Genomic DNA, 107,404 nt, shown 5'->3' on the forward strand with positions numbered 1-107,404 from the left:
ACGGCCGGAACGAATGCATTGTGTTGCAGGTTCGCGTTGATCTCTTCGAGGCGTCGATGCAAGCAGATCGGGAGGCAAGCGATGTGCTCGACAACGCGAATGTCAGTCACCGCACATGGCGACGACATCGGTGTGATCTCGCATGAGCATGTGGACATGAAAAGAGACACTGTTTGAACGACGCCTGGCCCCCTCCTTAGTCACGCTATGCGGGCATTTACGGCGGATCCAATGGCTCCCTCGCTTCTTTCTCCCGTAGACAACATGCAATCTCCAGCAACCTTTGCAAACGTTCCATTGACATTGGAAAGCGCGCCATTTCGGAGTCATTTGAGACGTCGTTTTGGAACGTCGTTTTGAAAATGTCGTTTGGAAATGTCATTCTGGATTGTCACAGTTGGACCCAGCTTACGAGGACTGTCCGCAACAATCCATTGAACAGGATTTAGTATCTCTGGGAGCTCCACTGGACCCTTGCACCGGCCGTCTCCTTGCCGTCTTCACCAGGGGTGACCACACGAGCCGTGCCGTGCCTGGCACTATGCCCAGGTACCGCCGGCATTTCCGTTTGTCATGATCAAAACTTCGACCTTTCTAGACCGCAGGACAGCCCCATTAGCCTCCATCCGCCTACTCATCGGATCCCTTTCATCTCCGCCGATCACCGCCGACAACCTCACTATCATCATCGACTCATCTCTCAAAAGCGCCAGATGCCCAGTCCTTTCAATGGTACGCCGGAGATGGGTGGAGGAGGATCGCGCAAGACGGGCATGGAAAGGACTTAATCTGGAAGGAGTATACATGGCAAAGAAAAAAATGGGGATCGAATGGATTTGGCCGCCTTTAGCAAAGTCGTTGATTGGAGGATCAAACCCGACCTGAGTCAGTTCATCATGAGCATGTATGATCAAGATTATTCAACATACAGCAATCTGATACACAGAGTTCAGCTTTGTTACTTCGCAGCGAACTACGCACCTAAGCGTTCGGAAGAAGACCATCGCCGTCGAATCAGACTCGCAGGTGCCTATCAAAACTAGGAAGACGTCCCAAAGAGGCATGAACATGTTTATCTCAACGCCGAATGCTGCTTTCGAGCCATAACCTGCACGGCCTCCCTCCCCCACGAACATCCAGCATAGGTAGAGATCGTACACAAGACCAAGCATAGTGCTTGAACACCCTGCAGCTACCGACCATGATAACCGGAATTTCGAGTCTCGGGCATACCGCTTCGAAACCTTCCAGCGAGATTACGACTGCCATGCGACATGCGCACGAAATCTAGAGCGCAGAAAGGAAGACCAGCAACGGACATTGACGAAGTAGTGACGCCTCATCCGACAAGGCCGCGAACTCGTTAAGAACAATTCTGCACAGCCCTGGACGTCGAGTGAAGTCAACGAAGCTGTCTCTGCCGACGATGAGAACCACGGACTCACGAGTTCTCCAAACAACAACGGCGATGGATAGAGCATGTCAGTGCTCTTCATGGTGTGGTTACCGGTGGAGGTAGGGTGCTTACCACCACCACTAACAGCTAGTAAATTACTTACTAACTGCACCAAATGGTGACTATTACCGGATTAGGAAGGAGCTTAAAAAATGAGGCCCAAACGCCTTAAATTGCTAGTGTATCTGCTAGTGTTATCTCTATTAATATATCGTTAATTTCCTTATACTCTTAAACGGCTCTTAATAAACTAATAGTGCCTGTCTTCGTATATTTATATTATACTAGCTCTTAATCCTTATTAAATGCTATTGTTCCTTATGTAAGTAGTCTATACTAGCTTCTTAGACAGTTGTACGCCTTAATAAAATCCTCTTATAGACAAGAACGACGGTATCTAATAAGATCCCTACTAGCTAAGAAGGCTCGTTTATTCTTATTACTTATAATTAGAATAGCGAGTATATTAAACGCTATATAAGCGAGCTCTAGCTCTATGTAGCGGCGTTTAAACTAGTATTAAAGGAGGTTAAGGGGCTCGGTTAGTATATCTTATATATAGTCGGTAGAAATATAGTTATCGAAGGGATTTACGCGTATAAAGGGGGTATTAAGTTTACGTTGTTTAAAGTCGCGGAGGTGTTCGTAAAGGTCGTCGCTCTTAAGAGCGCGAGCGGTAGAAGGAGCGGTAGAAGAGGCGGTAGTAGAAGGGCGGTAGTTACTAATCTAAAGGTTAATAATAAGCTCTCGAGCCTACTTAATATAGCCCTATTGTTTAGTAGTACTATAAAGCTAAATGTCCTCGAACTAGCCTATCTTTAGTATCGGATTAAGGACGACGGTAGTATATACTATTAGTATCTTATTAGCGGGTTTCTAATACTTCTTAGCCTTTAGCTATACGTAGTTATAGTAAGCTAAGAGGTAGCTAAACTACTTATCTACTAGGGCTTCCTCTTTAAATTCCGCTAAGAACTTAGAGGTATAGTCTAGCGTAAACTATAGAGTTAGATACTACTTAAAGAGGTGCTTCCTATTACCCTAAGTAGTTATTATTATAAGTTCGAAGACGTAGAGGGCGTTATAAAGTCGGTTAATCTACTACTAATCGTTCGCGGTAAGGGTGTTATCTTAGATAGTATAGTCGGTTCGGAAGAGCCTATAGAACTCTATAAGGCGTTTCCTTATACTCTACGCTCGACCGAGTATATAGTAGAAGGAGTTCTAGCGTATAGAGTTGTCTTAGATAAGCTATAAGGGTATTATTAGTTAAAGGAAGAAGGTATATATCTTAAAGTTAGTATTCTTAGCGGGGTTACGGCTCTACGGTAGCGGCCGAAATTCTAACGGTAGCTCCCTAGCGTACGGGGTAACTAATTAGAGTAGCCGCTAGTAAAATTTCGGCCGTTCCTACGTAGCTCGAGCTCTACTAGCGTTAAATCTCGAGATCCTTAAAAACATTTACTTACCTTTAAATTACAAGGTTTCTAGCGGACTCTCTACGTCCAAGTATGTGCACGAGGAAGAGCTACGAGCGTGATATATTAAGTCGTCTGTTAGACTAATTAATCAGCCGGCGTTTTAGCCGATTAGAAAGAGCGGTTAAATCTCGCTTTTAAGGTTGCGGGTTTAATTCCTTCTCTTTTTGCCCTGTCGAATCGTACTGTCCTAACCTTTATAGATTGCGACGGTACGACGGGGCAAAAAGAGAAGGAATTGAACCCGCGACGGTTACGACGATGCGACGATACGACAATGCGACGATAATGCGACGACAATGCGACAATAATGCGACGATGCGATAATACGACGATACGACGCCTCTTTTTTTTCTTCTACCGTAGAAGTACGGTAAGGGAGCTTACCTTACCCGAGGTAACAATACGACATTACGACGGTACGAGAATGCGAGAATACGACGATACGAGGGACTAATTAAAAGCGAGCTTTGATGGACCCCTCTTTTTATTAGGAAAACCAATCAAAACAGACCTTTGAAAGATCCCTATCGGTGGAAGAAGACGGCTACAGTCTTTTATAAAATGGCACTCGTACCTCGTGCAATTAAACATTACGGCTATACTACTATACCGAGCCTCTATAAATAACTCTATCCTCTACGTCGACGCCCTTATCTACCGGATAATATTATAGAGCTTTCTAATAGCTCTATAGTTACGCTAGAACGTCTCTACCGCTTTAAGAGTACTTTTCTCGACCTACCGCTCTAATTCCTTTATCGCTTTACTACTACCCTTACCGAGTAACATAGCCTTAGTAATAAGGTTATTAATATAGCTAAGGTACCGGAGGCGCTTACCCTTACGCTATTTAGTAGTACGGTTTAGATATAGGTACTTTAGGACTATATCGATAGTAGGGTTATTATTAGAGCTATTATCGGCTATAAAGTATCCGGTACGTTTCTTAATGCTATATTCCTTAATAACCTCTAATAGTAGCATAGAGATATTAATACTAGTATGCTCGCTACGAATCCTTCTAAACGCTAGTCTCTCGGTCCTCCTTTTACTACCCTTATCGATAAAGTAAGCGGATATACTAAACATCGTATACCTATTTAGACTCGTCTAGCCGTCGAACAAGATATATATATTATTTAGTACTTCCTTTAACTCTAACCTTAACGCCTCCTTCCGAGCCTAATACTTAGCTATTATCTACCTCCGAATCGTTAAAGAAGCGCGAGGAAGATAGCCTACGAGTCCCTTATTTATTAAGGATATAAGAGCTCGGAAGTACTCGTTTTCGAGTATATAGAAGGCGATATAGCAATATATAATCTAACGTATAAGGAGGTACTTAAAGCGGTCTAGACTATTAGTCGTTACTACCGACACTATAGAGGTAACTAGGCCCTTATAAGCTTCCTTCTTTACTTAATACCTATTCTTATTAATACTATAAGTCTTTAGAAGGTATATTAAGGGGCCTTTATTACTATTAAGTACCGGTAATACCTACTTCCTTCTCTCGCCCTTATAGAGGTAGTAATAGTAGTGCGATTTACCGGTTACTAGATACACTAGCTGCTCGCTATAGTTCTATATCTCGCTCTTACGCTTCCGGAGACTCTTACTACTTACGAACTTAATCTAACGTATATATTTTATACTATTAATAGTTAAGTAGTTAGGTAATTGCACGAGGTACGAGTGCCATTTTATGAAAGACTGCAGCCGTCTTCTTCCACCGACAGGGATCTTTTAAAGGTCTGTTTTAATTAGTTTTCCTAACAAAAAGAGGGGTCTATTAAAGCTCGCTTTTAATTGGTCCCTCGCATCGTCGCATTCTCGCATTCTCGTACCGTCGTAATGTCGTATTATTACCTCGGGCAAGGTAAGCTCCCTTGCCGTACTTCTACGGTAGAAGAAAAAAAAGAGGCGTCGTATCGTCGTATTATCGCATCGTCGTATTATCGTCGCATTGTCGTCGCATTATCGTCGTATTGTCGCATCGTCGCATCGTCGTAACCGTCGCGGGTTCAATTCCTTCTCTTTTTGCCCCGTCGTACCGTCGTAATCTATAAAGGTTAGGACAGTACGATTCGACGGGGCAAAAAGAGAAGGAATTGAACCCGCAACCTTAAAAGCGAGATTTAACCGCTCTTTCTAATCGGCTAAAACGCCGGCCGATTAATTAGTCTAACAGACGACTTAATATATCACGCTCGTAGCTCTTCCTCGTGCACATACTTGGACGTAGAGAGTCCGCTAGAAACCTTGTAAGGGCTTGTCGAAGAGGGGGTTTAAGGGATTAAGGACGATAGTATCCGTAGTGCCGGTAGAGGTAACTAGCTATTAGAAGGGCATAGTTTTAGTATATTAAGAGGTAGTAAATAAGGTAGTAAATAAGGTAGTAAATAAGGTAGTAAATAAGGTAGTAAATAAGGGCAATAGTAGGAGCATAGTATATAACAACGCGTAAAAAGGAGGTTCACGGCTTAGCCGTATATCTATTAATCCTATTAGTTCGGAGCCATTTCCGCTAGTTACCGGTATACACGTAAATCCTCACTACTACTACCAACAGACGAGAAATCGCTTACTATACCAACCGGTAACCGCACTAACCACCACCATTAACCAAATCCACCAGACCATGAAGAGCACTGGAGCATGTGTTGACGGGAGACCTTACAAGCTCCATGCCCGACATTGACTACTTCGATGCTGGATGATGGTATTCGCATAGAGAATGACAGAGCTCTCACGCTGCTTCTCTGCTTCTGAATCGGCCATTAGCGATGGCCAGTACGCCGACCAGGAGTCGAGACGATTGAGAATGGCAACGTTGATGAAGAAAGATGGTCAGCAAGGGCCAGGTACTGTATGCGATGGTGATCGCGGCGGAGGCATATTGCTGCATACAATCATGTGTCGGATATTATGCTTCGTTGGGACAGCGGTGGGACACTCGTAGAAGAGCTGCGACCGAGCTTTGTCGTCAGAAGCATATGTATCGCAGCATGGCTAATTGTCGCTCAAACTCCAGCGCCGATCAGAGTAGAAAGGCTCTCCTTGCCAGAGACAACGACGAACAGCCGCCTGTACGAACAGCTTGTATCCTGGATACGGATACAGACCCGTGTCCTCATTTCTGGTCTTTGCAGCGGTCTCCATCTTGATGGGCTGCGGCGTCCTCTTGTTTGATTGCGACCGGGCGTAGAGCTGATGCCAGACGTAAACATGGACATGCACACCCTCGACCATCTCTGTGGAGCGACTACGCATAGATGCATTTCATATTGGCCAATCCGAGACCGAGACAGACGCTTTCAGGAGTCGATGAACACTGTCACTGGAAGAGGTCGAGATCGATTCGTCGGTCCGCTTTGGGCGAGAATGTGTCACTGTAGAGGGGATCGAGCAAGAGTCGGATGTGCTGAATACAAGGCATGCTGAACATGAGCTGAATGGACACAAGGTTATGCTGGACATGACTGTCGAGGGTATCGAGGCGGCGACAGGATATTGCGGAGAGCACGACAAGTAGTGGACCGCTGAGACATCATGGTATACGAAGAGAGAGAAGCGAAGTCATTGTTCGTCTATTTGAGCTACGGAGCAGGCGTTAGCAAGCCTTGCACATCTCCACGCAACAAAGGGAGCATTGCACATACAGATTCCTCCAACTCGCGCAGCAGCTGTTCGGAGCATTGCTCCTGGTACTTCTACAGGCCATGTCAGCTGTGGAACTCAAACAAGACCAAATCGAATGCACCCACTGCTTGCAGCATCTCCCGCAGGAGTTGCGCCTCGGCGGCCTCGCGCTCAAGATCTGCTTCGTCGCATGTCAGACGGAACCCGGCGAGCTTGCGTGTGGGAACATACCGGCGGCCGAGTCGTTGGAGGCGGGCTGCTTGCGGGCGGCCGGCATGGTGGTATTCGTTTGAGCTGCACGGTATAAGGATTAGAAGGCGTCCGCTTCAGGAGTCGATAGCTGAGACTCGTACAGAGAGAGGCCCTTGGCCGTCCGCCTGGTGGTTCTAAGAAGCACTTCGTCAGTATCAGATGTTGGAGGAGTGCGAAAATCGAATACTGACTTCTTTCTTTGACCATTTTGGCGGTTGTGTTGGTGTATTTGTATGAACGACATTCAAGGACTGGACGAAACGTCATTTCACTGTTCTTAAGCGACTGCCATGTCGTTTCTGTTTCCTGGGTGACAGCTTACACAGCCTCCTTTATCTTGAGCCGATGCCCTCCGGCCTTGTCGCTGCCGATCGGGTAACAAGGGGCAGTATCGATTGCGGGTGATCAACAGATTGACGTATAGACAAAGATTTCGTTTCCAGTGAACATACCTAGGTAGCACGACGGCAGGACGACTGGAAAAGCGAGGCGTCAATGAAATACAGGTCATGGTTGCTCGAACTGAAATACTTTCATGTACACGCCCTGTCCTCGTACTTATCTTCGCAAACGATGGGCGCAGGTCATCGCGGCAAGCATGCACGAAGATTTCTTCCAGCGATAACATTCTTCAGCAATGACATTTTCCAGCAATGACATTTTCCAGCAATGAAATTTCCAGCAATGACATTTCCCATCCTTCCATAAATGACATTTCCCATCCATGAATGACATTTCCCATCTACTCTCTCTACCAACTTTCGACTCCTTGATCGTATCCAAGTTTGATCGAACAATGTCTGTAGGCTCCAAAGCAGCTACAGTAAGCAGCGGAGCCGATGGAGCCTGTCGAGGCTATGCTGCTGCGATCGTCAAGTGTAGGATTGAGGTGTCCGTTCCAGACGAGACGAAGCGATGAAGGGGTGCAGGCTGGGCCGGGGCTACTACTTGACGATGAAAGGCATGGCAGCGACCCCCGTCCCCGCAGCACCTAGTCCATGATGCAATGGTCGCTGAACTGGCTATGAGGGCGGTGGAAAGAGAAACGACCAGCGCCGAGTTCGCGGGTCTCCGGTCTCGCAGTCGAGATAACGCGATGTTGCACTCGTGGTGCTGAGATAATTGGTGATTTTCTGGTTCCCTATCTATATTCTAGGTAGATGATGAGCAGTTCAAACTGTCTATCGAAGAGAAGACGGATCTATCCGGGGAAATAGCAAATCGACCGCATCCGGGACCAAACAGGACTGGACCCCGTCTAGGAGCGCAAAGAGATCCGGAATCCGAATGGTGAGGAACAGAAGATCAAACCGTGATCACTGCGCCCAGAATCGAGAAGTGATGTAGTGCCGGTATGGAAAACAAGCAAGGGTCAAGACCCGACTCAAACCGATGGCTGAACACTACCTTAGATCGTCCACGTCCAGTTATTCCATCATGGAGAGTACTGAGTCCTTTCGAAGCTCAAACAGTCCGGTAAGAGCTCGAAAGAAGAAGAAGAAAAAAGCTTGTCTCCTGCTCCGAGGCAATGCATCTCGTTCTTCCGTCAAGCTCTCCCATCACCTTCTCTAGTCAGTCGTATCCCTGAACCCGAAAGTTCGGTGATTGTCTCCAGAGCTTGCGCCCAAATCTGCTACTGTATTGGGTTGCGAAAACGATGTAATGCCCTGACCGGGCCTGACGTTCATCGGCAGGAGTTCAGGCATTCCCGTGCATTGGATTCTTCGGCGAATGTCAAAGGCTGACCGCGTAGCCTCCCCAGCCTCGATTCAGCTCGTTGATGAACGCTGCTCTTCTGCCGTTTTGAATGGAACTTTGGCGAGCGCTTCGAATGGATCGGCATCTTTGCGTGCGCTGTTCGTGGAGACTAAGGTCTGTAGTAGAGCGACAGAGAGTACTGGCGCGTTGCAATACTGAGCAGCTTTGGCGGCGTTGGAGCATAGCTTGTTGTGCTGCAGAGGAAGTATGCCGATAAGGACTTCGAGCGCAGGAGCGCATGTCGACACTGCCGCTGTAGTAATAAGACGTAGTATCGAATGGTATGAGACCAACAGGCTGAAACTCTAGGGAGTATGGCTTAGCAACTGGACGATTGGAAAATGGAAGCGTCAACGTTAATGTTATATGACCGCTCTGCCTTCTTCTCGGAAATCTTCGTTGCAAGTACCTTGATCGGGGAAGTTTTTCGCCGACTTGTCTTATGGAAATGTAGGTCTTAAAGTCTAATGTGTCCATCTTTGGCATATCAGACATCGAGGAGGCGGCTGTCCACATCTTGTCGAGAAGCCATCGATGCCGACCGACTTTAAGCAGCCATCGTCATCGCTTTGCAGCACATGTAGCGCCATGTTCTACTCGGAGATTCCAAGCTATCGACCGGATAACATGCTTACGTAGTGGTCAGAAAACGAGTGAAGAATGGAGATTGAAGGTGCCATTCTTTGAATACTTGCGTTGCTACTTCTTTCTACTCCCACCATCCGTCCGTGGCCCAGTATTAATCATTCGCCGCTCTCTATTCTTGCCAGTCTGATCCCAGTCTGATCGCCAACCTTGAGGTCGCTGCCTGTTCTCTTCTGCTTGGCGGTCTTTCCGGTCTCCGATACCGAGCTGCAGAAGTGATGCAATCGCATTAACAGTCTCTTGCTGTCCTCGTTGTCAGTCCAAGAAGTGAAGCAAGCTCGATGCTTCACGCCTTACCTTGTTCTAGACGAGCTCTTGCCCATTCTTCAGCTCAAGGTGCAGTCTGAAGTCCGGCTCATCGTCGTAAAAACAGGCGTCCCTCTCGAGCGTCTCCCTCGCACCCGTAACCAGATCCTTGACCTTGATGCCGCCGCAAGTGGACAGCTCGCAGCGGTCATAGCCCGCAGGCCTGTCGGTCCAAGCTTCGAAGTATCGGAAATGAAGTCTGATCCTCTCAACAGGCGGCTGCGTGATGAACATCTCGTTCGGGAGATTTGGGATATTCCCTCTTCCATGTTCAATGTAATGCTCGATACGCGCGTCCAGGTGGAACATCTCTGGATCGTAGCGACTGCGGAGGTCGAACGTCAAGTCTCTGACGGTGTCGGTGGCGTGGAACAGCAGCGGGTTAATGCGAATATGAGGTGTATTGGCCGGTGACAAAAACAGGCGACGCTAAAGCTGATTGGAGGCGCGAATTGTGTCGTTGAAGATGCGAGATATGCGCCTGCAGCGGAGGAGTTCGTTTTCGGAAAGGTTGTTCAGGATGCTCTCGAGCATTTCGGTGATTCCGAGGACTTGGTGGCATTGTGGCGTGGGAGCTGGCGGAGCTCTGTATGTAGGCAGGATCGGAGAGGAAGGGTTTTGGGGAGGCCGGGTCGGAGGAGAGACTTCATCGGAAGCATGGTGAAGCTTGGTTTCGCATGTGTTGTTGTTGTCGTGCTCTTTATTGCTGTTCGTGAAAGCGCGGACTTGAGCAGCTCCTTCTGCTTGACGAACCATTGGACGGTAATCGACTGCAAGTTTTTCCCGCCTGGGTCGGAGATCGTATCGTGCTATTACAACAATGTGGGCCAGCGATAATGTCGTCGTTGATGAAGTTTGAGCTGATGGTTGTGGAGGTGAAGTGAAGTGGGGTTTGGAGCAAAAGCTTGAAGATGATCAAAAAGCGGAAAAAGAATGATACTCATTTATGAGGGCGGAGGCCCTTAAGCTATATAGACTAACTGAAACGAGCGAGTCATATAATAATAACGAGCCTTTAAGTGAAACGGTGCCTGAGGCTTTAAGGGTTTTAAGTAAACCTGAGCGAGGTTTTTGGTGTTTTTGAACATCCTCCCCTTTGGTGAATGCGTAACCTTAAGCGTTCGTAACAACCTTAATTGAAGGCTTAGGTCATATGTTAATGCCCTTAAGTGGGTGTGCGTGATCTCGATCTAGGAGGTCCGTAATTGCTCGGAAGGTAAAGGCTTAAGTGCAATCGTCTAGCTAATTCTAGTAGGTAAATAATCCAATTTACGTACTATCACAAGCCTTAAGCTGGTAACTGCTAGCATGTGGTCGAATTTACCAGCAGGTCGCCCCTCTAAGGGCACAAAAGCGACTGCGTTCTTCTTTTCAAACCCTCTCTCTTTTATTAACTTCCGCAACCCTTTCCTTCCCTTTTCCTTAGACCTTTATATAGTCTACGATCACTATACCTTACAACATCACAACACACCTTAAGTAATAGTCGCTACGGCGAAGGGTAACGAAGACAAGCGCAAGAAAGACGACAAGAGCAAGGACGACAAGGTCGACAAGCAGCTCCGCCGATCTCCTCGCAAACCACTGTCATGTCTCGGCGTGACCGCATAGAGTACACTAAATTCGGGTATGAGCAAGCCACCGGTCACAAGTCGGCATACGATGCTTATCGCGATAGGCTTGACATGTCTGCCTTGAGCCTTGGGTCTAAGCTACTAGGCATACGCGCTCCTATAAGTAATAATTACGAAATCCCTTAGCGCAACCCTTAACTAGCGAACTAGGGCCGTGGCTTAAGGAGTCGCACTACTGCACAAGGTTGGGACCCTACGATGCCTCGCAACGTCCTTAACTGCTCTCCGGATCTTCGTAGCTTGTACCCTAAGCTAGATCGCTTCGACCCTTAAGGAAACATTAATAGCACTGCTATGCACGCCTCTCTCGGCGCTCGACTTAAAGCTCTCCTTACTCCTAGCCTAGCCTCCAATCGCATCGCGGTTACGGACGTATAGATAAGGGAAGTGATGTATTGTCTGATCATAGTGTCGAATGCGCCTATTAAGTACCTTCGGCAATTTCTAGCTGCCTTTACGATTTCCTAACTCGATGCCTTGATCGATAGACTTTAAGCGTTTAAGCTGGGCGATCTGCGCAGCTTGGACTAGCGTGAATCGGACGGTTACCTTATTAGGGCCTGCAAGCAATAGCGTCTAGTCTCTCTTTTTACTTAAGCTCTCGGTAGCAGCCCTTAAGAAGGCAACTGTAGCTACGAGTCCGGCAAGCGCAAGGCCGGTCCCTTTAAGTTATGCCGTAGTAGTAGAGGCTGCTTTAGCTGCTGTGCTAACTATAGCTATACTAACTACTACGATCGCTGTTCGGTTGGAGATTCTAAACTCTAGGGAAAAACTAGGACTAAGAAGAGGAACCCGAAGGCTAAGGAAGGTAATAACGATGCGGAGGACGAGTAGGTAGACTTTAAGGAGGAAGTCTTAATTCCGCTCCTAGAAGAGCCTATCCAAGTGCCCTTAAGCCCGCCGCCTTCTAGCCCTAGACCTTTCGATTCTAGATCCGGTAGAGTTACGCAGCTGCTCAACCTATTCCTTACTAGTTAGACGAATATCGCCGACATAGAGGACATTAACTTAATAGCTGTCGTAGCTCGTTCCCCTAACTTGAGGGGTCCTTTGTCTGCTCGTAAGGAGATGGACACTACTCCTTCGCGGCCAGAGCGTCCTTACTTGGATCCTTTAAGGGGGTTCGGTGGATCTCCGGGTGCTAGGCCTTTGTCCTTCTAGCTTCCTAAGAACTACGCATAAGGAATGCCTATAACTATAGATAACATGTATCGCCGCGACAACCCTTAAGCTGGGCGTACGACCCGTCCGGCTAACGCACCTCTACTCTTCCGCACAGGGCAACAAGGTTCCTCTAGGCCTGGCCCCGCCCTCTTCCCGACAGGCGATCGTTAAGGCACTCCAGCGCCAGGGCCCCCTAGTTTAAGTACTCGTCGGGGCCCGCCTCCTCGGCCGAGCAACATGCCTGCTCCCGTTCAAAACGCACCAGCTCCAGCTCGTCAATCTCTAAGCCTACCGTTCTATAATGCGGCGGAGGACTTCGTAGATCTAATGTACGAAGGAGAGAGGCTCTTATACGCTATTGATTAGACCTTAATACTAGCACGGACCGGCTTAACTAATAATTACGACCCAATTCCAACCTTCTCCGGCCGCCTTGTACACGAGCTAGTGCTTCCCTTAAGCGGTTTCGCTACCTAGGGGAACCTGTTCTTTGGCACGGCTCCTCGGGCTAACAATGGACATTAAGCATACGGCGCAGAGGGCCTAACAGTTCCTTAAGGAAGCTAACGCACGCGCGTGTACACGGAGCACATTAAGCAGCTCTACCGCAACCGCTTTAACAAGCGCTACTCCGTGTATCAAGTCGTCTAGATGGCTCTCTCGCGGGCTTAAGTGCGTCTTAGGGCTAATTAAGGCATCACTCCTTAGATGCTGCACTTGCAGGCGGTGATGTTAGCCCTTAAGACGCAGCTTATTACCAAGAAGGAAGAAGATGCTAAGAGGGAGCAGGCTAAGAAGGGTTAATTCGGGTCTAAGTAGGATCGGTGGAAAATTCGTGGGCTTAAGCAGGAGCACTAAAAGCGTTGTTTTTCTTGTTTTTCTTTTTTCTGCATGCGATGCAATGCGATACGACGCTAGAAAGCTAGCGCGAAATAAATGTATAATAGCACTTTAAGGAATGGCCTTAAGTACAGAAAACATAAAATAAAAACCCTCCGGGGGATCTATCAAACTTAGGCCCTCGCATTAACCTTTCGTTTAGACTTGAAGGTTGGCTTCCTTCGTAGCTACACCGCAGGATCACGAGGAGCTTCCCTTGTGTTCTGGGGTGGTCGTCGACGGGGCATAACTACAATAGTGTCCTCGTTATTACCCGACTCCCCTTAGGGTTTAAGTAGAGTCTCCTGGAGCTCGGAAGGGATTACAAGTAGTTCCTCTTCCGTTTCTTCTATAACAGGCTCCGCGGGGATAGGAACAGTTGCTGCAACAGGGTTGACTTAAGCGTCTTCCCTTGATGTTGCTGCTGCATTTACCGGATGCATAACCGGCTAACTTAAGGGTGCTAACTTCTTTAGCTCCCTAAGACGTTTCTTTTCGAGAGTAGCCTTAAGTTTCTCTACCTCCTTAGCATTGTCTCGATTCGCGCGTGAAACATCTCTATGCTTCCTTCGGATCTTATTAGTAGCGAGTTTAAGCTTATGTTAAAACTTTAGCTAATCGTTAGTTTTTAAAGAATCTAAAGGTTTGCCCTCCCCTAAAAGGAATCGAAGGGCTCCTAACCGTTTAAGCTGCTATAAAGACAACTTGTCCTACTTCTGCTTAGGGATAGTCGCTAGAGTAGAGAAACTTAAGCGTAGATTAAGTGCAAGATTATCACGCAAGGAGTCCTCAAACTCCTAGCCAGCGGCCTTAAGTAAAATCTCCTGTCTACAGCGCTTCTACTAGTCCCTAAAACTAGTGCAGTTAGCGCGGATTAGGCGATCACTATGCACTTAATGCTTAACTACAGACCCGTCGTGGGACTCTAAGGTATACGTACCAAGCCAGCTTCGCTTAATTACCTTAAAGGGACCTACGAAGGTCGGCTGGAGCTTCGTCTTAGTCTTATTTGAGACAAGAACAAAGTCTCCCTCGATAAACTTGCTATTAGTTTCCTTAAAGGTGTGTCCACTAATAGCGCCGGCTCTTACTACTTTCGTAAGCAGCTTTTCTGCGGCAATCGTCCTAGCGTTCTACATTACTTAATACCTGGATTTAGGATCCTCGGGCTTAAGCTGCATCGGACGCAGGTACGGATAATCCTCAAGTATTCGGGGTTGCTAGCCGAACAAGAGGAAGAAGGGGCTGTATCCACAACCGGACTAGGCCCGGATTCGGCTTAAATACAGCGCCTTAGGAAGGTACAAGTCCTAAGCGTGCACGCTTTTACTATAGCACATCTTAGAGAGGATCCAGCCGAGAACACCGTTTAAGGCTTTAACCTTCCCGTTCGTGCGGGGATGGTAGGGCGTCGTCAGCCTATAGTTGGCTTAAAGGGTATCTATAAGGATATTAAACGCCTTGCTTATGAAGTTCGATCTATTGTTACTAAGGACTTCCCTTAGGGGTCTAAAGTTCGTATAGATCTCTTCTTAAACAAAGCGAGCGACCGTCTCGGTTTCTTGATTCGAGGTGGCCCTTGCAACCGGCCAACTAGTAGCATAATCTACGGCTGTGATAATGTACTTGTTACTATTAAGTGTAATAGGCATTAGGCTAATAACATTAATCGCCTAGCGCTTAAATAGCTTGAGCTTAGAATTAGCTTGGTGGAATCGCGGCTCCTACAGGGGACTCCGGGACTTCTTCTTCGTGGCCTAACACTAAGGGCAAGTAGAAGCGTAGTTATAAACATCCTGTTCAAGTGACTACTACTAGCCCCTTGCTCGAAGAATGCTGCAGACGCCGGGCAGTGCGAAGTGCCCGTAGTTATTGTAGTAGCGTTTAAGGAAGTCCTAACAGAATTCCGGATCTACGTAGGGTACAAGGCTTCTATTAGCCTCGCAATAATACAGGAGGTCGTCCTTAAGGATAAGATCTGACACCTTCTTTTCAATCAAGCGGCTTAGCTTCTTGTTCTCGGGCATCTCCCCTATAGTTTTGAAATAGATCACTCTATTAACTACCTCACTGTTAGAAGCACCTCGAGAGGGAATGTAGGCTTGCACCGAAAACAAATGGTTGTAGAATGTAACGAGTCGATTCGATAAGGAAGGGAATGGACAAGAGCGTCCCCCGAGGCTATGTACCCGCCCTTCGTGTTGCCAAATGCGTCCCTCCGCCTAGACCAGGCACCGGTCGCAGTCCGACGTCCGCTCGGGGGCTATCGTGCGCCCGTAAGGTTCGTCCCTCTACAGGATGTCCTAGTCTGGGCCAGATAAGATAGCACCGGTAATCTGTAGTGCCAGGATGGTCCAGGTTGGGACAGGTAGGGGGCGTCATCGTAAGGGTGTCCTCACATTGCCCCCCTCCCCTCTCTGCAACTAACCTCAGTTGCGGTGGAAAATTCATAAGCTGTTAGCTGCCAGATGTCCTAATCTGGAAGGATTTGCGGGTCCGTGGCGTCGCTATATTAATTTAATTCTTCTTCCAAACTTTCTCTCTTCTTCACCAACTACCAAAAAGTGAGTAATCTGGGGTGGTGCTAGTATAGTCCAGTTTAGGTCCAGCAAGGCTAACATTAGCGCAGACACACTATGTCTTCCGCCGCCGCGGCCCTTGTGCGCAACGATTACGCCAAAAAGGTCCGCAACGGGGCTTTTAACCACAATCTGTGCTTCAATTGCATTAAAGACGTCAAGCTGAACAAAGACTTAACTAAACTATGCTAGTTAGGGCTAGAGAAACCTATTAAGGGCATTACTACCAAATGCGCCGGCTGTCTAGACGACAGAAATGCCGATTGTTTCCAGGTAGGATATTTCTGGACTGTTCTAGAGTCTTCTGGATCTAGGCTAACCCTAAATAGCTCCCTCCGGCCTATAAGGGCGAGTGGGACACTATTAATGCCCAGATTCAAGCAGAGTACGCTAATCCGGTGGTGAACGCGGACAACAGGAAGAAGTTGAGGAGTAAGGTGCTCCTATTTGCTAGTTCGATTGAGTTATATATGCCGTTCTGGCTCATTTTGGACTAGTATGCTGACAGTTAGCGCCTTAGGGAGCTAGGAAACAGCGTTCGCGGCCCGGAGGGTCTCACTTTGCACTAGGGTACCCGCGAGTAGGACACGACGGGTCAAAAGGTCAAGAAGCGGGACAGGTCGGCTGCTGCTTATATAGAGAAGGCCGTGAGTGTACCGTTCTGGCGCATTTTGGGCTATGCTAACGCCAGGATGTAGGAGCAGGCTGCTGCCGGGACCCCGAGGGCCAAGAGAAGCCGCCTAATTGATCTAAAGGGCGCTATTACGGTCTAGTCGTTAATAGACAAGCTTAACAAGTACAAGACTGCCTTGCATCGCAACAGCAAGGCCCTGGAGAGGTTCAATTCGTACGCTAGGGGTACGGGAAAGACCAACAGGGAGGCGTTAAAGGCTTTGGTAAGCACTACGGCCGCTTAGGAGCGTAGAGAGGACGCTTCGGACGAGGATAGCGATAATTGAGCCGGTTTGGTCCAGTTGGCTCTAGCAGTGTGCAGGGTATGACAGATAACGCCATTACGCAGAGTGATAGGGCCCTTTTAAGTTATGATAGCGCAGAATAGCTTAACGTGGACTAGAATAGTCTAGAATGGAAAGCCTTAATACCTAAATGAAATCCCTAGAATTATTAAAAATGTTAAAGTCCAATGTCATAAAGCAAAAAAGGATTGAAAAATTGACTAAGGGGGTTAGCGTTTTTTCTGGAATTTACCGCGCGCAGTCGGTCCTTCCTGGCCTATTCTGCGCCGGTAGGCCCGCATTGCTGCCGGGCTGATGTTAACTGCTGCTTCCTAGGAGTTCTCGGACCAGTCGTAGTCTTTCTACTTGATGAGGTACTCCCGATTGTTCAGTTCGTCTACACGTTCGGCCAGAATGGCCTCGACTTCGTATTTATTGTCCTCTCCTGCGTCGTATCGCATCATCCTGTCCTGTTTGCGACCAAACTGGTCCGGGATAGATAGTTCTAGTAGAGAAACATAGAAGGTTAGGTGGATCTTTAGTAAGTCTGGTAGATCGAGCGTGTATGCGACGCGGTTAATGACCGCTTTTACCTTGTAAGGCCCAATGTATTTGTGATCGAGCTTCGCCGAAGGTCTTAATAACCTAATGTTGCGTATATTAAGGTAGACTTCGTCTCCGACGTTGAAGGAGATGTCCTTCCTGTGCTCGTTCGCCCACTTAGCTATTTGCTTCTTTGTTTTGGCCAGTCTGACCCGCAGTTTCTTCTAGTTAGAGATAACGCGGTCCGTAAGTTGTGCGGCGAACAGGGCTTCTCGTCCATTCTAGCGTAGTCTAGGCTAGTAGCACCGCCGAGGGTCCCGTGTCGTGTACGCCTGGAATGGCGTGACCCCTATTGCGGAGTGTACGCTGTTATTGTACGAGAATTCCGCAGTAGAGAGTAGGGAGGCCTAGTTGTCCTGTTTATAGTTGCAGTATGTGCGAAGATACTGCTCTAGCGTCTGGTTTTGGCGCTCTGTTTGCCCGTCTGTTTAAGGGTAGAACGCTGTGCTTAGCTTCCGGCGTATGCTAAGGCAGAAACAGAACGTGCTCTAGAATTTTGAGGTTAGGATAGGCCCTCGATCCGACGTAATCGTAGCTAGTGCGCTATAGAGTCGTACGACTTCCCTTATAAACACCTCTGCGAGCTCTGCTGCGGTAATCGTCTTCTTGCATAGCGCATAATAGACTATTTTGGTGCATCTGTCCACGATCACCAGGATTAAGTCGTAAGCCTAGCCTAGAAGCATGCTAGGTAGCAGGTCCGTTATGAAGTCTAGCGTTACATCCTCCTATAGTATAAGCGATAGTAGCTCTGCGTGCAGCAATCCGTAAGGTTTGTGCCGCCGTAGCTTTGCCCTACTATACGCTTAATACGTTCGTGTGTAGTCCTTAACGTATTTCCTCATTTTGGGCCAGTAGAAACTCCTTTGTAGAAGTTCGAGCGTTCGAGAGAAGCCGAAGTGCCCTGCTATAGGGTCGTCGTGGCATTCCTGAAGCAGTTAGAGTCTTATGCTTCCTTTAGGTACGTAGGCCTTGCCGTCTATGTACGCGACTCCATCCTCGTTAGTCCATCGATCTGCCTAGAAAGTAGGTTCCGCTTGGTCCTTCTCCTCGTTAATCCTGTTAAAGGTCGGATCTTTCAAGAGGGCGCGTTTCAGGCGCGTTTTCAGGTCTGGGGCGTCCTTTACTGCCCCCACGTGCCTTACTAGTCTATTATAGTCCAGATGCGGTTGGAATGCCGTCTGGAGGAGCCGTAAGCTTGTAGACGACTCTTCGTCTGTGGCCTACCGTCCAGAGTGGTCCTTGTCCGTAAGGTCGGGCCTTCTGCTTAGTGCATCCGCCGCCCTATTAGCCTTGCCGGGTCTGTAAATAGTCCTGAAGTTAATCTGCGACAACTACTCGGCCTATCTAACCTGCCGCCTAGACAAGGTCTTGGTCGTTATAAGAGTTTGCAGGTTTGCATGATCCGTTAGTAGTTCGACCTGGTGTCGAGCCCCCTCTAGGTATTGTCTGAAGTGCTTAAAGGAGTCCACGACTGCTAATAGCTCAGCGTCTTCCGTAACGTAGTTCCGTTCTGCCGCGATCATCTTTCGTAAGAAGTATAATATAGGGAACCACTGCGTCTTGCCGTGGTCTTCGTATAGTTAGCTTAGGATGCCCGAGATCGCCTCGCCTAAGGCGTCGGTTTCCACCCTATAGGGCAGTTCTAGGTCAAAATAGCGCAGGATAGGAGCTTCCGAGAACCTTTTCCGCAACTCGTCGAAGGAAAGCACAGCTTGCTCGTCGAGCTCTAAGTATGCTCGTTCCTTCTTGCGTTGGTTTACTGCCTTTTTCCCCTCCGTGTAGCGGTTAAGTGCCGCAGCGAGGCGTAAGAAGCCCTTAATGAAGCGCCTATAGTAGTTCGCGAAGCCGATAAAGACCCTAATGTTATGTATTGACTAGGGAAGTGGCCACTCCTGGACCGATCTGACCCGTTCTGGGTCGATCTCTAGCCTATCACGTGTAATAACGTACCCGAGGTAGTCGACGCGGTCCTTGTGGAAATCGCACTTAGACAGGTTAGCGTACAACTTGTGTTTCCGGAGGCGCTCTAGCACCTCCCGGACGTGGCCCTCGTGCTCCTCCACCGTTTTAGAGTATATAAGGATGTTGTCGAGGTAAACGACGCAGAACACGTCGATTAGCCCCACTAATACGCTATTAATGAAGTTTTGGAACACTACGGGGGCATTGTAGAGCCCAAAGGGCATTACGGTGTATTCGAAATGGCCGTATCTGGTCCGGAAGGCTGTCTTCTACTCGTCGCCTTCCCGGATACGGACACGGTAGTACGCGTAGCGGAGGTCTATCTTCGTAAAGTACCTAGCGCTAGCCAGCTGGTCTATTGACTCGGAAATCAAGGGAAGACCCCCCCTATTCTTTACCGTAACCGCATTCAGGCCGCGGTAGTCGACATAGAGGCGGAGTGTGTTGTCCTTTTTCCTCGCGAAGAGGATTGGCGCGCCCGCCGAGGATGTCGAGCGGCGAATAAAGCCACTCTTTAGATGTTTAGGGAGCTGCTTGCGCATCGCATCTATCTCTGCCTCCGACAGAGCGTACATAGGGCTAAATAGGACCCTTGCTCCCTTAACTAGGTCGATCCTGAGATCGTACGGTCTATGCGGTGCTAACTCGCTAGCCAACTCCTCCGAAAAGACGTCGGAGAAGTCAGAGTACGCCGTTGGGACGCTATTCTGGTCTAGTTCGAGTCTATCCTCGACCTCTTAGATCGACATAACGTAAAGAGCTGCCTCGACTTCACCGAGACACTCCCGGTAGAACCTGTCCGGGGATACTACTGCTATTGCTTAACGCTTTCGAGGTTTCTGCCTCTAGAAGACCTCCTTTAGAGCGAAGTTAACACCCGGGTTGTACTTCTCGAGCTAGGGCATACCGAGCACGACTTCGAAACCGTAGATACGTCCTACCTTAAACGTGTCTACGCACCCCTGCGCCTTACTAGAGGTGTCTATAGCCTTGTAGGAGTTTCTCGTTTCTCTAAAGACCTGTAGGCTCTGGCTATTTAGAGTTAGGTACTTTGTCTAGGTGGATAGCTCGGAAACCGTCTACCCTATTTCCTTTGCCAGCATAGAATCGTAGAAGTTGTCCTAGGCGCTGCTATTAATTAGGCCCCGGACCTTTCTGGACTCCCCTAGGCCGTTTAGCGTTAACTCGACGCTGATCAGGCGCCCTTGCTAGGCGCGGCGCTTTCCTAGCTTAGCCGAGCGCCGCTAATCCTTATTGTAGAGGACTTAGCCTACCTAAGCAACAGCGTCTACTTAGGGGGCGTCTCTTTCCCCGAATCCTTCTATAGGTGCTAGTTAGTGCAGTCGCGGCGGATATGCCCGACCTGTTAGCATCCGTAGTACGTAGCCTTAGAGGGGGCCTTCGGGTTCTGTTCGCTATCGCTAGTCCTTGCCTTCTTGCCGTCCGGAGCAGCAGAGCCGTCGCTAGGGCGCTTCTTCGCCTGCTTAGCGGACCTTTTAGTAGCCTGCCTCTTACGAGCCTCCTGTTTAGAGCCCTCGTTAGCACGGTAGGCCTTTTTGGCCCTCTCCTCGGCGTCTACCAGGTTTAGTAGGGCGGTAGGGTAGTTCGAAAGGCGGTTGCGAAGGGCCTATAGAAGGGCGCTGTAGAACCTAAGGATCTTCTTGCTATCGTCCCTTTTATCGAGCTCCTTCCAGAGTGTCTTTAGCTCCTCGAGGAGTTCTTCCGGCGTGCGGTTACCTAGGGTAACCTTTTTCAGCTTCTTGTGGGCCTTCTCGCGCCGTTTGGTCTCTATGCCTATCGAGTTGAGCATAACCTCCTTTATTATGGACTAGGTTGGCTTAGACTAGTCGTTAAGGCCGTCGACGTAGCGTTCCTAGTAGTCTTGCTAGAGCTTTCCTATGTAGTCGGCAGCAAAGTCGACCTTGCGGTCTTCGCGTTCGGCGAATCCTTCGTGTCGTCTAAAGGCTCTTTCGAGGGCTCGGACCTAGTCGTCGTAGCTCGCACGCGACTTGCCCTCGAAGACTAGTAGCTCCTTCGACTTAGGGAGGTTATCCCTCGTTTTGGTGTGCTAGTTAGGTTCGGAGAAAAGGTAGCGGAGGGTAGCCGTCCTTAGGTTCCCTTCTAGCGTAGGATAGTCTAGTTCGGCACGGAGTTCCTTAATCTTCTGCTAAAGGGTTAAGAACTCAAAGGTAGCGCGGGCGACTTCGTTGTTATGCTCCCGGGTGGCCCTTTCTTCCGCGGTCTCTCCCGAGCCAGGCTGGTTGAGAAGGTTAACGTCCTGTAGTTAACTAGTAGGCGTGGCTAATAGCTCCGTAGAGGAGGCGCTCGCCTGCTGTCGGGCGGAGGTATTAGGAAGGGAATCGTCCTAACGACGGGTGACCTTTAGAGCTATGTCGGTGGTTTTCGGTACAGTTGTACGGTTGTTTTTAATCGAATCGAATGTTAGAAGCACCTCGAGAGGGAATGTAGGCTTGCACCGAAAACAAATGGTTGTAGAATGTAACGAGTCGATTTAATAAGGAAGGGAATGGACAAGAGCGTCCCCCGAGGCTATGTACCCGCCCTTCGTATTGCCAAATGCGTCCCTCCGCCTAGACTAGGCACCGGTCGTAGTCCGACGTCCGCTCGGGGGCTATCGTACGCCCGTGAGGTTCGTCCCTCTACAGGATGTCCTAGTCTGGGCTAGATAAGATAGCACCGGTAATCTGTAGTGCTAGGATAGTCCAGGTTGGGACAGGTAGGGGGCGTCATCGTGAGGGTGTCCTCACACTCACGCTCGGAGAATCCTCGTATAATCGTCCCCCTTGTAGCGTTCTCCTTAAAGGAGTAAGGCAAAGCGGTTAAGAAGTCCGCGGGTTTAAGTAATTAATCCCTAGGCTATGCAGAACCCTCCCCGGCTATGTTGGCTAGGGTACCTTCTATTAAGTCCGGCCGGCGGGAGAGGGCATTAGGGACTATAGCCTCACTCCCCTTGCGGTAGCGGATGTCGATGTTATAAGCTTAAAAGTCCTTAATCTAGCATGCAAGCCGCTTAGTTAGAGTCTTCGAGGTCTTTAGGTACTGTAGGCTGTGGTAATCCGTAATTACTTAAGTCTTAGTCCTATTGTTAATATAGTAGTTCCATTTTCGAAGGGCTTCCTTAATAGCAAGGAGCTCCTTCTCGTGCACTAGATAGTTTAGTTCTGCCCCTTGCAGCTTACGGCCCTCGAAGGCAACCGGATGCAATTTCCTATTAGAGTTAGCTTAATGTAGGACTGCACTAAGCGCCCACTCACTTGCATCTGTTTTAATAATAAAGGGCTTCTTAGTATCCGGCATAATTAGTACTAGCTCGCTGCACAGGGCTTCCTTAAGCTTCGTAAAAGCGATAGTGCACTAGGCAGTCTACTTAATAGGGCGCTTCTTCTTAGCACGCAGTAGCAAGTTATGTTCCTTAAGGAGGTCTGACAGTAGAGCAGCGTGCCTAGCAAAGTCTCTAACGTACTTGCGGTAGAAGGAAGCTAGCCTAATAAACTGCCGCACTTCTTAAGCGTTAGTCGGCTGTAGCTAGTCTCTAACAATAGAGATCTTGTCTTCTATAGGCCTAACTTAATTATAGCTTACTCGGTGCCTACAGAAGTCGAATTCCTTAACCCTAATGTAGCATTTCTTAGGGGAGCAATACAGCTCTTGTAATCGCAGGATATCCAGGACTTCCTTTAAGTGGACTTCGTGCTCCTCCAAAGTCTCGGAGAAGATTACGATGTCGTCCAAGTAAACTATATACGTCTTATAAAGGTGCTTTCTTAGGGCTTCGTTTATTAAGCTCTAGAAACTTGCCGGTGCATTGCACAAGCTAAAAGGCATTACCTTAAAGTAGTATTTGCCCTAGCGAGTGTTAAATGCTGTCTTGTGCTAGTCCTCTTCCTTTACCTTTAATTGCTAGAACCCGGAGGTTAAGTTAATCTTGGTAAAGTACCTTGAACTATGAAATGCATCTAAGTAGTCGGAAATCCGAGGCAGGGGGAATCGATCCTTAACGGTAGCGTTGTTTAGAGCCCTGAAATCAATGCACATTCGCCATTTCCCTCCTAGCTTGGGTACAAGTAACACAGGGCTCCCCTAAGCCGATTAGGATTTGTTAATCAACCTACGTTTCCAGAGTTCCTCGATTTAAGACTCCTGTTTAAGCGATTGGGCATAAGACAGCTAGTAAGGCTGTTAATTAATCGGCTTGTGGTCCCTAGTGTCGATTAAATGCACAATAAACCGGTCCTTCGGTAGCTTGTTAGGCAAGGAAGATCTAAACAGATCCCTGTTGTCTAGGATAATGCGGCTTAAGCTAGGTTCCTTACTTAAGGGAGGAGGAACGTCGTCTTCCTTAAGGGACATAGGGTCGTCCTTAGGATCGCGTTCCCTCTCCTATTGCCGCTCCTAGTATTTATCTATGTTTAAGAGATATAAGGGCATGTTAGGATCAACGTCAAGTAAATCCTCCAGTTCCTTAAGGGAACAGAGGTCCTTATCTACCGGAACGCTCCTTAAGTTAGGAGCGTATCTAGAGCATAGTATAGCATACTTAACACCGTTGTCGTATAGGTACACCTTGTTCGTAAAGAAATTAATAGTCGGGCAGTACTGCCTGAACTATTTAAGGCTAAGGATTACCTCGTGATTAGCGAGATTAAGCACTCGGGCAGTGATTTCCCCCTTGAAGTTACGCAGCTAGTAAGGCAGCTTAACCCTAAGGGTTGTCTTTATTGCTGTGCCGTTAGGCAGAACCACGGTCTGGGAATCTATAGCTACTTAAGCCTCCGGAAACTAGTCCGCGATCGTTCGTGAGACGTATACACGCGTGGCCCTAGTATCGAATAGGAACTTGGCCTTAACAGAATGCTTACTTAAACCTAAGCGTCTAGAGGTAACCAAAAGGTTTGGTCTTATAGCGTTAAGGTAGTTAAGTTAAGCATTAGGAGAGATCCTAAGCAATAAGGGCAACGCAATAGACGACTTAGAATCCTTAGCATCTGAGTCGTTGTCTATTTTTTTGTCGGCTTGCTTAAGCCCCCCTTGCGTCTGTTGTAGTCGTCCTACTTCTTCTGCAAGTCTAGCTTAAGCTTCTTCTAACAGCGATACTAGGTGTGTCCGGCGACTCCGCAGTTATAGCACTTTAAGGAATACTCCTAAGCCGGTGGCTTGGAGCTGTTGTCGTTAGCTATGTGTTTAAGGGCAGCGGCAACATACTCTACAGTAGTCTTGTTTACCTTTCTTGGTTTAAAAGCCTTCCTAGCAAGAGCATTGCGGTTTTCCTTAAAGGCAGGGGCATCCATTCTTAGGCCCCTTTAAGAATCCACGACCTCCTAGTTAGCTACGTCGATAGCTTAAGCCTAGTCTATAATTTCCTATAGTCCAGCCTTTTAAGGGGTAAGCTTGTGTCGAATAAGCTCCGCTCGAATCGACAGCTTGAGCCTATTAAAGAAGACAGTAGCATTGGAGAAGTTATTAGGCCTTAGCTTAAGCATGCGAGCTACGGAGAGGATTTTGTAATAGAAGGTAATAACACCTCCTGTTTGCTTAAGAGCTCGGTATTGTCTCTAGAGCTTCTCTTAGTAATAATAATCTTGGAAATAGGAGACGAGGTTGCCGAGCATTAAGTTAAGGGTATGGGTTCCCTCGATGATTTTAAGCCTACAAGTCTCTTCCTGTTCCTCCTACTAAGCAAGGGCGTTACGCTGCATCTAGCCACCTACTAATTCGATAAGGTTAGCTTCGGATAGGCGGATACCCCTCTATCTTAGGGCAATCTAAGACCTTAAGTAACGCTCTATAGACCTAACCCAGATATCAGCAGCGTTGTTTCGAGTGTCTCCCTAGTATAGTTCTAGTGCCCGGACGGAAGCCTTAATAGAAGTATCTAAGGAATTAAGGGGAGTTGTATCCCTGCCTAGTGTTCCAGACGTGTAGCGATAGGGACGACTTAGTCCCTCATCGTCACTTGAGCCGTGCCCAGGGTCATCTCCTCGATATAGGGATAGCTTAAACCGTACGGCTCCTAGCTCGCTTGGTCCCCGGATAGGCCTGTTAGTAGATCCTGCTCGAACAGGCTCCTAGGACAAGCGGGCGTTCTCGGCCTAAAGTCGGACAGCGTCCGCTTCAAGTCGATTAATATGTTCCTCTATCTCCCTTAAGGCGGCCACATGCTCGCTGAAACGAGTGGGGCCTGAGCCTACATTAGCAGCAGGTCGGCTTAGTTAAGTAGGAGTTCGGAAGGTAACATTAGCTCTAAGTAGAGCTAGGGGATCCGTCTAAGGATCTCCTTTAGGGAAGAGACGAGCAGTAGTAGATAGTGCCGCCCCTGCATCGCTACCTCGTTCCTTAATGCGATTAAGTTCGTTAATTAGGCTTAGATAGCCTTGCCTATCTTCCTTAAGCCTTTCTCCTTTAGCGACTGTTAGGTTTAAGTCGTAGGAGGAAGGAAGCTCTATAGTTCCTTTAGCTTAGCTAGTGACGGACATCTTGTCTTAGTAGGATAGGTTGTTAATCGAACTAAATTAAGTTGCTGTTGTTGTTGCTTCCGGTAACTTAAAGGGTTATAACTTCCTCCTTGTAGTTCCTTAAGCAGCTAGGCAGCTCTGGCTATTGTCGTGTTTAAACATAGCGCGCTTTAAGTGTTTAGGGTAACCAGTTTTGAGTGCGGTAATTCTATACTTCAAGTCTTAAACTTAAGGCAAAACGAGTTTTGCGTTAACGTTTAAGTAGAAGTTGGCAATCCAGCACACATAGCACCGCCAAGTGAATCGCCATATATAGGACCCCTAGCTATAGAAAACCCGGTGCTTCTAGTTAGGTGTACAGTCCAAGTGGAAAGTACGGTATAGTCCATAGGTCTAAGGAGGTCTTAAACTAGAGTCGTTTTAAGCTGGTTTGATTAAATAGGCAATAAATCGAGCATCCGGCCAGCTCTAACCCTTAAGTGGCAGAGCCAGCCGGTGAGACGGCTAAGGAGCCGCCTTAAGTGCTCTTAGCTACCAGATGATCAAAAAGCGGAAAAAGAATAATACTTATTTATAAGGGCGGAGGCCCTTAAGCTATATAGACTAACTGAAACGAGCGAGTCATATGATAATAACGAGCCTTCAAGTGAAACGGTGCCTGAGGCTTTAAGGGTTTCAAGTAAACCTGAGCGAGGTTTTTAGTGTTTTTGAACAAAGAGAGACCTGCCTCGGTGGCCGAAACGTCGCAGCGTCACACAACAGTTCAGTGCCTGCAAACCTCGTCCTCGGTGACCTGCTCGAATGTTGCAATACCGCACGACATAAATACCGGGACGGCAGAACTGCCAGAATGTCTGTCTCCCTTCACGCCCCTCACCTTGGAAACGTACGAGCAGCAAACATTCGCGTCATCACGTTTGACATTTCACTCGCTCATCTCATCTCGCGATCAATACCTGGAGCTCACAGGTGTGAAAGGAGTCCATTCGGCGAGACAACCGACATGTCAGAAGCTTCCTCGGTCTCCACTCCCATCAGGATGAACATACTAGCCGGCGAGTCGAAAGTCCCGCGGAAATCACACCAATCCTCACTCGCACTCCACCTCTACCTCGGACAGTGGAGTCCTCCGCAGTCCAAATCCATGTTGTAAAATTGACAACAGATACAGAGATTCTCGGCGCCTCTGCTTCGATAAGCTCGCTTGAGCTGCCTGGACTTCTGCCTCCGAGCTCTTCTGGGTCATGCCGATGAGACTGAACTCGCCGCCGGCGATATGAAGACTTTTTGAGCTCGACGGTTGATCTGACGAGATGAAACATGCGGCCGGAAAGATGAGGACTTCTGTGTGGTCGACGGCTGATCGGACGTATGCACGATGGGCGGTCTGGGACGGAGTGTTCGCTGCAAACATGTAGATGGTAGATGGTAGATAGTCGTCGTGTTTCGGATGCGTCAACTAATTCGTTAACAGAAGTCGATCTTGGAGGTTGCGAAATCGGATAAACTTTCTCCAGAAGACTCGTAATCCTTTACGCAGATCTTCGTCCTTCGACTTCGACTTCGACAACGACATCCCTCCCTTTCGTCCAAAGCCGCCGCCATTCTGTTGACTCTACAACTGCCATCGTCGATCGAACTGCGTCTTCCTCATACTCTCTCGCGTCGCTCCGTACCTCGATTGGTCTACACCAACATCCTCAATCCGGCAGCCATTGCGAATACAGTTACCACGTCCATCGCCCACTTTGAGTATGGGCTCGTCTTCTTGGTCCTGTAGCGCAGTTTTCCGCGTACAGGATGAGATCCGATGAAAGATGTGCGAGCAGGGAAGTCGGAAGAGTCAGAACAATTCGGAAAGCGAGGACCAAAGTGATGGCTTCTTGGAAGAATCGCATGGGACCTTTCAAAACCGCTTCGAAGAGGTGAACCTTGACTAGACCGAACGCACGTACCCGACATGGTACTGTTCCAGTGCATCACAAATCATCTCTTCGCTAGGGCTGAAGATCTATCCGGAATTGGCTTCCGACATAGCGTCAGGTCGTGGACGAGGATAAGGACTGCACTCTCCACCTAACGCAGGGTGTAGGACTAGGGAGTGGCAACAAGTTGAATCAGGCGCCTAGTGAGCGAGCTTCGTCCGCCTGGCCTTATGCTGTGCATGTAATGTGACTGACCAGTTGACAGCCGCGGAGATATCGTCCATCGGCAGCATTCCTACCTTCGCTCAAGACGATGCTAACGACGATGACACCGAGCTTTTACAAGGCGTCCGTCTCGGCCGACAGATCTTCCACGACCGACACCTCTCCACGGCGCCTCCAGCATCTCCTACAGCACGGCTGTCCACATCACTCCGCAACGCTACGAACACCAACCATCTGCGTTCGAATCTAAAAGAGCGCGGATCAGCAGTCCTATCGATGCGCTGTATGAGCTTGAGGGTCCCGCCGACACGGCATGGACGTCTGTGCCAGCTCCAGCGCAAAGATCGAAGGATTCTACCACACTCCATGAAGATGGCACTACACAGCACCATGTTTAAGAGCATATTATTTCCGAGGACCAAATGTCTCTGGACTACGTCGCGCAAAATCTCCTCTAGAGTCATGCTCTGTGGACACTCGTGGAGGTTTGCTTGTACGACGTTCGAATCCGGACCAGAAGGCGATGTGGCAGGCCGGAAGATGTATTTCTGTGATGCTGCCAGATGACCTGGAAGCTGGTACTCACACATTACCTCAGACTTACCGCGGAAGTCGCGAGCGCTAAAGACGCGATCAAGGCTGGTATCAAAGTACTGATAATCACAGCCAACGGGAACGCAGATTTCCGTCTTTGTTTGTCTTGCCAACATTTTTAGTCGCATAATGCGTGACGACAAACGGCTTGTTTTTTCAGCAAGGAGGTCCATTCGTCTCGGAAAGCCTTTCTAGTGGCTGGCTAACTGCATGTGGCGCTGCGTCAAGACCCCGCATTCAAGACCTCAAGGAATGCACGTGGATACAGTTAATTGGTCCAAGTAAATTGAGAGATTTGCCTCGTGGCACCACAGAGGCTCGGAAATCATCGATCCGAGGGTGTGGCAGCCTCTCATCCTACGGGACTCTAGATCGCGTATGATACGAGGAGCCCACGTCTTTAATAACTCTGACCAGACTACTTCGCAACGCGAGCTGTATCCGATCGAACTCATCGCACGTTAACGAATATGGCTTTGTTGCAACCTCCTAACATGCACCCTCTTAATGCAGATGTTCAAAGCTCGCTTATGCCCAGAAACAAGTACGATTATAGCGTCCGTAAGAGGTAAATATAGTGAAGCTGCTCACCTGCAAGCGATAGCTGTTGCTAATGATGGAGGACATAGCAATGAAATTGGGGTCAAAACCCGAACTACGCTTAGCACTCGGGCTAAAAGCGCACCACTCGTAGAGGATGGACATCTAGAAGGACAATTCGCCAACCTCTCTATACGTACAGACGACATCGACAACCAATCAAGGCTCGATAAGCTCAGCTATAAGATTGCGATACTCTTCCAAAATTTCGACGAGCTTAAACGGCGGCAGAGAGATTTGTACTGGACTTTGTTATCAGCACAATCGCAGCCAAAGGGCACCGAACTCGGGAAGGTTATTCCGCCAGCTGCCAGGCTAGTCGTTGACAGGTCCTCTTCCACCGTATGCCTCGAGAGCAGAAATGGGCACACACCTGTTAGCCTGCCTATTACCGTGGACGCGGACAAACGGGCGGTTGCAGTCATGAACTGTGGTCCCGAAAATCCCGTCATCGTGGCCATCAGCGGCATCGCCCTCAAGTCTCCTTATCCATATCAGCTAAATTGCCCATCTTGGACTCGAGCGGCCTTGTTCTTGTGCCAAGAAGTTGGACACGTCTTGCCCAAATCCGAAGAGGAAAGAGAGGCCTGTCACGTGGAGAAGAAATTGTTGGCCTTCGTGCGTCTGTTCTACTCGAACATTGGGCATGTCTCGATGTAGTGTGCCAGGTGGGAAGTCCGCCCGGGCAATGTGAGATGAACGGGTTGAAGCCGATTATTTCGATGAGCAGATTATGTGAAGGCTGGAGGACTGGAAGTGATCTTCCAGACTGAGAAGAGCTGTCCCAGCCTGGGCGTATACAAAGATCGAACGATCTTCTTCGCAACAACGTGAAGGCTTTAATGCTCGCTGAAGCCTCAGCTGCACGGACGCTGGGCGCAGCTCTGGTGCCCGCTAATTCATACACCTTTTCATTTCGTAGAGATGGCTTTCCGCTTACGCTATCGAAGTCCCAGAGGGGTAACTTATGTATGCGGTGGTCTGCATTTCTACACTGCGGTGAAGGCAAGCTCGTTAGCAAGAAGAGGATAAATCGACCGTCCTTAGGAGTCGAATGCACCATTGTTCCGGCTTGCGTAGCTTCGTAGGCGGTGGCAAGATTGCTGCGGCTCTTGATAAGGAACAAAGGTAAATACGATAGAGACAGGGAACAGATCTTCTTCCTTTGTGCTTACTCGTGGATCCTGCGTCGAAGTGGTCATCTCAAGCTGTACCGTTACCAGCTTGTTATTGCACATAAAAGGCGCCGAGTAAGAAGGATGCCGGCTTCGATAGCAGAACGACCAGTGCTCGAGGATGGAGGAGAGGCCGGGGAGCGCTTTAAAGCAGAAGGATCGAAAATTCCTAGAGAGCCGGGAAGACTGGCGGACGGTTAGGCAGGCATAAAGTGCGGAGGCGTTAATAACAGCAGAAGCGTATTAAGGGATCGAAAAGGAAGCGGCCGCGCACTTGAGCAAGTGAAGGATAACCGGTCTCTATAGGACTGTTAAGCAGTGCGGTTCGAAGCCTTCCTTAGATGGAAGGGAGTGAAGGTGCAGAAGAGAACAAGATCCATGTGCCGATCGATATCAACGGCGACAGGACGAGGAGCGGGAATACGATAGCAGAAGGTCGAATATATGGTCACCTGTTCGCAGAAATGCAGGCGGTTAACGCAAAGAAATGGAACGTCTGTAAATGAAGTCCAGAGTGCGGCGACGGGAATGCGGTCAACCTGAAGAATTAAGGAGCCAGTCGAACGCTTGCACGCTGAACAGCACAGCTCCGGATCGCGATTGAAGAATTCCTCACACATAGTCTGCCGGTATCTCGTGTCCATCGTCTTGCTCGGCTCGATGTACATCTCCTCGACGTTAGGGAAGTCGATTTGCGGGAGATGCAAAGTCGACACTAGGAAGATGAGCTCGAGTCCAGACCTAAGCTTCTGCTCGAATGCTTTGGATGCATTTCAGCCAATTGGCGTATCTCGGGCTTTTGTTGCAGTAGGTCTTCAAGGCCGGGTGAAACTGCTCTTCCGGGTCGGTGTCGCCGCGTGTTGGGAGGTGATGACTGGACTGTAACGCCCGTACAAGATGCAGGATGCGCCGCAGCCTGATCACGCTCACCAGGAAGTCGAATGCCAGGAGAATGTTGATTCGCCGAGGATTGAGGGCGTATATGATGCGGAGGAGCTCGACGGTGAGCCACACGGCAGGCATACCCACCGCTGGTTCGCCGAGGCGCACGAGGATCTCAGAGCCGTTGAGGCCGCTATGGGTCACGGGGGAGCTGGCGGCGCGAATGAAGTGCGTGATACATCGAGGCTCCGCTTGTGTGCAGCGAGGGGAAGCATGTCGAGGACCTGATCCGAATTCGACAGTCATACATAAGATGTTCTCAAGGACGCCATGCTTCTCCTGCTCGCCGGAGAGCTTCTTGTAGGGACTATAGGTGTCCTGCGCTGCGGAAATGTTGGGTAACCTGTGCTAGACCGCGATTGATGGGTGTCTCTAGCCTCGCTAGAAGCTAAGACTTCGGAATGTAATGGTCAGGACTTGAGACATCGTGCTGCCTAGACGGGGTCGGGCCACAAATGTTCGGGTGCGAACATCGCCGTGATGGGAATGTTCGCAAGCGGGATCTTGCAACGTGTAGACGCGGGGTCCTGTGCGGGTCAGTTAAGCAGTGGAGAGTGGGCCAGCACTAGGACGTGCTCTTCCACGTCAGAGTCGCAGAGTAAGAGTTTTAAGGAAAAATGGAGATGTATTAGGGGCAAAGGGAAGTTAGCTCGGCCGGTTCGTGGGTGGAGCCGGGACCTGAGGGAGTTGTTCTGTGGCCATGACTCGGTCAGTAGAACTCATGGACGCAGTCGGGCATGATCTGTAAACAGCGACTTTCCCATCTGCTCATGGCGAAGCTCTTGGTTGTTGGGTAATGCTGCTCTTGGGCTGCAGATACCAGCCAGGACAAATTCTCAGAGTCGACCAGGTGATCAAGTTCCCACGGCTTTCAGCAACGAAACCCTGCGGATGTTTTGATGACAATACCTCTTTCGTCGCCAAGCCTGTTCACGATGTGAGAATAAGCCTACTGCGTACGCCTCGCCTGGAAAATCCATCCGTTGGACTCAACTCCATCAATTACGGTAGCCTCTGCCATGTTCGCCGCTGGAGCTGGCGAAGCTTGCCCAGAAACCCTCGGCTGGAGAGTTAGACGAAGTTGCAACCTCCCACGAAGTTGGCGAGCTTGTCGAATCCAAGGGGAGAGAGCGGAGAAGAAGCCGACGATCCGATAGAAAATTCGTAGGAGGAAGGGAATGGAGGGGTAGCAGTCACCAAGAACGTCACCAAGAATGTTGATGGAAGTCTGCGGAGCCAATCGCTGCAACCATGTTGGCAGTGGTCGTATTGACGTGGTGAGCCAAGATGAGGTTGGCTCTAGCGAATATATCGTCCGCCTTTTACTCATCTTAGGCTTGTTGCCAGTGAACGAGCAGGATCGATTCGAGCTCATTGGGAAGGTCGAGAAGACTGCGCAACCACGCCTCTTACTGAACCCCGGAAGTGGAGTTTACACTAGACATTCTGCGACGGCGAACCAATGATTGCTCTGCATACACTAGGATGTCTTCTTGGGTAGTACCGTAGGACTTGCCTTGGCTCACATTATTGTCTCTGGCACTGGACGGCGGCGTGAGCGGGAGGTGGGATTGGTCAGATCATTTCGTGTCGGAGTGATGAGGGAAGGGCTGGGAACCAGAGTGAGCAGATCGAAGACTGAGGTGGGAGGGACATCGGGTGTCGTGGGAGTTGCTTGAATCTAGTCAGTCTTGTGGTGCAATGTCTGGCATCGTGGAGCGGTGACCGACAGTAGGTCACTCAGCCCTCCGCCAGGTCACTCTGCCGAACGTCCTCTGCAGAACCACTCTTTCTGCGCTTCGAAGTTCACTGTGCCGCGGGACTAGCGCTCGCAAGCTAAAGCCTTCTCCGCAGTCCATCAGGCGCTCAGTTCGGCTTTCGCTGCGGAGATCAAGCATGAGTTTGCCGTGTAACCATCGGGATTCGGTTGGTGCTAAGATCGAAAGTCGGAGTAGAGAGTCGCTAGACATAAGCGACTGGAGAAGTCAGCGAGTTAGTGTCCTTGCTCTTCCTACTCCTGCTCGTCATATTCCCTCCTTCACACATCTTCCTCGCACTTCTCTATGTGATACTAATCAGATGTGCACTTGCATCCTTCGATCAGTACCTGGTCCACACTGTTCTACGGGCGATTCTGCGTTTGTTCATGGCTAGACAAGCGGGAAATGCTCATTTGTCACGGCTCTTCTTTCTTGGCTAGGATGCAGAAGGTCCACACTCGTTGCATTTCGTTCGCATCCGACATCAGCTGCAGGCCAAGATGATCGATGCGTAGTGGCGGGATCGTTCGCACAGCTTGGATAACTTCAAGTGCGAGGAGTTGGAGCACCTTTCCAGACCTCACACATCGTTCAAGGCGGATCTGCTCGTGATGGCTGGAGTGGCGTTGAGAAGGATAGAGAAGGAAAGACCATGTCGTCGCCAGTTTGGGCAGGTATCGATATGTTATCCAGATGAATTTGTTCAGGTCAAGTATGCGGAAATACATGCCTGCTTCGACAACACTAGTATCGACGCCCGTCCGAGAACGGAGCCCCGGCGTCGAAATCCATGCCATGCCACAACACACCGTCCCTCACACAGATCCCCCTCAGCGGTGCACGCTGCACGCATGCAATAGATCAGTGCGTTAGGCGTGCGGTCAAGCTCTAGACGGTACTTGCGCAGCTCGAACAAAATCGGCATACGCGGCCGCCCATATCACTGCAAGTCCATGCTCTGGCAACAAAGTCGAGTTGTAAGCAGCCGGGCGGCGACGGCTTGTTGGGAGATCTGGCGTGGAACGATGCGCTGTGATCCTCGTAATGGGGTGCAGCTCATGCTCGAGTTATGATAAGAGTGTTCCACCAAATTTGCCTTGCAGTAGACCTTGTTTTTTTCGTCCTGCTGTTTAGCACTTGTCCCGTTCGAAGGACTCGGAATCTTTTTCTCCAGCCATAGTGGGTTCCGGTTCGTGAGACTGACGCTGACCAGTACGGGAACGAGTGCGGCCAGTCGGAGGGGGCTGAAGTCGAAGATGTTGGAAATCCTTATGGGAGGGGGCAATACGTGGTCACCGACGGGGCGGAGGACGGTGAATGGACCTTGTCGTCGAGTTACTTTTGTAGCGCGATCGCGTCTTATCGCGTCTCACCAAGACGTGATCAAAAGTAAACAAACAGACAAACAACAACGAAAGCGGGCTAAGGTAAGCAGAAATGTAGAGGAACGGAGTCAGGTCCGTCTCCGTAGCAGCTTTGATAAGATCGGGATCGGCTGATGGCGAGACTAGGAGAGGTGACATTGTTCACTACCGAGATTGCAACGGCGGAGTACTTGCTTTTCGATGATGAGCGCAACGTCTGCAGAGGAGAAATCGAGAAGTCCGAACGTTTCCAGATACCAACCAGCAAGACGGAGATCGTGAAGAACGTCGAGCCTGCAACCGGTCTTGTACGCCTTGTTGCACCACAAAGCTGGAGGGAGAACCGCAATTTCGCATCGTTTCTTGATTTGTAGATACGTACATGTCTGCAGCATACAGGATGCTTATTCCGTATCCAACCGTGCCAGCATTACCCACAGATCCGGAGCGAGATCCTTTGCCTTGCTTCGTCTTGACTGAATCCTTGTCCACGTCCTCCTGCTGCAATCTTCTCAATTCTTTGAAGAGATTCTTAAGCCTTCGTAGCGATTCGGCGACCGCGATCGCTTTGCCAGTGCGCCAGTTCAAGGGTTTCTTGAATTGGAGAGCATTCCCGCCGCCGACGTATCCACAGCCTCTGCCATCCTCTGAGCCGTCAAATTCCAGATCTTGCGCTTCTGATTCCTTAGCAGCCGCCGGGCCCGACGCCTTTCTCCTGCTCGTGGGCCGCCTTTTGTCGGTGTTTGGAGAATGGTCGTGGATTCCGCCGACGACATTTCCACTGCCTTTGCCAACCTCTCCGCCGCCCACGTCCATGTCTTGCACTTACCCAGCTGTTATTCTCCTTCGCGACCACCACGATTAGCTCCGTCTCTTGATCAGCCAACACCGCATTCGTAGTCGTTGACTGCGAGGATTAGGTCCATTTGTCTGTCTTGCAGAGCGTGGAGGTAGTATGAGCTTGACGCCCACAAAGACCAAAGAGGTTTTGCGGGCCGAGTTCTGGATACGATCGGTCGTCATCGCTACGAGTTAACTAGGAGTCCGGTAATGCGCAAGCCAGCGAGTTTGGAGTCGTCCTCTGGCTCTTCATCGGAGGAGTTTAAGGCAGCGGTGGAGAGGAGGCGGCATAGTGACGGGTAGGTGATATCGCTACAGCGAGCAATTTTGAGCAGACGCCGGAGTCGATCGGATCTGGATGTCAGTGGTGTTGATGTGTTCGACATAATGAAGTGATGTTGGCCTTCGGAGACGCCTCCGCTTCTGAAACGTGGGCCAGGCTCGGACGGCCAAACTCAAAGAGACATCATCTCAGCTTAGCTCACCCATTCCCAACTCCTCCTGCAGCATCCTGTGCTCGGACGCAGGTGCAAGTCGAAGTCTATCTCCCCCTTTTTGATCTGCTAATGCTGGAACCTCAACATCGGGGTTCATGCGAAGTATTTTTGAAGCTTTCCAACAGGATCATGGTGTCGAGATTGATGCAGTCGGCATCGAAAAGCCTCATTAATCCGCATCCCTTCCAAACCATCGTCGAGAATGAAGGCGAAGGCGCCGATCTGCTTTATGTATTGCTTGCTCGATTCGTATCAACATACATGTACGGATCTCGTTCGCCGATCCTCCCCGAATTCGCTTAAAGTGTGGCGTCTGGATTACAACGCTAGATCGAAGGGTTGATCATGTGTGCCGGATATTATCGAAGAGAACGTCGACTTTGCAGGAGGTTGGTTGGATCGTCTCGAAACCAGCATTTGAAGGCCCTGAGATTCCTGTGAAGTCGTGAGCGGAGATTCTGGATGCTAGCAACGCAATTGACCTCCTTGACGTGCTTCATCGTGCTCACAGAAGCGGAGAGGCGACTCGCACCTAGGGCTTATGATACACACAGCGAACCTGGGAGTCGTAGATATGCGCAGGCTCTCGTGTCAAGCTATGTCCGTACCCCGACTGCTGTCCACCTCAACAGCTCGTTGCTGGATTGACAGTCTGGCTAAACCGGCCTGGCCTCTGGCATGGAGAGAAATGTAAGTGATAAGGTGCAGACAGAGCCCAAAGCGCGGAGTAGAATCTCTTGATAGCCGTTGGCGAAATTCGTACAATGCTCCCCTATCTGGCTGAGTGTGCCGTAGCTATTGAGAGCCGAAGAGAGGTTGCCGTAAGGGCGTGTAAGAGTAGATGCAGAATGAACATCTGGGTGCGACAGCGCAATCGGAGGTCATGATCGATGCTGAAGGACTTGTCGAGATCGATGCAGCCGGCGCCGAAAAGCCTCCTTGATCTACTTCCTTAGAAGGCAAAGGCGGCGACCTCCTTGATGTCTTGCTTGCTTGATTCGCATTAACATACATGTACAGATGTCGCCGCATGCTCCCAGATCCGCTCGAATCGCGGCATCGGGGTCTCACCTCGTACGGAGGGCTTACATTGTGGACCGGAATGCGGGAGGAGAATGTCGGCTTCGTAGGGCACAAGATCGCCTTGAGCGGGGCATTTGAAGGCCTTGAGATCTCTGCGGAGTGTGGGTCGGCGGTTCTGTTGGACTGTAGCTTCATCGATTTCGGTGCTGCTAACGATAGTATCTGAGTTATTGATATCCTTTCACCGTGCTCTCTATCCATGCATCGTACTGAGTAGTAAAGGCCATGCCTCCTCCGGCAATAGACAATCTCTCACCTTGCCCGGGGGTTTGACGGCTAGGCTGCGGCTCTTGTTCTCGAGGTCATCGAGGATTTGAGACTCTGATCGAGTTTGCGGTTATTTGATCAGAGGAGCGATTTGCATTTCCATTGCTGTTTGAAGGCATGTTGAAACGCTAAATAAGAGGTCGCTCATGGAGTCAAATTGTGTATCCATCTTCGGAAGATGGCCCGTAGAAGAATCACCCTGCGGCGTCCATCGTGGTGTCCAGTTTGCTTTCGAGAGGAGCTTGTCGGGCTTGATCATCCTCTGCCTGGTTTGCGGTAGCATGGTCTCCACACCTTTTCGTATGCCAGCCATGTGATCGCGCCGAGCAAGTCATGCACAAGCACTCGAAGGCTGCCACCTCTCGATCATACGCCGAATTCTCCAAAGCAAACCCGCCTGACTCTGGTGCTCAGCTCTTTTCTTTGTCCAGCATGTTGATCGGTAGCTGGAGGAGTCTTGCGGAGTCTTGAAAGTAACAACGGCTCGACCGGACGGAATTCCATAGTGAGGAGATTGGATGGATCCGGGTCGAAGATACGGACATTGGAAAAACATTGATGTTCGGAGGCTGTCGGATTGATCCGAAGCTGACACTGTGAAGAATGACGTCGACGAATAGACATGCAATAGCATCTTCGGACGTAGGCGGATCGAATCCGAGAGCGCAGAGGAGCTTGGGCGAGCGGGTCTCGGTTGAAACTTACTGGCGCATGTGCATAGATCGTCCGTACGAAGATATCATTGCCAAGGTCAACCACCCGAATCGTGTCTATTTTCACTGCAATCAACGCCATCTTCTGGCTCACGTGGAGACCGACGGGAGCAATAGATGAGCACATGTGCGCGTGCTGCGCGGCATGCATGGCGACACCGCGAAGCAACAATTTGAATATCTGCCCACAGTCGAGACGCGATAGAGACTTCCAGGGTCAAGATCTCCTTTCTCGTACAAATCCCTGCCACTAGTCTACGCAATCGTTCCTTTATTTCCACTCAGACCTCCTCCTACCAAGGTACCAGTACGAGCTACATCGATGCTCCGGCACGGGTAGAGAACCTCTCTGCTTCTTGATTCTCTTTCCACTCATTTGGTGCTCTGCGAAAGAATGCTGTTCGTATATGCCGCCGTCCAGTCTCGTTGCATTACTAGAAGACCGTCCCTAGCTAGTCTCCAGACTAGAAGACTTTGTAAATTTGGATGTCTAGAAGCTGTCTTGCGTCTCCGACTCATTAACGGAAGATGAGATGGTGGAAGTAGAGGTCGAGTACATACCTTAGGTGGACAGAAACCCTATCGATCCTCAAAACGTAGATGTGGTCGACGATCGCATCCGTACGAGCATTGCGCAAGGCGAGATGATGGGCCTGATGGCCAACGTAGTGAGGCGACTTGACATGCAGTTCCACATTCCGGAGGACCGCCATCTCATTACGGCAGACTTTGTGTGTGTTAGCAAGAGGTTTGTCGACTCTGCCGCTTCGCAGCGTCGCCTTCTGCCGAGCGAGGCCTCCGACGAGGAGTGCACCATGCACGACGACGTGCACAAGTGGCGGAAGGTGGGCATAGAGAGCTGGAGGCTCACCATTTTAATCAGGTGACCGCGGGAGAGTACATCGTTCCAAAGGAGTGCGAGTTTCGCGCAATACTACCCAAAAGCTGCTGGTAGAGCTTCTGTATCGGATGTCCCTCCCGCAAATCTTACTTTTCGAAGCAGGAAGAGATGACTAGGACATTCCGGTCAAGTTAGCGAATCAGGACGAGAGCTGAGATGAACAATCAGAGCTGGGTTGAGCAATTAGGCTGGCGGATTCTGATAGGAGCTTAATCGTCCGAGGATCGAATGCTTAAAAAGCTTCCTTGCGCTTTGCTGTAAGTATGTCCGAAGCTTTGCGCTTAATGTCGAAAAGACCAAAGCCGAGAGTCGACGAACCCGGCCAAGCGATCTGCCTGTTATCGAGCGGACTCGTACGGGAGTTCGGCAAGTTACCGCAGCGGACAGAGAAGCAAAAGGCAAGATCAGCTACAAGCAGAACAGGAATGTCAGCACAAATCTCGGCATTACAGCTGGAATCGCCTACCGCCGACGAACTCGATCTACTAGAAGCGAATACTCTAGTATATACCTTTATTAGCGAGAGGTTTAATAGTATATCGTATTCGTTCTTCAAAGCACAAACGAGCCGCTTAAGCATATCGTGGTATCATGAAAACGTCTCCTCCTCGCCCCGCGAGCTCTTCGTCGGCCTCTTGTGGGACCTCGAAGCCGTCCTGCTTAATTGTCAACTGCCTGTTCCTCGTCCGCTGTGTCGTCGGTTGTCTTACCCACGTCAGTCGAGTAGGGATCAGTCGGGATCTGCTTGAGAAGAGTGCCACCATCCGAGACTGCCCTCATGCTCTTCGAGCGCAGGGTCGGCGTCCATCGCCTAACGTTGAAGAAAGACAAATCACGCTGAATGCTGAAGCAGTATTGTAGCAGGCTGTTGAGGTAGTAAGTGCTGCCGTGACTAGTCGGGTCTACTGGTCAGATCTATGCGGAACGCGCTGTCCAGGACTTTGCGGCCTGCTCCAGCACTACATTTGTCTTGTCGGTTTGTTCGAGTCCGGAACCACCATAGGGACTAGCCAGAAACTGCCCTGCTGCCCACACGAAGCTGGCAAAGCGTTGTTCCAGGGATGGACCGGCGAAGTAGACGGAATATAGTTAAACGCCGGCGTGACAGCACCGTTCAAAGCGGTCTGTTCCAAGCGCAATTTTGCCCGGCGGTAGACCCAGAAGAGTTGTGCCGGTCCGACCGTCGGACTGCAGGTCGCTGCGCTCCGATCCAACAGTCTGATCGCACTTATACTGTCGGTGTCGAGAGTCTGTCGTGGAAAGGTCTCATCCTCCGCAATGGTGAGCTGCTTCATTTCTCGCATGAGCTCAATACTGCTGCCGGCTCGGACTTAGTATCCGTTTCTTCTCGACTGCTTCGCTCTCGAAGCCGTGCGCCTGGTGTGCCGCCATCCTCAAGCTCTTCCATCATCCCACTTAACTTCGCCATTCTTGACCGCAAGTTCGCCTTCACCCGCTTGGTTGCTGCGTTTGAGGCCTGCCCCCTCACACCTTGCAGCTCACGCTTTAACTCAAGCACTTGCTCTCGAAGTTCCAGGTCGTATCTGGCCTTTTGTTGCGGCTCTCTAGGAGCGGGAATGGATTTGACGTTTATTATTAGTGGCTTCGTCTCGGATCGAGGCCCCAGGGCATTGTTGAAATCGATGTGCTGGTGATAGAGCGTCGTGGCGGACGTGTGCGCAGGGCTTAGTCTAGGTAGTAAGTGGGCAGTCGTTCCATGACATCTGAGGGCTCTAGTGTGCGAGCTGGTCGATCAACAAAGGTCTTGTGCGGTGCATTGCTGTTAATAGCTACTAGATTCGAACTCTGCTCTAATTCATAGCATGTTCTCTCTGACGTCAGGCTTTGGGAGGCTGTGCTCTGTGATCGGACAGATACCATTGATCTAGAGCGGCGGGCTGAACTTTCTTCTTGACACCTTGGGTGGCACTGTGCGACGTGCTGGATCTGGATCGGGCGTCCCTCGTTTTGAGAGCCTGTAAGCCGCTGTGGGATGTGCTCGGTCGGAAGTCCTTTCCGATGACTCGAGCGGTTGTTTGTCTTGTTAGGCGAATTTCAGGTTTCACAGCCGCGGAAGGACGGAAACCAGCAGTTATAGGACGAATGTCAGCAGTCGTAGACCTCCTCAGCGGAGGCAGGGAAAGTGCCGAGCTGCTCGGTCGAGATGGTCTCTCGAACGGCAACTCATGTCTTGGAGAATTCGTGCTCGATCGATCCGAGGTCCGCCGGCGCAGTGGTCGCAGTATCACCGGCAAGAGGTCGCTCACGCAAGATTGAGTAATGTGGCGTTTAACATTGTGGTTCGATTGTATCTGGTGAGATGAGATAATGTCTTGCGGCTGCATCGCCCAAAAGTGCGTTAAGCTGGCTTCCAGCAAAAGATGCACTGCCCTGCTGAGCTGCTAATTGCCTGCGAGTCAAGCTCATCGGAATGGCAAGAGGCCGTCATCCGATGCAGTGAGAAGCGTCGGCATCAAGCCAAGATGCTGTTCAATGGTCAAGCCCTCGTAATCGTGCCTTGCCGTCGACGGCAGCCGGCTCGATGCCCGCAAGACATGGGGTACGGCAGACTCTCTCGATCCCATAGAGGCTTCCGGCCCATTAATTCCTCTGCAAGACCGGTTGAAATCTGCTGAACATCGCATCGCCAGATTATGCTCGCGTGCGCTTGTTGCTGCCGGCAGTAGCGAGGGTATGGAAGGGCGAATCGATGGCGTTGAGTATCTTGGCGAGGGGAAGTCTCCTGCTCGCTACGGTTGCGGTCGTCACGTATATGCGTGGTCTGGGTACCGGCTGTGGCGGCTCCGGAGACGGTGAGATGTGTATTCCTGGACCGGACAAGGTCGGGAATATCTAGACTGATGTGGAATCCAGTACACGCGATCATGGCAGCTTCGTGAAGATTGTGGCGCCAAACCGCAGGCACAGAGCCGGACAACGCTTAGTAGCATGCAGGCAACTCAGTGATACGCAGATCTCGTTGCCCACGATGTTTCAATGACTTACTCATTTGTCCGCAGCCAGTTGGCAGTTGATCAGGAGCAAGTCTCGACCAACTGGGCTGTTGCGGAGCAGGATCGTGAAATGTGCAATGTAAAGACCGAGAAGTCGTATAGCTGACTTGTGTCGGTCTTGCTCGGCCAATGCATCCTGCACGTATTCTTCGTCGGATCCGACCATCAAGCTGAGGCGATGTCGTTGCATAGTCCGGTCTATCTCTCGCGAATGCTGCGTTGTGGGCAGCGTGGATGAGACCTTCGACAAACGGTCCCACATTTGACTCCGGCTACGGTGTGGACTTTTTCGCAGCTCACCATGTGATGTCATGAAAGACTCGATTTCATCAAGCTCCGCCGTTGAGATCAACTCCGCAAGGCCACGATAGCGCCCCGTTCGTGAGTTTCCCTCACTACGTCGATTTCGTGATTCTGGCCTTTGGCGATATCGCTATATATCAACACACCACCATGCTGGTGTTATACTGTTGCCATGGTCGTCGTCGTCGTCGTCGTCGTCGTCGCCAAGACGCTCTCGCACCACCATTAATCTTACGCCCTCACGCCCTCACGCCCTTGGCGATATACACACCACTATCAATCTCACGCCCTCAGCGTATATACACACGAACTCGCCGCCGCCCTCACGCTATCTTACTACTAATCTTACCGCGATCTCGCCATGCTACGCCCACCGCCGAATTACGACTACCTGCGTGAGGAGATTAAGGTTCTTCTTTAAGTCTCAGGCCTGACCCACAACGCTGTCCGAGCATGGATAAAAGAGCAGAAGGGCGTGGATATATCGCATGCTACGTTCGAGCGTGTGATCGCTGCTTGGGGGATTACAACGAGACTACGCAGAGCTAATCTCAGTGCCTATGATGAGGAGCGGCTAAGGGCTCGGATTAAGGAGCTGTTCTGGGAATTAGACGAGGACGATGCTATATGCCATAAGATCCTTACTATTAATGGCTTTGCTCTCTCGAAGTAGCAGTTCGTGGAGCTGAGGAAGAGCATAGGATTGTACAGGAGGATTCCAAAGGATGACCAGCTATCCTATGATGAGATTATTAAGAGCGTGTTAGTCGGAGTGATTAAGGGTAGAGCGCTGGAAGATTACGGATACCGCAACCTCGCAAGGGAGATGCGGAACGAGTTCAAGCTGATCGGAAGGTTCGTGATTTCAGCTATCTCAGTGCTTATCTCAGTGCTAACCGCTGTATACAGGAACCGGATCTTCAAGATCGCCTATCGGATGAACTCAGCGCCGTTCGATGCACGCCGCATTAGTGAGCGAGTGAAGGTCCGCTCTCATCTTCTAAAGGCCAAGGGACCAAACCATATATAGTCGGTGGATGCCTATTGCAAGCTTGAACTCTTCGGCATTCAGATCTATTGCTGCATTGACGTGTATTTACGGAAGATTATATGGGCGTACGTCGGCACTATGGCCAAGACGAAGTTCTCGGTCTTTAGCTAGTATCTCGGTGCAGTGGATCAGCTTGGGTTCACTCCACAGGTAAGCCCTGTATCTATTAATCTCGGTGGACGTCTCGGTGGACATCTCGGTGCACAGGCTGACTTGTATACACAGATCCTGCGAGCTGACCATAGCGTGGAGACTCTAATAATGGCCGACGCCCACCTTTGCTTCCGTAAGAACCAAGAGGGCCATCAACTCCGTTTTAATGAAGCCTTTTGGTATACAACTAGCAAGGGCAACAACACCATTAAGCGTTTCTGGGGTCTTAGTGCATCAGCGGCGTTTAACCGGTGGCGTAACCTCTTCATTAAGCTCCGCAACAACCGTCTATATGACGAGGATTAGCGGGCTGACCGTGTGGCCTTCCTCGCTGTATACGTGCTAATCATGCGATACACAGTCTGGCTGTTCGTTAGCAGCCACAACCGACACCGCATTCGCAAGCACCCTAAGATCACTGGCCATGTTGCCGGTATTCCGAACACACTCTACGCATATCCAGAGTTGAAGGGGACCGAGAACTATGGCATCTACATTGACACTGCTCATCCTGAGATCCGACAAATGGTCCAAAACAAGGACGAATTCGGTGCGTATGCTATTAGCTAGGATCGCCGCTAAGATCCACCTGAGATCGTGCATGCCGCGTTACACCAGCGCTAATATGCTAATTAATTCATGCAGACCTTATATTATATCTTCCCCTAGCCACGATGCATTGGGTTAATCACACGCTTGTCGAAGGCGGCTTCCCTACTAAATTAGATGGTCGTAAGCAGGCTGCCAATAGCGAGAAGCTCCATGTTGTTGCATATCTCCACCTCCGCGCTGCAGCCGCTGCTCACCTCGCCGCCGGTAGTAAGCTAGTAGAGTTTCAGAGGCCTGCACAGGGCGCTAGCCTGTAGCTAAGAGATCGCATAAGGGAGGTATTTGCAGCGAATGGCTTCCCTCTGTGAGATACAGAGTGGATTATGCTAAGATCGCGAGATAATAGGCCCTTAAATGAAAACTCTGCTCTCTCGCACCCTCTATCGTCTGCACCCTTACCCTCTGTTTTCTCTGTATCCTGCACTATTTACACCTCTAACCACTTACACCTCTGACTATCCACACACTCGAATAAACATCTAACAGCTCCGAACTATGGCTCCTGGACCATTTACCAAGTTCTGCACTAACGGCGGGGCCCTTCACAATGTCGGACTCACCGAGAACTGTAGCAACTGCGGCTGCGACCCCCTAACGACCGAGATCGCTGCTGAGATCGCTGCGCCGGTGAGAGATACTAGCGCTTACAAGGGCTATAACGTCTTCCACTCCGGTCGTGCTAATACCGTCCGACAGAGCACTTCCAAGAAGCACACTCGCCCTACTAATGCCGGCACTCGCGCTCTATTGCTTAGGTATGCTGCTCAAGCTGGAGCCGCCGCTCTTGCTGCAGCCGGCAATAGTACACCACGATCTTCTAGTCCGGCTCCACCTCCAGCCTTAACTACCAAGCAGCAAGGCAACAAGCCACAAGAGCCTATCGTGCAGGAGGTCAGCCTCGCGTGCACTATGCACACGGTCGAAGTGGATACCACAACTGCGGTGCACACCTACAGCCCTCGGAAGGAGCCCTTCGAGTGGACTGGCCAAGGCGTTGTTGCTAAGATGAACTCTAATCTTAGTGCCCTCTCGGCGAACATAAGAAAGGGCTACCTGCTTAAATACCTCCTTAAGGAGAGCGAGCATGCTCGCAAGCGTGTCGAACGCAACGCCTACTACGACTGCTTCCTTACCGTGAAATACAACAGCTCAAATCAGCCTATTAGGCCTGGCGACAAGAGCACTGTATCGCAGGATCTCCACCGGATGCTGGCGCCCTTCCACCCTAACACTACAGTCAAGCTCGTCAAAGCCACTGTATATATTACGCTGCTTGTAAACGAACAGTACACCCGCAATCGCCGTGGAGGTTATCTTAATAAGATGGCCGAGAACGAGGCCTACCGGAAGTTCACAGGAAGTAGCAAATCCTGGAGACAAGCCGACCTTAATAAGAAGCGCGCTGCTGAGCTAGCTTACAAGGCGACCAAGGACGCTCTCAGAGCCGATCTTAACAAGGATCTTACCAAGACCGCCGCCGGCACCTCCGCCGGCACCTCCGCCGGCAAGGGCAAGGACACTGGCAATCCATAGGACGCTGCGTTTGCCGCAGCCCTTGCTCTTAAGACTGACGACGATGATCTTAGCGATGATCCTAACGCTAATCTCGATGCCGCGATCGCTGAATCCCTGAAGGTCAAGGCCGAGCCTGCTGCCGGTCCCTCGAGGGCTGGTAAGCGAGCTGCCAGTTTAGAGCTTCCGCAGCCATCCTTACCAGTGAGACATGACGACTCCATTATTATCCTTAACGACGTTGACGCCCCGTCCAGCTCGCACGATATAATGGCAGAGGCCAAGGCAGCTGTTGCCAGAAGAGAGAAGGAGAAGGCGGCCGAATCCAGCTCAGTAGCGCCACCACCGTCGCTACTACCGCCGCCGCCAGCACAGACGCCAGTTAAGGCAATGGCCATGGCATCTTTAACGTCCTCCAGAGCAGTCAATATGACAGCGACTCTACGATCTTCGTTGACCAAGCCGAAGAAGAAGAAGGATAGCATCCACGACCGTGTCCGCAAGCTATTAGCCGCTCCAAACCTTACGCTATTGCAAGAGCGCTCTGAGATACCGAATACGCCTGTTAAGCAGGAGCCGGAGGTAAAGATGGAGTTATCCATAGACGAGCCTATCGTTAGTGAGTCTGCGGTCGACGAGCCTGCCGCTGCCGCTGTGGAGGAGCATGTCGATAAGCCTGTCGTCAATGAGCCTGTCGTTAATGAGTCGGTAGAGCAGGAGAGCAATAGACCGAGACGCAGTGGCAGGAAGAGGATTGCGTCGGAGAAGAAGAGGGCTAAGAGCGAATCTTAGTGTAATCTCAGTGCGTTTCTCGGTGTGGTATACAGCAAGGGTAGCATATATAAAGGAAGCAGATACAATAGAAGTATATACAGAGGAAACTTAGGTATCATTTGGCAGCTCGAGAGCCGATCTCACCGTATCTTAGTGCGTTTCTCACCTATTTGCCCTCCAACTTCGCCAAACGCCGCTCAATCGCAGCATCCTTCTCCTCCAACGCCTCTCTTACCGTCGTTAATTCCTCCTAGTTCAGCTCATGGCTCGCTAATAAATCTACCTGCTGATCTTTAAGGAGTTTGATCTTACTTACGAGTCCCTTAATCTTAGCGCTATAGCTACCTTTGAGGAGTTCGATCTTACTCAGCAGTGCCTTGCCCTTGTTCTCTAGCTCCAAATTCGCATCCGTTAACAGCTTAATATCATCCTCTATTGCTGCCATCTTCACCTCTATATCTGCTATTATTCCTCTGCCAGCAGCATCCTCGACAGCAGGCTCTGCTCCCTCATTAACTAGCTTGCTAGCACCGCAGTTAGCCTTGCTACGGCTAAAGCAATATCCGCAAGTCGTCTTGTGCGTCACAATGTCCTTGTATGCGCGACACACGTAGCCTGCTCGCTTGCAGAGTCTGCACTCGGTAAACGCCGGCAATCCTAAAACGGGATAATTAGCTAAGATCGCACCAGGATATGCCAAGATCTCCTAGCTTGAACTTACCTTCGTCCGTCTCCTGCACTCGACCTGCATGATTGTAGCGGTTGAGCGTCTGACGACCGCTTCGACGTACAGCGGCGTCTGCTAATTACGCCTTAGTAAGAGCTTCGGTCCATGCCTTAACGCTAATGTACTGCGGAGCGAACTGATCCATTGTAGTCGGCATGCGGAAGGCTTGGAGATCTGCAGGCAGCGATAAGGTTGCTGGCGGCGGTGTTGGAGTTAGAGGGTCGCCATTAGACGGAGGATTATTAACATCTCGCATTAGTGTATCGTCGCGCTCGATCGGCAAGCCCTGCGCTTCGAGCCTGGCTTTCTCAACAGCTTCGCCTTGTGGTGTGTTCCAAGCAGTAAAGGCCATGGTGAGATCGAGATCGAGAGCGAGAGCGAGAGCGGCAGAGATTGGTGGTAGTGGTAGTAATGTTGGTGTTCGAGAGAGAGAGAAACGACCGCGGAAGGGGATATTTAAACCTACCAAACGCCCTCATTAGCATTGTGCGCACTTACATGTGATTGTCAGCTCTCAGCGTGATCTTAGTAACCGGCTGACAATAGGTGGTAATATATACAACAATAGGAGCGTTTATTAAGGGAGTGAAGTCATTTAAGCCCTGCACGTGACCATCAAAATCACGGAATCGACGTAGTAAGGGAAACTAACGTATGGTACACCATCCCACCTTCTCCACTTCCAATCCCGTGGTTTAGCCGAAGCCATCCAAGAGCCGCCGATCGAAATGACATCTGCGCCGCCTGAACACTTCAACCGTTGCGCAACTTCTCTTTTCCGGCCATCGAATGTCATCATACCACGATCTTGACGTTGCCGCTTTGTCGTTGCCGCCGTCGCCAAGGATTGGTGTGAGTGTTCGCTCCATGTCGACTGCGTCTCGACTGTGAAGACACGGTGGTGGAATGGTAGGTGTGTAGGTCGGAGGCGGTGGGGGCCTGAGTCGTCATCACGGTTGCGCCGTTTGCAAGAAGCGGCACGGAGCGGCACGGAGCGGAGATGAGGAGGGCGATATCGAGGTCGTCGCACGCATTGATGAGGATGTCTTGACTGCGTTGTCAAAGGAAGACGTACGATGGCCAGTGAGCAGCAGTCCGCAATGCCAGTGTCCAGCTGTCTCGCAACCAACGACGACCTACGCCTGGTGGAAAGTGCCTTCATTTGGTGCCATCCGGGGAAGGACAACAGCCGCCCGCGATCCTTCCGAACTCATGCCCGAGATGGTCGTCTTGCAGTGCTTGCTCCTCGATGTCGTGGTAGGTCAACGATTTCTGGGAGACACAACGGACACAACGGACAAGGCTGCTAATCGGTCGCCAGTGCACGTTGAAGCTGCCAGATCCCCGTCCCACGATGGTCAACTTCGCTGCGGCTTCCGAAACACCCTCGCAACATTACCTGATGCGATCGAAAGTGCAGGATCGCCCGCGGCCTACCTTCCACAAACAAGACGGATTGCACGTCCACCTTTGCTCAATCAACGTCTGCTCCATCATCGCCTTCGACCGCTCGCCAACGCTTAACGACTACCCGCCATACTTCCTGCACGATTCCAGGTACAGGCTATCCTTCGATATTGTCACATCATCGTGGTTTCCGCAATGGAGTTGCAGTCTTCGCATGAACTGTATGTGCAGCGTCCACCTTTCTGTTGCTAGAGCTAGCTAACAGTTCATCAAGTGGCCTGATACATAAGTCTTGCCCACGTCTGGCCGCTTCCTCGAAAGCCCTTCAGCCTCCGAGATTCCGACACATCCTCTTCTATGGCCAAGTCCTCGACCCGGCGTAACAAGATCTACTCCAGAGGTCGCCAAAAGCCTCACGTGGCGCAGAACTCCACACTTGGTCCCTCCGCGGCAAACGACTCCCCTTCTAACATCACACTTCCTTTCCTCGTGGACGGCTTGCTGTCCTTCTACCGTCGCGCTTCCTCTTTCATCGGCTCATCTGATCGGTTCGTCTCCCCCTCGACACCTTCACCATACCTCCGCCGGGTTCCTTTCCTTCTGACCTCTAACTCTCTCTTTCATCTCACTTAACCTCTGCATACCAACCACCTCACTTAGCCTCTGCATACCAACCTTCCCCTACCTGACTCCTTAACCTAACTCTCCATACATCTTTAAGATAGCTCTACTACCCATCAACTTCTCCCACCTCGCTTCTCTACGCACATCAACTCAAGCGCGAGCACGGCTTTCTTCTAAACCGAATACAGCTTTGGCCACCCCGCCCACCGACTTCTCCCACCTCGCTTCTCTGGGTACAACAACTCAAGCGTGAGCACGGCATTCTTCTAGACCGAATGCAGCCGGCCGAGATCGCTGGGCCCAAATCGCGCAGTGAGGCCATCGAGACGAACGCTACCAAGATGAGCGAAGCCCTGGCAGTACAAATTCCGGTGTGGAAGGCTTTATTTTACCTGAAGACCAGTTTTTTGAGGTGTGTTTTGTCTCTCCGTCGCGTCGCCGTTCTGAAAGTCTGCAGAGTTGGCCAGTGGCGTGGTTGGTAGCGAGTTCTGCGGGATTCGTTGCGAAGGCTACCAAGAACGACCTTGCTGCGCTATTGTGAGCAAGTGAGGCGGCCAACGACTCCTAGGCATACCAAGATTGGCTGTTAAGGAAAGGCGTGGATTGATCTGGGCGCGAAGCGCACATCTGCTGGCTCGAAAGAGTAACCGAGGCACCTCCAATGCCCTGGCGCGCAATCTTCCCCATCCCCAACAAACCATTCTGCATGAATGATTTCCCGGCCGCCATGTTCCCGGCCACGCCGACAATGATCTCGCATGTCGCCCTGTCTTCCAGAGGCGCGAGATCTGCGACCAGGCTCACGACACTTTCCTAATGACGGCGGAGGAAGCTTCCCATCTCGCGACCCGTCGCCGGCGAACAGACGGCTGAACTTTGCTGGAGCTGAAGATGAGGCTGTGAACATTAGCGAAGGATCTTCGAACAAGCGTGAGTGCAGACTCGATATTTACTTCCTATCAGGGCCGGCCGACTATTCATTCAGCAGCTTGCCGTCTCGACGCAGACACTCTCGTATTCTCAGAGTGCTCGAGCACAACGCCGCCTGGGAGGGCAACGTCGGTCCAGAGAGCGATGGAAATGAGGGTGGCGATGGTACTCCATCCCTGAACGAAAAGCTGCAGAAGACATTCAAGCCCACTGACCCGCCTCGAACTCGCACTCCCTCCGTTCCATCATCCCCGGGATCTGATTCTCCAGGCAGCGGTAGCCACGAAAGACATCAAGCCAACGAGCAAATCTCTGCCGCCTCGATCCCGGGTTTCCTCCGTTCTATCATTCTCGGGGACATGATTCTCCAGGAAGCGGCAGCAACGGCAACGAGCCCGAGCCGTGAAAGAATACCCTCAAGCCACATCAGATGAATCTCTACAAGGATCTTGTTAATATCGCCCACCGTCTGACGCAGTATCTCGCCGACCAAGAGAAGTCCACCGGGACCATGACGGACGCGAATCGTTGCCAACATGTGCGTTGTCCGGAGCGGAATGAAGATGAGACGACGGTGAAGGTGAGAGCAACGCCGGATGAGAGAGCAGCCCTGGTTGAGAGACCAGTTTCGGCGTCGGTACCGCCGTCTCCTGCTTCCGACTTCGACGACAGTGTTGCATCCGAGCTCTACTAAAGATCATTGTTCGGTTTCCTTAATCACTGCAGACAATCCTTGACGGAAAAGAATCATCTGGGATACGTGTTCGGGATAAGATCTGGACGGCCGTAACCCAATCGTGACCAGACTTGGCCGGAGCAGAACCCCTCCATGCCGGCGAGGCTCCTTCTTCGGCAAAGGGATTTGCGTATTCTGAACGACGGTGCTTCGGCGCTTAGTGTGGGTATTCCTCCTTCTTCACACATTCGACACTTAAGCGACCTCTACATCGACGTCGCTCCGTTTGACGCAGGAGCTAAGCAGCGAGCCTCCAGAATCAAGGTTCTGTCCGATCGCGCACATCGAGAGCAATGCACATCGCATCGCAAAGCTCGAAACGAACCCCGACTATGTCATCACCGACCATGTGCGCAAGGACACACCCGCCGGCAGTCTTTCCTACAACTTTGTCGAGCAGGCAATTCGCAAAGGCGCACTTCCAGAGCTTTTGTGCTACACCGCAGGACCTCAAGTCGGAATACCGCCGGAAGCAGAATCCAGGATACCAGGGAAGTCATTCGGGACTCCATTCTCGGGTGCGGATGATGTGATCTCTGGCGATGTGTGGAAACGGCGAAGGCGGACGGAGAAGCAATGACGGGGAGAGTCACGACGTCGAGGAAGAGGACGCTGGATTCACTCGGAGCTGGAGAGAATTTTTGGCTCGAGCAACTACCGCAGCACTCGTACACTTCGCCCACCCCGAGGTGATGAGAATGAGCATCGGAATCATCTTTCTGGTTGTTATATTCGTTATCGAGACGGCGCATTGGACACAGTCAGACATCAATGGGCGAGTCCCAAGAGGTCGGCCGAGACATTTGGCAGTCATTCATGATGACAAGCTGTACGAGCCGTCCGGACAAGGGTGCGCTGAGCGACATGTGCTATCTCGGTCACAGTACCTGGACGTTAAGTCGGACATGGCGGTCTCGTATTGCTGATGCCGCTTAGCGGACACCGTGGGGCCGTGAGCTAGTGACGGCTATCTTCAGCAAGCAAGCCAGGGAGCAGCGCAGCGCAGCGAGCGAGCAAAACCAAGCAAAGGCCTCGCCGTGACATCCTGCGGCGGCGACCAGGACCACCTGTTCCCGCTCCTCTTCCTTTACTATGGCAGACGACTTCGATTGCGACCTGGACGGCTTCGATAACGACGCTTGACTGGATGTGGACGACGAGTTGTGGTCAAATTCTGATCGCATGCTGGTCGATCACCAAATTTTTCGATGTACTGGGACCACGGAGCATCATCCGTCTCCGAGCAGCAGCTCCTTTACTATGGCTATCGTAAAGGCTATGGCTATCGTAAAGGACAGCATGCCTGTGGTCCCTCGCTCCTTATCCGAGAGCAGTGTAACAGCTGCCTCTGGCAACAGCAGATCATTACGTCCGCGAGCTGCGTAGAATCCGCAGGCATTCGACCGGTTCGACGCCCCTCATTCTCTGGGATACTTTTACTCGGTCCGACAATTCTTAATCTCTACGATCTTATCTTGCTCGGCTCCGAGCAAGCTTTTGGCCACGACCCTTGAAAGCTTGTCGGACAACATTGGAACGAGGCAAAAGACACCATATGGGCCTTTCTGATCAGGCTATAGAAAGGCCTGAAGAGTGATGGAGACGCACCGGAGCCGGCTGCCCTGCCGTCGAGGCGCTTGGTGCCGCCATGCTGTCGGGCGTGTAGTGAGCATCTTCACGGCGATCCGCGACCACTGCCCGCCCAGTGCGCCACTTTCTACCGGACTCGACCTGCCCGTCGTGGAGCAAATGATCTCCACTACTTCGTAGAGCCCGCGAAGAAGCACTTTGACCGAGGGAAACTGCTCCTCGCGAGGTAGTGGTGAAGCAGGAGCGCGCCCCTCGTCCGGAGATTCGACCACTCCAGCGGCCACAGCCTCCGTCTCCCCTATATAGAGCAAGCAACTGACTGACTCATGTCGGCTGCACAGAGCGGAGTCGAGAACTCGGCGTCGAAGCATCGTGCTGCACCGGACAGCGCCCATTGGACAGTACCGTCGTTAGCGGAGATGAGTTCTACTTGCGATGCGAGAGCGTGTTTGAGGACCTGTTTTGGATCAGTGTATTCAATGTTTTTGATGGCCGTCGTGGAGGAGAGCATCGTCATCAGCGGGTTTCGCGGCGCAGATACCTCTCACGGAATGTGACCTCCATTCACACCAGACCGTCCTACTTACGGCCACCTGCTCGCCCGGCAACACCCTCGATCACGATGACAGCCTTCCAGTCGTAGGCTACCGAGTCCCCGCCGACAAAGCTGCCAATTCGAACACGATAGGACTACTCAGCGGTTCTTCGAACAATAAGTGCTAATCTCGCATCCTGAATCGACCAAGCTCGTCTCCTGCAACTAAAGCGAACACCCAGCAGAAAGGGACAGCAACAGCCTCACACCATTCAAGCAAGTTAACTTACGGCCGTCTTCTCCGGCCACACCGAACAGCGAATCGGGTGTGGACGACAGCAGTCTCTTGTCGTGTATCCTTGGCCGACGACACGATCCTCCTGGAATCGCACCAATTGCAACGCCCGCTCGGAGCATCGATGCTGCCTGATAAGGTATGTGAGATGAGCCTCGTTGCATTGCAGGCTGGACACACCATCAGCAGCACTTCCAACACCAGCGATTCTCGTTCTGCGATCTCTAATGACTGCAATGCTTCAAGACAACCTTCTTATAACGACTGAGTAGAACGTACTGACACATCAACCCCACCAGCGGCCAGGTCCTCGAGATCAAGGGCACCTCGAACGCTACTCCGACTCCACCGGTAGCTTCATCTTTCCCGGCGGATCGCATGGACAGAAGGTGTTGATACATGTGAGTATGATCACCTCGAACATCCAGCACAATTCGACAGCTATGCGATATGCGCACGAAATCTCGAGCGCTGAAAGAGAGACCAGCGCCTGATGTAAACGAAGTAAAGGAAGATACCTTACATCCAGCAGGACCGCAAACTCGTCAAGAACAGTTCCACACAGTTCCCAAAGGTCAGAAGTCTTTATCACCTGCAGCAGCACCGACGCCGAGCTTCGTCACGTTTCCCAACAAGTCACTCAATTTCAACGTCTTGGACGCAACCGAGTCGTTGTAGTGATTGCGAAATCGGATGAAATCGACGCAAAGATCCCTGCGGGCGAAAAGAAGACGATCGAGACGGCGAAAGATTTGAAGAACGAGCTTGCAATTTGGCAGAAGAAGATCTCGGATATCAAGACAAAGAAGAATGGTCACAAGAAAGAACATGGCAACGGATGGCGAGCAAATGCCGCCGAACTTCACCCTGCCTTCCACCATCAACCACCACGCGCCGCGTACGTCTCCGCCTATATCACTTCCTTCAATCCACCGCTGACCATACCACTAGGCACATCACCATTATGCCGTGCACACACTGCGAGAGGGAGGGGAATGAGTACTGCCACCTCGACTCTATGTACCCGTGTACCCCATGCAGCAATAACAGGGAGGTACAAGATGGTAAATTGGTGCACAAGTCGCGAATTTGCGTCCACATACCGAAGCAGCGCGAAGGCTTGCTTCCCATGAGTACAATGTCTCTTGCAGCCGCCTCGGGATCCGTCTTCCGCAAAGAAGCAGCAGTCGATGAAGTTGTTCAACTCCAGCGTTCCACCACAAATGCGTGAGATTAGGGTAGCAAGCGTAAGAGTGAAAAGAACAAGCAGAGGCATCGAGGATATCACGAGGAGACGAGTGGGGACCGGTGGGTGCGATAAATCCGACGATGAGATATCACCGCGCCTTGACATTGACGACATCGCGGAAGCAATTGCCACGTGACTGCGTCTGTCGCAACAGGCCACACGTCCGGCCGAGCCCTCGCGAGGTGGAGAAACCTTGCCAATTGAAACCTCACCAGGTGGAACCTCGCAAGCCGGTACCTAGCAAGCTGCCTCTATGCAATCGACTTCGACCGAGCCGTTTACGTTCGCGGCGAACGGTCCATCCCAAACACCACAAGGGAAGCGAGGATCCACAAGAGAAGCGAGGTTCTCCGCCGAGCGCTTCGTTCCAATCCTCGGCTGCTTCTACGCAAGCGGCCTCTTCGCAAGCGGCCTCCTCACAATCGACCTCCTCACAGTCGATCTCCTTACAATCGACTTCGACTGAGCCGTTCACGTTCACGGCGAACGATCCATTCCAAACACCACAGGAGAAGCGATCGACAGGTTCCTCTCGACCTCCCTCCTCTAGAGCTCCTTCCTCTCGAGCTGCTTCCTCCCGAGGCCGCAGCTCCCGCCGATCTAATAGCTCGAACCGAAGAGCCGCAAGAATAAGAAGGCATTCCTCGCAACATCCGACACAGTGCAGCTCCTGCCGACCTACCAGGTCTCGAACCGAAGGTGCGCAAGAATACGAAGCTACTCCTTACAACATCTGACACAGCACAGCACAGCACCGTCTCTTCCGGTGGTGTACACAGTAATAAGCAAGCACGCGAGGTCGACGGGGTCCTTGAAAGAGGGAGACGAGCATCTTGCACGCAAACGATCGGCATCGAGACGCTCGTTACCTTAAAGACTTGTTGAACAGGTGTCAGCGCATCGACTCTCCGCCGGCAGATACGTTACTAGATCGCCTAGCTTCTTTATCTAAAAACAATGTTTAGCGCCAAAGTCGCTACTTACCTTAAAGCCTCGAGAGTAATAAAAACCTATAGGAAGAGCTTAGAGCTCGACGGCTATAGATCTACACCTGTTAGAGCGGTGCAGCATCTGCTACGCTAATACTTAAACGAGCTGAATCGAACACTGCGGGGCGTAAGCGTTTGCGAGATTATAATAGAGCGTTAGCTACAATAGATAATAATTAATATCGAGTAACCAGACTAAGTGTAGACTACGACGTAGCACAAGTCGCCTACGAGGTATAATGTACTAGTTCGCACAGAATGCGGCACCCGAAGCCTATATATTCGAGCTGTTCGGTCCAGAATTAGGAAGTAAGGAGGAATAAGATACGGTTCGCTAATTCTTTGATGTTCAGTCCAACGCATACACCGCCGCTGTGCTGGCCAGCAAGATAACCGTACTGCGAAGGGGAATGTAATGGAGCAGACTTCAGCGGCCCTCTCAAAGGTTTGGAATAGGACATCGTGCGCCATATCTCGTTTCAAATCTCACACCACTGTTCGGGTTACAATCGAACCAGCAACCGACCGCTAGTCTGCGTACAAGATCATTCGAACGCTAGAGAAAGCCATGGTCAATTTATTGATGCCCGAGAGCACAACGTCCTCGAAGACGTTCCGTATTCTAACATCGTATCGCTTGAAAAGGTCGTCCGCACAACACACTGGATTTGCGAGCTTCAGGAGCTCTGTCACCTCCAGGAGCTTACTACAGCAGCCGATTCGATGACTCGAAGTACTGGAGGGAGTATGTATGCATGCCAGTCATTAGACTGAGAGAGCACTAACTGATCTTCGCATGCTGGCTTGTGAATGGTACACATCTCTCAGATACCGTTTTCAAGCAGCTTGTTGACCTTCTATCAGACCCTTTCCCTCCTTTCTCCACGCTGGTAGCCGATCGATATTTTCTCGGCATGGCCAATATGAACCTCCAGCCCTTCTTGGCATCGATCCGCCTATGACCACAATGTCGTCGGCAATTATGATCAAGACCATCGATAATATGGACCGAAGGAAACCTTTTTCCTCTTTGAACACTTCCATCGCTCACTGGCAATCCGTACGCGACCTAACGGTGGCCTCAGACGGAGTTAACGGTCCAACGGAAGAGACGTTGGAAGAACACTCCTCCGTCCGTACGGACGAGGCTGCCCCTGAGCTTGGTGATGGAGAATGATGCGGGTGAGCTGCTATGTCAAAGGCTCCGATGCAGCACCAACAAGTCGGTCTGAGGAGATGGAGATTGAGTTGATTGTGGAGATGAAGTTGAGATTGGGCAAGCAATATGCTCCCTGCGTCAACTGGCTTGCCCTTGTATGTCGATACGGATCAGGCAAACCTGGTCCCGCTTTTGGAGCAGATGAAATCTGCGAAGGCGCTGTAGTTAAGAACCGGATTTGACGCAGTCCTCCTTGCTGTTGCCCTTGTTCTCCTGCACGACATGGACACGTTACTTCTCCTCGGACGAGCAGTGGAACCGAAAGGATGGCTGAAATTTGCTGGAGGTTCCCATCGAAATCGTAAGAGCATTAGTATCCGAGAAAGTGTCAGCCGTTTCAAGCCTCGAAGAACTCTGCGCAGATCATCAGGGCCCGCGCGATCTGGACCATACGAGCACGAACAAGACGAGGAGGGAGGAGAAGATGTCGAATTCGAGCGCACCAATGCTGGATTTGCGGGTCAGAGTGCGAAACGCTCGATTGAGCACTGGGTTCGCAGATGACCGAGCACCCAAGCTACGCACTACGAAGATGCAATCCGCAATAGCCACAGCACCGAGCTAAGAAGTTATCGCTCTTGCTAATGCGATGGCCCACTTCAAGCCCCCCGAAATGATCATCGACGGTACGTCGCCAATCATCTCCCATCGCATCTGCTTACTGACATTTCCAGGATGCTGTATGACTGCTGCTTGTTGCCACGGCGTTGCTCATCTTGGATCTCTGATGAGCGAAAATTCCAGTCAAGACGCTCTCCTTGCGATTTGTACCGGCTCTTGCCAATCAGGGCTCATATGCAAGGTCAGATCCGGGTCTTCTATTCATACAAAAGACCCGCAAGACTATCGAAACGAGGACATCGTCCCGTGACATCCAACCCTTAGGGCACCCAAAAACCGTAGCGAGAAGCACGATTCCAAAGTTCCGCCAGCAGCTTCGCTAATCACTTGTCAGAGCCGCTCCACTCAGTGGTTAGCGTTGGGGCGGTGTGCCAAAAGTTACCGGGCTCAGGCAGTAATCAAAAGACTACACGTTGTCCTTAAAACCATTCTCCACCTAAGGAAAGCTCGAAATTGCCACCATAAGCTGCAAGTTGCCTCTACGAAGCATACCTCGGACTTCCGTCGAGCATCAAGATCTTGGCTAGCTTCATCTTCCACCTCAAGGATCTGCAAAGATCTAGCACAACAGAGCGAAGGCGCCGCTTTCGTCGACGATGCAGGTCTGGAGGCGCATCTCCACCACATGACATCAAGGAGACTGCACCTTCACCCATCGGATGCGTTGATTAAGTCAAAGGGCGCGAGACGATCCGACTGGTCTTTAAGCCCCACAAGCCCGCTTCTCCCTCCATATCGTCGACAGCGCCACATCTCTCCACCGAATGGACTTCATGGCCCGTGGCGAGCTCTCGACCGACACACACATCTCGCAAAATTCATGCCCATACTGCAACGACTGGCAGACGAGTTCAAGATTGCGAAGCGGTCGTGATCATGATTCAAGCTGTGGCTTAGGCCAATAGAAGTACCTCAGCGATGTTCAACCCAGATCCGAAGAAGCTAATCGAAGGCAACAGCATTGCTCATCCCACGACGAGACTGTCGATGCAGAGGGTCGTGGTGAGACGATGATTCGCAAGATTTATGATCCGCCGTGTCTGATGGAGTCGGATTGCATGTCTGCCGTGACAGAAGAGGGCATCAACGATCCGGCGCCGAAGGATTTGGAGAAGGATTTGTGTTTGTAGGAGAGAAGAAGACGGCAGCAAGAACATGGACATCAGGTCAGCCTAGTGTGATCAGAAAGCTGCTATGCCCAGCTTCGACCCACCGCATCGTCACGCTTGCCACATGTTCCAAGGACTTTCGTGACGGCGAGCTTTACTAACGCCAATTCGCACGCCTACAATTTCATCGCCAGCTCACCGAGTCTCCGCAGTCGAGATGCAGCCGACATAGAGCGACCGCTCAACCTGGAGCGACCAATTACACCAATCGCCGACGATAGCGGCAATTTCAAGGCCGTGGTGCGAGTACGATATTTCATCGGTCGGTGCAACGAGCACAAATCCGCTGGCGGAGTACATCGTTACTTCAATCGAATGTTTCTTATATCAAAGGTGTCGGGTAGTCTGTCGTCGATTGGGATAGGCGGCATGGCAAGATTCATTGCAGAAGGCGAAGGTCACCTGCCAGACAATGCAGCTTTCTCGGTAATCTTCTTATCCCGATTTACGAGTCAAGCGATCCCGACCTGTCTCCCGTTCCTATCGGCGACCTCTCAACCTAGGACATATCGATCACGACTCTGTGCATGATACGAACAGCCCGAAGGGCGGGCGAGCTTTTCTCTATAGACTCGATAAGACTCGGAGGTCTGTCACTGAAGCCGAGAGCGACGGAAACCGATGCTGGAGCCATGGGAAGCGACTTCATGGTATTGGAAGCGTATACTGTGAATAACCTGCACGACCAGAACATCCCCTCTCCGAGTCCTGAGAGTCATTCAAACAGCGAGGTCTACACCCCTTCGGCTCTGGTGACCACGTCTCCGGCATTTGAGAACTTTCCGTTGGGGAACTCAACAAGAGCGATCTTCTCGGCTTCGAGATATTGAACTTGAGGAACAAAGTGTTCGCCTTCCTATCGCATCCGCCATTCTTGAAACGGAGCTGTACTAGCCGGCTCGGAGCTCTTGTCCCATATGATCTGACGCAGCGCAGCGGCAGGAATAATTCAGTCGATTATCTATCCTCCTATCAACTTCATGGCCCTGCCGCCAGATGGTGCATGGAAGGACGCCTCGCCAGCATGCTTTCTCACCTGCAGCGTATCCACACTGCGCTTAGATATCGTCTTGCCTTCATGTCCATCTGCATTACTGATATGATCGCTTTCGATCGCCTAAGCCATCAGGGTTTATTACCAACAACTGCCGCCGGCTTTCCCTTCTTTTTCTTGACCGCACCCTCCTGGACCGCGATTGGAGGTCTGCCCCGCCAGAGGACTTCTTCGGCGAGCATGACTTTGACAGCGACATTGATCTGGACATGGGGGAGGCACTGGTTTTGGGTGGCATACGGCTCCCAAGACAGCCTTCTCGGCAGAGCTCACTCCAACAGGCGCCTCGATTGTCTTCTTTCCTTCTCCCTCTCATCCTCGTACCCTCCTGGTCCGTCATCTGGGGTCTGCCCCGGAAGGGGACTTGTTCGGCGAGACGAATTTGACAGCCACATCGATCGGGGTGCGACTTGGGTGTCATCAGCTGTTCCGAGCTCTTCAGCAGACTCCTCTCCAAAAGCAGACTCCTCTCCCGAAGCAGACTTCTCTCCCAAAGCCGACTCCTTCCCCGGAGCAGACTTCTTGTCCGAACCCACACGAGCAGGTGCCTTGATCAGATCAAGTTTCAGGCCGGAACCAACGTCGAATCTCTACCAGACCTGCGTACATACTCACTCCTCAATTCGTCCTCCACTCCGACTCAACAGTATCATCCATACTAAACAGCAGCATGATATACTAGCCGCCTCTTCAGCAGCAAAACTCCTGCTAGTCATGGTATACACTCAGATTTAGCAGCCTAGTATTAAGAAACATGGCTCAAGGCTACTCCTCCCCCATTCCCTCCGCTATGGAAACCTCCAAACTCGCCGACTTGACCTATAAGAGGAATCTCGGCGGCGCACGCTTGCTCCGCACCGTCATCCACCCCTTCCGTGACCATTAAGCGCTACTCCTCTGCCTCCGGCAAGACTGCCAGAGATCTTACGAATCTATTGTCCTTGTCATAAGTCTGACCACTGCGAGTCGTCATCTGCCGGCGCAATTTCCGAGCAGCGTAATCTCTTCTATTCGATTTGACAAGCGGATGTACTCCCAGGTAACCGGTCCGGCTGTACTGGACTGACCGTCAAGCGATGCACAAGAGGGAAAAAGCGGCGGTATGGTTCAGATGTCACGGTAAGTCAGACAGCCGCAAGAGTCATCGGACGCCATGTGCAATGGTGAGGTCGTCAAGGCACACAGTCCGGACCGTCCCCAAGAAAGTCATACGCTGGCAGCGTTGGGCGATCCGCCCGCTTTCAATCTCACCGCCGGTCCAGAATTTCCACGGCCTGTGGTCGTTTCTCCGCACCAACAATCGTACCGCAACACACTCGGCGCAGTCGTAGTCCGAGTCTCAGTCCTACAACCCTCGTTTACTTAGCAGAGCAGGCCGAAACGTCACAAGATCTGGAGCCAGACTCGAACGACAAGTTCAACAGCAGCAATAGCAAAGATCATGGCGATCAGTATTGGATCGGGCAATGCGGTATGCCAATATGGGTTCCGGATCCTCCGCTCCTGGTCGACGACATCTGCCGATGACGCAACTGAGAATGGCAAGGACGAATGGCGGCCACGGCGGCCACAGCGGCCACAGCGGATACGACTGTGGATCTTCAGATCTGCTGCCTTTAGAGTTGCTGCCTTCAGATTCACTGTTCCCGAACCCTCTGCTCCCAAATCCAGCGTCGCCGTTATATGCAGCGCAGCCCGAGCCAAAGCTGACCTAACACGAGCAGTAGTTGGCATCGCATCTCCAGTATTCGCCGGCCCTTTGCAGATTGGCACCCCAGTACCGGTCGACATCCCAGGTTGCGTCGAAGTCGGCATTCCAGACGGAGCACCCGTTGAAAATGCTACGGCGGTTCCTGCGGCCCTCTGCGGCTTAGGAGAGGTCGGGACTGTCGACGGTGGAGGTTTTTGCATTGTCTCTGAGTGGTTGTCAGTGACGGGCTGAGGCTTTAGAGATGAGGGACGAGCTTACATTGTTGTATCGACCTCTTCCGCTCCCACCGGAGGACGTACTGTCAGAGAAGCTCTGCGGAAGATGATAACAGACGCCACGACTCGGGGTCGGTTCCTCGCTGCAGATGACCGCCTCGATTCTCAGCTGTAGCCTTTCTGCGCTCGACTTGCTTCGCTGAGACCCCGCTGCGGGCTTCTGCTCGGCCGCCGGATGGTTCGACGTGCTCATGGCCTGAGCCCTCCGTCACATTCATTATTTCAGCTACCGAGCGTAGCTACCTCGCTCAGGTCCATTATTCCCGCCATCTCGAGCGTATCCGGCATCCTCACTCCCACTGGCGGCAGAGGGGTTCGCCCTCCTTGCGACCCTCCGGAGACCGCTGAAAGAATGCTCTTGTCAGTCGTATCATGCAATCGCACACTGCCCGAGACCGTGCATGTACGTTTCCCGTCCGGCCACAGGCGAAGATCCACGTGTAGTACCCATCGAAAGTGAGATCTAGAAACGCCTCTCCCAACGAAGCGTAGACATCGTGTTGTGGGTTTTCGTCGTTTCGTAATCAGGACGACTTGTCGAATGGGAATAAGTCGTCTCGAGCTGTTTGCGTCTTCTAATCTTGCGTGACTGGATTCATGCGAATGATGCATAGTGATTGTTTCTCAAAGTCTCGCTTGATGAAGCGTCGCACTCGGATCACGACTTTCCCGTTGTCGCCGTCGCTGTCGATTGGTGTGAGCGGTCGTTCCATGTCAACTGCGTCTCGACTGCGAAGACTCGGGGAGCTTGCGGTGGAATGGTAGGTGTGAAGGTCGGAGGTAGAGGAGCTCGATTCGCTAGAGAGAGAGACCGGACTTATTCGACTAAGGCAGGGTGATTGTTTTCTCCACGTCCGGCTTGGTGAGTCGTCGTATTCGAGGACAACCTGTCCCTGGTTCGGCCTGCTAGATTCGAGCTGTTGTTGGTTCGTGCCTCCCGGCGGTAGCGGAGGGAAAGGTAAAGGACTCGCCTTAAGCTGCTGTATGCGGTTGAGAAGGGGAAGATGCCCTCGCTTCACAGCGATGTTAGCCATGTCGGCGGATGTACTTGGCGGCACCGTGGAAGTGTGAGGGAGTTAGGTCGAGGGAGTTAGTTGGAGGAAATGGTATAGAGAGGTGAAGTAAGATGAAAGAGAAAGAGAGAGACTTGGCAGTAGAAAGAGGAGGAGGCAAGTCTGGGAGAGAGGAGGGTGAATGTCGGCAGAGCATGAGGTTGGCTCATGCGTGGGGCTGAGCGTGATCTTTACACGACCAAGGCGTGGACTCGAATTCCGTCGCAGCGTTCTCCACCTCCAAGCTTAAGCTAGTTCTACGACATGACCATCACCATCTCCAAAGCCAAGACCAAGTCATGACCACCTCCCCTTACACACCTACTCCTCATACACACCTACTCCTCATCCCTCCTCCATCATCTCGCCCAATCCTCCGAATCCTACCCACCTCCACCTCCGCATCCGCCACTCATCCTCTCCGGGGATTCCATCTCTCTCGCTCCCGGCTCCGGCAGCGAAATGCAAGCTTAAGCGGTATATAGAGAGAGGAAAAGCAGCAAGAGGAAAGGTGGGAAGGGAACAAATAGCAGGGTCGGGTGGAAGTGGAAAGGTGGATGTCGCATGTCGTCATTGAAAATGTCAGTGTGCCTGAGGCATGAACGAAACGTCGTCCAGCTGAGCGAACGGCAGCGTTCTGATGGAGCATCGACCTCGTCTTTTCTTCCCTTTGAATACCACTTCGCCGCATCATTCTCGAACCGGCCTGGGTGGATTCATACAGCGAAGAAGACACGCGCACAGGACTTCACCGGATCTCCACCCCGCCAGCGTGCGCGCCTGGAGACATCGCATCACAAGCAGCCAGCGCTGACGGACATCCGCGTCCACGACGAACGCTGCAACTCGCGTCCACGAAGGAGCGTCCTCGCCGCACGCCGAGCGCACAATATGGCTGACACCAGCATGCAACGCCCAACAAAGGCATCCTCCAAAAATCGTCCGAACGCACCGCACGAACGACTCCGCCGCATCCATCACCAAATCGCAACGAGCACGCATGCGAAAGAGCACAGCATTACCAAGCGGCACAAGCGAACGAGGTGGACATTGTAGATGACAGCGAGCTGTGCATCCCAAGTGATCTTAATGATATTCTGAAAGAGGCGAGTCTGCCAACATACACGGTCATCTGCTACATCTCGGCTGTTTGGCCATAGAGGACTTCCGTACGACCGAAGCAGAGCCAGGGAGGCATGCTGCTCAAGGTACGACTGGCCATGGCTAGTAATGTCGAGTCGAAGGCCCAGCGCTGGCGTACTCGAGTCTGCCTCTGTGTGGATACTTCCAGGTACAGTCCGTGAGATGAGTAGCTCAAACTCCGAACCGCAAAGTAAGTGGTCTGTTTCGGTTTTGGACAATGATGCTCAGGCATGCATGACCATCCGCACGTCGCAGAAGGTCTCCCACCGTCGCAGTGAGCCCTGACCCTCATCTCAATGTTGCCGTCGACATTGCCGGCAACGTGGCCCTCACCACCAACCCCCTCCCTCCTCGCCGCAGACCTCGCGAGTCTCCGGCCACTACTCTATTTCCCATGTCCTCCCGCTTTCTCTTCTCTCTGATTCGGTTCCGTTCAGACACGCGTCTCTTTACTCCATCGAAGCCAACAATGCGCAGAAATCCCCTTTACATACGACCCACTGTACGAGGAATCAATCGGCATATCCTCGACCCATTCTAATCGACTCAGCTGCAACACAACATCACATCACGATACACGCCACTCCCGTCTCTGCGGAGTACTATACGAGATCACAGCATCGTCTGCGCAGCGGCCTGATATACACATCTCCTGTCTACTCATCAACGGACATCAGAACAACCAAGCCAACGCGCAGCAAATTCCGGCCATCACGAAAGCTGGCCGCACGCGGTCTACTCGTCCTGAGAATTTTACCTGCCCGCGGATCCGTTCTGGTTTCCTTGCCAATGGAAATCAAGACAAGTACTCCACGCCCCGACCATTTTTTTTCGAGGCTGGTGACGGCTTGGCCGGCGAACTCGGACCTGCTCGCAGTGTTTGACTGTTTCCTCTTCAGCAAACATCAGAACAACCATCCCACCAGCTCGTTCCGGCTTCCGCTCATACTCGGAAAACATACCCATCACCCGAGTCGAGTATCACCCAACCAGGCTGCCACGCTACCCACTCTACCCACTCTCCCGGCTTGAGCAGGCAGTAGACACCACCACTGAGACGAACGATCATCTCCGGGAGCGGCGAGGTGGAGTCGGACTTCCAGGTCGAGAATACACCGAGTCATCCTTGACGGCGTCAACATGTCAGTCAGCGTGCGGATGGAGGAGGTGCTGGGAGGCGAGAGGAGGGATTGATGGCGAAGAAGTGCACTTGAGGAGTGGCGGATCGAGTGGTCGTGTCTGTTGGAAAGGAGAGGTGGGGTTGGCGTGCGGTGGTGTGGTGCGGTGCGAGGAGCAGACTGGAGTCGAAAGCTTGGAGAAGTGCTCTAAAGCAATTTCTGGCGGTCCGAAGGCAGAGTTCATAGGCAGGGATTGATGGTCAATTTGTTTTCGCCAGTTGCTCCTAGCCGCTGTTTCATTGATGAGACTAGCTCCCTCTTCAAGATTCTGCGGTTGGTGAGACATTGTGCACTCACGATTGTCTGAGCGAGGGGAGAGCAGGATGGGATGAAGCGAAGGAAAAGCAGGATGGGATGAAGTTGTCGCGAAGAGAGACGAGAATGGGAAGACGAGAATGGGAAGACGAGCAAGGAGTTGACGAGCAAGGAAAGACGAGAAGGGAAGCGGAGATGGGCAGGGAAGACGAGAGCAGCTGGTGCATGTACAGACGGCGATACTGCTGAGTTGACCATTAGCATGAATGACAGCCTGACGAGGCTGGCGTCTTGCTGCGGTAAATTGAGCGGTGGATCTCATTTGTTGTAGACATTTAGCAGGGAGTTTGAGGGGCTTGGGAGTAGTCAGTCGATCATGAAGCAATAGCGAAGAAGAGATTCATAAGGCGAGACAAGAAGCGAGAAGTGGGAAGAGGTGAGAGAGGCGAGATCAGGTGAAAGAGGCGAGACTGCTCCTAAGCCCCGTACGAGGTACCGAGAATGGTATATGCAGCGGGAGGGGCCTTGCAAGCGTATGCGCTTTCACGCGAGCGTGAGCTATCGACACTTCTGCACTGCAAGAACGATCAAGGTGCAGAGCTATTTGTACACGAGAAAAGAAGATATGCTTCAGCCACGCCATGCCCTTTGACGAGACTGAAATTCCAATCTGTAATTCGAGAAGTGAGGTTGGAGGCGAAGCCGTAAGTGAGCATTAGTAAGTTGTAAGCGGAATGCCACACTTGACTACACTTGACCATGCCATGGCGCAGTAGGAAGGTACACTGTGTATGGATCAAGATGGGAGTTTTCAGTCACACAGAAAAAGGTGGGTTGTGGGTAATGCGGCAGATATACCAGGGGATGTGTTTGGTCAGGAGAGGCGTTCAGCATTTGGAGAGCAAAGCGGATCAGTTATCAGACTCCAGCTCACAAAGGGCTGCTGCGATGCTAATGGACCAGGAGCTGAATGCTGAAATGTCCACAGTCGGAAAGCTCTCGGAGGAGCGGTGCGAGGGTGGAGAGATGCATTTTGCAGGGGTGGAGAGATGCATTTTGCAGGAGCCATTCATAGAGCGGGAAGACTTAATGTGGGCTGTTGAGGAGAGAGCGCTGGGTGCGAGAGTGGGCCAGGAGGGCAGGATCTCGGCTGGAACGGTTTGCTAGTCGACAACCCTTTCCAGACGGAATTTGGGGATTGAAGATGACACTGCCACACCCCGAAATGTTTCTGGGGATAGCTAGGTCCAGCGGATCGAGCGCAGCTACTTGCGCTCGATGAGCGAGTACGCAAGCTGGAAAATGGCGGGAAGGAAAGAAGCGGGACAAGTCCGGCAAGAAACCATCTCCCGAGTGGAGACGGTCCGCGAGGAATCATCGAGCAGGAGGATGGGCTGGCAAGGGAGAACTGGGAGCGCACGAATGAGTCTCAAAATTGAGGGATATGTGCGTGCGCGGGAGACGCTGGGCAAGCAGATGAATGCCGGTGCTCGGAACGACAGAGCGTGAAGGATGCTGGCTGAGATGACATGCTGACTGGAGCAGGTCGGCATCGAAAAGAAGGCCATCGTCGAGCAGGTCAGCATGGAGAGGACATCGTCAAGCAGGTTACCACTGAGATGGAGGCCACAGTCAAACAGGTCAGCACTGAGATGGAGCCAAGGAGGTCAGGGCGGAGATGGAGACCGTCTTCAAGCAGCTGAGTACCGACATGGAGGGTATACTCAAGCAGGAGATGGTGGCTATCGACAAGCAGGCCACCACTGGGATGGAGGCTATCGCCATGCAGGATTGCAGATCACCACCGAGATTGAGGCCATCGTCAAGCACGCCGTCTCCGAGATCGCGGTTATCGTCGAGCCCTTCATCAACGAGATGGAGGCCATCGTCAAGCACGTCTCTTTGCTCGACCCTTGGATGATCTATCTGTTCTCACATGCAACGGAACAAAGGCGACTGGCGAGACCGCATGAAATAGGTCACCACCGAGCATCGTTAAGCAGGTGATGATCGTCCAGGATCAGGAGCAGCAAAGCAAGGAGAAGCTGGAGGCAACATGGCGAGTGGGAACGGGCAAGACCATATCTTCGGCCAACTCGCAGAGCGATGCAGTCGTGATTTCGAGCAGAACGCCATCAACAGCAGCAGGCTATCTTCAAGCCCTTTCCGGGGAGCCGTCAAGAACAGACGCACAGCGATCGACCGCAATCCCACCCTAAGCACCATCTGATCCAGCCGACTTCTACCATACGTCTCCGGCTCCGGGGGACCACTTATCACGAGGCTCCGATCTCAACTCAAGCAAGTCTGCTTCGGCCGACTTCTACAATACATTATTTGTTCGAGAGGCCGCTCCTCTCCGACGACTGCACGCTCCCCTCAAGCACCATCAGACCCTGCCGTCGATCGCCACCACCATCTGATCCGGCTGACTTCTACAATTGCCTTCGCCCCATGAACTGATCGACTTATACAATATATTGCTGGTGAGCCCGGTTCTCCGCCGACTGCAACCTCATCGCAAGCACCATTTGACCCGGCCGACTTCTACAATACATCGTCGGGGATTTGAGAGGCCTGTTGTTCACTACTGTCATCTCATCGTAAGCACCACCAATGCGGCCGACTTCTACAATACGTTGCTAGTCTGGGAGGACGCTCCCCAATCGACTGCAGGCTCGTCCCAAGCACCGGCCGACTTCCACAACACATCGCCGGTCCGAGAGGCCGCTCTTCCGCCTCCTGGTATCGGCGCACTTCCACGAGGCCGACTGATCCGGCCGACCTCTACAATACATCGCCGGTCGAGAGGACCTTCGTCCGTCGAGTGCAACTTCACCCCAAGCACCTCTGACGCGGGCGACTTCTACGATACATCGCCGGCGGCCGGAGAGCCTGCTCCTCCACGGAAGGGATCTCACCTTAAGGACTACCTGACCCGGCCGACCTCTACAATACATCGCCGGTCCGAGACGCCGTTCCTCCTCGACTGCCATCCCACTCCAAGCACTATCTGATCCGGCCGACTTCTACAATACATCGCCGGCGAACTAGAAGTCCCCTCCTCCGCCGCCTGCAAGCTCATGCCAAGCGTCGTCTGATCCGACTGACTTCTACAATACTCCGCCGCTCCGAGAGGTCGCTCTTTCAACTGCAATGTCAGCCCAAGAACTATCTGATCCGGCCGTCGAGTACAGATGGCACAACCACCGACTACGATCTTATTCTCAAGAAGCATCTGATCCGGCCGACTTTGGCGATACATTGCCAGTCCGAGGAGCACCATCCGATCCGGTCGACTTCTACGATACATCGCCGGTACGATAGACCGCTGCTCCTCTTCCTGGTATCGGCGGGTTTCCGCAAGACGAATGCAATTGCAAGTCCACTCAAACACCATCTGACCCGGCCGACTTCTACAATACCTTGCTGGTCAGGACGCTCCTCTGCCTCTTGATACCGGCGCGCTTCTACAAGACAGTCCTTCTGCAGATCTTTTCCACCCGCATACCATTTTGATCCTCGCGCCGATCTTCTTCACTGGCTGGAAGGCGTTTCACCGCGCCGGAGCCGTCAGGCTAACACAGGCTGATATCGTTGCACCAGAGGGATTAGGGATCGCTGAGACTGTTCAGGAGGAGACTAAGGTCGAGGACGAGCTTCTTGCCAAGGTCTCGGTCACACAAGAGACTGGCGAACAAGCACCGGCCATTCTTGCGGCTGCTGAGGAACACCGCCGACGCTACGAAAGGAAGACCACATGGTGTCAGTCACTCGTCTACAACGACCGTCTCCGCCATTTCGGAAAAAGTCAAGGAGCCAAAGCGAGCCGCTCATGTCTCCCCTAAAGTCTTTGCCAACGCCGAGACCATGCGTCATTGTGTCTACAAGAAGGTCTTTCATCGAGCCTTCGCTCGATCCTGGACTGAGGTGAGCCAGATACATGACCTCAAGAGATAGCTGGAGCACACACCAGCTCGGTAGGGTCAGAAGTGCACCGCGGCTTGTGAACAGTAGAAGCAACTCGGACTGCGAATCAAACGCTCCAGATGTGAAGCAAAAGAATAAATCCAAAAGTGCAGCTTAAGATTCTTGGCAGTTGAAAGGAGAGTCATTGCTGGTCAGGAGAAACGCGGATGTTGGCGACAATACAGGACGCGTTACTTAGCTGGCTGCAGCAGCATTTCTCTTTCCGCCAAATACTCTACCGTTAATTTGTGTCCCTTCCATTGATCCTCCTCCTTTTAATGCTTCTCGGGAACAGTTCTTGGGAGGTCTTGCTCCTCGGCCAAGGAGGTCACTGCATCCCCTGCAGAAGAGCCTCAGCCGACAGAATATCAACCTGAAGTGTAGTTCTGTGCTTGCGGCGGCAGGAGAGCGTCGAACGTGCAGCCATGTTGCGACGCCGCTGGGTGATGTGAGGACCTACTCCCGCGGTGGACGATGTGCTCGTGATGAAGTGAGCACTGTTTGGGCAGCTTGCCACGGAACGGTTCGATGGTCTGCTGCAGTCCACACTGTCGGATTGAGAGCAGGCGTTTGAGTGGATGATGGTGGTGGTGTCGCCAGTGGTATTGCTGGTGTGATGACCTTTTGTTATCCAGCGCAAGTAATGCTAATAGATTCGAAGTGTCCAAGTCTTTGTGAATCTACCGCATTCTTGGAGAGATGTCACCGAAATCTCATTCCTTGGAAAGGAGTCAGTCCTCGTCATAGAACCTGGGCCCTCCCAACCCTCCTCGCGGCGTGGGATCAAACATCACACGTGTGTCATCGTCTTCAACTCTTCATCATCTTCCTCGACAGCGCTCTCCGTATCTCGAAGTGAGAGTCGGACGTCGGTCGCGTGGAACGTCATCACTCCGCGGACGTGAGCGAGATTGGTAGCAGGCGTACGAGCCATGGTTCCCAAAAAGCAATCGCCCAAGAAGCATCAGCCAAAGGACAACGTCCCGTCAAAAAGCTCAAGCTCACCCTCCAGGACGAAGCGACCTTCACGATGTATTGCAACCACTCCCATGAAAATCTCTACCGACCACGCTATTAGATGACTCTGAAGGTTGTCAGAACGGCGGCGCGGCCAGGAAGCAAATCACGCGACGGAGAGGCAAAAATCACCCTCAAATGACTGGCTTCCAAGTGAAGCAAAGCCTTCTACACCAGAATTTGTACTATACGGACTTTGTCCGGCCTGGTGGTGGTCGACGTGATGGCTTCAAGCTTCTGCATCCGGTTGAGCAGGTAGGCGTGCTCACGCTTGAGTTGATGTGCCCAAAGGAGCGATGTTTGCGGGGTGCCGCCGTCATGAAGATGTCAAGAGAGACGGCCAAGGTAACAGGTGAAGTGAATTAGGTGAAGCGAGTCGGGGGAAGGTTGGTATGCAGAGGTTGAGTGAGATGAAAGAGAAAGTCTGGTGTTGGCGACGTTGGTAGATGTAACGACGGCATCTTGAAGATTGACGATAACGTCCAGGGTGGATCTTGATGATGCTGGAGACGTATGTGGATGTCACGGCGTCATCTTGAAGATCGATGTTGGCGACGTAGGTAGATGTAGCGGAGGTATCTTGAAGATGCGAAGGTAGTCAGGTGGCGGGAGTCAAGTGTTGAGGATTGGTAAGGAGAGACGAAGGAACAGAAAGTAAGATTTCAGGAGGGAAGAAATCCATTCATGGGTAAGAAGAGGTGACATGGATTGGGAGACAAAGTGAGAGGTTCGCCGAGAAAAGTCAAAGTCGATGGCTCGACTGCACTGCTCTATCAGCGTTGCAGTGGACATTGCGGCGGATGCTTGCTGTTGGATTTGTAAACGATAGGATTGAATTGCTTATGCTAAGTAATCTATCTACCGAGGGGATTCGAGGCCCTTATATCCCCCCTCTGTATATATAGATAGAATCGAGTGCGTAATCCCCTACGTAATAGCCCTGTTTCGTCCCTTTGTTTCGAGCTATATCTAGTTAGTCCCTATATATTAGCTATATATATCTATATATATATAGCCGAAACAGGTAGTATATATCGTATATAGATAGTATATCCGATCGTCCGGTATCCCTTATTCTAATACTCCCCCTACTTCTTATATCCCTCGGGGATTAAGAAGTCCTCTCGTAGCCTAGTAGGCGTACGTTCTCGGCGTACTTTACCTTAGGTAAAGGCTTCGTAAGGTAGTCGGCTAGTATCTCCTTCGTAGGGCAGTACGATAACGATATCGTTTCGTCTTCGAATAGCTCCCTTACGTAGTATAGTACTACGTCTAGGTGCTTTATTCTCGAGTAGAATTCCGGGTTCTTTACTAAGGCAATCGAGACTTAATTATCCCCGTAAATACTTATAGTACCTGTAGGATAGCGTACTTGTTCGAGGAATCGTTTAATCTAAACGGCCTCTTTTACGGCGTATCCTAGCGAGACGTACTCGGCTTCTGTCGTAGACGTAGATATGCTACGCTATAGCTTCGAGGACTAACTTATCGGCCCGCTAGCTAGCGTAAAGACGTATCCTATCGTCGACTTACGAGTAGTAGTCTCTACGGCGTAATCCGAGTCCGCGTATCCTTCCGGTTTAAGGTTTCCTTTCGGATCGAAGCGTATAGCGTAATCTCTCGTTGTTCCTAAGTACTTTAGGAGGTAGAGGGCTACCGACAAGTGCCTCTTAGTCGGGTTCGTATAGTGCTAGCTTAGTCGTTACGTTGCGAACGCTATATCTACTCTTATTACTCGTATAATCTAATTTAGCTTCCCGACTATCCTACGGTACTCTCTATCGTCCGTAGGTATATCCGAGGCTTCTCGGGGCGTAAGATAGGTATATCCCGCGGCGGGGGTATACGTAGATCGTCCGGTATCCTCTATATTAAACTCGCGAAGAGTCTCTTCGATATAGTACTTTTAGTCGATTATAATCGATCTATTATCGTTGTATTCGATCCGGATGCCGAGTAGGTACTTAGCTATACCTAGATCCTTTATTTTAAATCGATCCGTAAGCTTACGCTTAAGGGAAACGATCTTTTCTTCGTTGTCCGCGAGTATAAGGAGATCGTCGACGTAGAGAGCTACGATTAGCGAGCCGTCTTTAGATATAAAGATAGACTAGTCCGCGGGCGTAGCGAGGAGTCCTACGCTTTCGAAGAAGGTAGTTATAACTCTATTCTAGTTGCGGCCGCTTTGTTTTAGCCCGTAGAGTCCGCGTTTTAAGAGTATAACGCTACCTTCGTCGATATCTAGACCGTCGAAACACATCGACATCCGCACTTCCATTGCACACCCAATATTGACCCGATCATCACCAAACACGCACTATTCGAAAGCCCTTATTAAGGCCGTTCCAACGAACCCGCATTCACCTCGCTGCCCTCAAAACCCACGCCGCTACTGGAGTTTAAAGATTCACCTTATTGCCCCCTTTAGGGTGCAAATTTTGACCCTAAACTCCGGGATTTGGCCCCCACCTCCGAAACCTTATTCCGACCTTACCTCCCCCATACTCGAAATATTCCCTGTTTAGGGCATTGCATAAGGAAGGTTTACAACCTGTACTACAACATAACACTACAACACTTCAACACACTACAACACAACTAATACGCCGCCGATTCGGACGCCGTGTAGCCCGTTTGAAAGCCCTCGACGAGAGCTTTTATTCTAGCTATCAAACGCCTGATTTGGTCGAATTCTAAAAGAGCCAAAGGCCAAACAAGAGCAGTGCCCCCAGGATACACAAACATACATATACACTTAGTTCTCTCTACACTAGAGTTACCTGTTGTCCTACGCCGCCGAGAGAGGAAGCTAAAGGAGCAGTGTAGTTTAGTACGGACGAATTTGCACCTCTAGGGATTAGAGTAGTAGTACTAGCTGTATAGCTAGATACTCTGTATAGAGTATAGGCCTACCTTTCCCTAGAGACAAAGGTTGTCCCGAACCTGCTACAGCTACCCGCAGAACGCCTCTAAAGCCTGCTACAAAGACGCACGTTGCTGCAGGCCAGAGTACTTCCTAGAAGCAGAGGTATATTTATATATCTCTTCTCTCCTCTTTGAAGTATACCTTCTCCTACTTTGTATAGTAGGAAGAAGAGTACCCTAGTGTCGCAAGTAGGCTAGGACCCGAACGCGATTAGAAATAGAGACGAACAAGCAGCCCTCTCGGCGTAAGACTGCTAAGCCTCTTTTCAAACAACAAACAACAATAATAAGACAATGTCTACCAAGACGGAAATGGAAATAACAGACGCAAGCTTAGCCCCTCAGACTCTAAAAGCTACGGCTAGAGGGGACGAGGAAGTTACGTTTAAGTCTCTTAAAACCCTGCCGTTGCCGGAGGAACTACTGAAAAGAACCGGCATTCCTTTTATACCTAGGAAAAGGCAAAACCCCTTCGAATTTAGTATCTCCCCGACTCGCAGCCCTTCTCTCGGAAAGAAACAAACACTCTCTTACACGCCCGCGAACGAGAAGATCCTACAAGCCCGACAGCTACTAGTCGAAGCGGCGGGGGATCTAGTTGGGTTTCTAGGAGAACAAACCTGGGTTCTCGACCTTCTCGAAGTCTTTCGGCACTTTACCGAGCATACAGACTTTAGGACAACGTCCTAAATCCTCGCAAAGTAAGTCTCGAACCTAGAAATAACAACAAAGAAACTAGCAGCACAGGCGAAGAAGCCTACTTTCGCAGACGTTGTTAAGGGAGACAGCGGATCCGCTACCTCTACCTCTACCTCCTCGACAACAAAGACAACACAACAACAACAACAACAACAACAACAACAATAGTGGACGACCGTCTCCCGAAGGGCTAGCAAGCCGAAAGAACAAGCAGAACCGATGCCTCTTATCCTTGTACCAAGGGATAAAGAGAAGGAACTCGACTAGATCGCAACCCGAGACAAAATTAACAACGCTCTTAAAGGCGAAGACTAAGAGCTAGCTGTCCTTGCGATAAAGAAATTATTTCGGGGTAATATTGTCCTAAACTTTGCAACAGAGAAAGCCCGCTAACGAACGATCGATAGCCTTACTAAGGTTACCGATATCGTAGGCGAGGCACGGGTAATAGAGGACTCTCTCTAGCACAAGGTCGTAGTCCACAGCGTCTCGACCGCGAACTTCAACACGCCAACGGGCATACAGGACATTTAACGAGAAATTAAGACCTTTAATAGAGGTCTTAAACTCGCAGGCACCCCGATTTGGCTAACAAACGAAGAGAGAAGAAGGACTCTTACTAGGGCGACAGTTCTAGTAGGTTTTGCCACCGAGGAGGAGGCAAAAAGGGCTATTTAAAACCGTCTATACGTAGGCGCGGACAGCCTAAGAGTCGAGAAGGCGAAGGATCGTATACAACAGAAAGGGAGGCCCCTAGAACGTTCTATATGTTAGAACACTCTCTACGGATTTTCCACGTTAATCTTAACCGATCTATCGAGGCTACAGAGTCTACCTTAGACGTCGCGGTTAAGCAGAAAGCCGACCTTCTACTAGTCCAGGAACCGTGGACTATAGAAGACCCGATAACAGGCTACAAAGAGACAAGATCTATCGCACACCGGGAGTACAACCAGCTATTCCTAACGACTACGGATTCGACGATCCGGCTAAGAACAATGCTATATATTAGCACAAGACTTAACGTTAATATCTCTCCTATTTTATTAGACGACAGCGACATACTTTCCTTTGTTATTTTAGACAAGAAGGGCAACAAGATCCAGATAGTTAATCTTTACAACGAGAAGGACCTTCGGGATACCGAGAACCTGCAAAACTGACGAACAACAGAGAGAAGCCTCTACTCTCTACGCAACACATTCCTTCCAAACACTCTACTAGTAGGAGACTTTAACCTTAGATACCCGTCCTAGGATCCGAGGGGAAAGGATACTACTAGCGCCCGCGAATTTATAGAGTGGATAGAAGACCAGGGCTTTACTCTACGTAATACGATAGGTGTCGGGACCTTCTATAGGCCGCACCTAGACGCAGAGTCGGTCCTAGACCTTACGTTTACAAGAGGATCCTTATCTACGAAAGAAATCGACTGGAGAACGATTCCGACAGGCTTAGACTATAAGGCTATATCTATAGACCTTATTAGCGCGCAAGATCGAGCCCAACAGAAGAAAGTAGTTCTAGATATAGCTTCCGCGGATTAGGAACTGTTTACAGATCTCCTAATAAGCAAGGCGACGTCTATTAACTATACGAACTCCCTCGACGACATCGCAGACTCCTTTACCTCGTATATTACCGAATCGATGCGGGGAGCAATCCCAGAGAAAGTAGTATACGCCTGCGCAAAACCTTAGTGGAATAGAGAGCTACGCACGCTACGCCGCACAATGTCTAGAACATATAGACAGACCTTTACCTGCGGACGTACGCCGACGCTAGACGAGAAAGAGGCGTATACGAAAGCGAGAAACGAGTACTTCCAAGCTATTAAAACAGCTAAGAAGAACTACTAGAACGCTTTCCTCGAAAAAGAAGACTCGAAATCTATCTTTAAAGCTATGTCCTATACTAGGAATAGCAGCCGAAGACAGATACCTACGATAAATAACGAAGATTCTTTCGAGGGGAAATGTAAGGCCTTCTCCGAAGCCTTATTTCCGCGCCCTCCTGCCAAGGAACCTCTACCTAGCCGTTAGGAAGCGTATACAGCCGGGGATTAGGGCTGGACTATGCTAACCGAAGAGGAACTCGCTGCCGCCTGTAGTACGAAGATAGTAAAAGGAAAAACGCCGGGCCCAGACGGTATTACGCAAGCTATTATTAGTAAAGCGTACAGCGCTATTCCTATTACCTTTCTACGTACATATAGTAGGCTACTCGACGAAGGATACTACCCCCGATGCTGGAAAGTTGCGACAGGCGCAGTTCTAGCAAAGCCGGGAAAACCAGACTATTCGGTCCCTAAGGCCTACCGAGTTATCTCTCTCCTAAACTGCCTTAGCAAGATTAGCGAGAGAATACTCGCAAAACGCCTAGGGATTATCGTAGAGACGAAGCCCCTTCTACACGACTCGTAGTTAGGAGGGCGAAAGAAGAAATCGGCTGTCGATACGGTGCTTCTCTTAACGAACGAAATCGAGGAGAATCGAAGAAAGAAAAAGAAGACTTCGGTTATCTTCCTCGACGTAAGAGGAGCATACGACTACGTTGCAAAGAACCGACTGTTAAGAATAATAATCTAGTTAAGGCTTCCGTACAGCCTTATACGTTAGGTTTAGTTGTTTATAAGTAATAGACGCCTACGAATAGCATTCGACGGACAGATACAGGAATTCTAGGACGTAGAGATCGGCGTTCCGTAAGGTAGCCCAATGTCTCCTATCCTCTTTCTTATCTATACGCGCGACATATTCTTCTCGCTATAAGGAGTTACTCCTAGTTCCTACGTCGACGACATTAGACTATCTACCTCGTCTACGTCCCTTAAGAAGAACTCTAAGGTACTAGAACGTAAGGCAAGAAGGCTAATAGACCTAGGAAAGAAGAACTCGATTGCTTTCGACCTAGCAAAGACAGACCTAGTACACTTCTTAAAAGGGAAAGGGTCCGATTGCCCGGTAATTCTTCCAAACGGCGATATTGTTCGCCCGGCAAAGAAAGCAATAAGGTAGCTTAGGATTTAGCTAGACGCCGGTCTTACCTTTAAGGAGTACATTGCAATAAGATCGGCACAAGCACAAGCAGCATTCTATCGATTAGAAAGACTAGCAAACACCGAACGCGGTCTATCTTCTATATCGTTAAGAAAGATCTACCTAGCCTACGTTACTACAATAGCAGACTACGGGGCCCCGGTTTAGTAGCGGTCGAAAAAGAGCATAAAACCTCTAGTATCTCTACAAAGTAAAGCTTGTAGAAAGATCCTAGGCGTTTTCCGTACTGCCCCAAACGTCCCGTCCGAGGTAGAGTCAAATCTCTTCCCCCCGGATCTACGCCTAGAGAGACAGTTAATTTTATACTCTCTACGCGCAGCAAAGCTACCCGAAAACTACCCCGTAAGACTCGCTATCTAAAGCGCGCCTTCGGATACGCGAGAAGTCCGACACGAGGACTTAAGAGAGATACTTCCGCAAAAACGATAGAGAACATAGATATAACTACTCTGTTATCGACTCCGACAATACAAGCATTTCGTAGAACACGAGAGGGCTAACTACGCAAAAGACGATCTCTTTAGCGTCTAGAAAACCCGATACGAAATAGCAAGACAACAGGAGATTAACAAGGTACCTAGGAATACAAATAGCTACCTTAGTCGATTTCTATAGAGCTCGCCAGGAAAACATAGAATAGGAGGTAGACGCGCTTTAACTAGTGCCTTCTATACTATCCTATTAGGACACGGATACCTAAAGTCCTATCTCTATCGCTTTAGACACGTAACGACGCCAGACTGCCCTTACGGACGACGAGAAACAGCAGAACACCTCGTATATAGCTGCCCTATCTACGATGTATTTAGGCCACTACCGCTACGACAAGCACAATCTCTACTAGAAATAGTAGAAGATAAGGAACTCCGGAAACACCTTACTACCTTTCTCTCGGATACAAAGATTGCTTCTAGGTCCTGGCACCTAGCAAGAGGCGAAGACGAGACCGTCTAGCCTACACTCCTTTTACTTTTCCTTATTTATCTTTCTTTAAAGTCCTTCGATACTAGCTAGCTACTATCCTAGGCACGGGTCTTTCCCTAAGGTTAAGAGATACGAGAGAACAACGATTGTACATAGATAGACTACTGTCGCGAGACAGCCGTCCTATATAGTCATAGACTCCTACAGGACGTAAATGGAACAAACAAACAAACAAACAATAGACCGTCGAAAGGTTCTAGATATATTTCCTCGTCGAGGGGGCCCTCGAGGTATACCGTAATAACGTCCATTTGGTACACTACTAGTCCTCGTATAGCCGTAATAGCTAAGAGGATTAGTAGGCTTTCGAGACGGACAATAGGCGTAAAGGTTTCGAAGTAATCGACGCCGTATTGTTAGCTAAATCCCCTAGCAATAAGCCTTGCTTTATACTTATCGATCTGTCCGTTAGGAAGTAGTTTTATCTTAAAAACCTACTTCGAGGAAACGAGGTTTATCCGGGTACCTTATAGAGTAGATAGCTCGTTTCCCGGTAAGATCTCGAGCGTTCCTATTAATAAAAGGGATTATATCTCGTCGTCGATAGCCTGTTTCTATTCCCGGCTTTGCTTACTACTTATAGCCTCGTTATAAGTAGTAGGCGTAGGAATTTCCGTCGTAGGGGAGTAGTCGACCTTTCGTACTTCTAGCCGGTATCTACTAGGTGCTCTTCGCTCCCGAGTAGGTCTACCGTTCGTAGAAGGTTCCGTATCGTTCGTAGTAAGCCTCCGGGGGCGTACTACTATAGTATCGTCGATATCCTCGTTAGGATCGTTGTTGTCTTCGTTCGTACTATCGTTTATAGACTCGGTAGCCTCTCTTCCTTCCTCGTCTTCCTCGTCGGGGTCGAAGTCGTACTCCTCGGTAGTACTAGGCGTAGTCTCGATAGGTATAGCTTCTATACCTATTATATTCGCCGGGTAGAAGACGTCTCCTCCGCGGGTATCTTCGTCGAATCGTATAGACGTAGCGAGCTTTATAGCCTTTATTCGGGGGTTAAAGATCCGGTACTACTTCGTAGACGGGCTATACCCGATAAAGATGCCGGAGTATACCGAGTCTTCTAGCTTATCTACTCGTTGCTCGTTCGGTATAAGCGTATAGGTTATATACCCGAATACTCGAAGATGTTTCCCGCTAGGCTTCGTACCGGTAAAGAGCTCCTCGGGGGTCTTATCTTATCCTTTCCTCGGGATCCGGTTCCTTAAGTAATAGGCCGTACTTATAGCCTCGCCCTAAAGGAACTTAGGTAACCTCGAGTTACCTAGTAGGGACTTAGCTAAAGTAACGAGCGTACGGTTCTATCGTTCGGCTACGCTGTTCTACTCCGGCGTATACGGGACTATAGGCTCTATATCAACGTCCTCGAAAAGATTCCCGAGCTTTATAAGCTCTTTAGCGTTATCCCGGCGAATATTGTTTTGTTGTTTGTTTGTTCCATTTACGTCCTGTAGGAGTCTATGACTATGTAGGACGGCTGTCTCGCGACAGTAGTCTATCTATGTACAATCGTTGTTCTCTCGTATCTCTTAACCTTAGGGAAAGACCCGTGCCTAGGATAGTAGCAAGCTAGTATCGAAGGACTTTAAAGAAAGACAAATAAGGAAAAGTAAAAGGAGTGTAGGCTAGACGGTCTCGTCTTCGCCTCTTGCTAGGTGCCAGGACCTAGAAGCAATCTTTGTATCCGAGAGAAAGGTAGTAAGGTGTTTCCGGAGTTCCTTATCTTCTACTATTTCTAGTAGAGATTGTGCTTGTCGTAGCGGTAGTAGCCTAAATACATTGTAGATAGGGCAGCTATATACGAGGTGTTCTGCTGTTTCTCGTCGTCCGTAAGGGCAGTCTAGCGTCGTTGCGTATCTAAAGCGATAGAGATAGGACTTTAGGTATCCGTGTCCTAATAGGATAGTATAGAAGGCACTAGTTAAAGCGCGTCTTCCTCCTATTCTATGTTTTCCTAGCGAGCTCTATAGAAATCGACTAAGGTAGCTATTTATATTCCTAGGTACCTTATTAATCTCCCGTTGTCTTGCTATTTCGTATCGGGTTTTCCAGACGCTAAAGAGATCGTCTTTTGCGTAGTTAGCCCTCTCGTATTCTACGAAATGCTTGTATTGTCGGAGTCGATAACAGAGTAGTTATATCTGTGTTCTCTATCGTTTTTGCGGAAGTATCTCTCTCGAGTCTTCGTATCGGACTTCTCGCGTATCCGAAGGCGCGCTTTAGATAGCGAGTCTTACAGGGTAGTTTTCGGGTAGCTTTGCTGCGCGTAGAGAGTATAAAATTAACTGTCTCTCTAGGCGTAGATCCGGGGGGAAGAGATTTAACTCTACTTCGGACAGGATGTTTAGGGCGGTACGGAAAACGCCTAGGATCTTCCTACAAGCTTTACTTTATAGAGATACTAGAGGTTTTATGCTCTTTTTCGACCGCTACTAAACCGGGGCCCCGTAGTCTGCTATTATAGTAACGTAGGCTAGGTAGATCTTTCTTAACGATATAGAAGATAGACCGCGTTCGGTATTTGCTAGTCTTTCTAATCGATAGAATGCCGCTTGTACTTGTGCCGATCTTATTGTAATGTGCTCCTTAAAGGTAAGACCGGCATCTAGCTAAATCCTAAGCTACCTTATCGCTTTCTTCGCCGGGCGAACAATATCGCCGTTTAGAAGAATTACCGGGCAATCGGACCCTTTCCCTTTTAAGAAGTGTACTAGGTCTGTCTTTGCTAGGTCGAAAGTAATCGAGTTCTTCTTTCCTAGGTCTATTAGCCTTCTTGCCTTACGTTCTAGTACCTTAGAGTTCTTCTTAAGGGACGTAGACAAGGTAGATAGTCTAATATCGTCGACGTAGGAACTAGGAGTAACTCCTTATAGCGAGAAGAATATGTCGCGCGTATAGATAAGAAAGAGGATAGGAGACATCGGGCTGCCTTGCGGAACGCCGATCTCTACGTCCTAGAATTCCTGTATCTGTCTGTCGAATGCTATTCGTAGGCGTCTATTACTTATAAACGACTAAACCTAACATATAAGGCTATGCGGAAGCCTTAACTAGATTATTATTCTTAATAGTCGGTTCTTTGTAACGTAGTCGTATGCTCCTCTTACATCGAGGAAGATAACCGAAGTCTTCTTTTTCTTTCTTCGATTCTCTTCGATTTCGTTCGTTAAGAGAAGTACCGTATCGATAGCCGATTTCTTCTTTCGCCCTCCTAACTACGAGTCGTGTAGAAGGGGCTTCGTCTCTACGATAATCCCTAGGCGTTTTGCGAGTATTCTCTCGCTAATCTTGCTAAGGCAGTTTAGGAGAGAGATAACTCGGTAGGCCTTAGGGACCGAATAGTCTGGTTTTCCCGGCTTTGCTAGAACTGCGCCTGTCGCAACTTTCCAGCATCGGGGGTAGTATCCTTCGTCGAGTAGCCTACTATATGTACGTAGAAAGGTAATAGGAATAGCGCTGTACGCTTTACTAATAATAGCTTGCGTAATACCGTCTGGGCCCGGCGTTTTTCCTTTTACTATCTTCGTACTACAGGCGGCAGCGAGTTCCTCTTCGGTTAGCATAGTCCAGCCCTAATCCCCGGCTGTATACGCTTCCTAACGGCTAGGTAGAGGTTCCTTGGCAGGAGGGCGCGGAAATAAGGCTTCGGAGAAGGCCTTACATTTCCCCTCGAAAGAATCTTCGTTATTTATCGTAGGTATCTGTCTTCGGCTGCTATTCCTAGTATAGGACATAGCTTTAAAGATAGATTTCGAGTCTTCTTTTTCGAGGAAAGCGTTCTAGTAGTTCTTCTTAGCTGTTTTAATAGCTTGGAAGTACTTGTTTCTCGCTTTCGTATACGCCTCTTTCTCGTCTAGCGTCGGCATACGTCCGCAGGTAAAGATCTGTCTATATGTTCTAGACATTGTGCGGCGTAGCGTGCGTAGCTCTCTATTCCACTAAGGTTTTGCGCAGGCGTGTACTACTTTCTCTAGGATTGCTCCCCGCATCGATTCGGTAATACACAAGGTAAAGGAGTCTACGATGTCGTCGAGGGAGTTCGTATAGTTAATAGACATTGCCTTGCTTATTAGGAGATCTGTAAACAGTTCCTAATCCGCGGAAGCTATATCTAGAACTACTTTCTTCTGTTAGGCTCGATCTTGCGCGCTAATAAGGTCTATAGATATAGCCTTATAGTCTAAGCCTGTCGGAATCGTTCTCCAGTCGATTTCTTTCGTAGATAAGGATCCTCTTGTGAACGTAAGGTCTAGGACCGACTCTGCGTCTAGGTGCGGCCTATAGAAGGTCCCGACACCTATCGTGTTACATAGAGTAAAGCCCTAGTCTTCTATCCACTCTATAAATTCGCGGGCACTAGTAGTATCCTTTCCCCTCGGATCCTAGGACGGGTGTCTAAGGTTAAAGTCTCCTACTAGTAGAGTATTTGGAAGGAACGTGTTGCGTAGAGAGTAGAGGCTTCTCTCTGTTGTTCGTCGGTTTTGCGGGTTCTCGGTATCTCGAAGGTCTTTCTCGTTATAGAGATTAACTATCTAGATCTTGTTGCCCCTCTTGTCTAAAATAACAAAGGAAAGTATGTCGCTGTCGTCTAATAAAATAGGAGAGATATTAACGTTAAGTCTTGTGCTAATATATAGCATTGTCCTTGGCCGGATCGTCGAATCCGTAGTCGTTAGGAATAGCTAGTTGTACTCCCGGTGTGCGATAGATCTTGTCTCTTTGTAGCCTATTATTAGGTCTTCTATAGTCCACGGTTCCTAGACTAGTAGAAGGTCGGCTTTCTGCTTAACCGCGACATCTAAGGTAGACTCTATAGCCTCGATAGATCGGTTAAGATTAACGTAGAAAATCCGTAGAGAGTGTTCTAACATATAGAACGTTCTAGGGGCCTCCCTTTCTGTTGTATACGATCCTTCGCCTTCTCGACTCTTAGGCTGTCCGCGCCTACATATAGACGGTTTTAAATAGCCCTTTTTGCCTCCTCCTCGGTAGCAAAACCTACTAGAACTATCGCCCTAGTAAGAGTCCTTCTTCTCTCTTCGTTTGTTAGCCAAATCGGGGTGCCTGCGAGTTTAAGACCTCTATTAAAGGTCTTAATTTCTCGTTAAATGTCCTATAGGCCCGTTAGCGTGTTAAAGTTCGCGGTCGAGACGCCGTAGACTACAACCTTGTGCTAGAGAGAGTCCTCTATTACCTGTGCCTCGCCTACGATATCGGTAACCTTAGTAAGGCTATCGATCGTTCGTTAGCGGGCTTTCTCTGTTGCAAAGTTTAGGACAATGTTGCCCCGAAACGATTTCTTTATCGCAAGGACAGCTAGCTCTTAGTCTTCGCCTTTAAGAGCGTCGTTAATTTTGTCTCGGGTTGCGATCTAGTCGAGTTCCTTCTCTTTATCCTTTAGTACAAGGATAAGAGGCATTAGTTCTACTTGTTCTTTCGGCTTGCTAGCCCTCCGGGAGACGGTCGTCTAACGTTGTTGTTGTTGTTGTTATTGTTGTGTTGTCTTTGTTATCGAGGAGGTAGAGGTAGAGGTATCGGATCCGCTATCTCCCTTAACAACGTCCGCGAAAGTAGGCTTCTTCGCCTATGCTGCTAGTTTCTTTGTTATCGTTTCTAGGTTCGAGACTTGCTTTGCGAGGATTTAGGACGTTGTCCTAAAGTCTGTACACTCGGTAAAGTGCCGAAAGACTTTAAGAAGGTCGAGAACCCGGGTTTGTTCTTCTAGAAACCCGCCTAGATCCCCTACCGCTTCGACTAGTAGCTGTCGGGCTTATAGGATCTTCTCGTTTACAGGCGTGCGAGAGAGTGTTTGTTTCTTTCCGAGAGAAGGGCTGCGAGTTAGGGAGATACTAAATTCGAAGGGGTTTTGCCTTTTCCTAGGTAGGAAAGGAATGCCGGTTCTTTTTAGTAGTTCCTCCGGCAACGGCAGGGTTTTAAGAGACTTAAACGTAACTTCCTCGTCCCCTCTAGCCGTAGCTTTTGGAGTCTAAGGGGCTGAGCTTGCGTCTGTTATTTCCGTCTCGGTAGACATTGTCTTGTTGTTGTTGTTTGTTATTTAAAAAGAGGCTTAGCAGTCTTACGCCGAGAGGGCTGCTTGTTCGTCTCTATTTCTAATCGCGTTCGGGTCCTAGCCTACTTGCGACACTAGGGCACTCTTCTCCCTACTATACAAGAGTATAGGAGAAGGTATACTTTAAAGAGGAGAGAAGAGATATATAAATATACCTCTACTTCTAGGAAGTACTCTAGCCTGTAGCAACGTGCGTCTTTATAGCAGGCTTAAGAGGCGTTCTGCGGGTAGCCGTAGCAGGTTCGGGACAACCTTTATCTCTAGGGAAAGGTAGGCCTATACTCTATATAGAGTATCTAGCTATATAGCTAGTACTACTACTCTTATCCCTAGAGGTGCAAATTCGTCCTTACTAAACTACACTGCTCCTTTAGCTTCCTCTCTCGGCGGCGTAGGACAACAGGTAACTCTAGTATAGAGAGAACTAAGTGTATATGTATATATATGTTTGTATATCCTAGGAACACTGCTCTTGTTTGGCCTTTGGCTCTTTCAAAATTCGACCAAATCAGGCGTTTGATAGCTAGAATAAAAGCTCTCGTCGAGGGCTTTCAAACGGGCTACACGGCGTCCGAATCGGCGGCGTATTGGTTGTGTTGTGGTGTGTTAAAGTGTTGTAGTATAGGTTGTAAACCCTCCTTGTGTAATGCCCTAAACAGGGAATGTTTCGAGTGTGGGGGAGGTAAGGTCGGAATAAGGTTTCGGAGGTGGGGGCCAAATCCCGGAGTTCAGCAAAATTTGCACCCCAAAGGGGGCAACAAGGTAAATCTTTAAACTCTAGTAGCGGCGTAGGTTTTGAGGGCAGCGGGGTGAATGCGGGTTCGTTAGGACGGCCTTGATAAGGGCTTTCGAATAGTGCGTGTTTGGTGATGATCGGGTCACTATTGGGTGTGCAATGGAAGTGCGGATGTCGATGAGCACGTTCTGTTTCTGTATCCCGGCGAATAGCTCTTAAGGTAGAGCCGCATTTCTGTTCTACTCGAGTCCGCTAACGGCGTATACGGTCGTATACCTCGTCCCTTGTCTTCGTAAGTTTAATCTAGCACTTCCGAGTATAGTCGTCCGTAATTATAAGTATATATCGATTCCCGGCGAGCGTCTTATACTTATAAGGGCCCTAAAAATCGATATATACTCGGGCTAGAGGAGTAGTAGCTCGTTCGGGTCGTTCTCTACTTTATATACGAGTAGCCTTTGTTCGCTCGTAAGTATCGTAGAGGCTAGTAAGAGTAGGTAGCGTAGGTAGTCCCGAGAGTCCTAGGGGAGCTATAGTAAGCTTATCGTTTCCCGGGTACCCTAGACGTCTATACTAAAGTATAGAATGTTTCGAAGACTCTTTCGGTTCGGTAGAGGTAAAGCGAGTAGGTATAGACTCCTTAAGGACGTAAGAACGTCCTTATCTATAGCTAGTTACGAGGATATATTTATCCCGTCGGATCTCGGCTTTCTCTTTACCAAAAAGAGTCGTTATATCGTTGTCGGCGAGCTACCGAATCGAAAGGAGGTTATAGCCGATGTTCGGGACGTATAGTACGTCGGATAGCTATACTCTCTTTCCCGGGAGCTCGAATTCGATCGTTCCTTTCCCGGATATAGAGAGTTCTTTCCCGTCGGCTACGGTAATAGTACCGCTTTCCGTACTATAGGAGGTATACTTCGACTTATCGAAAGTAATATGTTGCGAGCAGCCGGAATCTAGGACCTAATCCGGCGATTTATAACTACTACTCTTTATAGTAGTTACGGTCTAGGCTTCCGTAATAGTCCGGGCCTCGTTCTCGGGCTCGGCGTCCTTCTCCTTAGCCTTACGAGTTCGGCACTCGCTTATAAAGTGTCCTTTCTTCTTATAATAGAAGTACTTCTTATCTTTCTTCGAATTCGATCCGAAATCCTTCGTTTCGTTGTTCCTATTTAACTCCCTTAGTCCGGGGTTAGCCGCGGCGGCTCGGGCGAGTACCTCTTTAGTTTCTTCGAGCCCGTACTCGGTTTCCTTAAGGCGTTAGACTATATCGTCGTACGATAGCTTCGAAAGTCTAGTAGCCTTAAGAGCGAAAGTCGTAGACTTATACTCTTCTCCTAGGTACTTTAGGAGGATCGTCTTCTTCGCCGAGTCTTTCGGCGCTTCGTCCTTACTAAGGACAGCGATCTAATTCTATATCGAGGTTAATTTCGAGGCCGTTATATTAATAGAAGTAGTAAACTTTATCCTATAAAACGTCGATAGTAGAGCTTATATACGCTCTTCTCCGGTTGTCTCGTATATATTCCGGAGCTTCTCGAAGTAGGCCTTAGTATTAGTAAGTCCTAGAAGGTGTACGCGATAGCTTAGGCCCGCTACGGACTTAATAAGGGCCCTCGCCTTTATATCGTTCTTCTTCGAATCCTATTATTCGGTCCCGCCTTCTATAGTACCTGTACCGCCTTTAATAGTCTCGAGTAGGTCCTTAGACTCGAGAATATCCTTTATAAGATCGCTCTAGTCCGGCTAGTTGTCCTTGTTTAACTCGGGAAGGTATATAGAGGCCTTCGGATCCTTAACGAAGTCGGACATGTTCGGTAATAGATATCTCGATAAATATCGATCGTATTATTATAATCTTAATACCGTTAAAACCGCGCGGTAATGTTCTATAATCGTATAGAATATAGTTGTTCTACGTTGTCGACTCGTTATGTTGTTTATTAACAAAGTCGCCTTATATTTAAATCTTTCTCGAGTCTAGATTTCTTCCGGCGGGAGGTAACGTTAAAATTTAAGTTTACGGAAAGTTGCCCGATTTAGTATAGTCGGCTTTTAAATCCGGGGAAGCAAAGTCTCGTTTCGGACTTAGTAGATTTTTGAACCGGCGTTCGTAGGGGCGTAATGCTGAATACTGCGGCCGTGCTGAAATATACACTTCGTAGTTTTTCGAGTCGGTTGTTCGTCTCGTTTCTCGTAGAATTAGTCTCGAATTTCTCGGTGTTAGGCATTAGGCGTTGGGCGTTAGCGGGCGTTCTTAGATATATAGTTAGGTGTAATTAAAAGCGCGCTACTTCCGGGCTTATAACTATTAGATTTGTAAACGATAGGATTAAATTGCTTATACTAAGTAATCTATCTACCGAGGGGATTCGAGGCCCTTATATCCCCCCTCTATATATATAGATAGAATCGAGTGCGTAATCCCCTACGTAATAGCCCTGTTTCGTCCCTTTGTTTCGAGCTATATCTAGTTAGTCCCTATGTATTAGCTATATATATCTATATATATATAGCCGAAACAGGTAGTGTATATCGTATATAGATAGTATATCCGATCGTCCGGTATCCCTTGTTCTAACACTTGCTATGTTTGTACAGATTTGGGATTCCACCGCAGGTCTAGGAGAGCCACGTTGAGCTTGATAGTTGATAGCAACTTGCAAGGCCTCATTTCTGGCAGTGTTGATGCGAGCCAGGATGAGAGTCTTGCATATCTTGCGGGGATCAGGACGGCAGGCGTGGAAGGTCTGCTCTGCAATGCAGTGACTGGCATTTAGATCTCAAGCACTCGAAGGCGAGTATCTTACCTGTCGCCGTCTCATCTTGATACAGGCTATCGAGGATGACGTGCTGCTCAAAGCCTCCGAACAGATCACTGTCCAAGCGATACTGCGAGTGCATGCCATGATGAATACCAGGGCGTCATCAGTCAATGCTGATGGTCGAGACGAAGATGACAGGAGGGACCTCGAAACAAAAGCTCCCGAGCGTCGTCTCAACAGATTCTTTGCGAATCTCTCGCCGGCCCGAGGTAGATGGCTTCCGCCAGGGATCCAGGCGCTCTGATAAGCAATCCCTCTTTCAGATCTCGGCTCGCGCAATGCGGCGGCTGACCTCGGATCGGCGAATTACTGATCGGGTTCTTCATGCCCTTCGATTTCGCTCAAGACTCGATCGTACCTGGCCCACTTCACAGCCAATGGCATCGGCGAGCGAGTCCAGATTTGGGAATGGGTGTAGTCTTCATCGACGTCATGCTGCGAGCCGCCGCAGCGAGCGTCCTTCTGAACGCTTGCTGGAAGATGATTTGAATCAGCTCTGTTACGCAAGACTTCTCGATGCTGCCGTCGATCCTCATATGCCGGGGGACCACAGACGCAGATCATGTCACACCGCAGCATCAACGATCAGCATCGACAGAGTCCATCTTCCTCGCTGCACGACAGAACAACCTCCTACGTGGAGAGTCAACTGCGTCGAGCCTTCGGCGATCCGGAGAACGATAGCCATAATGTCATGCCCTCTAGGCTCGAGGATGTAGGGCGAAGAAGAATCCCGAACCCATCGTCTGCCTTGTCGGGCTCATTGCGCCGTTCTTGTCCATGAAGTTCAGAATCTTGAAAATGGCGGGCTTGACGGGTGTGGCAGGACGAATTACAGTGACAGCTGCCGCACCGCATTCCGTGGGGAACCAACGCAGCTCACCCTTTACCCTGTCGAGGCAAGTATATCAAACGATAATTCTGGCTCTGAAGCGAAGGTAGCTGGTTCCAGTATGTCTCGTCTCGACGATGCGGAATCGGAATGCCAGCAGTGTTTGTTGAATGGAAGATGTCTTGGTCGACGATGTCGAGACATGTGCTATTTTCCAAATCTCCCTTCCGAAATAGCGTTCCAGGGCATCTTCGAGCAGTTCGTCAGCGCGGACAGAGTATCTCCAGTGACATTCGAGCCAGTATTACGGCGGAAGAGGATGGAACCCCAGGAGCAGGAGTCGGTGAAATGGGAAGTGCGTAGAGAACGGGCGTCGCAGGAGTGGAGGGGAGATCGTTAGTATGCTCGCTGAAGTCAGCCACCTGAAATCCCTCCGGCGCGGCCATTTTCTCCTTCCGCATACCTTCCCCAAGATCCGCCAACACTCATCGCCGTGGTTGGTGCCTCCAACTGCACCTCCACCACCTGCGACCTCATTCACTGCGATGCTAGCACAGTCTACAACGCTTGTTCCTCTTCATTCGCACGAAGCCCGATGGGAATGATGATTAGAGTGAGGCGAAGAATGGCCGAGCGGCGACGCGAGTGGCTTGACCGTCAAGCAGCAACGCTCCCGAGCGGCGGTGGACGGGATATCGACGCAGCAGTTCAGCTGGACTCACCGTGATGAGGCGGGAGGATATTCGCCGTGGCAGGCGCAGGAGGAGTAAAGTTCGTGGCCGGTAGAATTCCGAGCGAGGGAATCGACGTTGTGCAGGCTCGTCGTAGTCGGCCTCATGTTCGTGTTCGACATTGCTGGGTGTTGCGACGTCCAGCGGAAGTTGGACGGTGTCTTCTGGCGAACGACCGGAGATGTTTGATACGAGTGATACGAAGATCCGGCGGCGTGCTCCGGCTTGATCCCGATGCTCTCGAGACCTTCTCCTCCAAGGTCGTCGTTGAACCATATGTGTTTGTACTGTCCTTCGCAGACGTGATCTCGTATTCGGTTCTCGTGTCGACAAACGATAGCAGGAGGTGTCGGCGCGAAGGATGGTCGATGGCGAGGTGGTCGAAATTCGTCAGCACCTTCTCCCGGAGCGTGGGGGCAAGAACGACGATCGGGAGGGTGTCGTATTTTGGTAAAATGAGATGACTTTAAATGGGTCCATAGGCAGTCCCAAAGGCCGAGGAATGTAGACTGAGTCAGAGAGGGCAGAGAAAAGACGAGGCGTGTCTCGGACAAGGAGCAGTCCAGGCCGAGTCAAGTGAGGCAAGATATGCCCAAGCAGACATAGAATAGAAAGGAAAAGGCCTCCAGCATGTCCAGACCTCGCCGCGAATAGCACCGGCCTTACTGAGGCGCGTGACCGGGAGACCGAGCAGTGCAGATCGTGTTCACACCAATGATAACGAGAATGGGAGGAAAGTGCCGCAGAAGCAGGCGGAGAGAAGATGATGAGCAGAACTGCACCAACCGAGCGCTTAGAACTTACAATACCAACGTGAATCTGTGGCAGCTTGGCTTCAATAGCCGTCAGCTCGGGTCCGATCACTCTGTCGAATGAATAGGCGACCTTGATTTCTTCGGCAAAGTCCAGGTCCGAACGACTGACGTAGCCTCGATGCCTGGCTCTTTGGCCGTAGAGCTCTTTCGTGCATCCACCGTGGATCGCACTTTTGATCACTGGCTCGAGCATCGCCGAATTTTCAGAGGGTATTTGTCTCCGCAGGCTAGGCAAGCCGTCTCCGACTATTGTGACCTGTGCGCGGGCATTGGTATGTCGAAGTGTGAGCAGCGAGTGATCATTGCACAGGGTGATCTTTCCTTCCGCTTGGGTCCGAAGGGGAGGTGCGTTTGATTGCGCTTGCATTGTGTAATCTGGAGTAGGATGTCCGATCGATGGCTTGTTCTACTGGGCACCAGCGTGGCTTCGGCGTGGTTTCTCCCGGTACTGCAGCGGGTCGAGCTATTGTGCAGGGCATGTTGGAATTGCACAGCCAGGTCTGACATTAATCCTTTGAACTTCACCACGCTTAGCGCAGAGGTTGACGTTGAAGAGCAACCGTGAATAACCAATGCGCCGAATATGCAACATCACCTGTACCGGCACCAAGACTGCCAGACAGCGGTATTAGCGCCGACCATCTCCTTCAATCCGTGTCCTCCCACAATCCGTATCTTTCATGGCCATGGCCTTGCTTTCATTCACAGTCACCCAGAGGATGCCCTCAGCAGCATTGTGGAGCCGCCGTCTGACGGGATTCGAATCCGGGGCTTCGAGGGACGGCCATTGCGATCTCGATGTTCGGTTACGATGCGAGGAGCGATCCATTTCTGATCGGGGCCTTATCGAGACTTCCCAAGCCTGTCGGCGAAGATCTCGGCGCGTCGAGGCCAGGGCCTTGCATTGATCGCTGTGTTCAAGGTCGAGGTAAAGGTGCGAGCAAAGGGTGGGCTTGAGGGCGATGGCCGAGAGCATCGGAGTTCCGGTCGAGGACGTTGATGGAGTGTTGGATGGTAGTACAACTGTCCATGTCGGCGTTGAGAAGTGAGGTCGAAGTCTCCTCTCCCAGACTGAAGCGTCGATTGATGCCTTGATGTCTGGAATCCGGGTCAACTTCGGCGTGGGGAACGCCTCGCCTCGTCTCAAATCAGCATTCCAGTCCAACCGACCTCTCCTTCTGCTCAACACGATTCCTTATTGTTATGCTGAACCACTTTCTCATAGACCAAACAAGGTAACCAAGGTAGGAGACACCGCTCGATTCCCTGCTTCTCACCTTTCTCTTCCATCTCGGTCTACGTTCGCAATGGGAAAGCTCCGAGATCAGGGCATGTGGAGCAAGCGAATGTCAAGACCGCGAGGGAGAAGGACAACAGGACCGAGCAGCCTGGCCTGACCAAGGAGTCTCTGCATGCTGCCGCGTTCGCCAAGTTCTGATTCGCGCAGCACGACACCACAGCAGCCTCCGCTACCCGAGATCCACACGTTCCGCCACAGACAGCACGCCCGACAAAGTTCACTCGCCCGCGCGATGAATGCCCTACTTATCCCGCCGCCGTCCGATCCGGTCGCACAGGAGATGAAGATTAAGCTATAACAGCAAGAGATTGGACAGTATGACGGCGGAGGAGACGAGCGGAGCAGGGATGGTGAGAAGACGACGGACAGAACGACGGACATGGAAATGAGCAGCGTCGCGGAATTTGAGTGGGAAATGTCAACTCAAGAGGTTGTGTCACTTCGGTGAGCTCGGCGCCATCACCTGAACGACCTGCGGGAGTTTGATCTGAGGAGTAAATGGATAATGACGCTGGACACCGGGCGGAACACTAGCGACGGCTCTTCTTCGCAGCCATCTCCCTTCGCTAAGGAACCGCAGGACTTGTTCAGCCATCGGGTCGCAGAGCCGCAAGAAGGTCCGAAGAAAGAGCTTGCAAGTACTCTGGACCGGCTCGCCAAGGCGCTCCCCGACAACGTGAGTGCGAGGTTGAGCGTATGGGGCCGTTCTGGGGATTTCAACAGCACACGAGATCTCGTCTCCGAGGTCAGAAAGTCGTTCCTCGTTACTGTTGAGAAGTAGCTACGTTTGCTCGTGCACCTCAAATTTCCGCAGTCCATCTTTCGTTCCAGCATCTCTGTACATATCCCTTCACTGTCGCTGTCTTCTTGCACCGGAACGGCCAAGGTCGACAGCAGGGAGCTATCTTCAACGGCAGAAGATCTCCCCACCACGAGCTGATAACGAGGTCTGGATCAGCCAATCTATCGTGGGATAAAGTGACGGAGTGGGGATGCATGCATGCAACCCATGAGCTGCTTCGCCCGATGACGCGATCCGCAGCAGCCTTGCGAGCAGTAAAACATCCTGGAAGACCGATGTGTATATATATGGAGCAGTGCGAGCTATGATACTTTGGTCGGAGTTTGGCTCGCTTCTTACTCAACCTCCACACACAACAAACAAACAAACAGATCGTCACGATCAGGAGTTGGTCTGCAGCGGCAAAAGGCGCACGACCAGTGAGTTCTCCAACTGGAGTCAGACGGCCTTCGAACGTCCAAGCTGACGCAATGTCGGCAGCATCTCCCTCACTCGCAAGAACATGTCGTCCTCTGCTACCAACAACGACAACAACCACCCTGACGATCAAAGCGGGAGTGGTGGCAGCAGCGGCGGCGATCAGCAGACGGATGTGTCTGACGACAAGCCAAAGAATGAGGCCAATTCGAAAGAGAAGCGCCTGACGGATGAGCAAGTGAAGCAGCTTACAGACTCAGCCAATGCTGCTAAGACGAAGAGAGGGAGGCCGACTTCGTGATGTGACGACTCGCGAGTGATGGGAGTGGGAGAGGTCGGTGGGGAGGCGGAGGTGGAGGAAGTGCGGGGTAAACCGGAGGCGGCATCGCTTTCGGGACGGCTCGTTGAGCTTGCCGAAAGGGGGATCTTGCGACTCTTGTGTAGATGTACATCGCCGCCTCCCTCGTCCATCATATCCATATCGTTTCTACAGCACAGTGAACGATGTTGTTCCTTTCATCAGATCTCATCTCCTCAGACCTGCTTCTTGCGTGTTCTCCCTGACAAACATGATCGCAGCCAAGATACGGACCACCAAGTGGAAAGAAGTCACATTGGAACAAGCCCTAGACGACGATTGGGACATGATTCCGACCCTCACGGCCTTTTCTCGAACACAAGACTTCTGCCAGCATCTCGAGCAACATCGTACCGCGCTGGAAAACATCATCTCACGCCACCTTGGTATTTCAACAGCGGACTTGGTGCTGCTCGACCGAAAACATTGGGTCTGGGGCTCCTTCAACATCTGTTTGCCGATCGACATCATACGCAGTCATCGAACATCCGCGCTTCCTCGCCAAGCGATCTTGCGACTTCCACTGCCGTTCAGGTGCGGTGAGAAGTACAGTCCTGGTAATGTGGAGGAAAAGCTGAGGTGCGAAGCTGCGACTTACATCTGGCTTCGGCGGAATTGCCCATCGATTCCCATCCCGAGATTACTGGGCGTAGGAATACCAGGCGTGGAAGCGGTACGAAGCCGCGCATCTGTTGTCAAACATGCAGGACTGACACTCGTTTTGGTGTAGTTCACAGCGATCGAGAACGAATCGCTATGGCATCGCTTCCTCTGGCATCTACAGCGCTTCCGTGCATGGCTGCAAGGCGATACGCTGGCGCCTTTCTTCCGCCACGACAGATCTGACACCTTGTCATCTACGCATGGATATCTGCTCTTGGAGTATGTCATGGCCGGCGACCCGTTGTCTTCGTCTTGGCAAAAGTACCGCCAGCATGGCACTCGCCGTGACAATCTCTATCGAGGCATCTCCAGAATACTGCTTGATCTTGCAAGAGTTCCGCAGCCTCGCATTGGTTCCTGGACGTTGAACAGCCGAGGCATCATCTCTCTGACCAATCGTCCGCTCCTCGACCTCACGATGCTTTGGAACAGACACGAGATTCCGACCGGGATACCAAAGGTTTGTATCACCCCGCTGTCCTCATCTCAGAAACTCAACTCACGCCAGACTTCACAGATCTTGACATACAACTCCTCTCCTTCCTACCTCCAAGACCTCCTCTCCTACCAAGACCTCCGACTCCGCCACCAACCCAACGCCATCCTCGGCCGCCCCGACGCAGTCTTTCAACTCTCCGCCCTCGCAGCTCTGCGAGCTCTCCAACCCGTCTTCTGGAAGTCGCAAGACTCCCGCGAGGAGTCTTTCGTGCTGACTTTGCCCGACCTCCACCAGAGTAACATCTTCGTAGACGACGACTGGAATATCGTCGGTGTCATTGACTTTGAGTTCGCGCCTGTGCAACCCATCGGGATCGTGCATGTTCCTACTTGGCTTACGGACAAAGGTGTCGATGAGCTGGTTGGTCCGGCGCTGGACGAGTATCGGGAAGCGCATGATCGGTTTCTTGAGGTTCTGCAGGAAGAAGAAGAATCGGCGGACCGGGAGCGTGCAAGCCATCACCCCAGCCTCCTTCCACGAGGAGAAGAAGCGGTCCCATCGCCTGCCGCAAAGCATCACCTCAGCAGCCGCCTGCGACAAGACTGGCAAACAGGAAAGATGTGGTTCAATGCTGCGCTGCGCAGTACGAATGCTTTCCCGCTGGTGTTTGAACAGCATATCCAGCCGAGGTTTTTTGAAAAATTCGACCCGGACGTTGAGGGGAATGCGCTTATGCGGCTTTGGAGTGAGGAGGACTGTGAGGAGTTTATTGCGAAGAAATTGAGGGATAAGAAGGGGTATGAGGAGCGGGTGAGGGGGTTGTTCGATGCGGCAGGAAACCGTGCGCAATCGCAAGTGTGAAGGTCGGAGGAGGGTAATTCCTACTGCGAGGTGAACCACATAGGCGGCCTGTCAAGTACCTTATGTCGCTTGCAGCTTCTTTCCGACGCACCCTCGTCTCCACCGAGGGCATGTCCTCCAGATCCGGCTGTCGAAGCAGAGATATTCCTAACACCGTGTCGTTGCCTGGAATCGCCGCTCGCCTCCCGCCTGTCTCTCGAATACACCTGGCCACTTTGATCATAGAGCCTTCCGAGGGCTCTTCTCAGGCTCCTGCTGGCACAACAGGAAGGTACTGGCTCTTCGTTAATAAAGCTCCTACTTCGAGGCGACCGAGCGACAATCCCAAAGCTCAGCTTGCGATCGCTGGGCGAATGCTTTGCGAATGCTACCAGCGCGAGGCCGGTATGCCAGCATCTCCGGGCTGTCAGGCTTTACTGGCGCTCTGTCCAAAAAGTGTGCGCAACGAAAGAGGTATGGGAACTGCTTCCCGCAAATTCCGCGTCACGATGGCGGCACGGCTGTTGTTCTGTTTGCGTCTGTGTGTCGAGCGGTCGTCTGACAGAGCTGGACAACATGGCGCTTTCCCGCAAGGCGAACCGGCGAATCGCTACGCGCTACGCGCTGCACATACGTCGACGAGCCGGCGGCGGCCCTCTTGACTGGTCCAGAAGATACTTAGCATCGGCGAGGAGCTAGCGGCAATGCGACTCGGCTATGTGGACAAGACCCTAGCTTTACATAGTGTTACAAAAAAGTAGTTATATAACTTTAAAATCACATAATCTGAGGTTAGGTAATTAGACAGGGAATTAATAGCGTAATCTAACATCTAAAAACTCTTTAGTTAAACACGTAGCTAAAAAAGTAATTTAATTAATTATAAGAGGTACGAGTACTATTTTATAAAAGACTATAGCCGTCTTTCTACGATAATAGGGATATAATAAAGGTCTCTTTTAATTAGTTTTCCTAACAAAAAGAGAGGTCTATTAAAGCTTACTTTTAATTAGTCGTCGTATCGTTACTTATACTATCGTAATATCGTATTATTACCTTAGGTAAGGTAAGCTTCCTTACCGCACTTCTATAGTAGAAGAAAAAAAAGAGGCGTCGTATTATCGGTCGTATCGTCGTATCGTCGTATTATTATATCGTTATATTATTATAACTATTATAACCGTCGTAATCGAAAGGTCGTAGTTTTAATTCCTTCTCTTTTTGCCCTATTATACTATTATAATCTATAAAGGTTAGAATAGTACGATTCGATAGGGTAAAAAGAGAAGGAATTAAGCCCGCGACCTTCCGCTAGAAAGCGAGATTTAAACGCTCTTTCTAATCGGCTAAAACGCTAATCTAATAATTAGCTAAGAAACTTTCCTAATATATTACTTTACTACTTCTACCTTATATATATACTTAGACGTAGAGAGTCCGCTAGAAACCTTATAGTTTATAAGAAGTTTAGAGGGCGGTATACTAGCCCCTATATTAGTTATAAGCCCGGATTTATATAAAAAGAGATACTAAATAAGGCTTTAATAGCGAATTTAAGTCTACTATTAAAAACAACTCTTCCTAAAGAGAAGTAGTTAACTACTACTTACTTAGAATTAGAAAGAGTAGTATTCTAAATAAAAAGTAGTTAAGACTATCCTCTTAGATTTAAGAATACTAGTTTCCTATTAGAAAAGTAATTAACTACTACTTACTCTAATTATAATATCTCTACTAAAACGGAAAAGCTTTACTAAATCGTTACTAAAATAAGTAAGAACGATATTATAGCGAGTAAGAATAATATTAAAGTAAGTAAAGACGATATTAAGGTAGTTAGGATAGTATTAGGAATACGTCTCTTCTAAGAGTAATATAACCTAAATATAAGTACCTCGCTAAACCTATTATATTAGGAAGTATTAATACTTTATCTATATATAAGACGAATACTTCTTAAATTAATTTTAAATATTAAGCTTAATAGTTAAGATAGTCTATCTAACGTTAAATAATAATAAGAACTATACCCTAAAGCTAATAGCTCCCTAGGACTACTATATATAGTTTATAATAATAGAAATCTTTATAATATCTCGGGATCTCTAGAAATATACTAATCCTAACGTACTTAAACTAGAATCTCCCTAGGTTACTATACTAAAGGAAACGGCTACTATAAGGGGGGAACTTCTAAAGGTTCCGATCTCCCGCGGATAGTAGTAGTACGGACGTACGGGGTAGTATAGGGGGCAAAAAAGGGCGGTAAACTATATAATTAGAGTAAAAGGTAGGGGGGCAAAAGAGGTAGTATTAAGTACTCTATACTATTAGGCCTCGTATTCGTGTCGAAGGTCCTTTTTAGAGGTCCTCCTAGGTCGGTGTCTATCTAATCCTCCGACCTATATACGAAGCTAAAGCTAGATATAGACTATACGTAATAGTACGATATTCCCTACTATATCTGTCCCCCTCCTATAGTATCTAACCTAGACACTATAAGAACCTAAACTATACTATTATATACGCTTAAAGCGTAAAAACCCTCTAGATCTAGTACTAGCGTCGTCCTTTTTAACTTATTACTAACGTAGACTATCCCTATCCTCGGGTTTTGTACCTACTACGTATATCTATCGTATATATTATAGCTAAAACAAAAGAAATAATAAAAAGAAAAAAAGAACCTTAAAATAAGCGCTAGTATAGAAAATAGCCGCTCCTTATATCTTGTTCGTACTAAAGGTTTCCTAGACCCGATACGGATTTTAGTCTAGTAAAGGCTATAAACCTATCGCTAAGTACTATCCTCCTACTATATATCGCGTCTAGGTACGCGCTTACTATCCTTACCGATAAGTAAGTCGGGGACTTCCTAGGGTACTACGATGTCTATATCTCCCTACCTAAGTAGCTTACGTTCCCTATCGTCTATATCGTTAGGCGCGACTTTAGCTAGTAGAGGCTAGTACTTCTAGAAGTCGGTCGGATGCTTATCCTTAGCGTTATAGTACGATCGGTTACCGAACGTATTCCTCTCCGCGTACTTAATATCCTTATAGTTTACCTTTACTCGAGCTATAGTCGCATCTCGCTACTTCTTAATCTATACCCTTAGATCGACAACATTAAGGCGTATAAGCCTCTCTAATTCGACGACGACTCTAGGGCTCTCCTACTTCTCGTAAGTAATAAGTATAGTAGCGATATAGTTGTTAGGTATTAAAGATATAGCCGTAGGGAAGGCGTAAGGAATCTTACCGTACTTATTAATAAGCCCGGAGGGTATCTTATCGGGGGCGGTTAGGTCTATATAAGCTTTACGTAGCATCTCCTAGTTACTAGCTTCGGTACATTCGAGAGAACTATCTATATATATAGCTACGAACTAGGGAAGAATCGTTCGACGTTCGGTCTCTACCTTAGTATCGATACTATATAGTAGATACGGAACCGTAATACGAACATTAAATGCCTTATAAGGAACGTGTTCCTACTCGAGCTTATAGCGATCTAGGAAGTATTACGGTAGCACCGTAGTATTAATCTTCTATACTACTCCGTCTACGTAGTTATTAGCCTTTATCTACTAGTACTATTCCTAAAAGATCTCCTTCTCGTACATCCTCTTAATAAGCACTATATAGTCCTTCTTGCCCTCGTCTATTAAGGAGACCGTACCTTAAATCTAGTTAATACCGCGATTCTCCTCGACTATACGGCTAACCGTAAGGTCGATGTACTTAAAGGTAGTATTGTTGCCCTTCTTAGTACTTTTAGCGTAGTATAGGTATAACACTAGCCGGTGCTTATAGTTACCTCGTAGAAGAATATATAGTAGCTAGTATAAAATGTCCTAGCGGATAAGCTACTAGATTTAAGAGTAGCATATCGTACGAAGCTATCCGTAGTTAGGCTAGCTATTAATTTCGCGCTAATGCTATAAGTATATATCTATTTCCTTATTAATAATCTTATAAAGGGCCTTGTCCTATCCGATCTACGCGAAGAGGGGAATGTTAAGCGTACTATTTCTCTTAAACTCGTGCTCCTAACCGGGCGTTAAGTATATTACTTAGCGAGCCTTATTAAAGAAGCCGTTAAAGTTAAGCTAGCCGAGTTCTCTACGTAGGACGTTATTATCGAAGCGGTACGGCCTAAGGAAGTCCGATAGTCGAGACGGACGAGCATCCTTAAACTATATCTTATACGTCTCGGAACCTATCTTTAGCTAGCTAAGCTTATACGTATCGTACTTAAGGGTAGTAAGTCTAAAGAGCGTATTGTTCTTTACTATTATATTCCCGGTCTTTACCTTAATTCCGAAGTATCGAAGTAGGTCCTTCGTATAATTATAGTATAGGAACGTACACTTATCCTTTAGCTTCGTACTGTCCGGATATAGTAGCTATAGGTATCGAAATAGCTAGGGTTAGGGTTGGTTTAGGGTTAGGGTTAGGGTTAGGGGTTCATTGTACTTGTTTATATAGGCTAGTCTACCTTTGCACCTGATCTGAACTGAAGCCCCATCCAAGCCCTTGCTCCCGGCTCTTTTGGCCGTCTTCAGAGGGGAGGAAACAGACCCACGCTCCTACGTAAAGCGCCTTGCGATGCACGGCACCGCAGCTACTCCCAGCCTAACTACGTTTTACGGTGTCCTTTTCACTATCTCCCGAGTTGACCAAACCGCCAAAAAGAGAGACTACCGATAGGCTAGTCTGCATCCTAACGTATAATATCGCTCCGGCAATCGCTTACCGTCTATCGTACCTTAGTTTTCCAAACCTCCTAGGTAACGGACGAGGTGTGCGTCTCCTTATCCGCCCGAAACTGTAACCCCGTCTCGTTAAGGGGGAACATCCCGCTTTAAGACCGTCCGGTAGAGCTCTGTCCTCCCTTTGTCCGGCGTATCTACTGTTAGAGACATTCGATTCCGATCGAGCCGCTTGCATACTAGTCTACAAGTGCTTCCTAAACAGTTTAGGGAGTGCCGTCTTCCCTTCGGCTAGAATTCCTCCTCCAGCGATCGTCGTCGTCTACTCCTCTCCCCTACTACGCCGTCGCCTTCGCTTTCCTCTAAGCCTCCTACTGCTCTGCAGAGGTACTAGTTTTCTTCCTCCCGCTCCCCGGCTTTAAGAGGAAGCAGCCGCAGATCTAGGGTACACGCCTTACATCTACTGCTAGGCCTTCTAGATAGAGTTGATTGTCCGGTGCGGAGCCAGTCCGGGCCTCGCCAGTCGCCTACGTCTCCCACGTCGCAGCGCAGCCTTTTAACGTCCTACCGATCGGACGCCTACTTTCATCTTAAGGGAAGAGACTCCTTTTCGATAGGGTAAACGCCTAATTTATCCTTAAGGGATGATCTCCGCTTTTGCGTCCCGGGTCGACGGAGCTACTTTACGTCCTACCCATCGGACAGAGCCTTTTAACGTCCTACCCATCGGACCGAGCCACTTTACGTCCTACCTATTAGACGGAGCCACTTTACGTCCTACTCATCGGACCGAGCCTTTTAACGTCCTACCTATCGGACGGAGCCTTTTAACGTCCTACTTAGGACAGTGTGCACTAGGTCTGTGCCGCCGCTTCCTCCGCTTCCTCCTTCGTAGCTTCCTCCTTCGTAATCTTTGTTAAGATTCGCTCGAGGATCTCGTTAGCTCGCTCCTAGCATCCTGTATTTAGAAGGAAGTCTACCTCGGTAAACTTCGTGTTCGTAGTGCCTATTTTCTTATGCATCTTCTGCTTCGCCCGTCGTTCCTTCCTCGAGAGCTAGCTCGTCCTGTCTTCCTAGTAGCAAGTCTCGTGTTCTTAGATGAATTTGCTCGTACAGACGCAGAAACCATAGGTATAGAAGGTTCTACGCCGATACTAGAGGAAGCGCTTCTAGAAGGACCGCGGGGCCTTTAAAAAGTAATCGGCTCCTCGTAAGTCCCGCTTTAGGCGGCTTTCTCCCGGTATAATCCAGGTCAGGCTCCACTTCTTAGCCTCTTTAGCTATATCTTCCTCTCTCTCCTAGCGCAGGAACCGCTAGATAGAACGGCGGTCTTCGCTAAGGCTTCGGTCGCGAGGCCAGGACTTGGGTGTCTTGCGGTACTTCTCGTAGAGCTTGTCCTCCGTTAAGCGCTGGAAGAACGCTTTAGGTTTCTAGATTAGTAATCCTAACTTCCGTAGCGGACTTTCTTCCGGAGCGTGCTTCTTTACGACCTAAAAGCCAGTTTTTAGTGCCTTAAATCGCGAGGGTAGGGCGGAGATTCCTAGGAGATTGCGAGTAAAGTAAGGGTTAGAAGCATAACCCGAGATCCACTTTGTTAGCTTCGCAACGTCCTTAGTCGTCTCGTCCCAGAACTTAGGAGAGTCCTTAGCAAACGCCGCGAGGAGAGGCGCGCTATACTCGAACATCGGTGCGAGATACTGCCGATAGACTCGCAGGCGATACGCGAAGCCCTAACTATCCGCGTCGAGGGTTAGGAAGTCGCTTCGTTTCCCGGCCTGTTCGAGCCGGCTCTTAAGGTGCCTCCTTAAGTCAATCCCTCGCACCGTTACAGGAAATCCGAGGTAGGTATATACCTCTCTCCTTAGTACCTCCGCACTAAAGAGGTAGATCGCCTCCTACAAAGACGCCGGCGCCAGATAGGCACATTTTTTAATGTTTAGGGCGATGCGGTTGGCGGAGGACCAGTGCTCGAAGATCTAGATTAGTATACGCACCTCGTCCAAGTCGGTAGCAAGGAGAACACTATTATCGGCGAAGAACAGCGCGCGAGGAATCGGCGGCGCCGTAGGCATTACGTCGGAAGAGCCGGCCAGGGCAAGTGTCCTAGGTCGATTTAAGTCCTCGAGCAAGCTATCGATAAAGATGTTAAACAGATAGGGCGAGAGGGGTAAGCCCTGCAGAACTCCCCTTGTCCGCGGAAACTACCGAGAAGCCGTACAATCCGAAACGACAAAGGACCAGACGTCGAAAAAGCAGAGGCTCGTAATCAGAGCTAGCATGTTCTCCGGACATCTCCGCCGGCGTAGAACGTCCGCGAGTAGTACATGATCTACGACGTTAAAGGCGGCTTAAAAATCGAGGAATACAGCGTGTATAATCCGGCTCGATTCGAGGAGGGCGTGGACGACCGCGGCGTTCGTTATAGTAGAGTAGTGACTTCGAAATCCCGCCTAGTTAGGATGCATCCTCGCCTATGTCCTACTATTAAAGCGCTAGAGGAGCAGGCGCTCGAAGACCTTTCGAAACATCGTCACTAGCGAGATCGGACGAACGTTGTTAGCGTCCTTCGCCGGCATCGTACTATCCTCCTATCGGGTCTTGTCCTTAACGACCAGATAGACAACAGTTTCGTTCTAGCTCTACGGCGTCTTACTATCCCGGAGATAGGAATTGTAGAGGGCGGCCAGGATCTAGAGGAAGCTCGTCGTCGCGAGGGTTTTTATTAGACGGATGTGTACCCTATCGTTTCCGCAGGCCTTCGTAGCATCCTAGTAGGTAAGCTCCTACATTATCTCGTCGATCGAGAAGGAGAGTAAGGCGGATCGATCGTCGACAGGAAACATCTCCCGTACTGGGAGGGTCGCTGTCGAGACGAATCAACCGGTAAATCCCTCTATCACCTCGTCGATTGCCGTTATCCCTTTCGCCTTCCCTGCCGGGGTCGGCACTAGCAGTGTATTCTCGTTCGCGCGGCGCTACGCTCTCTTATAGAGACGGACCGTCTCAAGCGTCCCGCTATCGGCGTCCGGATTCGGCTTCGCTATTGCCTTAAGATGCTAGTCCTTCTTCTTCTTACTACGGCGGCGTAGCCGCTTTGGCTTGCGAGCAGCGTCGTTATTATCCTCGGCTTGCTTTCGCTTCGGGTCTGTTATCGCCTTTCGAGGCCTGTCGTTCTTCTCTCTACCTCTATTCTTCTTCTCTCCCTCTCGATCCTTCTTCTCTCTGCCTCTATCCTTCTTCTCTCCGTCTCTATTCTTCTTCTCTCCGCCTCTATCCTTCTTCTCTCTGTCTCTATTCTTTTTCTCTCCGCCTCCGTCACTTATATCCTCCGCCTTTTGTCTACCCGGAGGACGATTTCGACAACGCGTAGAGGCGAGTCCTAGCACGGCTTTGCTTACCTGCTGGCAGAGCGACATAATTTCCGCATTCCGCTTGTCTACATCGGCGCTTATATAGTACAGATGCCGTCGATGCCGCGCCCTTCTCTCCTAGCTATAGCAGAGCGCCTGCGCCGTATCGTTGTCGTTCAGCCGGCTTATCGCATAGCGTCGAAGTTAATACGGCACGGCTAATCTACCTAGAGTACCTGTAGTCGGGTCTAGCTAGAGGTAGAGCTAGTAGACATAGTTAGTATTTATCTTCTCCGTCGGTCGCGGTAGAGCTAGCGTCGTATATAGCAGCGTCCGGCGGACAAAGTAGTAGTCAGTCGTTAGTTGTTTCTCGCACATAGCGTCCGCAATCGTGATCGGCTCCTAGATCAGCATTAGATAGGTTATCGCGGAGTCCTCGATCTATTGCGACACAACCTTCCGTCTCGGAAGCGGCGACACCTTCCTGCTCTAGAGAGACATCTTACTAAAGCGGACGTTAATATCTCCGAGAACGACATCGGAGCTAGCAACTGCCTCGAGCGTAGACCGGACCTCATCCGGCTTCCGCTTAGGGGGAAAGTAGACTCCGCTAATCGTTCCCTGGTCCGTCGGCAGGGTTATAGCGTCCGTCCTAATGATCTGCGCCTCGCTAGTAAGCCAACTTCGCGCGCGTACTGTCCCTATTACCAGAATCCCACAGCCTAAGCGACCCTTTCTCGGCACCGTATCGGGCTTCGCTGTAGTCGCAATCACGCGGTAATCCGCTTAGTGCTTCTTATGCTCGACGAACTAGGTCTCGACGATAAAGAGGTAGTCGAGGACGTCGTCGTTAATTAGCGCTGCCAGGATCGGCCACCTATTATCCCCCAAGCCCCGGATGTTAATACATCTAATCCTAGCATTCCTCCTAGTCTCGCGACCCGCGAGAGGACTCGCCTCCCCTAGATGCCTCTCGACTCTCTCTCTTAGAGGATGCTCCTCGAGTCTCTCTCTTTAAGCCTAGGCCATCCTCCTGTCCCGCCGGCTCCTCTTCTAGCCCCTGCTATATTAGCTCGGCTTTGAACTCGTCAAAGACGCCGGCACTCTTCGCCTTCTGCCGTACTACTTGCCTTTTGAATTTGTTATCGGCTTCTCGATAGCAATCGACGAACTCGCAGACCTAATCCGCAGACGATCTCCTAGGAAGGTTTATAGAGCGGGGTTAGAGTGGTTTCCGCTTACAGTCCGCCAAAGGAGAGGTTAGTTTCGTTCGTAGCTTCGGCTCCGCGGAGAGAATCCGGAAGGTCTTCGCTTTTAGGGAGGGCATTACCAGTTCGGCACGCGTGGCTAGGTCCGCGATCCACGGCCTCTACCGTCCTGACGAAGAGAACGGAAAGGGAGTAAGCTCCTTCGCCTTTGCGGGAGAGGGCGTGTCTAGAGAGGGCACAAGGGGAGGAGGGACGGATGCCGTAGAAAAGGGCGAGAGAAGGTTGTAGTCCTTACTAGGAAAGAGGTCGTAGGGTCGCACCTCGGGAGGAACACTCTTCCCTCCGCGCTTCTCCTTAACGGAACGGTGCGGAAGACTCTTCCTCCGCTATCTCTCCTTAATCGACTCTGCTCGCGCGTCGTTCCGGCCAGGCGGTAGGGCTCCGTTCGTAGCGGGTCTCGATTCCTTCCGGTGCTTACTCGCGCCGTCTTTAGGTCTAGGAGGGTCTAGAGGATCTTCACTCGAGCAATAAGGAGGACCTTCGTCTGAGCGATAAGGAGGACCTTCGCCTAGGGTATACAGGAGGCGGTTAACTGATCGCTTCGTCTCCTTCGCCGCGCAGATCAGGCAGGCCTCGGCGTATTTCTAAAAGAAGGGTATCTGTACGATAGGCTTTAGTACAGGGTCGACTAGAATCGCGGCAGGGTTAGTCTCCGGGACGAGGACGGTAGGGATCGTTAAGGGGATATCGATCGAAGGCAGCCTAGTTAAAGGGATGTTAGTAGGGAGCCTCGTAGAAGGAATGTCCGTAGATGGAATGTCTGTAGAAGGAAGATTCGTCGACGGAATCTTCGTCGAAGGGATGCTCGTAGAAGGAAGATCCGTAGAGGGAATATCTAGGAACACGTCCTCCTCACGCCAGATCGTCTTCCTTAACCGACAATCCGCGGACGCCGTCTTAATCGAAGACTCGGACTCGAGTGCTCGCTTCGCCGGCGTAGTTACCGGCTCCTCTAGTCGATCTTTAATCTAGGCAACGAGCTAGGCCGTATCCTTACTATAGTTACGAAGCTGGTCCAGGATCGTTTGCGCCACAAGTGTAAGTCTCGACCGGCCGATTTCCGCGGTAACGCTCTTAATCTACGCCTTAACAGTACGCCTTTTGTTCGTACGACACTTCTTGCACTCGAAGGTGCAGTAGTATCGTCCTTCCGTATCGGGATGTCCGGTCTTATTCCTTAGGACGCTAAAGTAGTCGATCTCGCTGCCGCACAGGATGACGCCCTTATAGAGCTCCCAGAGGGCGTCCGCAAAGGCTGTCAGACCTTCCTAGGGCCGTACCGCGCTCGTAGACGGTTTAGATAATATCCGAGGGTTAGAGGGCAGAGAGGGCGACGCTAAGGGTAGAGGGGAGGAGGAAGCTACGAGGAACGTCGAGGGAGAGGTCGGCAAAGTAACGAGTCGGGATCGGTAGTAGGAGGCACTCGAAGGAGAGGGCAACCTAGGCAGAGAGTGCTTATAGATAGTTCGAAGTCTCTACCGCAGAGGAAAACCGAGGCTAAGAGCGTAAACGGGTAGTAGCGAGGCTCTAGAGAGGAGGGAACACATCCAGCTCTTATAGGGCCGGGGTGTGGTCGTCCTTCTCACAATTACGAGCAGGGTTAGCCTTACGATCGTCGATAGTTATCGTCGATAGCTATCCTCTTATCTCGCCGTCTACCGGGGTCTACAGCTTAATTACAATCGTCGCACTCGACAAGGTAGTAGTATAAAGGGCCACCCTCCCCTCCGTACTTACTCGTCCTGCTCGTCGTCTCTTCCTCCACTCCCCGGTCCGAGAATAGGCTATCCCCGGCATCGTTATATCGTCCTCTCCAGGCATCGTTATATCGTCCTTATCTCGATGCTATCCCGTCCTACTAGGCCTATATCCTCTTTATCCTCCCGTCTTCCTCTCCCTTCGCCCAGCTCGTCTCCGGTCTCGTCTGTTACCTTACCGTCTCGCTTTCGAATCTCCTGTGTCCACGTCTTCTCCCTCCTCCTCCTCCGCCCTACTCTCGTTAATCTGTTCTCCGTCGTGCCGTTCTCGTGCCTAAGCTGTCCTCTATAGGCTGTTAAATCCACGTTAGACTTGCTATCCGCGTATTTTTGCTAACGAGGAGCTCGACGACGTAGTGCAGTGCTCTCCCGTCGTAGTAATTCCTGCCTACATTTAGCACTACCCCCTCCTTATCGGGCACCCGGTAGAAAGTGTAATAAAGCTGCACGTAGTAGCGCTAGCGTCGCAGGCTCTTATATCGTAGGACTTCTATGTCTGTAGAGGTTTCTACGGTAGCTGTTCTTAAGCGTCGAGTAGGAGGTGTATGCTGCTTACGTGTTCGGCTGCTAGGTCAGCTCTCTGCCCATCCTAGCATTAGGCGAGAAATCCGCCTAGCAGCAAGGTAGGCTGGAAATCCGCCTATCCCGGCATTAGGCGGAAAATCCGCCTAGCGGCAAGGTAGGCTAGAAATCCGCCCAAGGTGTAGAAGCTAAAACGGAAATTCCGACACACAGTCTAGCAGCGACACCTTAAGTTTCTCGACCTTTTTTAACACCACAACAACGATCTTAAATTAAATATAGACACATAGAAAGGAACTTCTTATACTGGAGTTACTCTCCGTGTTCTTAGAATCTTTGAAATTAGCTATGTGCGCGAGATACGAGAGGTAAAAGTAGAAAGCCATAATTCTTAGAAGTTTCCGTTTTGCTTTCAGGCGGAGGCCGCCCATCCCGGCATTAGGCGGAAAATCCGCCTAGCGGCAAGGTAGGCTGGAAATCCGCCTATCCCGGCATTAGGCGAGAAATCCGCCTAGCGGCAAGGTAGGCTAGAAATCCGCCTATCCCGGCATTAGGCGAGAAATCCGCCTAGCGGCAAGGTAGGCTGGAAATCCGCCTATCCCGGCATTAGGCGAGAAATCCGCCTAGCAGCAAGGTAGGCTGGAAATCCACCCATCCTAGCATTGGGCGAGAAATCCGCCTAGCGGCAAGGTAGGCTGGAAATCCGCCTATCCCGGCATTAGGCGAGAAATCCGCCTACACCCGTAATCCGTAGCCGGCCTGCCCTAGCATCGTCTATATCGTGAGAAGGGTAGACTTCAGCTATAGCTCCGGAAAGCGATACAATCCGCGTTTAGGCGGAGGAGGTAGAGCAGTTCGCAGTGCAGGCTATAGAGGCAATCCCAGCGGAGGAGACGGCGAGGTTATAGCAGAGAGGGAGGAGTCTTAGCGGGAAGTTCAGCGGTGCGCCAATTGGTCCTAGCGACCAGACACGGACCCTCCTTAGTCAATTAACTAAGGCGTAGGGCTCAGAGTTTACGGTCGACTAATTAGAGGAGCCGGACGGGTCTGGAGCAGGGCTCTTTCGACAACTCGCTGGACCTCGTCTCCTTCGCGCTTCCTCTTAACCATCGAAAATCCTTCTTAAGGGTCTGCCGACTAGTCGGGGCGAACAGACGAATTCGAGGCTCGTCGTATACTTTTAGAACCCAACTTCTTAACCTTACGACGGGTTCTTTCGAAACTAATACAAGCTCCGAGTGCGGGTTATAACAAGAAGAATTGTCTGTTTTCAATCTTCGATATCGTATATATCAGATCTTCATTCGCCCGCTAGCAGATTTGGAGGTTTAGGGTTAGGGTTAGGGTTAGGGTTAGGGTTAGGGTTAGGGTTAGGGTTAGGGTTAGGGTTAGGGTTAGGGTTAGGGTTAGGGTTAGGGTTAGGGTTAGGGTTAGGGTTAGGGTTAGGGTTAGGGT

The 107,404-nt window shown here is 50.4% G+C and overlaps 10 protein-coding genes across 10 annotated transcripts; 4 read left to right on the plus strand and 6 right to left on the minus strand.

Moving 5' to 3' along the window:
- Positions 1–9,537: 9,537 nt before the first annotated feature.
- On the minus strand, positions 9,538–9,849 carry MYCGRDRAFT_97770 (uncharacterized protein; the record flags this gene model as incomplete). Its single annotated transcript, XM_003847212.1, has 1 exon — positions 9,538–9,849. One exon carries the CDS (start codon positions 9,847–9,849, stop codon positions 9,538–9,540), a length of 312 nt encoding a protein of 103 aa, XP_003847260.1.
- A 21,204-nt stretch (positions 9,850–31,053) lies between these two features.
- Positions 31,054–32,275, minus strand: MYCGRDRAFT_97771 (uncharacterized protein; the record flags this gene model as incomplete). The annotated part of the gene is made up of 2 exons (XM_003847211.1): positions 31,054–31,577; positions 32,215–32,275. The coding sequence occupies 2 exons, from the start codon at positions 32,273–32,275 to the stop codon at positions 31,054–31,056; spliced, it is 585 nt and encodes a 194-aa protein (XP_003847259.1).
- A 2,246-nt stretch (positions 32,276–34,521) lies between these two features.
- MYCGRDRAFT_97772 (uncharacterized protein) lies at positions 34,522–35,194 on the minus strand (the record flags this gene model as incomplete). The annotated part of the gene is made up of 2 exons (XM_003847210.1): positions 34,522–34,672; positions 34,761–35,194. 2 exons carry the CDS (start codon positions 35,192–35,194, stop codon positions 34,522–34,524), a joined length of 585 nt encoding a protein of 194 aa, XP_003847258.1.
- Positions 35,195–53,063: 17,869 nt separating this feature from the next.
- Positions 53,064–54,654, plus strand: MYCGRDRAFT_97773 (uncharacterized protein; the record flags this gene model as incomplete). The annotated part of the gene is made up of 7 exons (XM_003847203.1): positions 53,064–53,078; positions 53,239–53,340; positions 53,472–53,513; positions 53,650–53,837; positions 53,891–53,993; positions 54,091–54,186; positions 54,430–54,654. 7 exons carry the CDS (start codon positions 53,064–53,066, stop codon positions 54,652–54,654), a joined length of 771 nt encoding a protein of 256 aa, XP_003847251.1.
- Positions 54,655–61,801: 7,147 nt separating this feature from the next.
- Positions 61,802–62,260, minus strand: MYCGRDRAFT_97774 (uncharacterized protein; the record flags this gene model as incomplete). The annotated part of the gene is made up of 1 exon (XM_003847209.1): positions 61,802–62,260. The coding sequence occupies one exon, from the start codon at positions 62,258–62,260 to the stop codon at positions 61,802–61,804; it is 459 nt and encodes a 152-aa protein (XP_003847257.1).
- A 909-nt stretch (positions 62,261–63,169) lies between these two features.
- Positions 63,170–64,305, plus strand: MYCGRDRAFT_97775 (uncharacterized protein; the record flags this gene model as incomplete). Its single annotated transcript, XM_003847204.1, has 4 exons — positions 63,170–63,330; positions 63,383–63,486; positions 63,576–63,611; positions 64,040–64,305. 4 exons carry the CDS (start codon positions 63,170–63,172, stop codon positions 64,303–64,305), a joined length of 567 nt encoding a protein of 188 aa, XP_003847252.1.
- A 3,705-nt stretch (positions 64,306–68,010) lies between these two features.
- Positions 68,011–68,702, plus strand: MYCGRDRAFT_97776 (uncharacterized protein; the record flags this gene model as incomplete). The annotated part of the gene is made up of 2 exons (XM_003847205.1): positions 68,011–68,172; positions 68,292–68,702. 2 exons carry the CDS (start codon positions 68,011–68,013, stop codon positions 68,700–68,702), a joined length of 573 nt encoding a protein of 190 aa, XP_003847253.1.
- A 9,815-nt stretch (positions 68,703–78,517) lies between these two features.
- MYCGRDRAFT_51727 (uncharacterized protein) lies at positions 78,518–78,682 on the minus strand (the record flags this gene model as incomplete). The annotated part of the gene is made up of 1 exon (XM_003847208.1): positions 78,518–78,682. A coding segment is annotated over one exon (165 nt), but the record flags the coding sequence as incomplete, so codon positions are not given.
- Positions 78,683–87,842: 9,160 nt separating this feature from the next.
- On the minus strand, positions 87,843–89,886 carry MYCGRDRAFT_97777 (uncharacterized protein; the record flags this gene model as incomplete). The annotated part of the gene is made up of 4 exons (XM_003847207.1): positions 87,843–88,032; positions 88,437–88,505; positions 88,696–89,168; positions 89,509–89,886. 4 exons carry the CDS (start codon positions 89,884–89,886, stop codon positions 87,843–87,845), a joined length of 1,110 nt encoding a protein of 369 aa, XP_003847255.1.
- Positions 89,887–92,607: 2,721 nt separating this feature from the next.
- Positions 92,608–94,359, plus strand: MYCGRDRAFT_51700 (uncharacterized protein; the record flags this gene model as incomplete). Its single annotated transcript, XM_003847206.1, has 4 exons — positions 92,608–93,069; positions 93,127–93,519; positions 93,577–94,006; positions 94,049–94,359. The coding sequence occupies 4 exons, from the start codon at positions 92,608–92,610 to the stop codon at positions 94,357–94,359; spliced, it is 1,596 nt and encodes a 531-aa protein (XP_003847254.1).
- Positions 94,360–107,404: the final 13,045 nt, after the last annotated feature.

The sequence above is a fragment of the Zymoseptoria tritici genome, chromosome 16 (genome assembly GCF_000219625.1).
Source record: "Zymoseptoria tritici IPO323 chromosome 16, whole genome shotgun sequence".
Lineage (NCBI taxonomy): Eukaryota > Fungi > Ascomycota > Dothideomycetes > Mycosphaerellales > Mycosphaerellaceae > Zymoseptoria > Zymoseptoria tritici.